General features: G+C 47.8%; 1 protein-coding gene across 1 annotated transcript; it reads right to left on the bottom strand.

The window, feature by feature from the left end:
* Positions 1-5,018: 5,018 nt before the first annotated feature.
* Positions 5,019-86,813, bottom strand: LOC142563898 (aldehyde dehydrogenase family 16 member A1-like). The gene is made up of 13 exons (XM_075674598.1): positions 86,688-86,813; positions 80,637-80,872; positions 76,151-76,326; positions 63,821-63,980; positions 59,076-59,337; positions 52,621-52,821; positions 36,243-36,338; positions 31,339-31,569; positions 17,544-17,671; positions 14,562-14,732; positions 13,273-13,477; positions 9,563-9,751; positions 5,019-7,640 (listed from the first exon to the last, which is right to left on the bottom strand). Exons 1-13 carry the CDS (start codon positions 86,805-86,807, stop codon positions 7,338-7,340), a joined length of 2,478 nt encoding a protein of 825 aa, XP_075530713.1. The 5' UTR covers positions 86,808-86,813; the 3' UTR covers positions 5,019-7,337.
* Positions 86,814-125,528: the final 38,715 nt, after the last annotated feature.

A 125,528-nucleotide genomic window follows, 5' to 3' on the forward strand; every position in this document is an offset into this window, starting at 1 on the left:
AACCCGAAGAGACAGCACATCACCTTGATAATGGTACGGAAGGAGCACCAACAGCAGGTTTCGCAGCTTTGCAGCTGTTCCTTCCTCTCTACGTCACACTTATCCGTCTCTCAACGCCGACTGATCACACTGATAACAAAAGCCTCTTGTCCCATGCGTGGTCGGAGTGGCCAAAGTGCCGCTCCGTCCAAGCACGATATGCGAGAAGCAATGTATTAGGCATAGCATGTTTCAAAATCACGGCTTTGCTCACACCAAATCGACAGAGTGCATGCGCAGCTATACTTCATCCCAGAAACTTGCTTTGTACTAAAGCCAAATTAAAGTCACGGTTTTAGTTTTCGTGATAGTGTATACACGCTGCAAAAACAGGTTCAAGGCATGAAATAAAAGCGAAATAAACAGAGTGGGAAGCGACCCATGTGTTGATTAAAGGCAAAACCAATGCATTCAAGAAAGTAAATAACCACTTCTAAATGAGCCAAATTTGCAATCGGGATGCCTGCACAAAAAGAAAAAAAGAAACCATCAGATTTCACTGTGCCCTTATTTGTAAGCGGTGTTGAACACTGGCTGCTGCTATTGAAGATGTGTTTGAATAGGTCTCCTTCTGTAGCTACGCAGTACTGAGTCTGCTTTATCACATCTTCAGGGGCTTTCTTGATGACTGACACTTGAATTCTACAGCAGGCATCCCTTATTCTTGTCTTGAGCTAATCTGACATCCGTCTCGAACATGTATGCACGATGCTTCACATAACCTCAAAGAAAGAAATCAAACAGAGAGGCCAGGTGACCTAGCTGGCCAATTTACAGGCCAATTCCTTCCAATCTATTGTGCATGAACAGTCGCATCCCGCCAGTTTCGTGCTCAGCTGCTGTTGTGTGCTGTCGCCCCATCTTGCTGACACCACAGAAGTGGAAGACGTGACAGCGGGACTTCGCTGAGAAACTCATCCACCACTCCTTGAAGTATTTTGTCCACGTAACGCTGTCCAGTCAGTGTGCGATCGAAAAGGATGGGACTGATTATAGCACCAGCGTAAATTCTGCACCCCACATTGAAAGACCACTGGTAAAAGTGCTGATTGCGCTTTACCAGTGCAGATTAGGGTCTCTCCAATAGTGTGCATTATGCAAAGTTACCTGGGCATTTCTGTGAAAATTGGCTTCATCTGTGAACGTGGTGGTGTTCAAAAAGTGCGGTGACTCATCAGCTTTTGGGAGAACCCAATTCGAGAAATCTAGATGATTTTACAGGTCCCTATCTTCCGATCATTGGTGCTGGTTAAGGTGGTACGGGTGGAGGCCATCGTTCAGAATCCTACAAACTGATGACTTGGAAATTGGTACCTTGGTGGCCATGTCCCTCAGGCTAGCATGAGGGTTTGAGGCCATAAATGCCAGAACAACTGTGCATAGGCTAGGATTAAAAAATGGAGTCCTATGCCACTGTTTCTTGAAGCTGCAAGTTTGTCCCTGGTTTTCATTATTACAGATGATAGTCGACACGTTTGGTCTACCGCCACACTTCCATGACAGATATATATTTGCAGCCTTCCTCTTGTTGTCCTTTGCAGCTCATAAGGCAAGCGTCATTTTTACCTTCTGCTCATTAGAAAAAAACATGGCGACTGGGACGAAACAAAACGCACCTTTAAACATTTGCCCTGACATTGCCAATTCACATTTGTGGTGATAATTTTGGTGGCAAAAAAAAAGGAACCATCCGTGCACTTTATCTACGCTTAGACAACAGCTATCACAGCTTGCTTCCAACTAACACCAAACGCAATGCATTACTTCGGTCGAGGTACAGCAGATAAGGCACTAGCTCAACCTCGATGTTTTACAGCGAAGCTAGCCGATTCGTCCGTCCGTCCGTCGCCCGTACGCCGAAAACTCGGACAACCCCATGCAAATTCACGTAAAATAAAAAGCGAGAGAGAGGTGCGCGATGGGGCTGTGCCAGTAGTGACATTGTTGCTCTCTATCGCAGCCAAGCGGGCATGCAGGAGTTTCTCTCTGGCTCCGAAATGGATAGGCCATGCGTCACATGTACTCCCGAGGAGCAGGCAGCTTTTGATCAGCAACCCCGCAAGCAGAGCCAGGAATGAGCTCGTCTACACCGTCCCGATGCTGCAGTCCATGCACAAGAAGCTCATACAGCCGAGTGCAAGCCGCTACTGCATACTGAGGATCCGGCAGCCTACCAAGCAGTTATTTAATTAACCATTGGGATTAACGCAGTGATAAACACCAGGGCCGCACGTTTCAGCTTCGCTGGTTAACCATCTGTACAACTCGGAAGGAGCCTGTTTGAAGGCGCTGCTTTATGATGCGGGTGGGAGCGCAGTCACAAGGTATTCACCATATTTCGCAGGGTTCATTTATCAGTTGGAAAAAACTTAGTACGCGCAATTAGTAAGTCACTGAAAACATCCCAGTTGGATGTCCCTTGTTTGTGCCTGCAAATGCATCCTTGACAATTTGATAATTATGATAGTCTTTCCCGAGTTAGATAATTACAATTACCTTATTAAATCTCATTAACTAAAAGATTACTGGCAGGTACTCCACTGTACTGGAAACAAAATGTACTGGGTTTTCTTCGAGTAATCCATTGCCTTTATTGTATTTTGAAGCATGATAGTTAATTGGGATTTATGACCTCTGCATGCAAGTGACAATGTTTCCATCCCTAATAAATGATGTAAATTATTAGAAGTGCTTTTTTTAATGAGCCGTTAGCTTTGCTTACTGGAAAGAGAAGCGATACTGAGACATATCATTCACTTGCATTTCACATGCCATTGATGAAAGACTCTGCCGAAGAGGTCACTAAAGTCCACAGGTTTTTTTCAGGGTCAAAAAAGCACGCAAAACATTTTGAAGCGAGGTGAACATACAGCAACATATTCATTCTCAAGGCATAAGCTATTCATGCCTTTAGTAATAATTGTTAATTGGTTACCTCCACTTTAAGAATATAATAAACTTTGATCTGTGTATATATTTAAATATATTGTGTATGTGCATGGTGTTTACAGTGGAAATTTAAAACAATGTTGAAGTGAGAAAATACAGACAAAGCAGCCGCCGCTGGTACTTCAAATGCGCTTGTTCTTCTATTGTCAGGATTTGCAGAAATAAAGCCAAGTATGAATTAAAATCTGCGCACGTCCGCGCCAACAATGATGCAATAAGCTATTAACCACAATAAACTTTCTTAAGTCAACTGTCGACACAAGTCAAAAGAAACCTCAAATGATGCGGGTGACAAGACTCTGGCAATGACACGTCAGGTGAGGGGGGGGGAGGGGGGTAGGCTTTGGCATCGCCAGGGGGGAAGGTCATTCCCCTCCCCCCAGAAACTCTGGAGGGGGCTCGGAGGGATCCCATAGTTGGTGCCTATGCCAGCGAGGTAGGCAGCAATGCTGGTTTAAGTAGAGTCTGTTCATTGCACTTGTAATTCCGAGTGCTCTAGTTGAACTCAGCATCACAAGATGGCACTACCAACACTACTGCTCATATTTGCATTTCTTGGGTAGCATTAGTAGGGCTCATGGGTCGAAAAATCTGATGTCCGGCGTTATAGCACTGGAATTCATGGTACCAGTATTCACAGGGAGTCGAACCCTCGACCTTTGGTGGGAGTCGAACCTATGACCTGTGGTGTTAAGTTATGGAGTTTTACGTGCCAAAACCACTTTATGATTATGAGGCATGCCGTAGTGGAGGACTCCGGAGATTTCGACCACCTGGGGTTCTTTAACGTGCACCTAAATCTAAGTACATGGGTGTTTTCACATTTCGACCTGTGGTGTTAAGGTGAAGTTATTTAAGACCCACGACCTTTGGTGTTAATTAGGGTGAAGTTAATTAAGGGGCAGTTAATTGAGGTAGAGTTTATTAAGCCGCTCGAACCCACGACCTTTGGTGGAAGAAAACAATAGGAAGTAACAACGCACTCAAATGAAAATATCAAGTAATCTAATGAAAGTCTTGTAAGCATGCAGGCTGTCGCCTCAATCCGCTTTAACATATGCTAAAGCGACAACTTTTCTGCATATGGTAATACACTATCTCGGTAATACACTGTATGTGATGAAAAAAATTTAGAAACTTGCTGCTGATTCTACTGCATATATTCCTTATATTGCATTCATATACAGTGAGAAGAAAGGGGGTTAACTGGGAGGCCTGATCTTTATATATTTATATTTTCATATACAGCGTATCACATATGCTGAGTTGACGTGTACCGTGTTGAAACGATCTTGTGGAACATACAAAGGCCCACAGACATGCAAAAATCTGAATGTTAGCGGCTATCCACTGTCGAAGTCCGACGACACCTTCTTTTCACTGTCTACTAACCACAGAAAGTAATCTTCAGTTCCACATAATGCATGAGGAGTTCCTTTGTCTCCACCAGTTACGGACACAAGTCTTGGAAATCTGTAACCTCCGCGACCCTGCCCAGTTACCCTGTTCTTCTGCCAGAAAGACCACTGTATGCTTGAAGGATGCGTCCTAATGAAAAAGTCTTTTTTCCATCCCAACACTGCACTACCTCCACGAAAGGTGGTTGAGCTACTATGAAAGGCATACAGCGAACTGCAAAATGGCGATCGCAAGCCAAGGAGTAAAACAGCGTCCGTTCGATGGCATTGTGGCTAGCTACCTTGGAATCAGCTTTTCTTTAGTAAGCATCCGCTCTGTTTTTGATTTTCAGTAGAAATAGTTACAACTGTAACACGCATGCAAATTTTAGTGCACTTTTTATTTTAAAAAAGTGCGTATTAGAATCGTGTAAATACAGTACATGCATACTGACAGACAAACTGTCTATTTAGTGGATACGGTATTACTGGCTGCCATAAACATCACTCCTAGACGCTCACACACACAGCACGTAGCAAAAGGAACAATCATGTGGACAATGCACATGAAATCACAGTTGCCCATACGACATGCAACGATGATGCATGCAAACAAATGAAGATTTGCAGGTGTTAGGCTTGTTAAACGTTTATTACAACACACAAACAATGCCCAACCAACACAATTTGCCTGAGCGCAAAATATTTCCCAATGCTGTCAAACAACACATGAAGACCATGGGTCACCTCATGATCCACGCTTCAAAACGGTTTCTTAAAAATAGAAATGTTCCTTATCCAACATATGTGTAGTCAGGTCCCATGAAAACAGATAATACTGTCTCATCAAAGAGTTCAAGAAGTGAGCATACATCTGGAGGTGTAAGCAATGCATACGCAACAAGAGACAACTCAGTTCTCTGTTGTCCCAAGCACAATGGTAATTGTGCCCATTAACTGCTAACAAACACACATGAAAGGTACAGACGAAGTCCTTAGCATGCTTCTCTGGCTAGCTAAGATTCATGCCACATATGCTACAAAACACAAAAGCGAAACGAAAGGGTGTTAAAGATGTTCCTCTAACATGAAAGAGATTAATGAAAGAAGTCAATAAAAAATAGCACCATGTACAGATACCATGGCTGCATAATACCAAAAATCTTACTGAAACACTAGCATGAAGTTAAAAGCCAGCAAAGAGCAATACAATACTTCCACAGGGATGAAGACATGAAAAACAGGGATCCCTAAAACAGCTCTGTTTGCAAAAATGAAGATTGTTCGCCTACGTCTTGGCTGACTGGGCATAAGATTTGTGGTACAACTGAATATGAACACCACTGCTCGCACCTCAACCAGTACATGTGTACAATGACGCAATAAATTCCATGATATCCAAGCTTGAACTAATGCAGACATTACATGGGAAACAAGCTTGCACACAAATCCAGAATCACGTTCACATCTCATTTCACTCTGTGCTCTTTTAGCACTGCAAACACACTCACTGTAGATTCCACAATGGAATGATATAAGTGGCCTGCACCGAAGCTGTACGGACGTTGATAAACAGCTGTGCTCTGTTCTGACCACAATCTCAAGCTGCCTCTAAGTATGTTGGGAAGGAAAACCTTGAGGAACAGTTCCAGCCTGTTACCCTCAACTTCTTCAATCCCTTGTTCCTTTAGCTTGGTGCGAGGAAGCTGACAGTTCTTCAAAAGACTGCAGTACCCATTTTGAATTTGGTAAGTAAACTTGCAAAGAGTTAAGTCATGCGGCCTCATAAACTGCTCAGCCAAATATATCTCTGTACTGACAGGAAAGAGACCACCACTTTGTTGCTGTGAAATCTCAGTCACCTCGCACACGAACAAGGCATAACGGCCAGAAAGGCACAATGAGTCACTACGGGTGCCTGCAACTGTACACAAGAGGTTCAAACTTCAATTAGCATCAATGCTAATAATGGGTTCTTCGACTGTCTGCAAGGGTCGTACAAAGCAAGCAAGGCTGACGGACATGCAGTTCTCTTGCGCAAGCCAGTGGGAAGTACGTGGCGAGATTGTTGTGGGGATCTCGTCCCAGCGTTTCTTCTGGATTTCTCAAGCCGACATGCTGCTGCCGCGGCAGCCTTCCTGCATTTTTTAAAAGGCACCTTATGGGGCCACCAAAGCGATGCCTCGGCGGAGCTCGTACGTCACTAGCTACCCGTGACCACTGTGTGCAGTTGTTATAGCAGTGCCATTCTTGAATGCCGACAGCAGTGGCTTGTTAACAACACGCAATTGGAGTGCACAGGAAGCAGCGATGAACTGTTAAACAAGTCAACACAATCAGAAGCCAGATGGAGGAAGGTGGTAGAAGAACAAGCCTCCCCACCATTATAGTAATTTTCAAAACAGCTACACCATCTCCTATTTTGATTTTTTACATGCAACCCAGTTATAACAATTATAACAATGAAATTTCCATGGAACTTGAATATTGTTATAAGTGTATGACTGTATATGAATCAATAATACAGCAAGGAAGGCTTAAGGGCTAAGCACGAGCGATGATCTCTCCTGAATTGAAAAAAGAAAAAAAAGAAAAAGGAGAACAAGAACTAGACTCGCGCATCAATGACAGCATACAGGAGACTGGATAGTAGCTACGGTTACATGGAAATAAAGTCGGGTCAAGTCAGCTTGTTGGGCTGAAATCCGCTCATCAAGTCTCTTATAAACACTAGAGGGTCAGACAGAGGGTGTCGGGGAGAGCGGGGTCAGATTTGCCGGAAGGGTTTGGTTGAATTACTTGACTACAGGGCAAAACACCCGATAACAAGGTCGGACAAGTCTGGATGAGACCGCCTTTTGACTGGACACGCCGACGTCAAGTTTGAGTGAACGAAGCTACCCTGGTCTCCGATAGCAGTGCAGGCAACCGTGTTCCCGACTGACCTCGCCGTCAGTTGGCGAACGTATCGCCAGACGGCAGCCAGATGCTCTTGGGCACCGTGGTGTGCTGGGTGACCTGCCAGCCCATCCAGTGGCGGTCCTGGTCGCTGTAGTCTTGCACGGGGAACACCCAGCTGCGCTTGTCATTGTGCGCACCCGCATATTCAAGAAATGCCGCCGAGTCACTCTCCAGGCCGAAGTACCAGACGGCGCCGACGTCGTGGTGCTCTGCGAGGGCACGCAGCAGCACGGGCCGCTCCTTGCCAGACAGGACGTTGACCACACCCGGCGGTACGTCCGACGTCTGTAGGATCTGCGAGTACATGACGCATGTGGCACGTCATCGTGGGCAGTCCGTGGCAAGGTCGCTTGTGCTTCAGCCATCCCCTACATGGTGTGCCTCTTTCAGAGAAGTGACATAGTAATTATTACGGTGCGATCGGACCCAACGCAAATAGAAGTAAGACCAATATAGGAAACGGTGTCACTCCCAACTGAATTTATTCACAGCAACAGGTTCTCTTTTATTGGGAAAGTGCCAGCATGCATAAATACATTTGCGCATGGCATTCAGAGCACGGAGATGAAATTACGAAAACACACGCCTATCCTAACATGCAATCAAACAATTGATATTCAGTACTGCACGGTGCCACCAACGTATCACTGATATAAATATTGTGCTTCTTCTTTAACCTAATAAGCCTCTGTTAACTCTAGAGCCAAGGCATCTATGCTTTTACAGAGTATGTGGAAGTTAGAAAGACTTGGCTCACACACGCAGGAGCCTCAGTGCATAGGCCAATGTGCAGCAAGTTTATTCTTCACAGAAAGCTTGTGCTTGCTTGGCCCGTCATTACTGCAGCGGCCTGCTTGGCCAACAAATACCCTACTACAAAAAAATTAAGCAGGACTCATCTCACGATGGCTCTTGATGGTAATGCGTTTAGCATTGACTCAATTAGTAAAGGAAAAACGAGACATCCACCCAAAAGTAGCTAAGTGCTACAAAGGAAACCCATACGGGTTCCTCGAAAGAAAAGCTTCGCAGTTGAGGAAAAATTCATCCTGGTCCGGGACTCGAACCCGGGACCACCGCCTTTCCAGGGCAGCCACTCTACCGTCTGAGCTAACCAGGCAGCTAGCAGATGGCAGGCGAGGTCGAATTTCTCAGATGATAGAGCGGCTGACCCGGAAAGGCGGTAGTCCCGGACTCGAGTCCCGAACCAGGACGAATTTTTCCTCAATTGCGAAGCTTTCCTTTCGAGAAACCCGTATGGGTTTCCTTTGTAGCACTTAGCTACTTTTGGGTGGATGTCTCATTTTCCCTTTACTAATTACTCCTCTCCACCTTGCGGGTTTCCGCAGAACTATTGCGTCAAGCATTGACTCAATATGGCGACACAATGTATTGCCACCATCGAAACAAGTTATGCAGTGGGGCTCCTCTTCCGCACTTTCCCAAGAGCGCCCGGCTTCATCTAGCGTTGTTGCCGCGTCACCTCTGCATGACCCCCGAAACGCATGGCACGCTGGTGCATGCAAACGTCGCGTGGCGACTGGGCTTTTCTCTTGAGTTTCTCTAATGGCACTGCCGAGAAATCTACACATGGATTCAGAGAGGAGAAGCATGGCGTGCCGGTGGCTTCGAATGCCAAGAATAGTTCCCTCGCTTTCCGTACACCCAGTGGCACATAATCAGCAACCCAAGTTGGTGAGAGGTTCACCGAAGAGTGGGACGTTACCAGTGCATTTTTGGCACAGCCTGCTAATGCATCGGGTTGCTCTCCTTAAAGGCATTCTTGTGACATTGGTTTGATTCCACTCAGCATCCGAGAAATTTAAGGAATCTTTTTTTTTCATAATCGTAAAGCAGTGCATTCCCAGTGACGCATACATAGTTACTCAAGTTCGCGTCAAAGACGTTCGCTGAAGAGCGGCACACAGCTACTGGCACAGACCCGGTGAATTAAGTCGGTGTCAAAGAGGTTCATGACCAGCATAAAACCGGGTGCACACACCCGGGGTTGCAAGTCAACGTAAAAGATTTTCTTCGCACGGCAGTACCTACCCAGTACCGCATCTACCGTGACCCATGACGGAGTGAGAGAGCTTCATCAAGAGCACCAGAATACCCCTCCCCCACTCTCCTCCACATCCGTTAATTCACCCACCGAAAAGAACCCTTTCAGAACAAGCAAAAAATTAAAAAGGAAGTAATGAACTTCAGCTTGCCTGACAGAAGCGCAGTGCCGGCTGCGGCCATTCCGTGCTGGCGAGCACGACAACCGAGTTGCCGGCTGCCAGGGCTGCTGCCATGGCAGACACGAAGCTGCTCAGCACGAAGGCCTCCTCTGCGCAGGCAATGCCAATCACGCCCACGGGCTCGTTCACGCGCACCACTGTGCCCTTGATGGTCGTGCTCTGGTTGAGGTGAAAGGGACAAGAACACCGTAGTCATGCTGTCCATCTTTCAATTGCACAGCCTCACCAGTCATGGACCTGATGAACCTCATGCCTGTCTGCACGTAGGAAAACTGATGACACGAATAATTTTTGGCCACATTCTACGCCATTATGACTGTAAATTAACAAGTCTGAAGAACCACATGTTGCTTACAAAAGAATGAGGTTTTGGCAGTTAATGAGAAAAAAAAGCTAATTCACTGCCAAAAAATTCCAGCAGAAACCATGCAGGTATTACGGTCAATGTTCGTGCAACTAGCACTGAAGCATTGTGCAATGTATGAAGTCCGCGCGTAGCATATGTGTAAATATATAATCAGTCAAGCTTGTCTGAATATATGTATATACAGGGTGTCCCATGTAATTTCAGCCAAACATTAAAAATATGCACATGCCACATAGCTGGACGGAACCAAGGTAATGTTTGCCATCGCTTGGAGATAGTACTCCGATAATTTTTTTCGTTCCACCTGATTACATAATTAGTCTTAATTAATCAGCTTCTCAAATATTATAATTAGATTAAAAGTGTCAATGAGAAAATTATAGAGCGACATGAAAAACTCCCCGATACAGCTTTCTGTTCCTCAATACGTGAAAGAAGCCCTGCAAACACACGCAAAGTGCCTTGAGTGGCCAGTCGTGTGGCAATTTTTCGTGTATTCGTAGGCTTCTTTCCCACTCCGAAAAACACTTATGTAGTGCATATTGAGGAACAGAAAGCTGTATCGGGAGCTTTTCATGTTGCTCTGCAATTTTCTCATTGACACTTTTCATCTATCAATAATATTTGAGATGATTAATTAAGTAAGACTAATTATCAATCAGGGGAAATGAAAAAATATCTGAGTACTACCACCAAGCAACGGCAAACAACATTACCTTGGTTCTGTCCAGCTACGTGGCATCTGCATATTTTTAATGTTTGGCTCAGGTTATGTGGGACACCCTGTACATCATGCAGCTTCAATTCCACATAGCAGCGACGAAATTTTGAAGGATTTTCTTTGTCACTGAATAAGATTGACACAAACCCAGTGGAACAAACACACCCAGTGACTCAAGTTGGGGCAAGGGTTGCTTTCGAACCCAGTTCCATCGGGACAGCAGCCCGATTCTCTGCTCATTAGACCAATGACCCCGTGACCAAGACTCAATGACCCAATTGCCGTGAAAGAGGTTAGACACTGGCCCAGACATGGATAGTAGAAAGTGTGTGAAGTATCCAAAGAATGCTACTCGCACCTAAAGCTAACTTCACCCAGTTTCCAAATATGTCTGTCTCTACCTAAGCTCTTTCAGTCCAACTTGGGTCACTAGGCATTCCATGGTCTAATTGCTGTGCCGAGGGAACCAAGTTTGAGCGAACCATTGAACCAACTTGGGTCACTGAGTAAGTGACACTGGGTATGTGGCCCTCTTGAATGAGAAAAAAATCTGGGAGATCACGATGAATGGCGACGTTATTGCGATTAGCATTTATGCAACATAGCAACATGCCATGTTGCCATCGTCGAAACACATTCTGCATGAGGTGTGCTTGTAACGACGTTCATTACTCGCGCTTCCCACTGAACACGCTGCATCATCTAGCGGCACCGTGGAATTTGCGCCTGGTGCCTGTATGAATTCAGACGCAATTGCCTTCGTGTATATGATGCGGGTTGGATCCAACCCAGCACCAGGGGAATTTCAAGGATTTGGATTTCATTTTTTTGTTTTGGCATAGCACTCAGTAAGCAGATTTAATTGTTACAGTCGCCTCCAAATTACACTCGGATCTAACAATGAGCCGCTGTTGCACAGTAAACTTGTGTGTGTGTTCTGTGGTAAAATAAAGCCTTACTACAATCTTCCCATGCAACATTATTGTTAAAACCAGGAATGCTACAAGTAGGTTCGATTGTACTTCATTTTGTTTAATGAAAATGTTGGAATGTTTGTCCTCTTTGCTTTTTTCCGTGCAACCCAGTTATAACAATGGCCTTTCCTTGGCGCTAGAACACGGTCAACAACCAATTTTTCGGAGGCCTAATTTTTTGGACATGCCCAATAACTTGGACGCCTTTGCAACACCGCCACGCACCCCACAGAACTGATATATAAGGGCGACTGAAATTTTGGACGCTGGAACTCTTTGCTGTCAAATTTTCAGAATTATTCACCGTGACTGCAGATCCAAAATGCCATTAATAGAAGCCACCACCGATGCCACTTTGATTATCTCGCAGAGTCAAACCACTGCTACCACACGCTGATCCGGTGGTAGCCACGGCCACCACAGCGACGCTAGGCCTGGGTGGTTCAATGCTCCCTACCAAGCTTCCTCAGTGTCGTGTTTTGCATTGAAAGAATTCACCCCTGTCAGCAATGGCGCCGACTCTGCCTTTGTCAACCTTGCCAATGGCTTTGAGGCACAGAAAGTACGGCAAGGTGACGACGATGCACAATGCCAGTTCCCTAAAGTCAGCTTCGCCGCAGTACAGCCGTGTTGCGCTGGCAAGCATATGCGGTGTACTGCGGTGAAGCATAGCAAGAATAGAAAGGGGCCACTGTAACGGGATACAGTATTAATTATTTAATTAAACATGCGTACACCCACCATCTGTCACAGTACAAGCACTGATATGCCTAATAAAATAAGTGTACTGGCAGACCTTCAGAGCCATTTCGGACAGCCTGTGGCGATTTGAGCCTTCATCATCATCATCAACCTGGTTACATCCACTGCAGGGCAAAGGCCTCTCCCATACTTCTCCAACTACCCCGGTCATGTACTAATTGTGGCCATGTTGTCCCTGCAAACGTCTTAATGTCATCCGCCCACCTAACTTTCTGCCGCCCCCTGCTACGCTTCCTTTCCCTTGGAATCCAGTCCGTAACCCTTAATGACTATCGGTTATCTTCCCTCCTCACTCCATGTCCGTCCCATACCCATTTCTTTTTCTTGATTTCAACCAAGATGTCATTAGTTGAAATCAAGAAAAAGAAATGGGCATGGGCCGGACATATAATGAGGAGGGAAGATAACCGATGGTCATTAAGGGTTACGGACTGGATTTGAGCCTTTGGGGGCACTAAAAGACACGCACTCATTTTTTTCGGACTGCTGGATCGATCAGACATTTTCATGGCACCTAGGCAAACCGAAAAATTTGGACATTGACTGCATGTTTTTATAAGTAGATTCCACTGTATAACAGTTATATTATAAAAAATTGGATTTTTGGGCACTAAGGAATTGTTATAAGCGGGTTCAACTGTACCTCTTCCAGTGCCTGTTCATTGCATAAGCCAGCACAGAGGATGTGAGTTGCTCCAATGAGGTGTTGCGCTGGATGTTATGCCACACAAGCGTGAAAGTATTCCCCAAAAGTGACGGACTGCGAATGTGGTCTGCCAGTTATGTCTCTCACATTCTTGGAACGTTTGGAGCAGAATGTAGACACGATGACACGGTACATCCCTCACACACTCACCCGGACAGAGCCAGCATCCTTGTCGCATGCGGCGGCCCAGTAAAACAGTCGGCGAACGCAGGCATCGACTTCGGCCTTGCACGCTGCCTCGGGTCGGCTGATCATGTTGCGTATGACGCTGGCCATTTCGGCCGCCCGCATCTGCAGGTTCTCAGCCAGGTAGAACAGCACCTGGGCTCGACTGTGTGCCGACCGGGATGACCACCTGGGTGCCGGAACCACATACACTCCATTGAACAACAAAGGGCTAGGGGCTGTGCATTCTTGATTGGTTGCTTCTAGGTATAAAATCAGAGAGCACCAGACTGTCCATAAATGTTGTCACACCTCAATAAATCGACTCAGGTATTGAATTATCAGATATATAGCAAAGTAAATCTAAAATGCTTCTCACAAATATCAGCATGTAGTTTTGTATGCTTATAACAAATATATGAGATAACAATGGTGCTTTCATGTTGGATGTGACTTCATTGAAACAAGCTTAGATTGTAGTCTAAAAAAGTACAAAGCTGTTACTGCTAGAGATCTAAGTGAAACATAACTGAAAGAACAATTGACATGGTTAGGAGCAAATAAACGGACATCATGTGCCAGTACTCTTCTGGTGATTTACAAAAGGAATTCTTGCATATTTAGGCTACAAGTTCTGGAACAGGGTACACCAAACCATTTTGGCGCGCTTTTTTCATCCTTTCTCGTGCTTTCACAAGGTACCTTCGATACGCCTACACCACTGTGAAGGTGGTTCATGAGAAGTTCAGAAATTTCCAAGGTGCAGGCCCAGCACGACACTCAAAATGAATGAAAAGGTGCAGATGCGGTGCAGGCGTTATGTCTGACTAAAGTGCACGGAGTGCGCAAGATTGAGAGGTCCTGAACTGCAGGTATGATCGGCTTCTGGGACGTAAATGCATACCACGCTTGCTTAGACACACCAGCTGAGCATAGGCAAGGTTCTATTGGCGCTCGCACCCGTGTGCTACGTCATCTGGTGCACCGCTGCTTCACACCTGTGCGCCTGCACCAAGTCGGCACCAACAGCGGAGTGGGTGCAGCAAAGTCATGAACCAGCCCTGCACCTTTCGAAACAAACGTCATGGTTCACCGGGTGCCACTGCTGCTTCGTGCAGGTGGTGCAGGCGAATCGAACGTACCTATAATCTCTTCCTGCTGTCATTTATTGCAGAACTGTGATAAGGACAACCAGTTGTGAGCACTCGTCTTGTTCTATTTTCACCTTGCAGGTTGAAAATCGCGGCAGGATTTGGAATAATGACAAAGCTCACGTCTTGAAGCCCACGAGTGCTGCTTCCACGGCATTTCTGACATCCTTGCGCCCCGCCTCAGGAAAGTAGCCAACTGTCCTGTTGTCGTTGCTGCTGGCAAAGTAGGAGGCGTTGGACACTGGTCGTGTCTGCTGACCAGCGATAAACATTTTGTACGTTGTAAGCTCACCCCTGAAAAATGGGAGAGGTTTTTCTAGTTTTACTACAGCAGTCCTTTGTTTACAAGGGCATGTTCCTTAGGCATTCTGGGAAAGTGTTACCAATAAACAATACATTCACTGCACACAAATGAAGGGGAGACACGAAACAAAAGAACTATGTGCTGACTATCATCTTGATTATCAATTAACAGTCAGCACATGGTCCTATCTTTTTGTGTCTCCGCTTCATCTTAGTCTTTCGAGCTGTAGCAATCACTACCCAAAATCAAATTTGAACTGTGCACCACAGCGACGCTCAGAAAGCGGAGCGCTGTGGGCGCCCCTCGCTCTGCCGTAGCCTCCTCAGTGCAAGGCATTGAAGAAGCAGAAGCCCGACGAAGGGGATCAAAGGGCAATTTTTGATTGCCAATAACTCCACTTCCGCTGAATGCACTGAAGCACTTTTTGCTGAACACTATTTCTGAAATAGCCTATTTTAACTTCAAATGCATTTCTCAACTTCGATAAGACATGCTTCGGGGCCTTTCTAACACACAAAAGCATGGCCTCCAAGATTGGCTACTGTTGTCTGGGCTGCCACCGAGAGCTTCTTTCTCATATTTTGCCTAAGCCTTTGCACATGCACCAGTTCCAAGAGAGAAATCTGGAGAGTTTTGCTTCCCAACATCTAGATGCCTTTGCATAGGCGGTATGGAGGACAATACACTTTGCTCCGTTCAACCAACACTTAGACTTCCGCCCAAACGGGACCACAGTGGCCAATACAAAATCTATAATGGCAAAGCAGCAGTTTCTGCTGCTTTGCCATTATGCTGCTAAAGTTGTGAGATTATTATTATATTATACTAAAGTTGTGAGAGCGCCTGCGGCACTCTCACAACTTTAGCAGCGTCACTATGGCTGCGTAAGGGTTGACAACGGTGGTCATGTTCATCACCGAAATTTATGCATTTATGAATTAAATTATGCTGCTTGGTCTAAAAGGTGCAAACAGAGTTGAAATTTTAATAATCCTGCAAAGGGGTAAAAAAAGAAAAGAAGTATCAAACATGCGAGCCAAAGCGAGGACCTCACAGTTGCGAGTGTAGCACTTTGTGCAGTGTCACGAAACATGAACAGTTAATGCGTCTGTTTCACTAGTATTTATCCGCCGTCGCACAGTGCACATAACAGTTCGGCTAGGGAGAAACGAAGTGTAGCATGCTCCCTTCCTTAGTACCTAGGAAAGGCACGTTTCGAGAAGCAAAAGTCACCAGATTTCTCTGTTGCAACTTGCACATGCATGCAAGGGTCCGGCGAGCGAGGGAAAGAAGCATCCCTGGGCTGCTGCAAGGCCAGCAGCACCCGCAAGTTCTTAAACAAGACAGATGGCCGCAGCGGTTTCCTGCATACCGTATTCCCGCACACGCACTTCAAGGAATGGGATTACTTTGTTCGCACGACGGCATTCTTGCTGCTTCCAACTTTTACTGCAGAAGGGCGTGCACAAATAATTACTTCTCCCTTGGCTGATATTTTTAGTTTTTGCTGGATTTACTAGCAACAGAAGGCTCCGTGTACATGCTAGAAATGGCCAAAAATTTCTTTAAATTGAAATTGTGTCACGAAATTAGTTAAATTAAGAAAGAAATATATAGTTTTCAATGAAACTAAGATTGAGAAATGAAAATAGTTTGCTACATCACTGATTTCATTAACTCAAAATTCGTTACATTGGAGTTTCACTGTATCTTATACTGTATCTCAGATAAATCTACTCATAGAGTAGGCTCTTTTGCATAGCATTTAATGTAGTTACAAAGTGTTCGCACACTTCTTCCTTGAAAAATTTCTACGAAGCTTGGGGGTTGCTTGCGTTCATTATATTGGGTAATATTTTGAGCGATTTTCTTTTTTGCATGGTCAGCCTGTAAATTGTAGGAGATACAGGATACTATTCGAAGTCTGACGCCCTGAAACGGCAGCCGGCTCTGAAGCATTTTGCCATGCTGTAGTGGCAGATCACACGTGTGGCATGCAACAAAAGTAGGAGACACACGGTACGGTAAGGCATATGATCCGGCACAATGGCATGGCAAAACGCACCTGATCCGACTGCTGTTTCAGCGCGTTGGATGCCGAATTGTTCCGCATGTCACCTACCTTAGCAAGCATGAAGCGTTCTATATCCGGCACTACAGCGCGACAAAATGCCTCGGACTTGGCTGCCATTTTGGCATGCCAGACATCGTATTAGACACCAAGATCGTACTGTGTATCACGTTTCACAGCAGCAAGTTCTGGGTGCGATCATTATGCGAGGAAAAAACACTGATTGGAAAAGTGGGAGGTGCATTCATTACACGAGTGTGTTTATTATGCAAGTAAATATGGTAGTATAATATTTTGAATACGATGAAGTGCGAAAGATGGGACAAAGTGAGGCGGACAGACAGGACTGTGTCTCCCCTTTGTCCCATATTTCGCGCTTCACCGTACTCAAGTATGCATCGTCAACTGGCCCTAAACTCCACTAATCTTATCGTAAATACTTTATCTGAGTTCCTTATACATGTCTGCTCCCATGTGACAGCTGTACTGTCAAGTCTTCATGAATTTGTTCACCTTGATCGGCATCTGCTCTGTCTCGGTTAGACAAGGTTTCAGCAGACTTTTGATTTGACCCGAAGTTTTACAGCCCGTACATTTTTTTCTTCCTATAGGAAGTAAACCATGAGGTCGCAGAGATTTTGGGACAATGCAACTGCTACCGAGAATGCTCTTGAAAACTGGGCACAAAGGCTGTTACTGCAAAAGGGCCATTTTCTTTAACTGGACGTACCCTTCGTCGACGTTGCCAAATGGACCTGGGGGCACATCCTGCACCTTGTCTCCAAATTCTTTTAGGTTCATCTTGCAGCGAGGCAGCTGAGCCGGGCTCTCGGCTGGCTTGATGAACGTAAGAATGCCCTATGAGTTCGCAAGAGTAGAAAGAAATTGATTATAACAGAGAATGGCATTTCTACAAAATGACAGGCATTAATTTTTATAAATGAAACCATTCCATTGCCTATCCCTACCAATACTGAGCCTGGCTCGGACTCTGGCCTCCACACATCTCCGTTCGGGTCCCATGGATTGTGCAGCAATGTGTGGGGACGCTCAACCCTCACGCGTCCCCTGATGACGTTTTCCCCACATGGTTCTTGCATCTCCTGTAATCTGGCTTCTTTGCATAGCTGAGCGCCACCGGCAGTCGGTGTAGAATAGTGCTAGAAACGGTGGAACTGTTACGCCGTTAACGCCAACTGATGACGGGGTTACTCAGGCGCAAAAGAGAGTAGCCTCTTCCTTTTAGGCTCAGGGTTGGTGGTGTACGCGGACCTCAGTGGCTGCCTGTGTCTGGCTTGCAGCCTTCAGCAGCTGGGACAAGAGCTGGCTGTCACCAACGGCTACTGCAGCTCATGCCAGCAGTGTGTAGGCGCAAGCTGCACTTGCTTGAGCTGACTACAACATTTCGGGAATCCTGGCCCGAGTCTTGCCGGTTATGTTCAAGAGTGCATAGACATTTTCTTAGTGCAGCCACTGCTGCATGTACCCCTCGTTCCCGAAGCACATGGTTTGACTGTGTTTTGCCAGAGTATGTAGCGATTTAAGGTTGAGGGGATGTGGGGACACTACTCTCACACATCCCCTGATGTTATCCCCACATGGCTTTAGCGTCTCTTGTAATGCAGCTTCCCCTGCGTAGCTAAGCCTGCCAGCAGGCAGTGTAGTGGCAGAATAGTACAAGTGATGGCGCAAGCGTTTAGCTGCTAACATTGCCCAACAGTGGGGTTACTCAGGTGCCAGAGGGAGTAGCCTCTTCCTTTTTGGCTTGGGGTTGGGGGCATGTGCAGTCATGTCGCACGCTGACCAGCACGCTTTGCGGGATTGTCCAGAGAAAGGCTTTGGAGCAGGACGCCAGGATGGACGAACAAGATCATCTGAACACGCCGCCGTTTGCGTGACTGTACACGCAAACGATATGCCACCGAGGTGGCCTCGGTGGCATTGCCACGATGCGGTCCACTAACCCGCTGCTGTTCTTCATGCAGGTTTTGACGTCATTTATCATGCAAATGCTGCTGCCTCTTCCTGCAAAATCAACGAGCGTCAGTTTGGGATGATCGCACCCGTGCTTCGATGACGTAATAACACGGGATATCAGAACCAGCAGGGATTCAACCCGACTGGCGACGCTGCCAGGGAAAGAATGTATCCTCGACGAAAAGCCACTGGCCCTACTGCCATCGTCAACAACCATCCAGCTGCCTATAAAAGAGGAGCGACTACCCCTGCCGTACCGTGGGCTCGGTGGCATTACCACGATGCGATCCACTAACCCGCTGCTGTTCTTCATGCAGGTCTGTGAACCAAGCTCTCTTTACGCTAAAAAAAACCAATAATTATTCTCTTGTGCAGCTACCAAGCCCGCAGTGCTGTTTGTGTGTTGTCTCTGAGTGCTTTTGTGTTATCAGATACTTTTTGTTACTCTCTGGGGATATTGAAAGTAATCCCGGTCCAGATTACGCCGCATTACTTGCCGAAATGAAGAAGGTATCCGCTGGCCAAGATACGATTATCGCTGAGATGCAAGATCTCAAAAACAAATACATGGCTACGACTGCATCTCTAGAGGCTCTAAGAGAGGCTGACGCACCTGGAGGGCAATTAGCAAAGTGTTTTATCCATGCAAGCCGATAATGCAATCCATATGGGCAGACAGTGAACGAATGACGCAGCTGGTTCATAAACTAGATGCCCGTGTAGATGACGCTGAGAACTGGTCAAGGCGAAATAATTTGATTTTTTATGGCCTCCCCGATCCATCAGCATCAAGAGCCATCAAACGAATCGGAAAGAATTATCTTACGCCTCTGCTCAGATCATCTGAAAGTACCACTTGAGCCTAAGAAAATAGAGCGAGCGCATCGAATTGGTCGGTATTCTCCTAATCGCAAGTGCCCAATTATAGTTAAATTTGTATTGGCAATGCAGTGCGCACGTTCGCTGCGCACTGCATTGCCAAGCTCGCACTGTACAGACCGTCGCGCCCTGAAAATATTCTAATCGGCGCAGTTCAAAATAGAGTAAACTAGCGAGACGATATATATATATATATATATATATATATATATATATATATATATATATATACACACACAAATACATGGCTACGACTGCATCTCTAGAGGCGGAATCTTGGAAGAATGCTAACATAATCCTAATCCATAAGAAAGGGGACGCCAAAGACTTGAAAAATTATAGACCGATCAGCTTACTGTCTGTTGCCTACAAAGTATTTACTAAGGTAATTGCAAATAGAATCAGGAACACCTTAGACTTCTGTCAACCAAAGGACCAGGCAGGCTACTCAACAATAGACCATATTCACACTATCAATCAAGTGATAGAGAAATGTGCAGAATATAAGCAACCGTTATATATAGCTTTCATTGATTACGAGAAAGCGTTTGATTCAGTCGAAACTTCAGCAGTCATGGAGGCATTACGGAATCAGGGTGTAGATGAGCCATATGTAAAAATACTGGAAGATATCTATAGCGGCTCCACAGCCACCGTAGTCCTCCATAAAGCAAGCAACAAAATCCCAATAAAGAAAGGCGTCAGGCAGGGAGATACGATATCTCCAATGCTATTCACAGCGTGTTTACAGGAGGTATTCAGAGACCTGGATTGGGAAGAATTGGGGATAAAAGTTAATGGAGAATACCTCAGTAACTTGCGATTCGCTGATGATATTGCCTGGCTTAGTAACTCAGGGGACCAATTGCAATGCATGCTCACTGACCTGGAGAGGCAAAGCAGAAGAGTGGGTCTCAAAATTAATATGCAGAAAACTGAAGTAATGCTTAACAGTCTCGGGAGAGAACAGCAATTTACAATAGGCAGCGAGGCACTGGAAGTTGTAAGGGAATACATCTACTTAGGGCAGGTAGTGACGGCGGATCCGGATCATGAGACGGAAATAATCAGAAGAATAAGAATGGGCTGGAGTGCGTTTGGCAGGCATTCCCAAATCATGAACAGCAGGTTGCCGTTATCCCTCAAGAGAAAAGTATATAATAGCTGTGTCTTACCAGTACTCACCTACGGGGCAGAAACCTGGAGGCTTACCAAAAAGGTTCTACTCAAATTGAGGACGACACAACGAGCTATGGAAAGAAGAATGATAGGTGTAACGTTAAGGGATAAGAAAAGAGCAGATTGGGTGAGGGAACAAACGCGAGTTAATGACATCTTAGTTGAAATCAAGAAAAAGAAATGGGCATGGGCAGGACATGTAATGAGGAGGGAAGATAACCGATGGTCATTAAGGGTTACGGACTGGATCCCAAGGGAAGGGAAGCGTAGCAGGGGGCGGCAGAAAGTTAGGTGGGCGGATGAGATTAAGAAGTTTGCAGGGACGGCATGGCCACAATTAGTACATGACCGGGGTTGTTGGAGAAGTATGGGAGAGGCCTTTGCCCTGCAGTGGGCGTAACCAGGCTGATGATGATGATGATGATGATGATGATGTATTCTTTAAAACACAGGAAGCTGTCCTTTCTAATGGCCGTAATCTTAAAGGCACTGACTTCAGCGTTACCGAAGATTTTTCACTGGCTGTTAGGAATGCTTGTAAACATCTTGTCACCTTCGCAAAACCTAAGTCTGTGCCGTTTTCCCTACGTTTTAAAACACTATTCATAGGTTCCAAGTTCTACGTATACAATGAAGCTTCGCAGACGATTAAAGAAGTATAGCAACCACTTCATAATCAAAAAATAAATTGACGCCCCTGAATAGCAGTTGTATTACGCACTTCTATCTCAGTAATCTTTACTAACATACGAAGCTTCATTGCAAAATGCGAACATGTGTCTAACCTTATACTAACGTCTAAAATCAACATGCTGGTACTCACGAAAACCTGGCTTAGTGACCTTATTCCAGACTCTGAAGTACTGGCTGATTTACCGAATTTTAACATGTTTCGATAAGATTGCATGACAATACGAGGAGGAGGCTTCCTTATAGCTGTCAGTCAAAAATTACCGTGTTCTGTTGTTAGCATCACATCCGACTTGGAAATCCTTTTCATTCACGGTCACGTCGCTCCACAATCAGTTCTTTTGGGCGTTTGCTATAGACTCCCTCGCAGTAGCCCAGATTTTGCCTGTCAACTTAGCAATGTACTCTGCAAACTAACTTTTCAGTACCCCAAAGCTGACCTCCTCCTCTTCGGAGACTAACTTTCCAGACATCGATTGGCACAATATAGTTCCGTCTTTCGTAAATCAGACAGAAGCAAGAAATTTCCTTGATGTTTGTTTAAATTTTAACCTTGCTCAACTTGTATCTGAACCAACGCGCGTCACACCAGACACAGCTAACGTATTAGACCTATTACTAACAAGTCGACCAAACAGTTTATCGTCAATTACCTATCTGATGGAAATTAGCCACCATAATGTTATTCATGCTTCCTTTCACTTTGCGCCAATTCCACGCCAGAAACTTCAAAAGAAAATACATCTTTTTAACAAAGGCAACTATGAGGCTATACGCGATAATCTGTACGACTTCTTTATTTCATTCGAGGCATCCTTTAACCCTTTCGCTGTCCCGGACGTACCGGTACGTCATCGCACTTCCCCCCCACAGTGTCACTGACGTACCGGTATGTTCTCTATCGTGCGTTCAAAATTTCGCTCCTGAGCGCAAAGCTAGCGCTCCTGGACTGGCCACACCATCTGTTGACTCTTTCTACAGGTTCGTATTTTCACCCCGACCTGTGTTAGTCCATGTATTGAAGAGCACGGTGCGACTGCCACTCCCCACTTTCTCTTTGCTGAGTGGCGCAGTGGCTCCGCGTTCGCTGGATCATGCGTTGCGCGCGTGTGGTTATGGGTTCAAGGGTTGTTCTGCCATCTCCGCTGGTTTGAAGGTTTTCATTTTTCTTCTGTTGGTGTGTCTGCTATGGCGCGTCAAGTTCAGGCGCACATGCCATTGCCTCTCCGAAAAGAGTGACTCGACTGCTGCTTTCGCTCTCTCGCCGCACCCTCGCTTTCGACTTGCAGCAGTAAACGTAAAGCCCTTCGAGCTTTGTTTTAGCCTTTTTTCATCTCCCTCTGTCTTCTTGATCACACAACCTCCCATTTCTCTCCGTTGTGCAGGCGACTGAAAGCGCATCCTCCCTGCGCGCGATTACTTTCGGATGGCTGAGCGCGCGGCACCTTCATCTGCTCATTGGAGCGGTGGCTCTTCCAGTTCAGAATACGAGCCGAGCTCGGATTTGGACTTGGACAACGTCTCATGCGAGGAAGAGATGGGTTCCGCATCGTCAGATTCGGATGTTGAACGGATGTTAGTCAGGCTGATGATGATGTTTACTAACAACAGCTGCAGAACACTGAAATGTGCATAGTGCATTGAGTATGTTATTTGTATACCAATCATAATCAAAAATAAATTGCTATGTTCATTCCCTGTAATGCTTGTTCCCTGAAACCAAGCGACACTGGGGGTGCGTCACGGCCAGAAAAGTCCGACAGCGGAAGGGTTAACAAACACGATATCCATACCAACTAGCAAAGGTTCAAAGAAAAAATAAATGATCTAGCTGACAGGTTCATTCCAACGATAACGTTTCGAACACAACTTCAGAAGCCATGGTTCACCAATTCTTTGAAGAGACTTGATAATAAAAAACGTTTGTACCGTGCAGCAAATGGCAGGACAAACACATGCACCTGGGATAAATACTACGCAGCAGAACGCACATACTCATCAGCTATTCTGGAGGCAAAGCAGTCTTTCTTTCACGAAGATCTACCAAAAATGCTGGTCACTAATCCAAGAAAGTTCTGGAAGGTTATCAATCCTTGGGAAATAAGCAGTATTGCGTTAGTCAACGAGAACGGTGAAACGGTTGATGTTGAATGTGCTAATCTTTTTATTACAGTTTTTGTGTCAGTCTTCTATGAACCTAGCTTGTCATTTCCCTCTACAGTTAATAACTCAACTAGTGTCATGCCATCAGTAACCTTCTTTGCCGATGGTATTTTGTCTCTAATTGACAATCTTAAACTAACATCCTCAGCCGGAGTATATAGCATAAACTCAAAAGTGTTGAAATATACTAAGGACATCAGTGCTGCTTATTTGTGCTTGCTGTTCTCGCAGTCACTCTCAACTGGCATCATACCACATGACTGGAAGGTGGGGAGGGTTGTTCCCATCTACAAATCAGGTGACAAGAACTCTCCACTTAACTATCGCCCCATCTCACTAACAAGCATACCTTGCAAAATCATGGAACATGTCATTTATACAGAAGTTATGAAATTTTTAGATGCAGGAAACTTTTCTTTTTTCACAGCATGGATTTCGTAAGGGATTTTCCTGCGAGACTCAATTGGCACTTTTCCTTCATGATCTTCACACTAATCTAGGTACTAACCAGCAGACAGATGCAGTATTCCTAGACTTCGCGAAAGCATTCGATAAGGTACCACATCAACGACTATTACTAAAACTATCTCTAGCGAACGTGCACCCCAATATATTGCGATGGATTGAAGCTTTCCTTAGTAACCGCTCACAGTTTGTCTTCATTAACAACAGCCCATCTGTTTCCCTACCGGTAACTTAAGGGATTCCATAAGGATCTGTCCTCGGGCCTCTCCTCTTTTTAATATATATTAACGACTTACCTCTGCATGTATCCTGCAATATTCGCATGTTTGCAGATGACTGCGTCGTTTACCAAACAATTACTAATATGTCTGACCAAATCTCCCTTCAGGAGGATATTAACCGCTTGCAACAATAGTGCGATTGCTGGTTAATGACACTTAACCCAAATAAATGTAACATAGTGGTATTCTCCCGCCGACGTAACCCACTAGCTTACCCATACACAACAAATAACGTAGATGTAGAAACTGCGCAGTCTTACAAATACCTTGGTGTTACCCTTACGAATGACTTGACTTGGAGCACACATATTACTCACGTCATCTCATCTTCTAATCTCTTGGTTTCTTAAAACAAAACTTAAAGCAAGCACCCAAGCATGTGAAATTACTAGCCTACCAAAGCATAATCAAAGCTAAACTCGAATATGCGTGTGCCGTATGGAGCCCTCATCAAGAATATCTAATCAATGCACTTCAATCTGTGCAAAACCGTGCCATAAGGTTCATCCATTTAACATATTCATATGGTGTCAGCGTGTCATCATTCAAAAAAGAATCCGCATTGGTTACACTCACTGATCGCCGTTGCATCTCAACTCTCTCTTTTTCATAAGTTTTATCACCACTTCACTTAACCACCATACATTATTCCTGCTACCCGTATATCACATCGCACTTGGCACGTGTACCAAGTTGGCCGCCCTTGCACTCATACTACCACTTTTTCAGGCTCATTCTTCTTTCGCGCAGCAACAGATTGGAACAACCTGCCCCACCAAATTGCCACCATAACCTGTGCACCTACATTCATGCAAAAACTAACAGACCATTTTTCACAATAAAAAAAAATGTACGGGATATGTTATCTATGTGTGTACTACATGGAATTATGTACCTAATTTTCCTGTGTGTTTTAACTTATGCTCTGTTATTCTAACTTATGCTCTGTTATTCTTAAACTGACGTATAATAAATATGTGTATGCCCACCCCTTATTTAATGCCCCTATGGGGCTTTTAAGGTAATAAAATGAAATGAAATAAAGTGTTGGTGCCCAGCATGGGGGCAAACATCTTCACTCGATATCTTGTCCCGGTGAGTCCGACTTCCTCGATTCATCTGTAGCCATCGGCATGATCTCTTGGCAGTAATTCGGCTAGCTGACACTGGTGTATGAAAGGTGCAAAAAGTGCCCGTATGTTTGTCTTCACTACTCGACTATCGTTCCTTCATGCATGACCCCAATGCTAAAGACTTACTCTAAGGGGGTGACATTTTTATTTACAGTCAACTTCTGCTAATTCAACCCTGACCACACTGACGAATTATCCGGCGGGTTGAATTAAACAAGATGCATCAAAAAATGCCAGAATACACTGATGATTCATTTGGAACTATTTTCCAGTTTCTAACATGTCCCGTAATCAAATTCCCACCCGCTATGTGTCCAAAGTAGAGAACTAACATAGAAATGGCATTAAAGCTCCTAAACAAAGTAGAAATGCAACATGCACCCGATTCGTTAACAAGAAAAATGGGCACGGGTCTAATATGTGCTGCACTGTGACTGCTGGTTTCCTAAAGTTAGCTTCACCGCAATATATACGCGTTATGTGGTAAAGCATACAAAAGCCGCGAAAGTGGTTTTGGTATTGCGTCTGGTTGCATCAGGCAGGCAACCTTCAGCCCAGTTTTCTCGAGAAAAAGAACAGGTCTGTGTTAGAATCATGTAAATACCGTAATAACATACCTTGAGCTACAGTTATTGCTTAAAAATCATCCTAAGGCAGGCCAAGAATAGGCGTTTTCAATGCTCTGCCGAGACGGACGCTGCCATGAAAGGGGTCGCTATTGGGGTCAACATAGGTGTCAGGCCCATGCTTACTGACTGGTCAAGTTCGAACTATAAGCAGATGCTAATTTTAGGATTGAAATAACGAAAACATTGGCTCGTAGAAATGCATGGGCACTGGCCTGGACCTTCGGTCGTAATCGATTCACCTGAAATACACAATTAATTGGAACTGAATTAACTGAAGTCCACTGTGCTTGAAGGTAAGAAACAGACTAACATTTTGCTGTTGATATATTTTTTTTTATTTTCTCACATCACTTTTTTTACGATTTTTTTATTGTATTTTCTTCTCGAAGAGTGCGAACCTATCTGCATTTTCGTTTTTTTATTATTCCTTATTGGTGCCAATTTCACTATGTATTTACACTCAAACCTCGATGTATCAAACACAGATATATCGAATTATTGTGTATATCGAACATTTTTCATATCACCTGGAAAATCGCATGCATTCTTTTATTTTTTATTTCGAACAGGGTCAGACGTAAAATGGATATATCGAACACCGCCACCCCAGACCATGTGCACTGACAAAAAAATTTGAAGTCGAGATAACTTGTGAGATCGATTTAGTTGGTCACACACACATCGTTTATAAGATATCAGCGGCAAATATCGCTTAGAACATATTTAAAATAAATTTTAAAGTACATGCGTGCAGCCAACCGCAAAACAGAGCACCTCGCGACATTGACATCAACCGGGATTGTAAATAGCCAAGAAAACGCTACGTCATGTGGCTACGTCACGATTTTTCGTTGGCTGCCATGCGGCTTACAAGTGCTCTCCTCCTCTGTTGTTGCTTGTTCTAGCTGCTGTACTTGTAGTGGGACGCTCTCCGTGTCGCTGAAACTGCAGTTTTTGTCGTGTCCATCGGAATATTTCCCGCACTATCAGCTTGATTGCGCTGCCACAACGTTCAACGCCGATTTGTTGTGTCTTACCATTGATTGTGGCCGATGCGAGGGTTCTGTTGAGGTTCGTCCTCGCCATCGCCGGCCGCAATATCTGAGTCGGTAAGTGATTGGCCCCGTCTAAAGCGCGAGACACGTGGCGAGATTTTCCGTGCGGTCTGTAGTACGGCGCGTCGTGTGAGACTTGCCGCATGCGGCCATTCGGGACACATGGTGCAATGGAGCAAGCGGCGGCCCAGAAACGGCGCCCCTGCGTGGAAGTTCGGAATCCTACGTAACTTCGAACAGAAAGTGAAAGCAACCGTATTTGCACAGCTATCTTGTTTGAAACAAACGATGACAATATAAACACGTCTATGCGAGCACTGTAGGCGTGTTTCCGCAAGGCCGCGTTAGCAGTATCGGATCCGTTGACAGCCGCCGATGGGTAAGAGCCGGCAGGCATAGCTCGCTGGGCCATCGAATCCAACACTGGTTGCGCTTGTGACACGATCGCTTGCAGCTCGTATAACGAAGCGCCTATGTTAGTCGGCACAACGTGTACACAGTTATGTCACGCTTAAATTGCAGCACATTTGATTTCTTTGGCGCCAACAGAAGCGAACGAGCATGCCAAGCGAGCTTGCGATCGCAGGGAGACGATGTAGGCCTAGCTCGCCGGCCGTCTATCCGGGGCCGAAGGTTCTTGCGATGCGTCCGCAGCTTGTATTAAAGCGCCTAAATTCGTCAGCACAATCAATGCCTGAACATTTATGTTTCTCTTAAGTGAAAATACGGTTAGTTTTCCCGGGGCCGTTAGTAGCGATGAGTAAACACGCCAGTCAGGCGAGCCACTTCGTATACAGACGATTGCTGGCGCGTCTGCGCTTACTGCGTCCGAGTAGAAATCACGCCAACGATTTACTATTTCGCACAACGTTTTATAACTCGCACGCTTTTGAGGTCACTTTATTCTAGGAGTTATTTCGTGTCAGAAACAAATTGTAGCCCATTTATGCGCCGTCGTAAGCGGCGAAAGAGGCCAGCGTTCGGACCAGAAAAAAAAAAAAAAACATGATCGGAGCAGCGAGGCGCCCGCTCGCCGGCCCCACCCCGCCGGGTCTACCACGTGGCCATGACGTCCACGCTACCGGTGCTGTCATTGGCTGCGGTCGTCCGACCGATGCGGCAGTCGCACGACAATATTCAGCAAGTTGGTCGCGCAAGCTGGTTGCGCGTCAGAGCATACGTCATGGCTTTTTGCGAACACGTGACCCCTTTGTTTACACTCCCGTTTGTCCTGTCTCGTTGCTCTTTGAATCGAAACTTCGACTGGTCGCTACAAAAAAGACTGCAAATAATTACCTGTCGCGCTCTGAAGTAAATGAGGTTTCGTGCCGCAATTACTGGGTCATTAACTACTTATTAAAGCAGAAATAACCACGTGGATTTTTTTTGTGTCAGTACTCCTTTAAAGGCAGTGAACTTTCCCGCATCACTCCCACAGATGGCAGTGGCGCGATGGGCGTTCCCAACTGCTGCGCAGTATAGCTGCACACATCGATCACGTCGAGGGCGCTATTTGGACGCAGCGTTGTCTGCACACGGCAGCTTGGATAGTTCGACAACGTCAATGACGCATTGCATTTGCTTCACTGACTCCTCGGTGCCGCACTCTGCGCCTTCCGCACCTCACGAGAACTGGCGCTTTGCATCCGCAAAAGCACATGACAGCGGGTGCTCACTGGGCTCACAGATAGAAACCTTGGCAGGCGCCAGTTAATACTCTGTTAGTGACAGTGTTTCAAAAAAGCTTTGATTGATGGACGCAGAGATCGCAGCAGAAGTAGCGGCCAAACGAAGACGCTGCCGAGGTTGATACCGTGAGTGGTGATGTTGCGTTGCTCGCAAATTTAACTGAGGCTGCAGCTGCTTTGGCCCTTCTTTCTACGCCACTGCTGTGGTGTAATAGAGGGCATCAGCCTATTGCTTGTGGATCGTTTAGAGTATGTTGAGGACTCCGTGTTTAAGCACATGGCTTCCTATAAGAAACAGGCTATGCTGCTGCAGTACTTTTAACTAAATAAATAAATACTTTGTCTGAAGCTTCTAATGAGTATTTACTATGCCACAATTGGGGCACGATTGGGGATCGTTGTTGGTAGTGCGCATTCGAATTCCGCCGCGCGCGATTGGCCAAGATCGCGCCGATTTCGTGCGGCTTACGAAGCCTGCACGGCCTACGCTAAGTGCGTGCTGTACAATCGACCGCAAACTCCCGGCGACGCCTAAGCCAGCTGCACGCGGCACAACCTAACACGCACCTTTGGTTAATTGATTGATTTGCAGAAGTTTTTGACGTGTTTCTTGATTTTATGTATCGAATTATGGCTACATCAAACTATTTCGCTATCACTGCAGTGTTCGATATACCGAGGTTCGACTGTATGTGCCTATTTACTTGTTTTCATGACTACGAATGCTGTCACGTTTCCTGCCTTGTATTGCTGGGATGTGGGGCCAGTCAAGCTGCGTTTATATCGCAGCTTTTTTCTCGCATTCCGCACCACACATGGTACCTTTGCTTCATGTGTGAATATGTAAACATTGAAGCCCTGTGGTGAAATAAACTCCAAGCTCCAAGCTATTTCTGCTTGTAATTCGTGAAATAATGCTAGAGTAATAGAAATAGCATCATCCCCTAGATCATTACAATAACAATACAATGATACGACATTTGTCACTGTCACTCAACAACATGAAAAAAGCCCCGTAAGGCTGACTGCAGTGTGTAAAAGCATCAAACTTAGTAAAATACACTGGAAGTTTTAGACAACTTATTTCTGCTAGAATGCAGCTATGGAAATGCTGATGACATTTCTTTGCAGCTTTAGTGTTTGTGAGAATGACCATACTACATATGCAACCGTACATTCCCGATACCATGGCAAAAGCTTCTTATAAAGCTATATACTGGCCCTAATAGCAACATGAGAAACTACATTTACCACTTATGTCCCCGTACTAGCATCCTGCAATGTAAAAAGATAAATATTTTCATAAAGGCACCTCTACTTTTTGTTTTATAAAAATGGCCATATCCCCTGCTTCTATATAACTGCCGCGGTAATTCTCGGTATATGATGTGCATGCACAAAGGCAATAACATGTCACGTATCACTGCGCTGTATCATGTAGCGAGCCAAAATAAAGCTACCTAGTATAGCCAATAATCAGCCAGTTACGACCGTAACTATATACCGCTGCGCAAGGATATTGCCTGGGTACGCCTCGTACCTCCGGCAGTGCTGCAAGGTACTTGTGAGACAGAGTATATACAGTAGATCCTCGTTGATACATTTCCATTGCGCATGTTTTCCCGGTGCCAACGTTCGCAATCGAGAACACAAAAAAATGACCCAACAGTGTAAGTCATTTTTTACAGTTTCATATGCTCCTAGGAAAGAATCTTTCAGCCCCGACATTGAATATGTCACAAACTGCGATCGTGTGATACGTTTTTCGGCTGCTAGATCCCATGTAAAAAAGAAAATACACAAGGCATGCACTAATGAGAACGCCATGCTTTGATGCGTACAATCTGTCCAGTACCATGTGCGCATGCGTGAGGCACGTGGGCGCAAGCTTTAGTACACCGGCAACCATATGGGTATTCCGGGCATAATGAAGCACCGTAGTGTGTGAAATTTTGGTTGCCGTTCTATATTAGTTCTATGAAGCTGGTAGCAGTGCCACAGGCGATCCTGAATAATCGAGCAGGTCTAAAAACTCACTTGGCGACTTACTTTCCTTCACATAATCTTTTGTCACTTTGTGTGCTTGATGTGAAGACCGCAGGTCCTTTGGCGTCAGCCTTTCAGCATTTGTATAAACAGGTCCAAACATGCTGGCCACATGCTTCGTTTCTCGAATATGAGTGGCTGCTTGGCCTACACGTTTGGCACATGTGCAAGCTTTCAAAAATATTTTTATTATAGCTTGCTATTGCTTATAGTACGGATATTCGAGAACTGGGCGACTTGCGTTATAAGTGGTCTATGCTGTATTTATCTTTGATGCCTGTCTATATTTTGGTGCTAGGTGTACTCAAGCATCACCAAACTACTGCTGTAGGCAACTCACCCGCTCACCGCAGACGACCCCGTTGCGCGATCCAAACTCAACGGAAGCGTCACGGAGTCCCTGTCCATTGACGAAGACTGATGTCGCTTTGTAGGCAGCTGCAAGCTCCAGGGCAACAGGCAGCTTTTCAGTCCACAAGCTCACTTCCGAATGATGCACTGCACTGTTCACTAGTGTCACCGACTCCTTGGCTGTACGGAACTGAGTCACCAACACCAGTGGCCAACCCACCTGTAAACAAACAAGCAAAAGTTTTTAAATGCATAGAAATCGCCGACAATGATTGCCCACGTAAGCGAATACCCAAACGCTTCATCAAATGCATGAAGCGGCAGCGCAGAGTGGGCACTTGAGCTGGCAGTGTCGGGCAGCCACAAGCAGCAGCAGGGGCCCCATGACAGTAACCCTGCTCACTTTTGATATGCTTCACTGCACAAGTATGCTTCACCGCATAACATGGTTGTAATGCGGCGAATCCAACTTAAAGAACCGACAACAGCAATTTTTGGGGGGTTCGAATACAGTCGAACCCGACTATACTGAATCCGTTTATTTCAAATTATTCTGTATATCAAACAATTTATGAACATGGTATTGTTACAAGAGTATATATAGCAAAAATTATGCTTGCATCGAACAAAGATAGCTGGGACTGTCGGTAGATCGAACGTCAAGTGGTGCAAAAGTGCTCCTAGAAGTTGGCTTTGCCTCGCGACGGCGAAAAAATCCGGCGGCGCGGCGCGGCTCCATCTCCATCCAACCGCCGCTCCCCTACCGTAACCGCATCGCATAGGGCGAGCCGTCGACCCCCGCCCCCCCCCCCCTGCAAAATATGATCCTGGCCCACCTACAGCGCTTGCTCAGACAGCCAATCAGAGGCTCCTGTGCCCTCGTCGTACAAGCTGGCGGAAGTGCGAGTTATCTTGCTGCTTTTGTGGTTCATTGTGTTTGCGCCTTGTTAGAATGTACTCTAGCCTTGTGGGCCTTCTCCGGCAGTGTTTCCATGTTGAAGCAGCAGAATCTGCCTTTCGCCGTGGAGCTCGAAACCATAAATCGAGTCGAACACGGTGAGAAGCAGGATGACGCCGCAGTGTGCAAGATTCCAAAGAGCACTCAGCGCAACCTTTCAGAATATGTATGGGGGAGATTAAAGGGACACTAAAGGTTACCAGAAAGTCAAGTTAAAGTGGTAGAGCAATGTTCTAGAACGTCTAAGGCGTCAATATAATCGCGAACAGAGCTTTAGTAACAGAGAAATTGAGGTAAATGCACGACACTATTTGAGACCCCCCAGCGACATTCCGGTACTAGTCCGATGACGAAAGCACTCCTCATAATTTGTGTTACTAATACTCAACTACTAGTATCAAAAATATCATTTCATTCGATTATAAGATGGAAGAAAATGCTACTTGACTATGTCTATTCGATTCTAAGAAAAAATAACATTTTCACGTTACCCTTCAGTAGTATGGGTGGTCGAAAGGTTTCGTTTTCGCTCGACTCTGCGCCGCGCACGCTTTGGAGTTTCAGTAGTTTCGTTATCGCATCGTGCTGTGCGGCTTCTGCTGGCTCGTGAAACTTTCATTTGGAACAAGCAGCGAGAATGCCACGTCCTTGTGATGTCGTGGGAAGCCCTCGTTGCTTTCCCGCTCCGGAGAGCCGGTGTCGAGGCCGCCGTCGTAGTACGCAACGACGCCGGCAGCGCGAGCCCTCAGCAGCAGGTCGCGCTCGTCAGTGCTCAAATCGCTGAAGTTGAGCGCAGCATCGCGAGCCAATCTGTCGTTGTCAGGGTCCATTGCGAATAGCGTCAAAGTTTGCGTCATAGAATGAAGTACCAGCTTATGGTCGCGCGTTTCTCCTTCCGCTAGCCACCATACTCCCGCTTTCGCTCTGCTGTCGGCTCTGTCTTGGCTCTGTTTCTGGCCGCTCGTTTGCGTTTTGCGCAGAAAAGCCGTAGCGCCGTCTGCGGACGCCGTTTTACTCACCGACGGCGCAACGTCACTATGAGACCATGATGTTAGTACTCCTCGATCAGAGGGCGGGCGATTTGAACTGCGCTAAAGGTACGCGGACGCTTCAGAACGCATTTTCTCTTAAAATAAGTCTCTCCTTGGCACAAAACTAGCGTTTCGAGGTTTCTGGAATGGTATTTCAACAGTCCACGTTGACTTAATAGTAACCTTTAGTGTCCCTTTAAGGCTAAAGCGGACGAACTCCTGACCTGGTGGCCGTGATGCCAGATGCGTACGCGCGACCGTGTACAAATGGTTCATCTGAAATTGCTTCAGACATGCCGGCTTCCGTGTTCACGGTGATGACTGAAAACTCTGATGAGTCCGGTGAAGCCATTGCCGGTGTTGCCGAGGTTCGGAGCGAGCTGTCAGAATTTCCGGAAGCCGTTGACGAATCAACGGCCAACAAGTTTGTGAATGCAGATGACGGTGTCGCGACCACGGGAGAACCTGAAAATGAAGACTACATTGCCGACATCGTACCAAGCACAAGTGAAAGAGGGCACAATGAGAAAAGCAATGACGATTCTTTGCCCACATCCTCCAGGGTGATTGGTGCACTTGCACTAGACCAGCGATTCTGCGCGAATGTGGAAGGCTGCAGCTTCAGCTGCTCCGACTCTTCAGACAATGTGGAGAAGTGCATGCCTCGTAGGCTGCGAAATTGCTAAAGCAGAAGAAAACACAGGACTACTTCCTGCGAAGCTAAGCTAGTTTCATCACTAAAGTGATTTTATAAATGGTATGTGCTTTTGCGACGTCGAATTCTCTAGCAGGGTTATATCGAATTATGCCCTATATCAAACTGATCGGCTCTCTATCTGATACTGATAGAATCGAACATTCGAAGTTTAGAATATTCGCACACCAGTAGTTTTAACCAGTGCAGACCTTTTGAACACTTCGCCAACAGCTAGGTGCATGTCTTCTCCAGATATGCTTCTGCAAGTTCAGTTATTTACTGCCAACTTTTGTAGCTTGTTGCAATATATCAGTCGCTTCCTGCAATGTATTGTTTGTCTGTTGCAAAGTACTAACCGTTGTAACATACATTTATAGCCTTTGTAGCAATGTGCGAAAGGAAATATCCCTCAGCATCTCTAAATTTAAATGACTGCTGCATTCAAACAAGATGTGGGAACATTACAAAATGACGGCAGATCAAAAGGGAACACAATAAATGGAAGTCAATGGGATTTAGGTTGCGACTGCTGAAACGCAATGTAGCAGCCAGAAAACAACAGCGAGGAACGTACCAACGAGGTTCCACTGTGTGCATTTTTTGTTCTTTTTAAGGGAGATCAAAAGTTCCCCTTCGTGTTATACTTGTGGTCGCATTATGTTGGAAATGGGGTATGTCACATACTGGGAATACATGAAAGTGCACAAACGTGTCATTCTGGCATAACATTAGGTCCCAGACATTGGGGTCATATTATACGAAGCACTTATTCCGTAGCAAGCTCTGCATGTCGAAAATAGCTGCACTTTGACACGTTGGGAAGTGAGAATTCTATGATCGTACTACTTGCACAGGTTCTGAATGCCTGCTAAGCATGAAACAGAATAACAGCTATCATAGCGTGAGGTGTGAAGTGCGCGAGGGCCATGATAGGAGTGTGGTCAGCCATGCGAAGGCGACAACGAGACACTGCAGCGGTGGCAAGAGCGCACCCAAGAAATATTTCCAACAGCAACAACAACAAGCGAGGGAAAATAGGAGGAAGAAGAAGTTGGGGAGACGTGGAGCAATAAACCTGCGCGGAGGAAGGAGTTTGCCAGCGCTCTAGGTGTAGGAATGAAGTCGCCGGGCCTCAGGCCCATGCTTCGTTCCTTCCACTGGACCTGGGCGACCTTCCAGGGGCGTGTCACCATATTCTCACAAATCGCGCTCTCATGATCGCACACAGGAAGATGCCGAGCGACGTCGGGAAAATGAAGTCCATGCACCGGGAGCAGAGGTGAAGCCAGTGGTGTCCCCAGCCGGGACATCTACCGTGCCAAGGCCACCTGCCCCTTCTTCTCAACGTCGCATCCGGACTTATGCTGCATCACTGGATCCCGGGTGTTCGCCTGAGGGTTCTATGCTCTACGCTTCTATGCTCTGAGGGCTACCTCCGTCGCAACCTCGAGTTAATCTCGCAACTCCACTGTAGACCATGAAACTGTCGGCCCTTTTTGACTGACACTTTCTTTGGAGGCTTAATTCTTTATTTATGTGGGTGTTTGATTAGTTCGTAGAGTTTCTGTTCCTCCTTGTGCTGGATGTCCTTTAATTGCTTGCTTGCAGTGTGATAATGAACAACTTCGTCACTTCATGGCTGAGGCAGTGCCTCAGCAAGGATTAATTAATTGAAAGAACCTCATAACACACAGCGAGATGTTCCAATACTCGCTATAGAGAGCAAAGTAGATGGCTAAGTGGACAGTGGCCATCTTAAACCTTGCTTCAATTTTGACAAAGCCATCATCAAAAAAAAAAGCTGCTAAACAGCATCGAAATAAAAAATGATGCAGTCTACTTTGCTGTCCGAACATGACAGCTGAGCAGAAGGCTTGAAAACTTGTTGGGAAGGTTGTCTGCTCAGAGGAAAATGTCATGTTTTGTTATGCGCTTAATGTAAGTTGCACTACGCTTTTACATACAGCTATGATATGCACTTCCCTTATGTTTTTCTTGTTGATGCAAGATGAGGTTACATCACAGAAACATCATCCAGACTCCTTCCATTAATAGGGCACAAAGCTGTTCTGTTAACTGTTCACATATACTGCCTCTGATGCTGGCCAGAATTGCAACACTCCCAAGGCCAATTATAAACTCACAGGTGCACACTTATAACTGGTGCGCGAGATAGTCTTGAGCGGAGTGAAAAAATAGCAACATACCGAGTCAAGCACGACTGGCGAAGATGGTGCAACGTCCGCAAACAGTGCCGGCCTCGGTGGGTAGGGGTGCTTGTCTGCATGAGCTGTCGAAAGAAGCTGAAAGCATAACTCTTAATGAGATCATGTTAAGGCTATGCCTTATTAGCAAAATAACTTTAAATTAAGATTGCATAGCCCACTGTGTGCAATGAAGCCACAAAGCGGGTGTCATGTCTGGCATCCAAGAACTGGGCGGCGTAGACGTAGCGTCGAAAGAACGTTTATTCCTGTTACTTGGCAGGCAGCCAACAGGTTACATACTGCGCGCGGTGGGCCCGTGCGAGCGGTCTTTTAAAACCAGCACGGGCTACCCGATAAGAGATAGCCGGGCAGAGAGCATGCGCAGACAGCACGCGATAACACGCGTGCTTGGTTTCGCGCGCACACAACATCTCCTTCCTCCTAATGAGCACAAAGTCCTTTTGCCACATTATACAATGCAACTAATGCTATGGCTGATATCTGTCAGGAGGTCGCCGGTCCCTCTGTGGATAGCGTCGCTCCCCTGGAGGGTCGGTCGTTGCCGCAGGGGCCGCAGCTGGAAATGGCTCGTTGGCGCTCTCAGGATCCCTGAAATCTGGAATAAAATCTTCCGTGATGCTCTGCTTTGAGCTGTCGATGCTGAGCAGTAGCTGGTCTTGATGACGACGCCAAATGAGCACCCCATGATTCGTTCTAACGCGAACCTTGTATGAAACGGGGCCAGACTGCTGAATGATAGTGCCAGGGACCCATTTCTCAGGACCTCTGTAATTCCTCACGAGGACCTCATCATTGATGTTGAAAAGTCGCTCACGTGCCTTGCGTCGCACCATATCGGAGAGCTGTTGCTGAGCCACTCTTCCCCCGACAGAAGGCTTGACTGCGTCGAGTCTCGTGCGCAGTCGTCCACCTATGAAAAGGTTTGCTGGAGTTTCTCTTGTAGTCGCATGCGGCGTGTTGCGGTACGTCACCAGGAACGTCTGTAAGGTTGCCTGCAAGGAGTCTTGGGGTCGTCCTTTCCGCAACGCAGATTTCATTGTCTGTACAAATCTCTCCGCAAGGCCATTCGTGCTTGGATGGTACGCTGCACTCACGATATGACGACCACCGAAGCCTTTGACGAAGCTCTTGAATTCTTCGGAAACGAACTGTGGTCCGTTGTCGGTCACGATGGTCTCGGGTACGCCAAAACGCGAGAACAGGTCTTGGAGACACTGAATTGTGTGGTACGCCGTAGTCCTCTGCATGACATAAACTTCCGGCCATTTTGAGTGTGCGTCCACAGCAACAAGGAACATTTTGTCTTTCATGGGTCCAGCAAAATCCAAGTGAACTCTTTGCCACGGCGAAGTCGGCCATGACCATGGATGAAGCGGAGCCGGTGCTGGTTCGTTCCGTTGCTGTTGACACTCTTCACATTTCTTCACGTGTTGCTCTAGGTCCGCGTCGATACCAGGCCACCAGACGTAGCTCCTCGCGAGTTCTTTGCATCTTACGATACCGGGATGACCCTGATGAAGTTCCTCAAGCAAGAAGGCTCGGTGTTTTGAAGGCACAACTACTCTCATGCCGTACATTAAACACCCTTGATGAACTGTGAGCTCCAAACGCTTGTCGAAGAAATGTTTCAACTCCTTCTCAGCGACATGCGACGGCCAGCCAGCACTTGTGAAGTTCAGTACCTTGCTTAGTAATGGATCACGCCTCGTTTCACGAGCGATGTCTTGGCCTGTGACAGGCAGCGTTTCCAAACGAAGCGAATAAAAAATTTCGCTTTCTTCTTCTGATTGCTTTTCGCTGCTGTCGAGCGGCAAGCGCGATAAACAGTCTGCTTCCGCATTATCGGAAGATTTCTTGAATTCAAGAGCATAGTTGTAGGCTGACAGCGTCAGCGCCCAACGCTGCATGCGGGCAGCTGCCATCGCGGGAATGCCTGTTTTCGGGCCGAGAATTGTTTGCAGTGGTTTATGGTCAGTCACAAGCGTGAAGAACCTACCGTAGACGTAGAAGTGAAACTTCTTTACGCCGAATACGAGGGCAAGGGCTTCTTTCTCGATCTGACTGTAGTTCTTTTCGGCACTTGACAAGGTGCGGGATGCGTAGGCAACCGGTCGAACTGATCCATTTATCATTTTCTGCGAAAGAACTGCGCCTATACCGTACTGAGATGCGTCGCAGGCAAGTTGAAGCGGTCGCTTCGGATCATAATGGGCAAGAACTGGAGGGGAAGCCATAGCTGCTTTTATCTCCGTGAAAGCAAGCTGGCATGACGCATCCCACGTCCACTCCGTTGTTTGCTTTAGCAGCCTGTACAACGGCTGTGCCAAAGTCGAGAGACGCTGAACAAACTTGCCGTAATAATTGACCATCCCAAGGAATGACTGCAGTTGCTGCTTGTCTTTTGGAGCAGGCGCATTTAGTAGTGCCAGTACCTTTTCAGGCGATGCGCAAACACCCTCGGCGTTGATGACGTGGCCCAGATAACGGAGCTCTCGTTGAAAGAACGAGCACTTATCGCGCCGGATGCGCACACCGCGTTCCTGCAATCTTGACAAGACGGCTTCCAAGTTACGGAAGTGCTCTCGCTTGGTCTTGCCTGTGACCAGGATGTCGTCAAGGTAGCAACTGACTCCTTCCAACCCTTTCAGCATGTTGTCCATAATTCTTTGAAATATGCTTGGGGCGGACGAAATGCCGAAAGCCAGACGGTTCATAGTATACAAGCCCTTATGCGTGTTTATCGTCAGTAGTTTCCGGGAGCCTTCCGCCATAACTACCTGCTGGTAGGCCCTACTCAGGTCAATCTTCGAAAATTCCTCCCCTCCTGCAAGCGCTGCGAGAAGGTCATCTATCCGAGGTAGCGGGTAGCGGTCTACTTCTAGACAGGGATTGACGGTGGTTTTATAATCGCCACACAGTCGGAGGCTTCCATCCCTCTTCACTACCGGTACCAAGGGCGTTGCGTATTCGCTTGTAGCAACAGGCGTTATGATGCCAAGCTTCTCCATTTTCACAAGTTCCGCTTCTACTGCACGTTGCAGAGCAAAGGGAACGTTTCTTGCCTTTACAAACTTCGGCTGTGACCCTTCGCGAAGGACAAGCTCGGCCTGCTCTTCCGTGATGGTACCTAGCTCATCCTTGAAAAGTTCGGAATGGCTTTCTAGCATGGCTTCCAGCTTTTCTTGCCAGTGCTTTGATATTTCTCGAGAGAGACCAAGGTGATTAAAAAAAACTAGGTTCTTCCAATCCAAACGAATATCTTGCAACCATTCTCTGCCGAGGAGTGCCGGTCCTGTAGAGTCCACGACGTACAGGGGAAGCTCCACGCACTGGTCGTTGTGGCGCACGACGACTTTCGCCAGACCCTTCGGTTTTACTATGGCCCCAGTATACGTGCGCAGCTTTAACGATGCTGGCTGAAGTCGCTTACGTGGAAACAACCTCTGGAATTCGCGCCATGATATGACGGATACGGCTGCGCCGGTGTCAAGCTCCATCGTCAGTAGGACACCGTCAACGTTCACGGGTACAGTAAATGGGTCTGCGTTGAATGATTTAAGTGAGACAGACGACTCGTTTCGGACGGACGTGAGCATCTTCACACGTTTCCGGAGCTTTGCCTCCCTAGCTTTCTTTCCTTTCCTGCAGGCGCGTTGAATATGCCCTTTTCGGTTACAATTGTAACATGTATCGCCGATATGAGGGCATGCTTCGCTAGAGTGATTGGGTGACCCGCAACGGAAGCAGCTTGCCGACATCACAGACTGCTTTTCGCCTCGAACCTTATTCACTTCGTACGCCGGGGATGCGCTGTTATGCGTGAACGCCGCGCTAATCGTTGCAGTTTCCATGGCAAGAGCTCTATCTACGGCCTTTTGGAAGGTTAGCTTTTTGTCTTCCGTGAACAACACACGCTGAATGTCCTCGCGGAGCAGGCCGCAAACGAAACAGTCCCGGAGCGCTTCATCCAAGAAACTTCCAAATTCGCAACTCTGCACCAGCCTTCGAAGTTCCGCGACAAATTCGGTAATGGACTCACCGCTTCGCTGTGACCGCTTGTAAAATTTAGCACGCTCTGCGATGACAGACGACTGCGGTGCCAGGTGATCGCTCAGGAGTTTCAGGAGACTGTCAAACTCTCGTGACGACGGTGCGTCCGGTGCCGTCAGCGACTTGAGCAGCGCGTAGGTCTTCGCGCCGATGAGACTCAGGAACGCAGGAACCTTCTTTGCTACTGGAACATCGTTGACCAAAAGATAGGCTTTCAACCTTTCCTCGTACGAGCGCCAGTCACTCGTGGTCTCGTCGAAAGGTTCAATGTGGCCGATGTGACTCATGACTCACTTGGAAGTTTCGGCTGCCGTGATGCCAGTTTCAGGAATTTCACCGCAGGGAAATCTTCGTGGCGGGAAGCTTTTACACAGAGGCCAGGTTCTTCACACTGCGAATTCCGTACGGCGGTCATCCCATCTTCGTCGCCAATATGTCATGTCTGGCATCCAAGAACTGGGCGGCGTAGACGTAGCGTCGAAAGAACGTTTATTCCTGTTACTTGGCAGGCAGCCAACAGGTTACATACTGCGCGCGGTGGGCCCGTGCGAGCGGTCTTTTAAAACCAGCACGGGCTACCCGATAAGAGATAGCCGGGCAGAGAGCATGCGCAGACAGCACGCGATAACACGCGTGCTTGGTTTCGCGCGCACACAACAGCGGGCTTGCAATATTAATCTGGTTTTGTTGGACTCCAACCAACAAACTGTTTTCACTGGCATTCATTACGAGGATACCTGCCACAGTCATACCTCAATGTTACAAACACATATATAACATAATAATGGATGTAACAAAGTAAAGCTAAGATGCTAGCCTTTTTACTTCACATTCCATCTATTCATCCTAAAGGATCTTTCCGGGTTACTGCAGCAAAGGTTGAATACAAAATCCTTATTACTAGACTAATTATAATTACAATATAAAAGCCCACAACACAAATGGTAAAATCCTCAATTAGCATCAACCAGGTAATGATAGGGGTATGCACACACAACCATTATATAACGCACATACATGAAAGTCCTGCAAAATACTTGGGCATCGGAAATACAGTCAACGTCTGAAAAAACGAATGCATGTCTTTTACTGCCCTTAACCACTCAAATTGCCACAGGCACATCCAAAGTAGCTCTGAAGGCCTGCCAGTATACCTATTAGGTGTATCAGTGCTCGCCCTGAGGCAGAATATGGCAAGTGCATGCGTGTATAATTAAGCACTACATACTCTGTCCCATGACAATTACCTCTTCCACTCTTGACACGCTTCACCCCAATGCTTTGCATATGCTTCACTGCCACTGCTGCATTGAGGCGAAGCTGAATTTCGGAAACCGGCATTATACAATGCATCAATGCTTTCCAAGCTTCGAAGCCACTGGCCAAGATTAGAAAGACAGAGTCGGCACCACTGCAAACAGTGGCAAATGGTTCTAATGAAAAACACGGCACCGAACAGCAAGAAGCTTGGTAGCGAACGTCGAAGTAGCTAGGCCCGGAGTGTTGCGGTGGTGGCTAGGGCTGCCAGCGGATCTGCATGCGAGAGCGCCTGTTCAAGGCGGCAAGATCATCAAAATGGCAGCAATGGTGGCTTCGATCAATGCCGCTTCGGTCCTGCGGTCATGGCAAGAAGTCCAGAAAATTGGACAGCGAAGGGCTTTTGCATCCGAAATTTTAGCCGTTCTAATACACCGATTCTACAGGGCACCGTGGCAGTGCCGCAAAGGCGCCCGAATTATTGGGCGTCCGGAAGATCCGTCACTGACTGTAGTTGAAACATGCTAGCTCAATTGTGCAGCTTTAGGCACCATAACTCTACTCCGATTATGGGGCACTTCACAGCACTCCGTTATTAGTTTTGACTAACTGGAGTTCCATACCGTGTGCACCCAACGCACAAATCGGTTTGCACTCCACAACCATTGGAAACAGCCGTCAAACTGCAGCCACCACCGCCTGTACTATGCAACGTGCAAGCCTTGGGCTGAGCAGTACCAACGCCATAGCCACGAAGCTACCCCAGTGGGTGTAGTTGATACAGGATGTAAGAAATGTGTCCTCAAGCAATCCTTTCTGGCAGTCCACGCCAAGTTTGAATAATCCGTAAGTTACTCTATATCACTGTAGATCAGTTTGCATAGTTGAGCCTTTCTTGGATCCCCCAAGTGCACCCTCGTCTTATAACTGACTGCGCTACAATCAAATATATACATTATTTTCATGTAGGATGTAACTTGGTTAAAATGTGGTTCAACAGCTGTGTCACTGTTTAAGGTTTTGTCATGTTTTGCCTCCCTCTTGATACACCTGAAATGCTTTAATCTGTTCTTGTGTTATTTTTATTTTTACTTAGTTTTTGTTTTGGCGCATCACCCGCTGTGGTGGTGTAATGGCGATGGCATTGCACTGCTTAGCTCGAAGATGTGGGATCAAATCCCGGCCATGTTGATCGCATTTCTATGGGGGCGAAATGCAAGAACACCAGTGTACCGTGCATTGGGTGCACATTAAGGGGAGACCTGGGTCTTGAAACGGCAAAAAATCACAAAAAAGTCCATTTTCGAAAAAGTGCATTTTCGCTATGCTTATACCTTATACATGATCGGCCATGACATTGAAATTGCTGATACAACGGAAAGCATTGCACCGGATGCACGTATATAGAACTGTGTATGTTGAGTGAGATAAGAGCTGCACTATAGGCATCGCAGGCAGTTTTAATTGGAGGCAAACTTGGCAAGTGCGCCTCGAATGATAAATTGTTTTGTCTAAACCGAAACAGCGCGAATTGGTAGGCTGCATGAAAGAGAGACATTCTTATTGAATGACAGGAAGTTATTCGGCATATATCTGGCGATCACTCAGGAAATGGTTGTTGTGGAACGACGAGTCGGTTCTGATGTACTTCGCTATAAAAACGCGCGAGATAGTGTCGAGCAGCCTATATTGGCTTTTGTGTGTGTATATATATATATCAATTCTAAATATTGTAAGGCAGTTTGTCGTGTGCGTATCATGGACACGCATGCTTATATCGCCTTCCGTTTCCCTACCACGGTTGCGCTTTAAAACCAACAGCGCGCGCATGCGATCCCATAGATGAGATGAATACATATATATAGAAAAGTATCAGTCATAGCTCTCGTAGTATAGCCTTCTGAGCCGTTTCCCTTTTCTTTTTCTTCTCTTTTTCTTCTTTGAAAGAAGTCCTATTAGGGTTATTATAATTACACGAAGGTATTTCGCCCTCGCCAGCAGCAGTACTTGAGATAGCTATTCCGGCGGCTAGCTTCCCACGCTATGCGTGCCGCCCCCGCACCTGTTTAAGCTTTTTCCTAGACGTTAGAGCTACACAATATCCGCGCAACCTTGAGCGATCGGAAAGCACGTTTTCCACCCTGGGCCGGCGGAGAGGGGAGATTTCGTTCCGGCCGCGAAGCTCTCTACATCTCAGTAAGGTGCCTCGCGGTGGTCTCGTGCTGAAGATGCCCTCTCGGTGAGCGCATATTTCCCCCCTCATCTTTTAAGAGATTCAATACATACAAGCATTTGTCTCGCAAACCAGATTTATTTCAAGGGAATTTCCCACGTCTCAATAATTTCTCTAGTCGTATACGAGTGCTGATTGCCGTGTTATAGTTTGTTAACGAAGCTTCCCCTCAAGTCTAAATATTTTAAGGCAGTTTTCCTAGTCTATAAAGCCGCTCGAGTTCACGCTGCTCCTCTGGCGGCCATTTTTCAAAGAAATTATGCCTTCCAACCACTCAGAATCAGCAAAAATCGACTGCCGCGGACAACATCAGTCCCTTTCCACATAAGTATGAAGCTCGGAGCAGGAGCTTTGGCGCTTGAAAGTAACCGTTGGCTTGACGAACCAACCGACTGAGCTAACTTTCCGGGCAACATTGAAGGATCACGAGTTCAAATCACATGTTATGTTCCTTTTTTTTTCCTTTTTTTTTTCTTTTAATGTATTTTCCTTCCTTTTATCACTGTACGGAAACCCTCCTAAAAAAAAAATTATATATCCTCAATTATGTGTGGCCACACATGTGCAGGTCATAAATACCAGGTTCTCTAGCAGAGTGCCATCCATGCGGTATAACCGAGCTCAGATTGGTCCACCTTGACTGATCAAATAGGGCACCACTGTAGGTTAAATGAGGCGTACAACTCCTGCGGGACCCGCCGTGGTTGCTCAGTGGTCATGGTGTTAGACTGCTGAGCACGAGGTCGCGGGATCGGACCCCGGCCACGGCGGCCGCATTTCGATGGGGGCGAAATGCGAAAACACCCGTGTACTTAGAATTAGGTGCACGTTAAAGAACCCCAGGTGGTCGAAATTTTCGGAGTCCTCCACTACGGCGTGCATAATCAGAAAGTGGTTTTGTCACGCAAAACACCATAATTCAATTTTTAATTTAACTCCTGCGGGGACGGTAGAGTATCCGTCTCCAGTGCAAGAGGACCGTGATTCAAATCCCGGTGCCGCGCAATTCTCCACCGGGAAATACAAAAAAAAAAAAACCGTGTGTTGAGAAAATTGCACAAACAGGCCTGGAGTGCGGCCTGATCCCGGTGACCAGAACCGGTAACGCACTCTCTCACCAGAGCAGGATTGGCCACCCTGGTGCAGTACTTGGCCACAACCTCCTATATGAATACAACAATCAAACCCCGGCCCTCAGTCCCCAGCAGCCGCGAAGCAACTGACCACGGCGGCGGTCAGATCTGTAACGCTGCAGAGGGTGCTAAGAATACCTGGCTCCGGACAGGCCGCCATTGGAATCTGAACCTGGCAACGTTTAACGTTAGAACGCTATCTAGTGAGGCGAGTCTAGCAGTGTTATTGGAGGAATTAGAGGGTAGTAAATGGGATATAATAGGGCTCAGTGAGGTTAGGAGGACAAAAGAAGCATATACAGTGCTAAAAAGCGGGCATGTACTGTGTTACCGGGGCTTAGCGGAGAGACGAGAACTAGGAGTCGGATTCCTGATTAATAAGGAAATAGCTGGTAACATACAGGAATTCTATAGCATTAACGAGAGGGTGGCAGGTCTTGTTGTGAAACTTAATAAGAGGTACAAATTGAAGGTGGTACAAGTCTATGCCCCTACATGCAGTCATGATGACCAGGAAGTCGAAAGCTTTTATGAAGACGTGGAATCGGCGATGGGTAAAGTCAAAACAAAATACACTATACTGATGGGCGACTTCAATGCCAGGGTAGGCAAGAAGCAGGCTGGAGACAAGTCAGTGGGGGAATATGGCATAGGCTCTAGGAATAGCAGAGGAGAATTATTAGTAGAGTTTGCAGAACAGAATAATATGCGGATAATGAACACCTTTTTCCGCAAGCGGGTTAGTCGAAAGTGGACGTGGAGGAGCCCGAATGGTGAGACTAGAAATGAAATCGACTTCATACTCTGCGCGAACCCTGGCATCATACAATATGTAGACGTACTCGGCAAGGTACGCTGCAGTGACCATAGGATGGTAAGAACTCGAATTAGCCTACACTTGAGGAGGGAACGGAAGAAACTGGTACACAAGAAGCCAATCAATGAGTTAGCGGTAAGAGGAAAACTAGAGGAATTCCGGATCAAGCTACAGAACAGGTATTCGGCTTTAACTCAGGAAGAGGACCTTAGTGTTGAAGCAATGAACGACTATCTCATGGGAACCATTAAGGAGTGCGCAATAGAAGTCGGTGGTAACTCCGTTAGACAGGAAACCAGTAAGCTATCGCAGGAGACGAAAGATCTGATCAAGAAACGCCAATGTATGAAAGCCTCTAACCCTACAGCTAGAATACAACTGGCAGAACTTTCTAAGTTAATCAACAAGCGTAAGACAGCGGACATCAGGAACTATAATATGGATAGAATTGAACAGGCTCTCAGGAACGGAGGAAGCCTAAAAACAGTGAAGAAGAAACTAGGAATAGGCAAGAATCAGATGTGTGCGTTAAGAGACAAAGCCGGCAATATCGTTACTAATATGGATGAGATAGTTCAAGTGGCTGAGGAGTTCTATAGAGATTTATACAGTACCAGTGGCACCCACGACGATAGCGGAAGAGAGAATAGCCTAGAGGAATTCGAAATCCCACAGGTAACGCCAGAAGAAGTAAAGAAAGCCTTAGGAGCTATGCAAAGGGGGAAGGCAGCTGGGGAGGATCAGGTAACAGCAGATTTGTTGAAGGATGGTGGTCAGATTGTTCTAGAGAAACTGGCCACCCTGTATACGCAATGCCTCATAACCTCGAGCGTACCGGAATCTTGGAAGAACGCTAACATAATCCTAATCCATAAGAAAGGGGACGCCAAAGATTTGAAAAATTATAGACCGAACAGCTTACTGTCCGTTGCCTACAAAGTATTTACTAAGGTAATCGCAAATAGAATCAGGAACACCTTAGACTTCTGTCAACCAAAGGACCAGGCAGGATTCCGTAAAGGCTACTCAACAATAGACCATATTCACACTATCAATCAAGTGATAGAGAAATGTGCAGAATATAACCAACCCTTATATATAGCTTTCATTGATTACGAGAAAGCGTTTGATTCAGTCGAAACCTCAGCAGTCATGGAGGCATTACGGAATCAGGGTGTAGATGAGCCATATGTAAAGATACTGGAAGATATCTATAGCGGCTCCACAGCCACCGTAGTCCTCCACAAAGAAAGCAACAAAATCCCTATAAAGAAAGGCGTCAGACAGGGAGATACGATATCTCCAATGCTATTCACAGCATGTTTACAGGAGGTATTCAGAGGCCTGGAGTGGGAAGAATTGGGGATAAAAGTTGATGGAGAATACCTTAGCAACTTGCGATTCGCTGATGATATTGCCTTGCTTAGTAACTCAGGAGACCAATTGCAATGCATGCTCACTGACCTGGAGAGGCAAAGCAGAAGGGTGGGTCTGAAAATTAATCTGCAGAAAACTAAAGTAATGTTTAACAGGCTCGGAAGAGAACAGCAGTTTACGATAGGTAGCGAAGCACTGGAAGGTGCAAGGGAATACATCTACTTAGGGCAGGTAGTGACCACGGATCCGGATCATGAGACTGAAATAACCAGAAGAATAAGAATGGGCTGGGGTGCGTTTGGCAGGCATTCTCAAATCATGAACAGCAGGATGCCACTATCCCTCAAAAGGAAAGTGTATAACAGCTGTGTGTTACCAGTACTCACATATGGGGCAGAAACCTGGAGACTTACGAAAAGGGTTCTGCTGAAATTGAGGACGACGCAACGAGCTATGGAAAGAAGAATGATGGGTGTGACATTAAGGGATAAGAAAAGAGCAGATTGGGTGAGGCAACAAACGCGGGTAAACGACATCTTAGTTGAAATCAAGAAAAAGAAATGGGCATGGGCCGGACATGTAATGAGGAGGGAAGATAACCGATGGTCACTAAGGGTTACGGACTGGATTCCAAGGGAAGGGATGCGTAGCAGGGGGCGGCAGAAAGTTAGGTGGGCGGATGACATTAAGACGTTTGCAGGGACAACATGGCCACAATTAGTACATGACCGGGGTAGTTGGAGAAGTATGGGAGAGGCCTTTGCCCTGCAGTGGGCGTAACTAGGCTGATGATGATGATGATGATACCTTCAAGAATGCCTCTGCGAAATCTAGAAGCTAAATTTAATCGGAAAATAATAAAAAATAGCGCTTAAACGGGCCAGGGTGAACGCGAAATCAGCAAAAGTTCGTCAAAAATGTTCGAACTTCGCACCGCTGCCATTTGCGAACGCCGAGGCCTGTGGCCACCATTTTGCACTTGTTTTGAAGCTGTTTTTTTTTTTACGCATTTTGCGCCAGCTCTAAATGGGGTCGATGAAACGAAACCGACACTATTGCTAGAGTGTACTAAACTGGGAGAGTGGGTCCCACGAGGGCTCCGCGCTGAAGCATTTTTTATTGAAAATCCAGATGGCGCCACCGTCGCCTTCTGGACGCCACACCCCCCACGCGCGCGACGGAGGCCGCAGAGGTACCAGTCGGCAGCATCAGAGCGTGCAGAAGAGAAGCATGGCCGTGGTTGATCGCAGCGTTGCAGTTGCATTCGAGGATGACTGTGCCTGGTTTACCCAGAGTCACGCAGTCAGATTGATCGCGTTTGCAGTTTGCTTTCTTTTTTAAACCTTATGTGCGTGTTTCACTGTGTCAAGAGTTAACGAAATGCAGAGCTCATATTCCAAAGAAATGGGGATCATGTGCAGTAAAGCGATGAGGTACAGGAATAAATGAACTGTGTGGCATAATTAGCGGTCAAATAAAAATGGGTAAACCCTTCTTTTCTTCCTTATATTGAATGCTAAGAAAATTTCCCCGATGCCCTAATAACGGCAGCAATATGACATTTAGGGAGCGCGTGGGTCACATTCGTTACGTGCAGCACATTTTCTTTTGTAGGTTAATTGTGTGTTTTGAAAAGATTTATGGCATAGCCATTTTCTTCCCTATTTTTATGTGTCATATGCCTGAGATGTAGTTGGTTTTCCAGATCCCCTGGGTGAATAAAGCAAAACATATTGTTTATATTTGCTTGGATTAGGAAGCATGTTATCGGTTGTCTATGTCTTCGAGCTCGCGCAGGTTTCCATTGACACATGCCTCCAATCTGAATGACAGTTCAAGTGAGAGCGGGGGTGTTCTCTATCATGACTGGCCTTCATCTGTTGCAGATGAGGCCGCTCTCTTTCGTGTGGGCTGCTCAGGTGTAGGCTGCTCGTAGAGATACTCCAAAAAATACGGCAAAAGATTGTGGGTACCACATCAGACCAAAGCGCAGGCTTTCCATGCTGTGTAGCTACTTCCAGGCCTTTGATGATATGCACCTAATGCCTCAGTACGTACTTTGCATTAAAGCGCAGCTCACAAATGGAGTTGGTGACTTCCAAATGGCCGATCGGTGCGGTGAAGATTGAGCTCCCGCACGCGTCGCCTTTCTTCATCTTTAGGGACTCCAAAGAGCAAGAGCTTGGCTCGACCTTTCAATCTACTGTATACAGCTTTGCAACCCACTATACAACAGTAGTTCTTTCGCCAAGGTGTGCTCATCCTCTCATTCTTCGAACACTCTGACAAGTCACCGAGTTACGAGACAAACCATAGACATATGCGAGTGCAATCTGCACACATAAACGTAGCGCAGGCGGCATCGTTTGACGGAAGTGAAGAACTCAATTCATGGCAAAGCAGTAATTTTATTGTATTTTTTTTCGCACATACTAGGAACAAAAATTGACGAAACGAACACAAGCATGACGGTGTGTTCAGTAGACGGCAGCACGTCGAGCAGACGACAGCTCGGCGCCGCCATAACCACTGTCGGTAGGCATGGTTCCGCTGGGCCACCGAGGCACCGGATTGGCCGGAACGTCAGAAGAAGGAGGAGCTTTAAAAAGGTGACTGCAGCGCCACCGCAAATTTTAACGTTTTTTGCTTCACTCTCACCGCTTGTCGTGGCCTCTGTTGGACCCACTCCCCCATTCTAGTACACTCTACTATCGCGTCATTTCTGAAGGATGCGTCCGTGCCACCAATTGGCCAAAGCGTGCACACCCCCGTGCACCTCGCTCCTATTGGTCTGGCGCTGTGTGGCGCACGCTCGACCGCTCTCGCATTTCGCTACGTTTGTTTATCTCTGGTTTCATCGCGCCGCTGTCTATGTTGTCTACGTTTGTTCAGCCGCTTGCTTTGCGACAACGTTTGATAAGGTGTTCATTTCGCTGCCCGCACGGCTGGAGAAGATCGTCGTCTCACAAGGCTACTACGCGTCATGCGGCCGTGGAATGCGTGACGGAAGGCGGCTAGGCCTGTCATACTCCCGGAGTTCCCGGTTGCTGGTTTGCCTGGACATTCTACCGGATCGAGTTCCGAGCTGCAAACTGGCACGTCTAGCGTCAACACTTCATCCACCCACCCCATGCATGTTGGCACAGATCCGTTTGCACCGTTTCCTTCACGACTGAAGAAAGTAGCGAGTGCTTGCCGGAAAACGAGCCTAGCGTCGTAGTCTGCAACGGAACAAAAGTTCAAGCTGCTGGGTGCCAACACGAGAGAGGACGTCAACGACAGCGGAACTGAATTTGCAATCGTGGATTTATCCATCATACAAGAGTTCCTTGGGCTCGTGCTCTGTCCCGGGTGTGGCTAGAAAGCCGTGATGCTTTCAAGGACCCCGCCAAGGAGTACGGGCTCTCAGCAATGTTCTGACAACATTCTGTCGTCACAATGCTGCGAGAACAAAGGGAGAGCCTGAACCCAGGCACCACTACAACTTGCCAGAAGATGTGGCAGAAGCAATGCTGCCTGTATATACGTGGCTATCTGAAAAAACCCTACTCTAGAGATGCCAGCGAGGCAAGACATTCGAATGAGAGCCTTCACTCAGTGATTTGGAGTGTCTCAAAGGAACAGCATGCATCTCTCTTTGCCGTGCAAGCTGCTGTTGCGGAAGCTGTCCTACGCTTCAACACTGGGAACCTGCTTGCGTCCACTGCAATTCTACAGCAGCTAGACATGAATATTCCTGGCACTCCATGTCAGTGAGCAAAGGAGAAAGACAGCCATCGAAGTGCTAACTCCAGCAAGAAGTGAGAAGCCTCTTTGAGCGCAAGGAAGCTGGCCAAAAAGCGGCATAAAGATGGGATGCATCCAGATTATGCGCCTGGTGCATTTCCTTAACATTTTATTGGTATGCTCCCAATAAAGATGTTGCAGAATGTTTTTCCTTGATTTCTCGAAACAATTCTGACACACTTCCAATTTTGAAGGTAAAATAGCTTCTGTCCTATTTCAGATATCAGCATAAATTTTTTTTTGCCAGAAAGAGAATAGTATGCAGTAAGCAATACGCACCTTTTCAAAGCAGTACTCTTTTTAAAAAGTTTTTGAAATGGGTCACATGTTTGACATGTCAAGATGGCATTCTGTTTTCACAACTTTGATGAGCTCTAACCCTTGCTCGGATTAGCCTAGAACATTGATTAATGCCTTATGACACTCCCTGAACATTCTAGATAGTATTTAAACTCAAACTACTGTGTTAGGGTTTTCTGTTTAGATGCTAATTTTCCTCCAAACAAAAGACCCAGCTTATACAATGCTTTCAGAGTATATCGGAAACTACTTATTCTATGGAAAAATTCATTATATTTGAGAATCTGTCCACAAATAAAAAAGTCTTTCAAGTGTAGCCTCCCCCGTTAAAAAACCCCAGTTGGTCAAACCTAATCTGGAGTCCCCCCCCACCACAGCGTGCCTCACAATCACATTGCATGCAGAAAGCCAGATTTCTTTTTTTTTTCTCTCTTGTTTTGTGCTATGCCTTTTAGAGTTCATCACGATTGCCCAGAATGCTGTCAGGCAGTCTCATTCACCATTATATTAGAGTGCAGTCGCCCGTTCCTGCAGCGAGTGTCAGCGAAACCGAGCGAACGAGCAAAGGATGGGAGCGCAGCAGGGGATGAAAGACGCAAGGAAGAAAGCAGAGGAAGGCGGAGCGGAACTATGAGGCACAAAGCAGAGGAGGAGGGCATGGCAAAAGCGTGAGAAGTGTAGTGCGGCGCCAATGGCTGTGAGATGGTGCCAGAGTAGCATGCGCCGTCCGGGAGGTCCGTCTGCGGCAGCTGCTCTGAACTGCGCTCACGCGTTACCCATGTGCTGCCTCTCGCGATCTCCAGATTAGTGAGGCAGTCGCCCTACGCTTTGCTCAGTTTGCAATATGGCGCACGAGACAGATTGTCTGCGCCAGCCAATATATTGCGAAATGAAAACACGTACAGAGCTGCGCCCAAATTTTGCATTAGGGAGTATCGTAATCGTCGGTGAATTTTTTTAGCCTTGGAGGTCGTGAACATTTTTGCATTTAAATAAAACCTCAAGTGAAGCCAATGTATTGATTCTGTGAGATCACAAAGACCAAGTTTGCATACAAGCACCGGTGCAGAGTCCAGGTAGCCTATTGTTCCCACGCCACATATCGGCACAGCAAGCCGATGACGGGCCGTCAAGCCTTTGTTTTCGTTTGCATTGACCTAACTGTAAATTTTGTTTTTTGTTTTTTTGTTAATATCAGCGTGTCTCCTTATACTAAATATCAGATATAGTGAAGGTATTTTCGGGTTGAATGCAATTTTGCTACTACTAAGTTCGGTCGTACTACTCACCTTCACCCATCACCTTCACACAGTGCTCCGAAACTCGGGAACCCATGACAACCACGAGTAAATTAAGTAAATGTTGACAAAACGAATTCCGTGGGCGAAATGCTTCTAGACTAACCTCAGCGTCAGACAGCTCTGTGTAGGCGATCTTCGGCGGTGACGGAGGCGTCGACATGTCCTGTGGGAAGACAACACTCATGTCGCTGGTTCGGTCGTTGGCTGCACCAATACGCAGGCGACGCAGCTCCTTCCTCAGCAGCTCTATGAACTTGGCATACACACACTCCTGGATGAACACTTGCACACCGCAGGCCTCACCCTGCACAGGGGAAACAATTGCACCAAATGGTTGTGCAAGCCAGAAGAACACCAGTTAGGGTTGCCATCCCTGCCAAGAAAATGGAAACCTGAAAAGGGACGAGGGTTGTACTTTGTACAACGCACCGTATGGAAAAAGCAAACAAAACTATCAAAAAATTAAGTGGCAATATGCCGAAAACAGTAGACTTCCGTTATTGTGACTCGCTACCAATACAATTTATGACCGGTGCAGTGTTGAACAGACCTCTTGGTGCAGGTCTTGATGCAGGCAAAAAATGCGCAGCAACAAGTACTTTTGGCACAGTGTCCAACTTACATCTATACATCAGATACGGTCTCAAATTTAAATAACAGTCAATAAATATAACAGAGCCAATGTTATGGCTTACAATGAGGAATCTTGGCTAACAATTACCAAACTAGAATAATTTACTGCCAAAAGATTGGCACCGTTTATGGCGCTTGAGATTGCGGTCACACCGTGTGCTGCCAAACATTGGGCTGAGAATAAGCGATTGTTCGGAAATAGCGTCTGCCCATTTCAAAATGCTAGCTTTGGTATCACCCTACAGACATTACATGCAAATTAAGCATCACTGGAATTAGGTTTGTACGAAGGGGCCATATTCTCAGTTGATTGCTTTTGGGGATACAAGATACGATCGCTTTCCCACCCATCACCAGATGCGTCAGTGTTTCTCGTTTCTCCAGTGTGTGCTGGAGAAGTGTTGTTGCTCAGTGCCCTGTGCCGAGCCACACAAAATCTCGCAAAAGTGATAATCTCTTTGACATAACAGTTCTGCAGAAGCCCGCAAGTAGGAGAGAAGTGAATAATCGAGGGAAAATGAGACGTCCACCAAAATGTAGCAAACTGCTACAAAGGGTTTCCTTTGTAGCAATTTGCTACATTTGGGAGGATGTCTCCGTTTTCCCTCTATTAATGATCGTCTCTCTGAAGGCAACTGACTGAAAATACAGCAGAACCTCGTCAATACGTTCCCGTTACGTGCGTTTTTCCGGCGCCAACGTTCGCAATCGAGAACACAAAAATGACCGAATAGAGTTATGCTCATATTTGACTGGTTCACATGTTCCCGGAAAACATGATTTTTCGGCACCAACATTCAGTACATCACCAAACTACAATCGTATGATACATCTCCCAGCTACTAGATCTCATGTAAACAAGAAAATGCACGAGGCGTGTGGGCTCGAGAAAAGTATATACTAGCTGCCTGCCGCAGCAGCTTTACTGTAACACTCATCAGCCCGCCTTCGCAAATCTTCTCCGGGGTCCTCGCATGCCACATTAACAGCTATCGCCGCCAAACTTATTGCGATAAGCATCTTCACCTATCTGTTTTACAGCGCATAGTGCGTAGTGGCATTGGTAGCTCACTGCATGCTTTTAGTGGGTGATAATCCAAACGTGCCACCATTCTCTGCTGCAGGCGGCACTATGTGGGCACCACGTTTCGCTTCGGCGGCATCCGGCACCGCCCACCAGCTCAATTTCTTTTTGGTTCCAATACACAGCGCAATAGGAAAACAACAAAATGCATCTCAGGCCGTTGGAGCCCCACCGGCTCAACATGAGTCGGCGTCTCGTGCCGCAACAATTCGCGCGGCGCTTCGCATTATGCTGAGCCAACAACAGTCGAGTGTGAATATTTTTTACTTCCTTCGGATTGCACGTTTTCGTGGTTAGTACATTCTTTCTCTGGGTTTTTTCCAAAACGTATGAACGATGTGGACATAAAAACAGGCTGATCGGTCCACAAGTTATAGTTCTAATATATGAAGTACAGTAAACAATCCTTATAATGAAGTGAACAGGACGGGGAAAGAAAATTTGATATACGTGGTAATTCGGCAAAAGCAACTACTCCATAAAAGCTAAAGAAAGTAAAGCTGAAGTAGTACAACTTCATGGGAGTCTATACGGGTGTCAAGCGCTGCATTTTCAATAACGATCGAGCCAGATCAGGATCAAATTTCAGAGTCACAATTGGCTCCTTTGCATAAGCGAAGGAGCCAACAGTGTCTTCGTTCAAGCGACTTGGGGTGTGATAATACACGGGTGCAGCATCGAGGAAAAGGATGTGGAGACGAATAGGGTAGCTTGCTTGCTCAGTGCAAATAAGCCCTATCAATAAAACTAAAGGTGGCGACATTCTTCTATCTTTCCGCACGAGCCAGAGAGAGAGGGCAGGTGAGGAGGCCTGGGGCTTATCCGCATGGTTGTGCTCGCGTCGTTTCTGCAGTAACAGGCGCACAGAATCCACGCGCTGCCTGCTGCACTTTTTGTTTACTTCATTTTTTTTATTATTATTGACTAGTGCTGGCACCATGACAGCTATTCTCTTGATCACGGTGCACGATAGCGGTGATCGCAGATCCAGCAATCACAACAGTTCCAGCAATCACAACAGGGCAGTTGTGATCGCAGATCCACAACTGCCCAATGACACTTAATTTTAAGCTGAGCAGCGTATCGGTGTGCTTCGAGTAGTGCAGTTTAAAATGCATTTTTACGTTCGACCTGCGAGGGCTGGTGATCTTCGGGGAAGCGACCGTCGAAACCTATTCGGCCCGCTGCGGCAACTCGCTTTGTAAGGACAACAATGCGCCTAGTCAACAACCCGTTGGCGCCGGCATGTTTGCAGCTGCGACTCGCTTTGCAAGGATGACAATGCGCCGCGTCCTCAACGAAGGTTGAACGGCTGTTTTCCCTCACCTAGGGATCTAGGGAGGACAGAGTGTTTATAAACAGCCGTTGTCGGCTCTTCAGTGTGATTTCCCTTTCAGTCATGCTAGACTGATGAACTGTAACGTTCTCATGTAGATACTGTAAATAAATCCCATATTCCTCATTCTCAATGAGAACAAGTCGTTCCCTTCAACAATGTCCTCAGCGTGGATGAGTTGGACGACGGCATGGGCCAGCTACCATCTCTTTCATACCCAACCCCAAACGTCACAGCATGCATTTCGGTTGGGACTGGGAGAAATTTCGAATAAAGCAAGGATTCTGAGTAAAGCAGCTTAGTTATGACGAGAGTTTACAGGGGTTATCTCCTAAAGCGCCACAGATCAAAAGCAACCACATTGTGAAATGCACGGTGTGAGACCTGTACGGCTGCACTACTCGCATAAGCTTCCTCAGCATTGACTGCCAACTATGCAACAGAGTATTGACACGTGTACTTGTCTTCATCGGGCAACTCGTCTCACCGCCTAACAAATGTTATCGCACAGAGCAGGACGCGCTTGCATGTGTCGGAAGTTTCTGGAATGTTATCGACGGTTCCATCCGCTGTCTGTGACCGAACCTAGTGTAATCTGATTGCATGTGTGCGCGACGCGAATAATGTAGAACTTAGTGGAAGGCGCGCGGGTCCCAACGATTAGTCTGGAACATTCGACGATTGATGTATAAAAGCCGATGCGCTTGACGCGTTGATCAGATTTCGACGACCACCGATCGTGTTCGCCGCTACTGTTCTTTGAGTGTAGCCTGTTTTTGAGGGCACAAGTTCGTCCAATAAAATGCTCATATCGTTAATCAAAGTTTTGCTGCCTTCTTAACCGTCACTACCATGTGACAGTATATTACAGTTAATCCTCATTAACTCAAACTCTGATATAACTAAATATTGATGAAGTTTACATTTTTGATGTAATTTTTGATGTAATTTTTGAAGTTTACATTGATGAAGTTTGCATATTGATGAAGTTTACACTGGCAACCTGTACCTTTAAGTCTCGATGCAATCCACAGACAAGTCAGCCGAAGCCAGAACTTGTTTTTAGTTTGAAACGATGCTGTTCTTGCTCTGCATGTGCCTGGTGACTGTGCTGCACTACCTTGCAGCCTTTTGCACTTCGACTCTGTTCATTTAAGACATTATGGTGGCGAAGAGTATTCGGTATGACATTTTTTATGGCTTACGAACTACGAAACTTTGCCGCAACTCGCCATCTCGATGTCAACAAGTCGGCAATTTGCGGATGGCGAGACCAGCGAGAGACCCTCTTTAAATGTCCTGGTTATGTCCGCAAACAAAATGATTGTTCGCCTTTTAACAAGTAATTAATCTCAAACGAGCAAGACGGCACGGAAGGTGAGTTGTTTCTCCGGCGATCACTTACGGAGATAGTTTGGCCTTCACGGGACACTGCTCATCCGGGCACTGAACCACTCAAAGTGTGTGGCCAACCGCTCTCTTGGCACTGATAGTGAGCTTGGGAGAACACCAGAAACACGTGTAGAGGACACTTTCGTTGCTGAGTCACGCAAAACAAAGTTTCGCGAGCGACACTGAAGCTGTTACTGAAAGTGATCACCCGAGAATGCCGCTGAAGGAAAGCTCTGCCTGCTCCTCAGACAATGTTGGCGAGTGAAGTGAACTCGTTTCCGAATTTCGATTCCTCGAATAAAGGCACCATTTCTTTTTTCGTTTGTCTTGCGTTATACTCGTGGCTTCATTCTGTTTTTTTTTTTTTTGAGTGACTGGAAAGCCGACCCTCACATTACAATCATGGGCGTGTTACATTCGAGTAAATACGGTAGCTTTCCTTTCACGAGCATTCCTGTGGCTCGGCGCTGGATGCGTTTGTGCGTATGTCCAACTGCATTTTTGGCCGCTGTGCCAAGTTCACTCTCTCTGCACAATGGTAAGAGTGCTGTCGGCAGGCAGGTCACAGTAGAGCCTCACGCTACGATCCCGTTTCGTATGATTTCCCAGCCCCAACGTTCGCGATCGAGGGCAAAAAAAAAAGTGACCCAATACAGTTACGCTTCTTTTTTACCGGTAGATACGTTCACGGAAACACAATCTTTCAAGACCTGCATTCAGTACGTCACCAAACTGCAATTGTATATGTTTTCCGGCCACTAGATCCCATGTAAACAAGTAAAGGTGCGAGCCACCTGCCACAGCAACTTCACTGTACTACTCGCTCACCTATGTCACGTGGAAACGCCAGCACATCTCCAGCATATCTCCTCACGGGTCGTTGCACGCCGCATTCATAGTTATCGCTGCCAACCCTACTGCGATAAGCATCTTCACCTAACTGGGCCGCAACGCGTGGCGTAGTGCCAATGGAAGCATATTGCCCCCCACAACAAGCGATTCTACTGTCCGTCAGCACATCCAGCACCAAGTCTCGTGAAAGTGACTGCCCGAGAATACCACCCCAGCATGTGTAACTCGCAGCATTTAAGTAAGATTGCAGCTTGACGAGCATGTTCGCTTCATGCTCGTGCAACAGTGAGGCGCAAGTGTTTCTTGGGTGTCTGCTAAAGGCGTGACAATTGCACTCTTCTGCAGTTTTGTTTCAGTTTTCAGAGTGAAACTGACTGGAATTCATAACGATGCATAAAGTACCAGCGTTGGCTGTTTGGATGCATGGAACTGGTTACTCGGATGACTAAATATCACATCAGGATAAATAATCTTGTGTGCCAAGTGAATTGTCTTGGCATGGTACTAGTAACACCATTGTCCATAGATACCAACATGTGCTGTTACCAATGCACGCTGAAATGACCGAGAATATTACTGGCAATATTTTGTAAACGTTACATGTGGTGTATACGTGGCTACTACTTTCATGATTTTACTTATCTTGAAACACTTACCTCGAAATTTTTCCCAGTGTTTAGAGCTTAGAGTTGATGGGGCTTCACTGTGTTCTTAGCCCTTTCAGTCACGGATTACGATGCACTAGGGTTAGATGTATCACTCGCATAATATTATTGCAAGGTGTTGCAGACTCTCCTGAACGAAAGCAAGGATGGTAGGGAGATCATTAATACTTCTTAGTGAGCTTTCACAATTACAGAGTGCTTAAATTTTTACTCAGTATTTAATCTTTAAAGAAGAAGATTGGAGCCAACAGTTCAGACCCCTTGCACGAATCAATTATTGGCTGGAGGCATAATGAGGAAGGAGAAATTACCAAGTACTTAACCGTTGCTGATGGAACTTGGCACGTCAAACATCCAGTCAGACATGGTAGTAGCTTTAGTAAACTGGTCATACGTAGCACTACTGAAATGGAGCAACGTTGGGTAAGCGGAGGGACGAACTGACCCGTAGCTCAATTTCTGTGGTTGGTTCCTTGCCACTATTGGACCAGAATAGGCAAAAAAAGTATTCGCGTTCACAAGTGTAAGACACCGTTGCCAAAAGGGCTTAGTACGACGCCGCACAGTTCCTCATCTCGGCTCTCTCCCTCGCTCACCTTCCCACTGCTGTTGGCGAAGGACTGGCCAATGCCGGCAGCAGCTCCGTGCAGGTCGGCACCCTCGAGCACCACCGCCACGGCCCGGCCGCAGCCCCAGTAGCTGGAGAAGGGCACCAGGGGCTCGGCCATGAGGCGGCGAAGCTCCCGGCAGCGGCTCTGCGACGCCACCACGTGCACGTGCCCGATGCCATCCGTCTTAAGCAACTCCTCGATGCCCGCCGACGGCGTCACCAGCACGTTGAGCAGTCCACTAGGCAGCCTGCCAGGTTGACAGAGACGGGGAGGGAATGGGTGATTCATTAATGCAGTTCAAGGTCTCAAGGCTTTCTCTCAGGCTACACGAGAAACGACATAGTGGAATCTATTAGGTGAGCAAGTGGGTACACGTTGTCGAAGCAAATAGCGCAAAAAAAAAAAAACGGGACAAAAAACATGAAACACTGTGCTGACTACCGACTACTAGGCTTTCTACATGAGAGATGGCTGCTTATAATCCTTAGAAAGAAAAAAGAAAGAAGAAACAATTGGGGCAGAACCCACCTTACGATTAATGCCAATGATAACGCAATTACCACTCAAGCGATGTAGCGGGATCGTGCCACCGCTGTAACGCAAATGTACGACGCGTGTATGCCACCAAATTTCTCTCGCACATACTTCTACACACACTGCACCATCTAGCGGCACTGGATCACACGGTCTTCTGGCAGTCTGAACATATACCCAAATAAGATTGTATGGACATACATATTGTCATGTGGTAGTGACGGTTGAGGACAACAAAACTGTGAATGGTGAAACTAACTTTATTGGGTGAACCTGCGCCCAGAAAAACCAGGCTACACTCAATGCTCAACGAAAGCGACGAACACAGTCGGCGATCGGCAAAAATCTGATCAGCAGGTCAAGCATGTCGGCATTTATACACCAGTCATCGAATTTTCCAGAGTAATCCCTGGGACCCGCGTGTCTTCCACAAAGTTCTACACTATTCGCGTCACATACATACAATCAGATTACATAAGGTTCGGTGACAGACACCGTATGGAACCATCGATAACATTCCAGAAACTTCTGATACATGCAGGCGCGTCCTGCGCTGTGCAATAACATTTGTTAGGCGGTGAAATGTGGTCGCCTGATAAAAATAGGCAAGTACACGTGTCAATACCCCCCTCTTAAAAAGCATCGACTCGAAGCTGCAAACAAACGAAAGTAATAGAGAAAAACACCCGTACCAAAGAAACAACAAAACAAGAAAGTTAGTCAGCGTGTGTGAAAGGGTTTAAGATGCACCACGTGGACCACTTCAGATTGTGCGCGGCACCGCTGTGAATGCGAAATGCCGTCTGGCACGACCTCATAGTCCAGTGCGCCAATACGTTGGATGACCTTGTAGAGTCCGAAATAGCGTCGCAATAGTTTCTCACTGAGTCCTCATCGGCGTATCAGGGTCCAAACCCAAAGACTGCCATGGGGCTGGTACTCGACGAAGCGTCGTCGGAGGCTGTCGGTATGCTGCTGGTTCTTGATCCGCAGGCGGGAGAGCTGTCGGGCTTCTTCGGCGTGCTGGAGATAGGTAGCGACGTCAAGATTCTCTTCACCAGTGACGTGCGGCAGCAAGGCGTCTAGCGTCGTCGTCGGGTTCCTGCCTTAAAAACCAGCTTAAACGGCATGACCTGTGTTGTTTCTTGCACCGCCGTGTTGTAAGCGGTTCGATTTCACGAGCACAGGAGAAATTTAAGTGACTATTTTTTTGTCACTGAAGATCAGAACACACCCAGTGGCATATACCCAGTGATCCAAGTTGGTTGCACGGTTGGTTTTGAACCAGATTTCATCGGCACTGCAGCCGAATGCTCTACTCACTTGACCATGGACTACCAAGGGACCCATCATGGCGGGAGAGAGGTTAAGTGCGGACGTGCACATATAGACACAGAGACATACCACAAACTGGGTGAAGCTCCCAAAGAATGCCAACTGTGTTGATAAAAAGTCATTGGTTAGGCTGTATCACGGACGTATCCACAGTGGGGCACGTGAAACGTCTTGTGCATGCTGATGAGGGTGTATGGGCACTAGGGTAAAGAAATGATACATACAAATACAAAGGTGACATTTATTCCCGGATTACAAAGCTTACTTGAAATTACAATGCGAAATTACAGCTGCCTGTCCTGTCTTTCTTTTTGCATTGAGTAATTTGGCAGTGTACTTTCGAGTATGGATTAACAACATGCCCAGCATAACATTCTTGTGAAGCTTACATGCTAAACTTGTGGTACAGCTAGTGGGGGTCCAGCAGTGTAATCTTGCAATTGTGCTTGCTCCTTATTTGTAGAGGGCCCCCCTGTGGTCAAAGGCAAGACGAATTGGTGGAGCCTCTCCATGCCATTAATGCACCCTCAGTGTCGAACGTACCGTAGCTGAGAAACTATTGAATGTCTGCAACAAATTGCACACTTGTAAGCCTTATAACTCTTGATGAGCGCAGGTTTGAGTTTACAGATTATACCATGGCTGAGTGAGCTCTCAAGTGCAACCACTCCTGCTCAGATCGGTAAATGTACTGCCAAGCTGTGCCTCTGAACGCTGAGCGAGAGGCTAAATTGAGCTCTGACTGTGTCATGCATGACGCGAGAACCATGCCATCTATGCACATGACACAAGCGTAACTGAGTAATGACTTCTTTCCTCTACACGATACCAGAGTAAGGCTTGAGGGCAGTAAGGTTGCAAAGATAAGTGACAGTAGCGGTACACTTCTTAATTTAGCAAGCAGCACTTGATAATGACCAACAATGTTTTATGTCAAGAAACGCATTGGCTTTTCTACGATTCATTGAAAGTTCCAGTGTAATCACTGGTGCCACGCGGCTTCCAGGAAGTACTACACAATTTGTGTCGCACATATAATCAGATTACAAAAGAACCGCAAACCATGACAATTGAAACAAACACAAACGAGACCAAACCAAGCAAACCAAACAAGCGTGAGAAAGAGCTGACGCAAGCAGACAATAGTGCGAAATGAGCGGTCCAGCTGAGGTCAGTTACGAGTACGCATTGAGCGGTTGGGTGGGTCTGCATGACACCAGTTTCCCATGCACATGTCACGGAAGGGGCCACACTCATTGGTCTCCGCCATTCACAGCTCGCGTATCATCTGCCACGTCGCGTTCACTCTTTCATGTTTCACTGTTGTGCTCATTCACTCAGTCATGTTGCCGTCGTCGCCACAGGAACGAGCGCCTTAAAGCTGCGCTCTAAAGAAAAAAGAGCTCCCGTGTAACTGAGACAAATAGGGGTGGGCAAATATCCTAAACTTTCAAATAACGAATCATGTCCTATGTCACTATTCATAAATAGGAATATTTCTTGAATTGTTTCTGAATGCTTCAGTACTTCAACTCTGCGCAATCAAGCATAAAAATGGTGCACAAGTACGATAAGTATTATTGCCGTGGCCAGGTATATGGGCATAAAACGTGAAATCTTGCACTGTGGCACAAGCTACGTCACTCACGGAGCCAGACATTACAAGCCATACGGTGATCCTTTGCTCTTTTCTCTGAAGAGTTCTGCGCATGCGAACAAACTGCTTGCGTGTTCCTATTGCCCCATTTATGCTACATAACGTGATAGCTCTGAACGATGTGTAATGTCATGTCAGGAACTTGCTAGTGTTATAAATACCGTATAGACTCGAGTAACGGCAGCACCACTCCCCAACACCCTTCCCCCTAACTTGGCAGCCCAAAATTTGGGGGGAAAAATTTTCCAATGGACAAGCACTCGTGTTTGGTGCCCCAATGCCCACGATGCGTACTGCCGCATGCCACTACTAGATGGGGAGAGCTGCTTGTTGACCTCTGATGTAACGGTACACCCGTGGATCCAGAATGTGCACAAGTCGACAGCTGCGCCGGCACCATTTTAACCAATTGGTTCGGTCCCCGCGAAGGGCCACACCTCGTCAAAAGTGCAAAACAGAAAAAGTGAAAATTACACGAGTTTATATGGTAGTACTAGGACGTGAACGTTGTTTTATACTAACTGTGGTAACTGCTTTTCATTATTATACGAAGCATATTAACGTAGGTTTAGGGCCTTCGCGCGACGCCCGGCGGTGGCCATCATTGACCCTGAAGTGGGGTCACGTGACATGACGTCACGTGATGACGTCACACTGGCTGCAGATGGGGCCTCATATCGCGCCGTCGGTCGCCTCCCGGCGGTGGCCACCACTGACCCTGAAGTGAGATCACATGATGTGACGTCACGTGATGACGTCACACCGGCTGCAGATGGGGCCTCATATCGCGCCGTCGGACGTCGCGCGGGGGAGGCCTCCACGCTTCGGTTCGCGCCGTCGTCGCGGTGGCGGCGCCACCATCGCTGCATCACGTGATATGTGACGTCACGCCAGGGATGAAGCGGCGCGCGCCCGCCGTCGCGTCAGTCTCTGTGCCCGCAACCGCGCCAGCGTCTTTGCGCCGGGCGTGTATGCGGTCAAGATGCCTCCAAACGCTAAGGATACGCTAAAGTTAAGCCCAGTGGATGCGAAGCATCCACTGGGCTTAACCTTGATAAGCCTCCAATTTTTTTAACAATGCTCAAAAAAAAAAAACTCAATATTCGATTCGTTTCTGGCACTATTCGACTCCCATTCAATTCGGTTTCAGAACTTGCTATTCACACGCCCCTAGAGGCAAACGAAAAGAGGGTACACAGCTCACCCCCCAGCGACGGCGATTTCAGCAAAGTGCATGGGCGCCAGGCAGAAGTCGGACTTGACGACGATGAGCAGTGAATTGCCGGCAGCCAAGACCTCGCCAACCCGCCATGCAGACACGGGGCAGGTTGCCTTGGCATCCTCCACCAATACCAGCACGACACCTGGGGCACAACCACCAGCCAGCAAAGACTCGGGAAGCTGACCAAACAGACTTTGAAGCAAAGACAATGCCGACGAACGTGTCGTCGCATGTCTGAAATCAGACAGACAGTAAGAATGCGAACAGCGAAGGAATGAGACAAAGTAGGTGAATTAACAATAGCCTACTTTGTTTTGTGCCTGCGCCGTTACTCGCGCTTCAGTACGTACCAACCAGTCCAAAGAGGCACTTTTGAAAAGGTTGCAGTCTTTTACAAAGAAAAAGGATAGGCAGAGGAGTTTCAGAGTGATAAGGAACAAATGTTCTAAACACTTTTTTTTTTTGCCAGAGCGATGTGTGAAGTTGGCAGAAGTAGAGCTGAAACCCTCTTTCTTTAAAAAGATTTATCTGTGGAGTGCCACACCCCGAAACATTATGGCGGGTTATGAGGGTTACCATAGTGAAAGCTCTGGAATAACTTTGACCATCTGAGGTTCTTCATTGTGAACCTAAATCTGAAGAACAGGAGCATTCTCGCATTTCACCCACATCAAAATGCAGCTTCCATGGCCGGGAGACAAACCCACAACCTTGCACTCGGCAGCATGGTGTCAAGCCATTGGCCCATCCTGTCTGGTGCACAATATATTAAATTAATGAAATTCTCAAGTTTGGCATGCCTAAACTACGATCCGATTATGAGGCACACTGTAGAGGTGGACTTCGGATTAATTTAGACTACCTGGGGTTCTTTAAGGGGGGACACGGGTCTTGGAGATAAAAAAAAATTGCCAAAAAATGGGTTTCTTGAAAGTGGTCTTTTCATAATATACAAATACTGCCACATGTTCTGACCAAGTTTCCCGCGTCATGGATCCATATTTCAGCTGCAATATCAATTTACGTAACCACCGTGAGCTATATATTGACAGAAGAAAGCAGAAAAAGCGTCATGTCATGCCGCTGCTGAACGACATATGCTGTCGCGGCCATCTTGGTCGCATTGGAAAGAACTTCAATTTCCTACCAATTTTCGTTTGTCCCCCTATTCGCTATGTAGAAATACCGTACCGAAAAAGAAGTCCCAGCGTGCGACCCCATTGGCCCATTTAGTGCACAGGACCAAATAAAGTCCTGCGATTGGCTTAGGCGGCTGGTGTCGTCTGCTGCGGTGCGCGGACACGCTTGATAAGCGAACCACGATGCCATTTTGAAAGTCACTGGCGTAGTGTGTAGCGATGTCGGAATTTTGCCACTCGAAACAAGTTTGGCAAGCAAAAAAAGCAAGCGCGCTACAACTTCAAAAAGTGCTCTCACCCTGCCGAAAAACACAGCGACAACCACCCGCCGGTGGTTTCAAGTGATGGCTGCGACGCGGAATGCAACGGACCTGGCAAGAGCGAGCTAGGCCTAATGACGTCGCAGGGGCAAGCATCCAGCTGTCTACCTTCCAACTCAATTTATTATAACACTTTGTTTACTCAAAAGTGCACCACAAGTACAATCAAAGTGCTTCATGATGCTGGCCACATATTTTAAATACAGCATACATCTGTTAATTCAAATCCAGATAATTCTATCTTGACCGAAGGTCCTGGCCAGCACCCAAACATGCCTATGGGACCAAACTTTTGTTATTTCGATCCTAAAATTAGTCTCCTCCAGATAATTCAAACTTGGCTGGTCCTTATGCGCACGCCCGACCCCAATGGCCACCACAGTGGCGAGTTGAATAGCGGAAGCGTCGGTCTCGGCAGCACTTAAGGTTCAGAGAACGTGCCGAACCCATGTCATTTCTTGTTGAAAATGCATTTTCAGCCTGCCCCAGGAATTTTTTCTAAAGCAATAACAGTAGCTCACAATGAATTAGTACAGAATTCATCCGATTTTAATGTGCACTTCTTTTCCCCAAGAAAATTCAGCCAGAAAATTGCTTAGGGCAGTGCAATCTGATGCCCCATCTTCATTCGCTGCGTTCGCAACAGCCTACCGTGTGAGCTTAGCCAGCGTCATCACCACATTCTAAGATGAGGACCATGGATGACAGCATCAGGGACAGGGTAGCTAGAAAGGGAAGTGTAGCCAGGAACATGCAGTGAATATAGCAGATAATATAAGAGCACTAAGCTCGGATACCACATTGTAGAACTTGAAAAGACCCAGGTGTAGCAGATTAGGGAACAAACTAGCGAAGCATTTGCAAAGGCTGAAGTAGATTTTGGGCAGTGCCAAAACAGACCCATAGGACTTCCACAGAATGTGGAAACTCACTAATACAGCTCTGCTGTACAAGTTTGGATTGGCATACATCCACAAAGCTTTCTTTAACACTGCTACCTTGTTCCCAAAAGGCGAATATCCCTGGTAGACGCTGATCTGGAGTACCTATGTTCTTTTGCTCCACAGCAATAAATTAGTTTCTAGCTGGTCAATTCCAGAGTGGTTAGTGGCTTCCTGTTGGCATTGCAGAAATGCGTTTATTGCATCATTTGTCCCTATATGTACCATATTTACTCACGTAATGCATCCGCTTCTTTCCACAAAAGTTGACGTCAATTTGGGGGAGGGTTGATTACATGGGGGAAAAATTTCGTAAGAACTGGAACTTCTTATCACTATTTAGATAACAAAAACATGTGCTCACAACCTTACCTTTGTAGGTAAAACACATGCACAATGTGAATCAAAATTTCATTTCTATTCACAAAATGCTGATGGCCACTTGTTGGTCTCAGCAGTGTGGGTCGTTGTTGGGCCATAGCACATTGTCTGTGGTGCTGTTCCGGCAGTTTAAGATGCTCGGTTTCTAAAAACTCAATTTTCTAAAGCTTGCCTTGCTTTGGTATTTTGATATGTGTGACGATTCTTATTTGTAGCTTTTAGCTCGTCCTCTTGCTTGCTCCATCATCGCACAGGCACTGGCTCGATGCTGAAATGCAGTCCAGTAGCATGGTTGCCACGGTTTAAGGGTAAGGCATGCTCTACAACCTTCAGTTTGAAACAGCCCGTGTTTAACTGGCCTAATGGCCCATTGCATGATGCACAACAGATGTGCAGCACTCCAGGAATACAGACCAAGCCACAACGCAGCACCTGATCAACAACTAAAAAATTCACCTACAATTACGATACTCCTTAAAGAGCCCTTCACCAGGTCTGGCCATTTTGAGCTGACAAGCGCAGTGCATACAATGCGCACTAATGATCATTTTTGCAAAAAATTACATCACTATGTGCAGCAGAAAGGTCTGAAATGTCAATCCGAACGCTGCTTTCCCTTTCCCTCATGGCGACATGCTCGTGTCCCTGAGCCTACGTACTCGTGTCCGCAGTGCGATGTCGCTCGTGGTGACACCTGACTTCGCGAATTATTCAAGGCAACATCTGTTATTTGTGCGATCTCTTGCTTGAATTGATTAATCGAAGTTTAGAGAAATCATAAAACACAAACAGAACGTCTAGGTGTTTTTGTTTTACTTCGCACCGAAGCAAGAGAGACGTACTTCAACTTTGTCTGCTTGTTCCCATGGTCTTGCAGTCACGTGCATAGGTACCAAAACTAGGCCAATTTCTACCGTGTTCCAGCACGTGATCGTGTTCCGCGATCCACTTATTTTGCCTCAGTATTCGTCTAGCACTGAATTACAGTGGAACCCCGTTCATACGTTTTTCACCGGACCGGGGGAAAAAAACGTAACAGCCGAGAAAACGCAACAGTGAGGAAAGCTCCGAAAATGAATGAAAAAAAGGGCAGCTTCAACTATAGACAATTTATTTCCACAGAGTGCGCTTAGGACTTAAAAAAGCCTATAATGATGGCTTGCCGTTTCTTTCGCTCGGTAGAAATCGCCACACGTTTCTCAATAGCCTGGAAGGCCGCATTGCTGTCAGCGTCGCTGTGAGGTGCGACGTACCTGCAGAGGTCTAGAGCCGCGACGGCTTCTCCAAAGCTAGGATTTGGCCACTGCCCGGCATCATGCGGCTCGTGCTCCTCGTCGTCACCGCGCCACGGCAATGGCAACGGGCGAAGGAATATCCGCGGGAAATTTTGCCCTCTTTGGCGTAATCATGCTAACCTGCTAACGACTGTTTAGTATTGCTGCGGAGCGCGCGCGTCCGAGCAGCCCGGTTGCGCGCGGCGCGGCGTGGGAGAAATGTAAACAAGAGAGGAGAGCTGTCCCGGTAGGCGGAGCAACGCCACTAGCAACGCCAACTTCCGGTTTCACTTTTGCTTCACAAAGAGTGACGTGAGGGCCTCTCCCGAGTTTCCTTCCTCCGTGAGTCGACCCGTCCAACAACCATGCGGTGACCCTAATCACAGTGATGATAGTGAGAGCATTTTTCACGAATGGCCACTTAGTGCGGCCTCTCGAACTGGCGTGCGGCTTTTTGCAGCCAGTTCCATAGCCAAGCCCGGCCAAGCCCAGCCAAAACTCGTCAAAAGCCAAAATGGCGGTTGGAGCGCGTTGTCTACTTCAGCACAGGCGGGTTCGGGGTGCCAAGTTGCGACGTATCATGCGGGAACGTTTTCACAGCTACGACGTAACAGCGGGGTTCCTTATACATTGAATCCTATGGAAGCTATGCCGGGACCGGATGAAAACGACGTAGCAGCCGGGAAAACGCAGCAGTGAGGAACGTAACAGCGGGGTTCTACTGTCCACCACTGGTCACGTATCCTTGTGCATAGCACGCAATATAGTGCGCTGCGTGAAACAAGACAATCACAACACCTCGCGTGCAACGCCATCAGTGGAAGTGCGCAGCGCTGCAGAAAAAAAAAAACCACAAAGCGAGGAGAAAAAATGAAGGCGGGGCCCGTGATGTATGCGTCACGCAATCCTCGAGGTCAGGTATGGGAGAGCGCAGAGAAGGAATTTTGCTTGCGGAGGCTAGACGGTGAGTCGAGAGAGTCTCGCTAGGCAGTGGAGCTCACCTGCTCAAATCATGGGTTCGCGGAACTGAAATATCTCGGCTATGAACCCTTTCGTTGTCGGACCTTTCTGGCCGTGACGCACCCACAGTGTTGGCTTGGTTTCAGGGAACGAGCGTAACAGGGAATGAACATAGCAATTTATTTTTGATTATGATTGGTATTCAAATAACATAATCAATGAAATATGCACATTTCAGTGTTCTGCAGCTGTTAGTAAACATCATCATCATCATCCTGACTATAGATGAGATAAATGAAGGTAACATGAAAAAAAAAAGCACTGCTCAGTACTTCTTGAGAGTGTGGTAGATCTTGAAGGATGGGTCCAGGCACAAGCCTTTGTCACACTCGGCGTACATCACACGGGTGTCTTTCCTCTTCTTTTGCCCTCGAACAGTGTTCGCACACATGTGACACCTCCGTTGGATGCGGCGCCCTTTGGCTTCACTCGGAGGAACCATCTTGGGAAAGTGTCGCGCCGCAAGCCTCGTCGGATCATCACCGCTCAGTTTTCCCCCTCTCCTCCTAGCAGTGTGGAACTCTCGTATCAGTTGGTACATGACATTCAAGTGAAATTCGCCCAATGTTTTGCGTCCACCATTTTCATGACACAAGATGAAGGCATTTAGAAGGCACATGTCCATGATATGAAAGAAAAAAACTTTTTGCACCACTTGAGGCTCTTCCTAATGCTTTCAGCGAAACTCATCATCATGTCCATCTTGTCCACTAATCCCATCTTCATATCGTATTCGAGAACACATGCGGGCTTTCACTTGTTCTCGCCTGTTGCCCTATCCACCTTCCCTGTGTCTTCTGGACGTGGATCATGCATCGACGTTAGGACATGTGCATCTCTCTTATCATGCCATTTGAGCGCAAGAAGCATCTTGGTATGATATGACTCCACTTCCCCTTTTTTCATCTTTTTTTGAGAAATTTGGAAGCCCCTTCCTGTTGGTCCAAACAGTTCCACATGAGTTGGTTTTTTTTATCTTGAAGGCAGTTGAACAGTGCTGGACTACTGTACCAATTATCTACAAATAGAGAATGTCCTCTTCCGAGGTAGTCTTCAAGTAGCTCTAGAACGATGGGGCCAGAAAATCCCCAATCCTTGACCATGGTCATGTTTGTCGTCGCTCCAGTGTACACAACAAATTTCAGAATGTCGCCGGTTTCGACATCGCAAAGAACAAATAACTTGATGCCAAAGCGGTGCCTCTTCGAAGGACTGTATTGCCGAAATCACAGCCGCCCTTTCCATGCCATCATAGACTCGTCTATGCACAGGTCTTGGTGCGGAATTAGTAGGCTACTCAGCTTGCTCTGAATTGCTTCCATAAATGGCCGCACTGTTCCCAGCCGATCTGCGATATCTGTGGAGTCGCTCGGATGGAGAAGCCGCAGGAGAAGCAGGAAGTGGTTCAACAAAAAAAATGGTTGCAAAAAATGGTGTGTGCAACATAGGGTTCATGCTCCAGTAGTCTTGCAAGGCATTCTTTCTTATCAGGCCCGTCAGCAGAACGACCGCAAGGAAACAGTACTTTTCTGATACATCTGTCTCCACCCAAGCTCTCAGCCGCAACGTGCGCGCAACTCCTTGTGCGCTTGTCTTCCCTCACGCGAACCAATTCGTTTCACTCACAATGTATGAAACGATTGGCTCATCAGAGAACAGCTTGAAATAGTCACCTTCTTAAGCATCCGGTTGAAGAGTTGCGCTCACAGACAGTCCTGAACATGACGCGTCGAAAGGAAACAACGTCGGTGAGAAATTGCCTTTCTTCCACATAGTTTCCGTTTGCCGGGCACACTTCCGAGATGATGGTCCCGCCGTTTCAACATCCGAATCTGACGATGTGCAACTCACCTCTTCCTCGGATGAGATGCTGTCCGAGACCGAATCAGAGCTTGGCTCGTATTCTGAGAAATCGCCTTTCTTCCACATAGTTTCCGTTTGCCGGGCACGCTTCCGAGATGATGGTCCCGCCGTTTCAACATCCGAATCTGACAATGCGGAACACCTCTTCCTCGGATGAGACTCTGTCCAAGACCGAATCCGAGCTCGGCTCGTGTTCTGAATCAGAAGAGCCACCGCTCCAATGAGCAGACGAAGGTCCCGTGCGCTCAGCCATACGAAAGTAACCGCGCGCAGGGAGGATGCACTTTCAGTTGCCCGCACAACAGAGATAAATGGGACGTTGTGTGGTCAAGAAGACAGAGGGAGATAGAAAAAGGCTAAAAAAAAGTTTGAGGGGCTTCACGTTTACTACTGCAAGCCGGAAGCGAGGGTGCAGCGAGAGAGCGAAAGCAGCAATCGAGTCATGTGTCGGTCTCTTTTCGGAGAGCAACGGTGCGTGCCCCTGAACTTGATGCACCGTAGCAGACACACCAACAGAAGAAAAATAAAAACCTTCAAACCAGCGAAGATGGCAGAACAACCTTTGAACCCATAACCACACGCATGCGACGCGTGATCCAGTCAATGCGGAGCGACTGTGCCACTCAGCAAAGAGAGAGGGGGGAGCAGCAGTCACGCCGTACTCTTCAATACATGTACCAACACAGAGCGGGGCAAAAATACGAACTTATAGAAAGATTCAACAGATGGCGCGGCCAGTCCAGGAGCGCCAGCTTTGCGCTCAGGTGCGAAATTTTGAACGCACGATAGAGAACGTACCGGTACGCCCGTGACAGCAAAAGGGTTAACGAGCCGATCTGAAAATTTTTTGGGGGGGCACAACGCTTCCTAGAGAACACGTAACAACTTCGAGCATATAACCAAAATTTCTTATGGGGCCTGATGAGGGGCCCTTTAATGCAAAATTTGAGCGCAGCTGTTTAGGTGTTCTGAATTCACTATATATTGAGACAAAGAAATTGAATCTGAATGGCAGGGTTCTTTCGGTGGTGGCGCTGAGCCTTGTGGGAATCCTTGGGTCCCATGTTCGTCGCACGCATACCAAGCAGGTTCGGGAGACCTTCCTTCCGCGGGCTGCGCATGGGAATCGCAAGCGCTATCAGCGCCACCGGGTGTGTCACGCGAGATCCCTCTGACACTGCCCAAGTCTCTTTGGATGCCAGCAAGCGCCGAGTGTGAAAGTCTCCGCCACCGACCCCGTTTTCCCATACGTGATTAGCCAACTGTGTTACTGCCGTGGCAGTCGCCGCGGCTGCCCGCATCCCCACCTAGTAAGCCGGAAGCCCTTCTTTACCTAGCGTATTATTCTCCTCGAGAACCCTCACCGATGTCAACTATATAGCTAGCTGGCTTGCTCGAAGTGCCAGTTGTAATCGTAGTAAATGCTTTCCGAGTGTACACGTGGTTGTCTATTGTTTCCTCAAGCTTGTATCGGAGCGCGGTTGATGGGCAGGCGCGTGTCAACCGCGGGGCTTGGTGTGCCGATGCACAACTCAGTACACCATAACTTGGAACCCCCCCCCGCGCCTTATCCCGACAGCCTCTGCCCGAGCAGCTCGTTTAGCAGCACAAGCAGATGAAGCACTTCCACCGTCACTCATTGTTCAAAAAGGAAGTGAACACGGGAATGCGTAGCTCGCACAGTGCATATTTTCTAGCGGCAGCGATGGTGCAGGCAAAGCAGCGCATGCACAGTGGGTCTCAAGCCCACACCAACACTGTTTCCATGTATGGTATCTGTGGATGTGCTGGCCGCATGACTTAGTAATGACATCGGCGACCAGGTGACAGAGCACGCTACTTGCCATATTTCATCCTCCATTGTATTCCACACTTGCTCTCTTTTTCGTCCTTCGGTGGTGGAGCATGTTTCATGTGGCCCTCTGCTTCCCTCTTCCCCCTTTTGCCATACTCTCCTCCACTTTATACCTAATGCTTACTCTGTACCCTCTTCCGCTTTCTGCCTTGCGCTCTTTTCGCTATCGCCATCTTTCATCCTCCGCTGTGCTGCACATTCGCACCGTTTTTTTTTTTTCAACCTTCGGTGAGCTTGTTCATTCTGCCGGTTACGCTGATGCTGAACAGAGGAACGCGCACCTAAGGACTGTGCTCTAAAGGTCGTGCTGATGTGACAAACAGCTGGGCAAGTGCATTGTTTGTATTACTTTGTTATGCTGCCACTGTGCTTGCATCGTTTGCAATGATGAAGTAGCAGGCATCATCATCAATAAAAGTGCGCGGCTGAGAAGTTGCGTCCCTGCACACACCTCGCTGCCTTCGAGTCGTGAGTGTTTAGTGTCGGTCGCTTAAAAAAGTGTATGCTGTATCACAGCGCAATCCAACAATCTTGTGATTTGACAGGGCCGGCCAATCATGTCGAGTTAAAGCGAACATGCTGAATGCTGGTCCTGAAGGTTTGGCGTGCATCTTACGGAAAGTAAAAAAAAAAAAGTCAATCCTCAAGGACAAAAGTGGGGGGTGGGTTCATTTGAGAGTTAAAAAGCCAGCAGATTCCACGCCCTATAGGAATTCATGTTATGCAAAGCACTGTGCAAGGAGCCTACCAACTTAACAAAAGGACAGGGTGTCTACCAAGTTGACATTTCCAAATTCCCTGAGCTTCTCAAGTTTCCCCTGGGTGCCATTGCAAATTTCCCTGAGTGATGCAGAACTATGTTTTATGTCAAGACGGGCTGAAACCATATCGCCTGATGCTGTCACTCTCTAGCAAGCACATGAAAAAATAAAGAAGCGCCTTAATCCCCTTTGAATACTAAGTAGTAGTGTTTGTGTTATTCAAAAAGAGAATAGAAGGCAGGGGTTAGTAAAATGCACAGCAAATAAAGTGTCTTCAAAAAAAATTGCAAATGGAGTCGGACATTCTCAAATACGAATAAAAAGGAGATGGATATAGAAGCAAATATTTTCGAATATGGGCTATTTCTATCAACTGATAGCAAGCTCAGTGGTATGAGGCCCAAACACTGTCACAATTGAGATTCTCTCTAAACAGCTCGTAAGTCAACCTTAACTGTCCTGACATACTCTCAGCCCGCGCACGACTCCTGAGTGTTGTGTTTAACTGCTTTAAAGAGTTTATTTTGGTTGGGATGAGGGACACTTGCATCTCGGCATTAGCCAAAACTTTATTTTTTGAGCTCAAGCTCCTTCAACATGGCGACAGCAAGCTTCCTTTCACGTTTATTCCTCAATGCGTAGGTCATTTCTGTTCTTGTTTTCCTTCCGCCACTCGTTCGTCCCAAAGACCATTTGAAGCATCTTGGTCAGTTGCACAGTCTATGGCCGATTTTTCGAACTCCCTAGGGGCCGCGAAAACGTTCGAAAAATCGGCCAGTTGGAAAAAAATAAATGCGTGTCATTTAGTGCTTTTGGGGGCTCAAACCGCCACAGGCACGTTCGAAAACGCTCTGAAGGCCTGTCGGTACACATATTAAGAATATAGGTGCTCGTACTGTGACAGGAAATACCGGGTGCACGCGTGTATTAAGGAATGCATACTGTGTTCCGTGGCAATAGCCCCTTCCCACGCTTGTTATGCTTCACTGCAATACTTTTACGTATGCTTCACCTAGTAACATTTCTGTATGGAGGCGAAGCTGACTTTCAGGAACGGGCATTATGCAACGCACCGTGTTTTTCGAGTTTCTAAGCCAATCGCGAGGACCACAAAGGCGGAGTCCGTGCCATTGCCGACAGCAGCTAATTCTTTCAATAAAAAACTCGGCATCCAACGGCAAGAAGCTTCATAGCGAACGTCGAAGCAGCTAGGTCTAGCGTTGCCGCAGTGGGGGCAACAGCTGCCAGCGGATCTGCGTGCGAGAGTGCCGGTTCGAGGTGGCGAAGTAATCAAAATGGCAGCGGTGGTGCCTTTGATTATTGCCGTTTCGGACCTGCGGTCACGGCAAAACGTCCGGAAAAGTGGACGGCCAAGAGTTCTTGCGTCGGAAATGTCACGCGTTCTGATACGTTGACTCTATGGGATACGTGGCGGTGTCGCGAAGCCGTCCAAATTATCGGGAATCCGGAAAGTCGGTCGTTGACTGTACACTGGCAACTCCTCCAGCCGACGACAGGGCGTCAAAGACGATTCATTACGATTCCTGTCTGTTACTCGAGCCAGCATTACTGCGACTTTCGACCCTTTCAATAAAATTGCCGCTAATTTTCCCTGATAGAGGCCCAAATTCCCTGAGTATTCCCTGACTTTTTCCAGACTACTCAAAATCCCTGAGAATTCCCGGTTTTGCCGGTTGGTAGACACCCTGGTTTAGTCAACGTCCAATTTTTCGGACCCCCTAGGGGCCGCGAAAACTTCCGAAAGATCAGGCAGTCGGACAAAATAAATGCATGTCTTTTACTGCTCTTAAGGGCTCAAACCGACACAGGCACGTCTGGAAAAGCTCAATGCCTGTCAGTACACTTATTAGGCCTAGCGGTGCTCTTACTGTGACAGGAGAGGGCGGGTGCACGCGTGTAAAATTAAGGAATACATATTGCGTCCCATGACAATTGCCCCTTCCTGCGCTTGTTAAGCTTCACTGCAATACTTTTGCTAATGCTTCACCGCGTCACACGACTGTACTGAGGCGAAACTAACTTTCCGGAACCAGCATCATGGAACGCGCGGTGCTTTCCGAGCTTCGAAGCCAAAATTATTGCCGACAGCGGAGCAATGAAGAAACACGGCATCGAACGGCAAGAAGCTTAATAGCGAACTTCGAAGCAGCTAGGCGTAGCGTTGCCGCAGTGTTGGCTACGGCTGCCAGCGGATCTGCGTGCGATAGCGCCGGTTCGAGGCGGCGAGGTAATCAAAGTGGCAGCGGTGGTGGCTTTGATTAATGCAGTTTCGGACCTGCGGTCATGCAGAACGTCCGGAAAATCGGACGGCAAAGAGTTCTTGCGTCCGAAATTTCAGATGTTCTGATACATTGACTCTATGGGGGACGTGGTGGTGCCGCGAAGCCGTCCAAATTATCGGGAATCCGGAAAGTCGGCCGTTGACTACACTGGCAACTCCTCCTGCCGACAACAGGGCGTCAAAGACGATTCGTTACGATTCCTGTCTGTTACTCGAGCCAGCATTACGGCGACTTTCGACCCTTTCAATAAAATTACAGCTAATTTTCCCTGATAGAGGCACAAATTTCCTGAGTTTTCCCTGAGTTTTTCCAGACTGCTAAAAATCCCTGAGAATTCCCGGTTTTCCCGGTTGGTAGACACCCTGTCCACCAATTAACACAAATTTTCAGCCAACCTTTTTAATTTTGCCGCAGGAACACCTAAGAAGTGAAATGCCCCACAGCGGTTGTCTTACCCTTTGGCCGCGATGCCGGGAAGCGCTCGCTGAGAGTCATGGCAACACCGGCGCAGTGGTACAAGTACCGCACCATCTGTGTAGCCTCCTCCATGCTGAAGGGCAGGACCTTGCCCGACTGAAGGCTCTCCATCTCGCCAAAGCTCGTGAAGTGCTTCTGCACGCTGCGCGCCACGCTGCAAGCGCACAGAGACTGTCAGGAGAAGTCACATAAAGGGCAACTGCTATTTCAGTTTGGCCAAACTGGTTATAAAACAAGCACTGCATGCTAATTGAGGAAAACTCACCAAAGCTGTAGGGTTGGTTAATTAACCTCATTTACAGCCTTCAAACGGAACTTATACCTCCCACCGCTGTGGCGGGCAACATATCTACATGCAACCAGTGCATCTGCATTCTCTTCCAAATTTAACAAACCTCGTCAAACTCAGCATATCGCCCACTTCGATGCTGCAATTGTGTTGCTGAGCTGAGCAACACAATTTTTTCTGTTCTTATGTATATAGATGCATGGAAGATCGTAAAGTAGAGCCGCTTAAAAGGACACTAAAGAGAAAAATTATTTGAGCTGTGTTAGAAAGCTACCGTTCTGTGAGACCAAAATAAGCCCATTTTGCAGTGAGAACAAGATACAGGTGGCGATGCCGAGTGAAAATTCCCACAATGGCTTGCTATGACAATGAAATTTGACGTCGCCAACTCGGGCCTAGTTAAACATGTTTTCGTTAAGTATTGACTACACTGCATTCTAAAGGAGTCAAACACTAAACTTGAGAATTTCCGAGAGCTTTTACTGAAAAGCAATTCCATATAGGGATTTTCACGCCTCCCCTCGAGTCGGTCATATTTCATTGTCTTCCTGGTTTGGTTGCATCAGTTGAAAACTACCAAATTTTTGTCCAAAGCGTTTAGTTGTCAAGTGCCCAGCCACAGTGTAGAAAATTATATGTGTGGCTTCAAATTTCTCAAATGAACAAAAGAAGTGTTTTATTGTCTTTCATGGCCATTCTGTAGAGCTCTAACATGCACTTACAGTAGCGCCGTTTGTGCCCACGGTGAAACTGGAGAATGCCTATTCTATCATATCGAAGTGGACACCTGTACCGACTGAGCCAGTCTGCCATACTGTGGCTTAATTCATATCGCAAGTATCAACACACCTGTACCTGATGTACCACAAACCCTGCCCGTTCCCTACACCCGGGCCAACCTGGACGCCGACGCATATCAGCAGTGGGAATCAAACCCACCTACTTTCTCCATTGTAGACTAGAGCAGGACTCGTTCTGACACTCGTACTTTTTCACTCGTCTACACCAGAGGTAGTTAAGTTACACCATGGTTTTATCCATTCAGAATTACTGTGTGTACATCGTCCTGTTGTGGAATATGTTTTTAGCAGGCAACGCTGCAACAGTCATGTGGTCAAATAGTGCTATCATAGAAGTAATCTCACTGCATGTTTCGCAGGGCAATTATTTTTGAACTACAACGCTTTCTGCTGAATAACTATGCTGTATCAATATCAGCACTCTACAACTCGTGACGAGCCATTCTGTGCACTTAAGGAGCGTCTTCGATGGCACATGCTCAAGTGAACGTCATGAGCCCCGAAGTTCTTAAGAATGAATGCTTTTAATAAACGTTCAGTCCTTGTTAGTGTGTCAGTCTGTAACAGTGGTGACGAGGATATCAAACCAGCATTGGGGCAGCGTTGGGGTGCCCTGTGCATGGCTGCATAGGGTGGGCCACCGTCTTTGGATGAGGACGAAGACAAATGGGACACCTATCAGAAACGCCTGGAATCCTACTTTGAGGTTCACGGCATCGTCAACCGGAAGAAGCACAGGACGCTTCTAATTGTGGAGTAAAGCACCAAGGCTGTTGACCACCTTGCTGGCCACTGTGCACCATTCCGAGGTCCAGTTGCTTAACAATGCTGCCAAGCTGCTAGCGGAACACTTCGTTCCAAAAGGGAACGAAATCATGTAGTCACAAATTCTTCACAAAAAATCAGCTACCAAATGAGATGAGTGATTTCATTGTGAAAATTCAGATGATAGCAAGCAAATGCAATTTTGGAAACTCATTCCTGCGGACAAATTTAGGCTGCTCATGCTGCAGCAGTGGTATCCACACAAGACCAGTCAGTGTAAGTTCCATCAAGCGGAGTGCTTTAGGTGTCATCGGTGGGGCCATCTAGCACGCATGTGCCAGCATGTGCGTCCGCATGACAAGACGGTGGGGCTCTGCGCGGGAGCAAGTATCAGACGGCGACCACTACGAGGAGCATCTCTTGAGTCTTCACGCTCATTCAGTAAGCCTTGCCCAATCGGTCTGCTGCACCTTGCAGTAGAATGGCGTGCAGATAAAAATGCAACTGGACACAGGATCACCAGTGTTGACTATAGCTTGGGCAACATATTCAATGTACAAGCAATGATGGCCTGGGCTGAACACACCTTTACCGTCTAAGTGTTTTCTCGGCAAGCTTCCAATCGAGGGCCAGCAGAAAGTACTGGTTACCTACTCTGGAAAGACCCTGGAGGCTACTTTGAACAATCTTGGTTGCTGACCCAATTTGTGCTGCCGTGACATTCTCAAGGCTTTCGAACGTGAAGGCTCAACGTTGAATCAATGAACAGCAAGTAACATTGTGTTAACGCATTTGCTGCCGCGCGCGAGTGCATGCCATCCGTACCATGCATTTTTTAACTGAAAGCACATGCGCGTGGCACACGCTCACCTTTCTATGTGTCACAAGCGCCTAAGCAAACTATTTGCTGGACACGGATAAAGATACATTCATCAACATTTGAGAAATATTCACACTTTATTCTGTGAAGCTTTTTCAAGTCACAGGTGCTTCACCGTTTGAAAAATCTGGAAGCACTCAGGCATTTCTGAAGAACACGGCAATGGTGCTTACACAGCTGTATGAACTGCTGCATAAGAATTTGCCCTGGCCAAGGGGGACAGCACAAGATAAGGCATTCGAAGAAGTCAAGTCACTGATAAGCAAAGCTCAATTTTTTCGCCATTATGATCCAAAAGAACCACTCATTTTAGAAACCGACACACCTCCTTGTGGTCTTGGCATGGCATTTTACCCCCATACTTACAGAGACGATCGGCCGGTCGGATTCCGCTCGCACACACTTTCACTTGCCGAGCGTAATTCGCTCACAGACACTTTTGCTTGCAGAGCGTAATTACTCTAACATTGAACGGGAGGCGCTGGCCGTTGTGTTTGGGGCCACACAAGTACATCTTGGGTTATGATTTTACCATGATTACAGACCACAAGTTGCTGCTACATCTATATAGTACAGAGTAGCCGGCTCCAGCTCTAGCAGCGGCCTGCATTCAGCGGTCATCTCTGCTGTTGAACAGATAGTCTTATCGCATCGAATTCAAGCCAGGAAAGGCAGTGATTGTTGCTCATGCCCTGAGCCACCTTCCAGTACAACAATCACATGACATATCGGTGCAATTACAGCTAAGGACGAATGCAAGTATGTGTTGTTTACCAGGCATTTTGACAGTGGGCTAGTGATATCAAGAGGCTTAGCAAGAACGACGAAAGAAGCTGCATTAATGAAGGCTGAACAATACATTTGTGATGGCTTGGTGCATAAATTGCAGGCAAGAGACGAAGGCCTACGCCCATTTTTTCACAAGAAGAATGAACCAATTTGTAGCCACGGTGTCATCTACTGGGGTCATTGAGTCAAATCCTATGGTCCGAAAGTCGATGCTTCGTCTACTACATGACATATACCAGGGTATTACAGCAATAAAAAATCTGGCTCGCTCCCTTTTTGGTACCCGGCTCTCAATAAAGATATCGAAGACGTATTGCCAGAGCCTGCCCGACTTGCATAGAATGCTGCAGCATGCCACCAGCGAAAAAGCCTGTTCCGTGGCCGGGCACTAACAAAAGATGCTCGGGAGTGCACACTAATTATGTAGGCCCTATCGACGGACAAATGCTGCTAATGGCAGCAGACTCCCATACGAAATGGATCGAAGCAAGCCTATTAGTATTGAAAACAACCACCACAGCGAAGACAAGTAAAGCACTGTGAACAACGTTCGGCAGGTTTGGTCTGCCGCGAACGTTTGTCTCCAATAATGGGCCGCAGTTTACGAGTACGCAATTTCAGTCCTTCATAAAGCAGAATGGCATCAAACACTTGCGCACTGTGCCCTATCACCCGCAAGTGAATGGCTTGGAAGAGAGGGCTGTTGGAATGCTGAAGCACGGGCTCTGCAAGAACTTTTTGGGAAACTGATTTGAGCTTTCCCGACACTTTGCTGGGATGGGTGCATGACGAATGAACCCATGCCATTGTATATCGGTCAGACATTGGTCTCCAAGCGAATCAGTCCAGGTTTGGTGTCATACTTTATGCCTCACATCATTTTATCACTGATACCTGCCACGTAAACCACAGCCCTTTGAGGCAGGTCACACTGGACTCACTTGTATAGGTGCGTGCAACGTGCATGTGGGTCCAGCTCTGCCCAAGCCGCCTGCGCAGTCGCTGATGACTTGAGGGCCTGGTTGAAGAGCTCCACATCTGCAGGCAGTGCATGGGCCACCTTCTTGCTGGAAGAGGGGCTGTTGACGGGAACCAGCTCAGCATCACAGTCCTCTGACAATTCCAGGAAGCCGTCCACGAATCCACGCACCTGGTAGTTCTGTGCCTCCAGCCACTTCTGCAGGCAGGCAGACATTTCGCTATTGTCACCATCGAACTATTTCATGCCAACCGCAGGATGAAAGCATCATTCGGCAATATTGAATTACCCCTGTCCCAACGTAAACCGACAATCCCGAGCCTGCACGTTTAGCTATTTCCTCACACTACATGCCGTCAAGCCCACTTAATACAATCCCAGTTACCTCGTGTGGCTTATCTCGGAAAACTCGCATTGATTAAACAACTAACAATGCCAGTGGTATGTTAGGTCACCTACGCAGAAATTTCTCAGGCCCCTGTATCTTCAAAGTTGCAGCTTCATAAAAACATTGGTCCTAACTAGAATATGTAGCAGCTATATGGTATTCTGGTCTTGAAAGATTCGTAGCCGAGAAACCGTGCATTACATTTCATTATTTTTCATTGTCATTGCACCGCTAGTGTTGCAGCCACGAAGGACACACTTTCCTTAACCATCCTTTTTTATCATAGAAAAGTTTCTTGCCTTTGTTGCCTTTGTTATATTTATCATAACAATTCATTCCTTAAGGATAAGCCAACAAAATCATCCTACAGTGCCCAATACACTTGATCATTGTCAAAGTAGGCATTCTATTTTCAAGTATTAAATGTTATAAGTAATCCATGGCCATTACATGTTCACATTGCAATCGTCTTCCACACAATATTGTCGTCATTAGAGATATTGAAGGGACACTAAATAAGAAGAATGAATCAATTTAGACTAATAAAGGTTACTTTGAAAACTCTTATTAATTATAGAATAGGTCAATTATTAGAAGAAAAAGTGAAGTTCAAAGTTTCATTTCTTGAATTACGAGCCAGGACTATAATGCCAGTAAGCCAGTATGATGTCACGAATTTCAAAGTACCTTTATTTATTTGGGTCACGTTGGCTCTAAAAACCTTAAATTCAGGCTGCATGTCCAGGCCCAATAAATATTAAACTTTTTATCAGTTAAGTTGGCGAAACTTCCCATATACAGTCTTTGGCTCCCTTAGAATACAATGTAGCCTATCCTTACCACTAAATTAAGTGGATCCAAGCAGACGTGGTCAAAATCCATGTCACGATGAGTTGGTGCAACTTCAAGATGGCGGTGCCGCCCTTCTTATGTGCTTAATTTTTTTCTGGCCCACCAAGTGTCTGATCTTGGTAGGAGTAATATTTCTGATATTGCAGCAGGCTGATTTACTGATAGAAAAAACAATTTTTCTCTTTAGTGTCCCTTTAATGCTTCTAGAAGTCCTGCTATGAACCTGCTTTGTCAATAACTACCTATCATTCCTGTCATGGTTGTTGATTGTATTGCTTCTATTGTAGCAGTTGTTGCATTGTATTTATTAACATTGTACCAACTCCCCTCTCAGATCCCCTAGGGCCTTAAGGGAAAGTGAATGAACAAATAATGAATAAATGCTCCATTATTATCAATGCTGATAAAGTGACAGTATTGTGGCTTTATGGCAGCATGTCTCAGATCGGATGAACATGTCATGGCTCCAAACTTTTCTAATGCCAACATGAAAGTACAATAATGAAAATGATAAGAGAAAGCTTCAATGGAAGTTGCCGTACATTACACTAAAAACTGTGTTCACAAGGATGAATTTGTGTGTGATGCAGGCCAGCCTGGAACTGCGGACTTCAAAAGCAACAGCAACTAGCCCATGGATTTATGATGGTGCATAGTTGAAGCACAGATGAGTGCTGCTGACATTGGTTAGGATGACTTCTAAGGTGTGGACGACAAAACTGACTTTGCGGATTCATGCAGGGATGAGGGCGCTGACCATGATATACAGAGATTTGTCAGCAATAACTCGAATGAAGAAAGCGAGGAGATGGCGGAACAAATACCACCATCTGCAAACGTGTCAACCACGGTCGAGTTTGTTGCATTGCTGAAACAGCTCGTCTGCAACAAAGCTCTCGGTGATGAGCGCTTGTCTGCTTTGTAATAATATAGAAACCATGATTATTAGGTCTGCAATGGAGATGCAAAGTACCAAATACTTTTGAAAACAATAATATTTTAGTCATTGTGTCGGCTTATTCTTGCATGTTTACTTATCACAACTGCTCAGCTATAACAAATGCATCCGGCATTACTGTGATTTTTGCTTTTAACAGTTCAACATGACGATGCTGTTTATTAAATGTGGGCTCACCTGTACAATCTCTTTCCCCTAGCCCTCCTGCCACTCTTTCCCGCCTGATGCGAGAGAGGGGAGGGAGCTTTGTGGGTAACATTTCCTGAACTAGACAAAAGTCAATGAGAAATGAAAATTTTCAATGTGTTCTGCAGCAGTCAGCTTTTCCTCATCCTGAAGATGCAAGAAATGTGGTTAAACCTTAAATCCAGAGAACAGAATTACTTCATGCCTGAAAGGGTTAAGGTGCCAGCAGGGCGTCAGGGAGCGATGAAGCGTGAGAGTATGAACAGGAGTTCATGTAGGTTAATACGAGTAAAAACGGAAGTCAGCGAGAGTGATTTTAAGTCAAAGTGAGTGACTGCAGGAATGTGAGTGGACGTATGCACATCAGTGAGCACTGGGTGAGCAGGAGCGGATGAGAAAGTCAGAGTGAATGGCTGCCATTAAGCGTGAAAGAGGTGACTGCTAGTGAGTGTCAATGCTAGTGAGTGTCAATGAGTGAATTCACACGAGTGTGAGTGGGTGCATAGCCTGCAAAAATATTCGGCAAGAGAGCAACAAGTGGGTATCAGCTTATTTTGCCGATGTACGATAATGGCCGACAAAACAATGCAACACTTTTACAGTCTCCTTAGACTGGTGATAACCACGAGCTCATTCACTGCCGTGCTTTGCTGTTCACAGAAGAGACTACTTTTGCAGCCTTGCACTAGCAGCATTAAAGTGCTCCCACAAGGAAGAAGAGAAAAAATATGACACGTTTGAAAGAATGTGAGCTTGAAGCTCACTTCTGAGACTCCAATTTATGAAGAGAAATTTGAGCAAGTTGATCAACACTTGTGGTAGGGAAAGGGGTAGAAAAAAATGACTAACCCTTCCCCTACTGGAAAATGGGGTAAGCGAAGCTTGTCCAGCATGCACTTTACCTTCTTCACGGTTAAGTAACGCACAGGTGGTGCTGGAACCGCATGGCGCGATTTACGTGCGGCATGGGGGCCCGGGCGTCGTTTCGACGAACGGCCCCGCAAAAATCTCGCACCCACGTGATGCTGTTGGAAGTTGAACGCGTGGCGTCGCGTTGCAGCGGCCGCGTCCACCAATGACAGTGCAGCGCGAGTCCACGTCACGCTATACGTCACGCATTAGTTCCCTTAACGCCCCCAGATGGTGTTGCCCTCCGCTCATCTTGGCGCAGCAGCTCAGCGGAACAACCGGCAAACGCGGCGCGGCCGGCGCGCGTCCGGCGTGCTCATACAGGTGCCAACGCGTCAGCAGTGGCGGGGGCGTTCGCCAAGCGAAAAGCGCACCATGTGGCTCCACCTTAACGGTGCTGGATTGCTTCGGCCTTCCACTCCCTCAGCTCAGGATCACTTTCTCATTGCTGTCCGATTACCCGAGCTCGGGCGGCTTTAACGGCTGGATCGGCGAGCCCTTTCACGGGCGAGTTCTCACCGCCCCTCATCGAAGGCTGCCCACTCCTCGGGGGAGCGCACAACGCGTGGACGTCCCATCCGTTTTCCCAGAGGGAACTGGACGAAAACGAAGCTGGCGCAGCGCGCGCGATAGTTTCCTGCTTTTTTCCTCCCCGGCGGAAGGGAAACGGCTCTGCTTGATTGCGCGCGTGGCGTGAGTGCGTAACGAATCAAACCGCCCTATTGTGTGCGCTTTTGCACAGCTGGTCTTCTCTGGGAGCAATTGGGTTTCTTTGCATGACATGGCCACCGAAACTTGTGAGCCAATACAAGCTTCGCTTGAAAATGGGGGGCCAGGAGTGATGCAGAAGTGAGACTACCGATGTGCCACTGAGCTGGCACCTGAAAGTTCTCAGCTCAGTGACATGTGTAGTCTCATACACACACATACATACATCGCATGGCATCCCTTTCAAGTGCACTGAGAAAACGAGCAAAGAGTCGGGCCGTATTCAGCTTGTGAATGCAAAATTGTGGCTCGTACGCAGACTGCAAAAACAACCCAAATCGTACAACTTTAATAATAGGAAACGTCCGTTAACGCTTCAAACTTTTGAAGGCCCTTTAACCACAACTTCGCTGCTTAACAAAGCTAACGCTGCCCACGGCATAATTCAAAGCGGCGTGCCGATCCGTCTTTTGTTCTTGCACTTTTCCGGCTTATGAAGCCTCCTCTCATAATAAGAGCGGCTTTCTCGGCATTGTAGAAGCACAAATTGCTGATACGGCTAGGCTGATTTTTCTCTTCAGTCCTTTTAAAGAAATTATAACCAAACCATATCATCACACAGTATCCTTCGATGCCATACTTTTATTGACTCGAAGGGAAAAGGTTCATTATCAGAGAAGACAACGAATGTCAAGCCTTCCATTAATTTTGCACCCAAATCTCGGCACCGTTGTGTCAGTCATACGCTGCGGATATCGAAGTATTTTAGCACAGATAAATTCCAGAAACTTGGTAGTTTGAATGCCCAATTCTTTTACAACGCAATGCAATTCTCCTTTACCGGTAAGTTATTACCCATACCGGAGCAGGCTCTCAAAATCCGTGCTCATGGCAAGCAGGTGTGGAAACTTTGGGGGGGGGCGTGAACACCTGCTTTGCGTTTGCCTCTATTTTAGCTAACCAGGACTTTTCCCATGGTAAGAGTGGTTGCGTCATTTAACACAGCTTACGTTAATATTACTCCTTCGTGCCCCTTTAACGTGAAGCTAATTATAATTATGAGGATAGTGTTTCACCGGTTGAAAGGTGGAGATAATTGCAGGTGTGTGAGACCGCAATTCTGCGATATATACTGAAAGGGGCACTAGACAAACAATGTCCCTTACAATTCTGCAGCTGGTAGCCCGTTGAAATACAAGAGTGCTCGATGGTCCCAAAGTATCGCAGGAGTAACGATGCATTTGCCACCGAGTTCCCTCGCAATGGCGCGAAACTAGTTACGAACTTGATAATCGCGTCATTTTGACATTGCGACTTTGACGAGTTATATTAGTATCGTTACTGCTTTCGATGCACCCTACACAGCTACCCCGTTTACGAATGCGTCTGCAATAACGAGTTTCCAGCGCGACTCTGCCTCGCCTGTAGACTTTTGGCGCTAGCAATTAATACAAATGCAGCGAGCAGTTCGCTAGAGACAATGCGCTGTAACCAATAACAACCAAGAACTCACCCAGCAGAAACGGTTTGTATCGCCGGCGACTACAGAAAGCTAAGCTGACCGAGTGTCCGGGCTGCAACACGCTGAATTCAATTTGCACTTGCTGAATTCCCCTTAACTACGACTGAGCTTAGCTGTCGTTCGGATCAGCAGCAGTTGAAATGTGACGACGCGGTAATTAGCTCTCCGCCTAAGCACTCCAGCAATCAGTCAACAGCTATTGAACTCATGTTTTTACAGAAGCGGTTCACAGTGACCTGTTGTCGACGCAGGTTTGCAAAACGAAATTGAATTGCCATGTGTTTTGCATGAGCTAAGAGAAGAAGTGAGCTTAAAAAACTGAAGAAGGTTCATTGCAGTCACGGTCGGGTCATCAAGAACTCGATATCGCAGAGCGGCTGAACCACGGCTGATAAGAGCGGGCGCCGTCGGCTCGGCGTGCGGTCGTTTTATGTTCGTGTCACGCGTAGACCTCGCGCTATAAGGAAACAGAAACACCACATTTTCTTACCTTGCTGTAATCATACGAGTCCATCACTGGGCCGTAACATGGACGCTCGAAAACGCTTCTAACGGTGACACTTGGCTGAGAGCGAATAGCACGAAATTGACTAGCAAAGTCGGCGGCCATTTTCAAAATTGCTTTCTGCGGGCTTGAGGTTGGCCAAGGCCTACTACGACTCATAATTGGTTAATTATTCGAATAGCAACTGATATATAAAATAATCAAATATTTGTTGTTATTTAAAAAAACTACAATTGACACGAAATAATTCACCTACAAATTTGATAGTTGTATACGTTTAGGACCGCACTTAACTTTAATGGCAGCCTCCACGACTGATTTCTAGAATCTACAGTAAGCTGTATTGGCTGTATCTCTGTGAATCAGCGTCACAAATAGCGTCAAGTTGTCAAGTGACCAAAGCGACAAAGCAGGGTGATAAATGTTGCGATGGACATCAGCGTTCGCAGCGCCACATGAGTGGATTGGTGTTTGGAGAGGATGCATGGCGGCGTGCATTGGCAATACACCTATAAAGAGCCATTTTGTTCGAGACTAAAGGAGGCGCTAAATTCAAATCGTTTGTGATCGCCAGTCAGTACAAATGTTTGTTTCACCTTTCAAATAGCGCTCTGTAACGGCACGCAGGTACAGAAACGAGTAAGTAAAACGGCGAAGGATTTCCTGGTTTTGTTAAATGTGACAGGAAACATTTGCAGAACAACCTGCCGGTCCTTTGCAAGCATTTCAAATGATGTTTGTAATTATTTAACGACATACATTTTGACAACATTGCGTACTACAGTGTCAAAACTCGGTTGACGCAAGAACGTGCAGATTCTCGCTTGTCTATTTTTTTTCTTTATGTTTGAAATTCAAAGAAGTCTTCAGCGCACTACAGAAACGTAACTGGTGTCCTCCTTGTGCACAGCCGGGATCCATTGTGTTGGCTTCTCAGTCTGTTCGCCGCGTAGGTTTCCTAACGCTGCACGGGGGTGGTGTAACGTAGTATATGTGCTTAGACGACTTCTAGGCATATAATTAAAGGTCGCCGCCACATAAAAGGCGTAAAACTTACGTAACGAGATTTGCTTACGTTTCAACTCCGACTACAACTCAAGGTCACTTTGCGCATTCTGTAGTTGCAACGACACGGCACCCTAACAATCGCACTCTCCGCTATTCTCGCTACCGCTGCCCTCTAGCGTAATTATTGCAAATTCAGGTGCACAACGCCGCTTGTTTCAACCACTCCTGCACGAAGTGAACCTGCACACGAAGCAAGTTGTCCTGAGCAGTCGCGTAGTCAAGATTCTTTTGGGAGGCGCGGGAGGGAGATCGGCTGCTGGAGGGGGGGGGGGATTGCACACACAGGCTTCGGGCCGGCAGCGCTAGATGGCGCCAGGTATTCTTAGGGAAGCGCGAAAGAGAACTGCCGCTGCAGTACACGCACTGTGCGGTGCTCAGCAACTGAAACTGAGCGCGCGAAGGGTGCGTCCGGCCGACGGTCTGTGTTTCGCGGTGACGCGTTCTTTATTCTATGGCGATGCCGCCGGAGTAGGGTCGGTAATAGTGACGAACGATTAATCGATTAAAATTATCCCGCGGAACGATTAGCCTTCGTCTTTGTGCACCTTTCATTTAATGGAGTTGATCGATTAGACAAGTGCGATTAATCGTTTTCGAGAGTTTTACAGGAGCGGCGCGGCAATTTTGAAATCGTACTAGAACGGCGGTTTAGTAAAGCAACGAACGGGGCTAGTTGGTGGACGTTCGTGATTGTATTGCGCATAGTGCAACACTAAGCGCAATACAACCATAGAATGGCGCTGCTCGAGCACCGACTGTACGGCTGTGGTAGAGCGGCTGTCGAAAGTGGTAGAGGTCACCACAGTTTAGCCCGTGCGTTAGGCTGCAACCGACCCGCCGTGGTTGCTCAGTGGCTATGGTGTTAGGCTGCTGAGCACGAGGTCGCGGGATCGAATCCCGGCTACGGCGGCCACATATCGATGGGGGCGAAAGCACCCGTGTACATAGGTTTAAGTGCACGTTAAAGAACCCCAGGTGGTCGAAATTTTCGGAGTCCTCCATTGCGGCGTGCCTCAAAATCACAAAGTGGTTTTGGCACGTAAAACGCCATAATTTAATTTTTTAGGCTGCAACCAGTACGTGGCGCCACCGGCGACTTCGTGCATCTTTATGCATTCGTGCCTAATAATGGGGGCGTGTTCTTGTTCGTTGGGCTGAGAAGCGCCTCTGTGTCACTCGCTCCCTGCGTGCCCGTACACCCGCGGCACAAACCACGCGACAGACTGTTTCTTTTCTTTTTTTCAGAATCCAGAGTGATGCCATGTCGGGCGCTTTCCTTCTCTTCCCCTCCCCCCTGCCCCCCCCCCCCCACCGCGCACACGCTACCACGCCGCCCGCGAAGCCGGAGACGTGAAATGCCCTCGCAATTCAAGGCATATACTATATAAACCTGCAGTCGTTGATCGTAGTGTCACTCCCAGTCCACTAAAGACGTGGCACAGCATTTGCGCCGGTTTGCAGCACGTTCTCGAGCCTCTGTGCTGGCATGCTGGTTGAGTGCTCATTCAAGAAGCCCGTTAAAGAACCCTAGGTGGTCCAAATCTCCGGAGTCCCCCACTACGGCGTCACTCATAATGAGATCGTGGTTTTGGCACGTAAAACCCCATAATTTTTTTTGCCCATTCAAAGAAGGTGTCGGTTTCACCAAAATATCCCGGCCAATTTTTGCTCTATAGGAAAGAGCGCGTGGATTAAAATCCTAAACCAGTAATTTTCTTTTCGCCTGTGCACATTGCAAGTTCTTGCATATTCTATTTGGGCTTCACCTTTCACTTTTGCCATTTTACATATTTCTTGTTTAACTGTATAGGGACTAACTAGTGCCATGTGTCTTGTTTAAAGGGTGCTCTAAGTACCATTTTATAACATACATTGTTTATCTTTTCAAAGGCCACTAGTGTCAACTCTATTTAGTGTTTAACAAATTAAAGAGTATTCTTTATCAAACTTTATACACTTGCATTTCTAACTTCGTTCCAGTTCTCAAAGTTTAATATAGAACCCTGCAAAACTAGATAACATTGTTTCAACCTTTTTAACGTGCCCAGCCAAAATTTCGATTAATCATATAATAGACGAAAAACCCTGCGTCGAGAGCGATTAATCGATTACAAGCGCCCCTCACCAGGTCTGGCCACTTTGAGCTGACAAGCGCAGAGAATTGCCCCATAACGATCGTGTCTGCATAGTATTACATCGCTACGCGCCGCGAAAGGATCTGAAATTTCAAACCGAAAGCCGTTTTTTTTTTCTCTTCGCGGCCGCCGCGCTACAAGCAGGAGTGGCCGGAGGATGACATACTCGTGCGCCTGCGCCCACGTAGTCGGGTCCGCAGTGTGACGTCACTCGTGGTGACACGTGACTTCGAGGATTATTCAAGGCACCATCTGTTATTTGTCTGATCTGTTGCTTGAATCGACGAATTGAAGTTTAGAGAAATAATAAAACACACAAACGGAATGTCTGCGTGTTTTTTTACTTCGCACCAAAGCAAGAGATGTACTTCCGCTTTGTCTGCTTGTTTCCACGCTTGTGTGGTCATATGCGCAGGTACCGAAACTATGTCATCTTCAACCGCGTTTCAGTGCCCCGTGATCATGGTCTGCGATCCGGATGTTCTGCCTCAGTATTCGTGTAGCGCTGAATTACACCGCTAGTCATGTGTCCTTGCGCACAGCACGCAAAATCGTGCGCTGGGCGAAAGGATTACAGCTCGCGCGCAACGCCGCCAGCGGAAGTGCGCATCGCCGAAAAAAAAGAAGCGAGGAGAAAAAAAGTGAAGGCGGAGCCCGTGACGTATGCGTTACGCGAATCTCGAGGTCCAGCATGGGAGAACGCAGGGAAGGAATCTCGCTTGCGGAGGCTAGGCAGGGCGAGCGGAGAGAGAGTCTCGCTATGCAGTGGAGCCCGCCTGCTGAAACCATGGGTTCGCGGCGCTGAAATATTAACGCGATAGCGTTAAGGAGCTCGTGTCGCAGAAAAGCCGGTGTCGTCGGTGTCGGCGTCAGCGGCGTTGGCCGTGAGCGATAAATCACGGCAGGCACTTCATAAATAAAAAGCAACTTCCAAGATGGGCTGGGTGGGAATCGAACCAGGGTCTCCGGAGTGTGAGACGGAGACGTTATACCACTGAGCCACGAGTTCGATGCTTCAAAGCGGTTCAAAAGCGCCTCTAGTGAACGCGGTGTTGCCTTAGAAACGAGCTGTTTGTAAGGCTCAGGCGTGCGTCGCTTGCTCAGGCGCACATTTCGTTGTCGCGCCGAACGCTGCGTTGCTCGACGCTCACCGCGTCCGATGCGGGGCGCGTAGTCGCTGCGCCGTAGCCCATTGTCTTACACGCCTTGGTAGTCGACGGGTCCGGCGCAGAACAGGGCGCGATATATACGAGCGGAGTAGACGCCACGGCAGCGGAGGAAGCAGCCATCGCCCTAGCGTGCGTTAGTACGGACGCGAGGGTGATCGTTAGCGACAGCAAATCGGCAGTAAGGAATTTCTGCAAAGGCAAAATATCAGACTACGCGTACAGCATAATATCGAAAGGTAACATAGACAGAGGGATCACCATAACCTGGGCCCCCGCTCACTCCAACATACCAGGAAACGAAGCCGCCAACGCCCTCGCCCGAGCGCTCATTATCCGGGGGGGACGGCAGCCTCAACCTAACTTTAAGGTCGAGACGCTCGCGACCTACCACGAGGTCACAGAGCACTACAGATTAGGACGTCGGAAATATCCACTCCCGGATAGGTCCCTCACGTCCGCAGAGGCAGTCACCTGGCGCCGCCTGCAAGCCAAAAACCACATGTCTCCCAGATGGAGATATCTCACGCAAACGGGAAACCCGGAGGACCAATTCTGCAGATTCTGCGATAAAATAGGAACCCTAAGACATATCCTATGGGAGTGCAGCTACTCCCCAGGATATAATTTATTCAAGGACGAAGAAGCATGGGAGACCGCGCTTCATAGCGAAGACCCGGCGGTACAGGCCAACATTGTCCGTCTGGCAGCCGAAGCGGCAAACCGCTTCGTCTACTAACACCTGCCCCTTAGGGTGACATCGGGCTCCCTGGACGCCTACGAGCGGTACCGGAGCTCCGGTGTCACCCATTACAGACAATAAAAGTTTTCTCACCTCACCTCACACGCCTTGGCGGGTCGACGGGAACGCTGTCGCGTTCCACTCTTGAAGGCGAAGCTTAAGCGTCCTCCAGTTTTTTCTATCTCGGCTATTAATGAGCCGATTTGAAAAAAAAAAATTGTGGCAGAACGCTTCCTAGAGGACACGTAACCACTTACAGCGTATAACCAAAATTTGCTATGGGGCCTCGTGAGGGGCCCTTTAAAGGCTAAAATAATGAATGATTAACCGAACAAAAAAATAATCGGCTGTGCCTACGCTGGAGTGCTGGAAGACGTGGTTTCTGCACCACGGTCGCGTGGTGGTACGAACTGACACCGCGCGCGTTTCGCAGCGCTTGAATGAACATTCTTTCGCGATGTGTTAGCACGACTCGCATAGTTTCGGAGTAGGGCTTGCGGCATGCTGCGCGCTCGCTAAAACAGAGATATGAATGAGAGAAGTAGGAATAATTACGAACTTTTATTCTTTAAAGAAAGTAGCCCAAAATAACGTCTTCCCTAGCTCAAAGCTTTATGCACGCTAGATCTGCCCACTTGGCTTTGGTCTCCTGTTATACTAGTACTTCGTCATGTCGCCTCGAGCAGCCACGACGGCTGCCATTCGGCGGGGCAGGCTGTTGAACAGACGAACGACGGCGAGGTCGGTATGCGCCAGACGATTTCACTGGGCCTCGACGGCCGCCCACGGTTCATCGACCGAGGCTCTGTGAAGCGGTCGATGAGACGCGTACCGCTTTATGGCACCCCGGACATCTTCCGCTATATTCGAGTAGGGCCCTTGCGGTTGCCACTATCTAGCACCGTAATGCCTCTTTGCTCCCAAAACCGAGTCACCGATACTGCCATATGGACAGGGCTCATGTGTTGCTGGTAGTAAAAGAAGACGTCCTGAAAGGACCCGTCAAGGACGGGGGGGAACAGGGTGCCGTCTAGGAGATCCCTGTATGAGGCAGCATCGAAGCGGCCTTCGAGACACACTAAGCGCCCGAATGCGTCCTTTAATACGACTCCTTAGAAGTTGACGGAGCAGCGTCCGGTGCTGGCCACTCGCTGAAGATTTCCTCCTTCAAATCTGTGAAAATTAAAGAATGTTTGTCAGTGATGCGTCCTTATTTGGGCGTGATATGCAAACACGGATTCCGAATACAGTAGTGCACAACGAAGGCGTTGGTTGCGTCTGATAGAGCATGACGGAGAATTGGGCGTCAGCGTGTTTCGGCGGTCGATAGCGCAGCACCGATAAGGTGCTCGAGCAGCGGCTCAGTGAAGCCCTGCCGAAACGTGCGTTTTACGAGGGAGAACCAGGAAATGTTAACCGACAAGCAGTTTACTGCGTCTGCTCAAATCTCTCCCTCTGCACAGGTGGCAAGGTAAGTTCTCCAAGGAAAGCAAAGCATGCGTAGAGTGACTATACGCAGCAACATAGTGACTATATCGTAGCTAACGGATTACTGACTACTTCGATGTCTCATTCTCGAGTTTAGGTGTTGTACAAATGTGAGGCCAACGATCATACCTTGTGTTACTAGTCCTACAGACACGTTGGTACTGGTCGCATCGGGTCGGGGATGTATAGACTCGTCCGAGAACACGACACTCTACTCCAGTCCTGTGCAGTCCATGTCTGGTGCTCCTGGGCGAATACCAGCCATTTGGCTTTGTTCATGCCAGACAGCAGTGGCTTCCTAGGCGGCACGAGGCTGCGGAGGCAACCTTCATGAAGACGCCGCATCACCTATAGCTTGGGCTAGCGCTAAGGCCGAGGTCGTTTCTGATCTCCTTCGCGGTCAAAACCGGGTCTTACTTTGCAGCATTCAGGATACGCTAGTCTTCGTCGGATATCGTTGCCCTCGGTCGGCGTCCCCGGGGCAGGTTTCCTAGGCGGGCTTCATGGCGGTACGCTTAACAATCCTGGCAATAGATAGTTTGGACCGACGTCATCCCGACCGCAATCTTTAGGTACTGGCACGTCCAGAAGGAGTGTAATCAAGAAACGTGACAACATGACAGCGCGATGGGCCCATCTTATGTCGAACGACAAAGCGATAACAGCGACAAACCGGTGAAAAACAGTCACCGTCAATAAGCGAAACAATGCGCGCGTGATAATGCAATGCATTGACGCCATCGTAGCCGCTATGTTTGGGTACTGGCGCAGTGAGAGCTGCGTCCGTGGCGTCACATGAAAACTGTCTGTTGAAGTATATGCGTGCTCCGTAACTGTCGCAATTTGCGACTGGGACATGCCTCTGTCATACATGGCAACTATTTGAATATATATACGCTCTGCCATAGGTATACCTGGTATGGCTAATCCAGTATGAAATTCTGCGTGACTAGTTGTGTCCTTTTGTAAGAATCAACACAGTCAAGCGATTGAAAAGGGTGAGCGTCTTTCGTGTCCAAACTATTAGATAAGATGGGTGACCGTCGGTCGTTGTGAGAACTTTTTCGCCGCAGAGGCTTGAAGCATAACGTTATCTATTAGCAGCAGCAACGCATCATACGCCATGAGCACACGGGAAGGAGTGTAATCCCTACGCGCCTGCGAGTGATTGTCTACGCTCCTGCGCGGATGAAGTTAAGAAATATGTCTACGCGCCTGCGCTAATTTCCGATATTATTTCTCTGGTAGCCTCCTCTCTTGGACCCCGTCAGAGGATTAGCTTACCCAGCCGTGGAGAAATTTCTACTTGCTTTAAGGCGATTTTCTCGAAACATTCTTAGCATATCTAATTATTTCCCTTCTTTTGATTCTGCCCTGAAAATTTATGTTGTTTTTTTTGTAATAAATCAACGTTTTCCCAATGCGATGCGACCCTTGACCTATCTCCGACAGTGGATGCAGGTGACATTAGTAACGGAAAATTAAGCCAAACACCAATGTATCATCGATAAAAAAGGGTATCCTTGCTCAATTTCCTACACTGACTATTTCTTCTATATCCTCCGACTTATTATTTTCTCATATTGGAAGGTTTTACTTGTGGGTGCTTTCTATTTAATTTTTTTTCTCTCGTCTAGACGCGTTTCTGAACTTTCTATCGGTCCTGCATGTATATTATGCGCACGATCCAGCCCTTTCTCTTGAGTGTGCGTGGATTGATTTAATGTCACAGCAGCAGGCGGTAGAAGAAAAAGAAAGCGACGTGCTCGAACGCCATCAGCAATGGACGCACCAAGCACAACCCTGTGTAAGAGCGACAGCTACGATGACACGGCAGGAGTGCAAGTTCCTCAGAAGGCACCGCGAGTCCCACTGCCCACGACAGCGCCAGAAGTCACGTCCCGAGGCAAGTCTCTGCTTAACAAGCCGACCTCCGTCAAGTTACTCAGACTGGCGGTATGCCTGGTCGTGGTTGTGGGGCCCTTCCTCTTCGTCATACTCCTCTCCCAAGTGCTGGGAGGCGCCAGTAGGGCCCACCTGACAGACCACGCGACAGAACAGTTCTGCTGCCCCAACGAGCTTCAGACGGTGCTCCGTGGCATTAATTCTAGCGTCGATCCTTGCGAAGATTTCTACGGGCACGTGTGTTCCAGGATAGACGCCGGTGAGGTTGAACACCTGTCTCCGCTTTTCCGGGTCATCCAGCAGCTGAACCTCGTGGAAGTGGCTGGTCCTGCGGAGACCACCAGCGCTGCGAGCGAGATGCTCGCAGCTCTTAGGCGAGGGCTGTGGGACGAAGAGCGCAGTCCCGAAGACATCGCCGACTACGTGACGGCAATCGTGAAGGCCGGGACTCCGGCGCCGCGAATGGACTTCCTTCGCATGGCTCGCCTCTTGGCGCAGCTGTCCCTCAGGTATGGCTTGCCCTCCGTGGTTTCGTTCGAGATGTCCGAGGCAGGTACAGTTTTGATCGTTCGGAGAAACGGCGGCTGCATCTCGCAGAAGGCGTACGAAGACATGCTGCGGTTCGCCTTGGAATCTTTTAACAACGCACTCAACACGACCGTTACCATCGATGAGCTGCACCAGATCGAAGAGAACGTGGCCGCACTCCGTGAAAATAATAGCTCGAAAATCCTGTCTCGGAACATAAATAACTCCCCATTTTTCGGCTTGCCAGAAGGTGACTGGACAGCGATATTAAACGATCTGCTGCTTCCGTTGCATCCAAACGCGACCACGTTTGAGACTCAAGAAGGCGACAGCCTAAATGGCCTCATGAACATCCTTGCTAACGCTTCTCTTCAGCCAGCCACGGTTGCCTACGCAGTTGTATGCTCAGCCCTGAAGACGCATGACGTGGTTGAAGCAGCCGCGCTTAGGCCTGACGCACAGTCGCTAAGCATTTCTTGTCAGGCGCTGGACTTTTGTGAAATCGAGCAGGCGTACTTGGCCGACGTAGTAAGCACTCACCGCAAGAACGAATATGTCACAGCCCTCTTCGCTAAAATACGAGATAATGTGATCCGGCAGGCTCATGCCTCGTTTGGCGGACTGCCAGAAGAAGAGATCTCCTTGAAGCTGCGAAGACTCAGACTGGTGCTTCCGGAGCAAATCGTCGTCTCCGATATACCCATTCCGACCGTGTCTGAGAGCTTTGCAGCCAACTTGATCGCTGCGCGTTCATATGTATTCGAAGCTAGGAGGGCAAAAATAGCACGCAATATACCCAGCATCGACAGCCTTTCCTTTCCCGCCATGGCAAGAAGGGACGATGCCGCCTACGTCCCCATAAACCTATATGCCCTCCTACAGAAACATGTCAAGCGAGTCGCCGCGCTAGACTTTCCTCTCCTGGGTGTGGATATGGCATCTCACCTATGGTCTTACTTGCTTGAACAGTCGTGGCCTGCAGAGACGAGCCGCAGCATAGAGGCTTACAAAAGATGCTTCAATGGTACAGACAGTGGGGACTACCCGGAAACAGCGATTACCGCATTAGGTGTCGTGTCAGCTATCGACGACATGATGGCGATTGACTGGAACGTCGTGAGCAGCGTCAACGAGGTGGAAGTCTCGGTGGGACGCTTGGTTTACCTCATGTGGGCGTACGACAAATGCGCCCCGCTTCCGATAATGCGGGCGTCCGTGGATGTGAACGTGGTCCTCAGAAACTCGCCGGCATTTCGCCCTGTTTTTGGATGTCCGCACAGTGCGGCATTGGCTCAGCGCACCTGCTGCTTGGGGACATGTTAGCCGATCGCCCTGGCTCAGAGAAACAGTCAAATAGAATAAGAGACCTCGGCGTAAACCAACCGAGACCGCAGCTTGTCGTCTTGTATATCAGCGAGTTGGGAATAACTTTGATACTTTGTGAACGCAAAGATCATAGACCCAAAGATCATACTCGCGCTTTAGACCCGTTACGTACGATGCATGCCATTCTAGAATAAGTTAACTCGGTTCAATGTGATGACTCTATCACTGGACGTCGGCGCTCCCTCTTCCGCTGGTAAACTGGCCGTCGGCGCTGTGTCTACTCCACGCGCCTGCAGTGAAAATTTCATCGTGATTCGAGTTCTGTAGACTTGCGAATGCGCATGCTTCAATTTAGAATGAACAGACGGATTGTAACATATGCGGTTCTTACCAGCACTGGGGATTTCTACCACAAGTAGCTCATGAGTAATGTCTCGTATTCCTCCCCCCTCCCCCCCTTCCCTGATAATTTCGTCACTGCGTAACTTAGTACCGTGGCTTAGGAGCTCTGTTTTGCTTTTGGGAAGACTGAAAATACATCCGCCATTGTCTAATACAAGCATGTCAACACCGCCATTGTTACTGTGGATATCAACGTGTGCAACGATGTTCACTGCCACTTCCGCAATTTATTCAAAAACACGACCTAATGACCGTAACAGTGCCCAGTGAGGTTTTCTAAATGTACGCTCACAGACGAAGGAATCAAGTGAATGAGTATTACTGTATTATATGCGCATTTCAGCTGCACTGGCAGTGTCACCGTAGATAATGATAATCGTCTCATCTCTAGCAGTAATCATCATGCAAACCTGCCAACGACAATAAGTACTTTGCAGGTAGCTAGCTAGGATGTTGACCGGTTCTTTGACTATATCGATGAGTTCGAACAGGTGCTCATTGTGGAGCTAGGAAACGCTGAGGGTCAGAAAGAGCGTTGGCTTGCCTACCTACTAGGTCATTACAACACATTTCATCTGTGTCCAGTAGTATACCCCTGTCGTACGCGATCCTAGAGCTGCTCAAGTAAACCTGTGAGGAACGCAATGTCCGAGTTGACGGACTTCTTGGCGAAGATGCGGTCTTCCAAGGGATTTATGTTGCGTCGTTGAGAGGAATAAGGGCGGAGAGAAACGATGTGGACAGGAGAGACGCTCAGACAGGTACTGAACATCTGTCCTGCCCACAGTCTGTCTGTCTAGCCACGTGGCGTAGTAGACACTAGACAGACGGACAGACTCAAGATGCCTGAAGTTGGCGAAAAACGCGCGGCATTTTTATGTTGTAGTCACACACTTTAGCGCCACACATAGAATTCACATTTAGACAAAAACATTTGAAAAAGTTCTTGAGTTGGACGTTTTGAATGCGTTTAGCAAAATGGACTCTGGTGACACCAGTAGTGGGTTGTTCCGCAAATATAATATGTACAAGTCTATTTCAGGCGCTTATGCTATGTTTAGAAGAAATTCTATGTTAATCTTATCGTAGACCAAGATTTATATAGCCGTTTGTAGCCATTTCGAGATATCTTTAAGAGGTTCTGCGTTTCGTGGGTTGGGAACTACAGGATCCATTACTTGTGTCGGCAACACTGTACAAATAAGCAAAAATGGCTACGACATCCACGTTCACGGCAGCTCTTTCGCTCGGTGCTGCGCTCACGTGTTTCTCGTTCGTGGCGTCGAATCGAGGTGTTTCGTCGAAAGTGAAGGGGTCCTTGGTGCCGATTACCTTATTTGGATCGACCTCAAGGATGGCAGGGACGAAACCGCGGATATCGTTGCGCCGTGCGTGCCAACGTCCGGCCTTCTCAGCAAGCCGCATCAGATTTTTTTAAAAGACAGGCTTTCAAGCGAGCCGGAGGTTTAAAAAAGGGAGGTGTTCGTGCGTAGCGGGCCTCCGAAAGGTGCAAGCACTTGTTTGCGGCGTTGCTTCACTGGTACAAAATTAAATTATGGGGTTTTACGTGCCAAAACCACCTTCTGATTATGAGGCACGCCGTAGTGGAGGACTCCGGAAATTTCGACCACCTGGGGTTCTTTAACGTGCACCTAAATCTAAGTACACGGGTGTTTTCGCATTTCGCCCCCATCGAAATACGGCCGCCGTGGCCGGGATTCGATCCCGCGACCTCGTGCTCAGCAGCCTAACACCATAGCCACTGAGCAACCACGGCGGGTCTTCACTGGTACAGGTATGATACTCAACTGTTTTCTAGTTTCATAGGCAACTCCACCCCGCGACTCGTGTTGTTGTACACCAAACATCGTATCTCACGTCTGTCTTGGTTCCAGAAGCTAAATATGGATATTCTGCACTGATGTTAAGAACCAACGTTACATGGTCAGTGTCTCTTCGGATAAAAAATACTCACCGACCATTACGACACCTTCTAATGCAAAATTTGAGCGCAGCTCTATATGTGTTTTCATTTTGCGATATAATAGCTGGCGTGAACGATCTGTCTCGTGCGGCACGTTGCAAACGGAGCCAAATGTAGGGCGATTGCATCGGTAATCTGGAGATCGCGAGGGTAGCGCGTGGGTGACGCGTGGGCGCGAATCGCAGCACACGCCGCCGACGGACCACCCAGACGACGCGCGCTAATCTGGCGCCATCTCGTAGCCATCGTCGCCCCGCCCTACTCTTTTATTCTCACGCTTTCGTCATGCTCTCCTGCTCCGCTTTCCTCCTTGCGTCTTTCATCCCCCGCTGCGCTCCCCGTTCACTTTTTCATCCTTTGCCCGTTCGCTCGGTTACGCCGACGCTCGCCGCAGGAACGGTAGCCTGAGAGCTGCACTCTAAAGACAAATGAGAGTCCCGTTTGTGAGTCGGGGCCGCACCTTTCTATTTATAGTTAGCTGATACGTGTGGTAACGTCGTCTGCATTCGATGACTGGCGGTTGTTCATGCTTGCAGTACGCAGTGTTCCGGGTGGGGCTCGGGCTTGTGAACACAGCAGGCACCTGCCGTCCGTAGAAATTCTCAAACACTAGAAAACCTGAGAAGGGAATAACAACCAATCGGACTAAGCTGAGTTTTTTTCCAACAGGTTTCAAAAATTCAGCGAACGTTCTCTTTTGGGGAAAGTCACTTGCATTACTGTAAAGGCATGACTTGTAAGCGAACTGAACAAGTTGTAATGGAACTTAGGTGTGTGCATAGTGTCGGAAAGCAAACTAGCAGCGCTGTGCGCAGGTCGAACGCTCAAAAGCAGGAGTGAGTGCCGTTTGCTGTTGCTTCTAAACTTCTTGCGAGCAAATAAACTGACCATTCAACGTGTTAAATGAGAAAACAGCCTCTTCGGCTTACACCGCTAAACTAAAGCATGATATGAAAACGATATGTCGCCTCGCGGCACAACATGCGTCACAAGCAACTTCATACCTTCCGAGGCAGTTATCATTCCTGCTACCATGCCTGCAGACAAAAGTAGATTAACGAGAAATTTCCTGCTGCTTAAAGCATTAGAAACAATAATGCTGGGTCTGAAAGCTATAAATGAACAAAACCAAATGAAGCATAAACGTACATATCACTCTAATTTATTTAAACGCCTGCCTAAACAATGCACACTCCGCGATCTTAAACGCCAGCAAGATATTGAAATGCCGCGATAGGAGGCCCTCTTTCGCTTCAAGCTTTAAACCTGGATGGGCTGTTTCACGGGGCGGCCACTAGGGGGCGAGCAGAGCAGAGTTAGAGTCGTCAATAGACCGCTTTATCGACAAGAAGGAAAGTAGCCACGAACCACCACGCCACGCCGCTCTCCTCCTCGCATTGGTATGTGTGTGCGGATCGGCGTTTCTACCATCGGCAGCTTGGAACGGTAGCGGTGTCACTGCGAGTTAGTGCCATTCTAAGGCGTTCTGTCGTGATTGCTGGGATGTCAGATGACTCAAGGTCAATGGGCTACCACTGTGCTGTATTCGCCTGCAAAATTAACTTTGGCAAGCGAACGAGAAATGCATTTTAGCCGCGACGACTCCGCTGCTGCGGTTGCAGACAAGCGTCGCCTTGCATGGGCGGCACAAACAGAGAGCACTTGACGCCATCAGGTTCGTCATGTGTACGTTTAAAACATTGTTTCCAGTGATCGAGCGCACGGCGATGAACTCAGCACCCATGTTAGAAATTGGATATTTGAGTCGGTGAACTAGTTCCAATGGCCGAACTCAACTATTCCTTGGTGCACGCTGTCAGGATTGGGGGCTCAATCCCATCGCTCGTGATCCGTTGTCAAGATTTGAGTCCGGGATGAATTCGAAGGTAGCTGGCCCATGACGTCGTCCAACTTATCCACGCTGAGGACGTTGATGAAGGGAAGGACTGTTTCTTATCGAGAACGAGGAATATGGGTTTATTTACGGTATTTACATGCAGTTCATCAGTCTAGCATGACTGCGAGAGAAAGTACGTCAGTCTAACACAACTGCTTGAGAGAGTGTCTGAGTCCAACATGACTGCTTAAGAAAGTGTCTTGAGCATCCGCACAACAGCAGTTTTTAAACACTCGGTCCTCCCGCAATACAAGGTGACGCGAACGTTCGTTTAGTCCCCGTAAACTAGCCGCCTCTCCACGGGACGGTTTACACACACACATGCACACACACACGTGTTGACGGTCCGAAACCGACATCACACGAATTTCGTAGAACTCGGAGCCCCCCGGGTAGCGCGCCCGGGTATAAGAGATCAGGTCCGTGTTGTCGTGTTGCGCACAAAGTCTGCTTCGTCGAACTCCTTCAGGCACAACGGCGACGAGGTTAGTGCGTAACGGTGGCGGTTTCAGCACAAAGCCTGCTTCGTCAAACGCATCCTAGCTGAAGCGACGGAGAGTGGAGGACGTGCGTATTGTTCCTGACACAAAGTCGACTTAGTCACGCCGTGGCAAATCCAAGATGAGGTTGCCACCGCTGGCGTAAATGGCTGGCAAACTTGCACTGCAGCTGGCCGTTCTTAACAACGCACATTAAACTTATTTTGTACAAATAAGTTCAGACTATTGTGCTCAGCAACCGACGTACTGGTGGAAGTTGACCGGGGACGTTAAATGTAAAAAATACATGCTGACGAAGAAAATGATAGCGTGTTTTTTTTTCTTTAGTTCTGTAACAAAATCTACGCTTACCGTGTGCCGGCCACTTCTTGTTCACATGAGCTCTCTCTTGCTTCCGAAAATCACGGCAAAGCTGTCTGGCCGACGCTGCACAATGCACGCCGTATTAGTTTGGAAACTAAAGTTCACTTCGCTTTTCAACTCTCTCTAGTCCGCGAGGTGCGCTTTCAAAGGCAACACTCGAGGCCTAAGAGTGCGCATATTCCTTCAACGTGTCGCGTGCGTCTGGTTGATGGGTGGCATACTCGCGGCCACTGTCACGTGGTCGTTTTATCGAGTACTCTATGTTAACGGCCCTTCCGGTGCAGTTATGTTACAGCTCCTTATTTCGTAAAGCTTGATGCCCGGGTGTCAGGCAAACAACGCTGAGAAAATCGCACCACGAAAAATTTTAGGAGCACGAAAGCTAGCAAAACGTGTTTTCTCGGAGCTTCGCTAATTACCTTGATTGGGATGGACGCTGGTGCGGCACATATGACACACGTAGACACCTCTGATTGTTGTTGCCTTAGTTGTACCTTAATAGAGTTCAGGGCTACACATACTACAAGAATACGTTGCGCGTGTGTTACGTATCGACAAAGTTCAGACTTGACTAGCGCGCTATTTCGATCGTGGCTAGAGCTGTCGCACTGCTTCTAGGCACGTCGCCGTTCAATTTTGCGGCTATATCAAAGCCCGAACCTTAGTAAAGACACACTAGGAAGTTTCCCAATCACTCAAACCTGTTGACACCTCTCAGGAAAGCTCAAAAACTTAAGCCACTCGTCGTCAACAGCACGTTCGCTGTGCACCCTCCAGCGCACTTCCACGTACTAGCATGGCGCCGGACGGTAGACAGCACTGTGTTCGCAAAATGGCGGCGCCCTCGATAAAACGGGCTGTACTTTCACGCGCATGCAACCGGCCCCGCTGCAGATGTCACCATCGCCGTACTCGCCTCGGTTCGTCCGCATGTTCTTCCGGTCATCCAGTTTTGTCGGCGATGCTTGCTCGCCATCATATAGCATGGACCATCAAATCTGGCACCGGAAACGGATACCCGCAAGAAACACTGACAAGGACGCTTATCAGGTTATGGGAAGGTGTTAAGGAGGACTGTTAGTCACGCTGATAATAGCGAATATGGAAATGGTAATGCTTCTTCAGCTCCTTCCCGCTTTGGGCTCTATCTTTTTCATGCTTTCTTCTTTTTTTTTTGCATTTACAGGATTCAAAATTATAGCCGTTCTGGCAGTTTTAGTTTAACCAAACAGCGCCTTCTGTTTCGCTGCCGTGTTTACTGAAAACTCGCAAAGGAGGCTACGCCGTAGCGTGTGTCACCGGCGACACTCCTATTCGTAAGGGGTCCTTCTGCGCAAAGTAAAAGGGTTTACTTTAAATGACCTTAGCTCGCCCTTGTGCCAGAAGTATTAATTGTAGGAGTGGAGGTAATAAAACGGTTGAGCTTGCTGGTCTGACTGAATCTGTCAAGGCAGATTTGGTAACTGGAACAAAATCAAGGCTTCACCCGTCGTTCGCTGATGGTGGAGTGTTCCCAAGAGATTTTCTCACTTATCGGGCAGATCGACCTCACCTCGTCAGACGCGTGTCCTTTTAAACCACCTTGGTTCTTATTGATTCAGTCTTCTTGCGTTCCGGCGCATTAGATATAAATGGCATTGAAGATGTTAATGGCATTAAGCTGTGTGGATGAAAGCCAGTTTGTCTGCTTGCTTTTCGTTTGTGGTTGGAGCAGTTTGTCGATCACCGAACTCAGACACGGGCATGCTGAGAACTCTGCAAGAAGTTGCTGCAGAACTTTCTAGTGAAGTGATGGTGTTAGGTGGCGACTTCAACCTGCTTGATTAATGCTGGTACGAAGAAGATTGTTCGAGCATTTCTAACGCATCAGTAAACATTATAATGAAAGCTATTGTAGATACGTTCGGCTTACTTCAGCAATTTAATGAGCCAAGCCGCGGAAAGAACATGTCAGACTTATTTTATAACGCGCAAAACCTTTTCAATTATACAATGGCTAGCATCGACAGACTGGCCGACCGACCCAGGTGAAATCATGAAACGATAAGCAAAGAAATGTTCGCATTAAAATAATGGTGCACATCCCAGTAACTGTGAGAATCGATGCTGTGCAAAGAATTTTGCAGGTAGTTGGCTATCTAGCATTTTTTAGGATTCTACACAGTGTTGCTAGATGGACGGACATGTGTGTGTAAGGTGAACAATTGTATGTGTGACGACTAAGGACGTTTCATTAAATAAAATGGGCAGTTTCGCCCAAAGGGCGAAGCGTTGAAGTAGACAGCAAAGTCTAACCCCCGTATTTAGAAATACAACTTAAGTCGAAGCCCATGCTTGACTTGATTTAGATGACGCCTGCCGTTAACGTGCCCAAAGACGCTCACTGCGTTTCCTTCGGCGCGTTCACGATTGGCGTCACTTAGATCAAGTCAAGCATGGGCTTCAACTGAAGTTGCATTTCTGAATACGGGGGTTAGAGTTGCAATGGAGCTCCCCAAACTGTGTTACAAGAATACGCGGGGGACGACGTGTTGGTGCGACATAACACGCGTGGAAACATCGGCTGCGCTACAGAAACACCTTCCTAGCAGCTACCAGGCGCCTCACAACGCCGGTCTGATGGGGAACACCGCCACTGGTATTGCAGCCGTCACATCTCAGGGGTGTGCGAGATGAGGCAGAAGGCAAAACCGTCAGCATTCGCAGCTTCTCTGGGGAGGTTATACGTCTCCACGCTCGAGCCCAGCTTCCACCGTCGACATCGGGACAGAACGGCGACCGCACCGTCATCGATCGTGGAGGCGACGAGGGATCGAGGCGATACCATCGAGGCACCACACGCGTAGGGTGCCTTGATAGTACCGTTTCCCTCTGATTAGAGTAGAGACACGGCACCATTGTGGTAAGCATGCAGTATAGCCGCACCGTTGCGTGTGATCGGAAAAGGTTGCAATTCTCATTAATCGGCCGCTCGATTTTTCGTCCAGTGCCCGTAAAGGTGGAATCCTGCCGTTGCTCGGCTGCCAGTTCGATTGAGAGGAGCGGGATGGTGCGTGGACTTGCCGACTTGTCGTTTTGCAGCAAAGCTGACTGCCGCCTCGCTCGCAACATGACGCACTTCTCTGTGTTACCTGAGTGCGTGAAAAGTATCCGAAGCTAACTGTAAGCGATGCTCACTTGAACTGTAATAAAAATGCTCATTATAGGTGACATGAGCTGGCAATAAAAAAAAAGCTAGGGAAGAATTTAGCACCGCTTAGTCACTAGGTAAGTGGGAGCATACCTAGAGCGACGCTTTCGGAGCTGCGCGCATGTGCGTGACAGGCGACCTCACACACTCTGATTGATAAAACTGAAGTTGCTAAATCTCTTACCTCTTCAAACTTGCCATTTTGCGCACACTGCGAAGCGCTCGCTTAACGCACCTTGAGTGCTCTGATACCTCCAAAATGGGTGAAGCCGGCCCGTAACGCTTTGAAGAAATGCGCGTCCGCTGGCGGGATCAAAGCACCGCCTTCGAGCGCAGCACCCCAACTATTAGGCCTCACGATCGTACTCGTGCACCTATCCTCGATCGTAAAGCCGATCTTTGAAACGTTTGTCACCGGCGTCATGTTCCGGTTCCTCGCGTTCTTATCTCCTGAGAACTAGCACTTTGAGACGCTGTGTTAGACTACAATGCCTTCGGGATCGGCCCACATGCTAATGCCCATGGCATTATATGCGGATTTCGCCCACTTTGTAGGCATCCGTCATGCAGAAAACGAGGATCGATTCTGGAGATAGCGCAATAACAAACTGGGCCACGATCATGCTATGTGGATGAAGTAATCACTGTGCTGCAAAGTGTGGTGCAGAAGACGAAAAAATAAAAAAAAATTGTATCGTTTTACGCGCGAAAAGCAAGCAAAGGATGAACAGGTTTATAGAATTGACGGCATCTCGAAAGCTTCGGTTCACATAGATTCCAACATGTGCATTTGACCTTACGTCGTCGTTCCTGCAATGAAAATATGTACCTCTCAAACATATAAAATGTTCTCGCTTACTTTGACAATTAGCGGTAGCCAAATTATCCTAGAATTTTTGTCAGACCGCAGAATATTTGGGATATACATAGAACGTGTCTGCAGCCCGCCCATAAGTCTATCACATTAAAACCTGGCTTCTCTTTCCTCTTCGCAAATGTTAATGTCTGTCACTGTCCAGCGGTCTCGCCTTACCTGGGCTTCCTACCTCTTCCTCTTCTCCTGGTCTGGCAGAAAGAGTTCCACTTTGAATCCTTTTCGCGTCGGTCCACCGCACAAGATCACCCAGCAGCCCGTCGTTTTCTTGGGCCTAAACTAGCACGCACAACCAAATCCCTCGTCAAAGTATTGACGCAAGTTTGACCAATTAATCCTTTCATTGCACACATTAATCATTTCATCGCACACATCGCTAAGATAGGGCTATCTAGTGAGGTTGTTTTACCTCCTTGGCCTTACGCCAACAGCGCAACCGTGGCTACAAGGGAGAGGGGGCAATATAGCGTTTCTACTAGCCACTGGGATAGACTCACGGCTTTACAGTTGCCACAATGTGATGCACTTGTGTATACGCATCCCCTTTTCTTGTGATCATCCTCTTTCCTTTTCCTCCCTACCTCTTTTCCCCAGCACAGAATAGCCGACCAGAGCCGCGACCTCAGGTTGACCTTTCTGCTGTTCTGTAAATAAATTTCCCTTGACCAGCTAATCAGCATTCCACTTAAGCTGCGAAGAAACAACCGTGACCATCAGTTGTCAAGGCAGTGTACCATAATGGCGACCGGGTGGCAGGGACTGCCTCAAGGCTGTTACCACCCTAGCGTTCTGAGATGCCTAACAGCTGCCCGGATGCTGTCTCTACTGCACAACACATGCTGTCACACGTGTTGCCTCGCGCCAACTTGTCGCTCCCACGTGTTCTTAGACGACCAAACCCACCGCGAGAGCGTGGTTGCACAAGCGCCACGCGACAGACCAGTTTTTTCATTAAAACTTCTTTCTGGGCGAGTTGGTGCATGCTGCCATTTTTTTTTTCTAGTTTTCTTGTTTTTCTGTTTCTGTTGACTGCCGGCACGTTCATTCATCGGTGCGCAATGTCATTTTTTCCCCGACTGTATCCCTCCGTTCCCCCTTCACTTCTGCCTTTCCCCTCATATAAGGTATCCGTCTTCCGTCAATAAAATTTAGTTGACAGTCAGCGCTTGTGTCTCGTCCTTGTTACTTTGTGGATACATGTGTTTGCGCTGGTACAATTTTTAAGTCAAGACCAGTTCTGTACTGCCAGACTAGAACAAAAAACCAAGAAAGGACTGCAAGGACCTATAGTAACCCGTAAGGGTGGCCGTACAAACGTGCCGCACTCGGCCGCATAATAAAGACTGTGCTAAGTACCTTCTTTCTAATAGGGGTAAAACATACCCTTGAACATCTGGAATATTTCGCCTTACGTATTCAAGAATTCAGAGCCACGCAGAGTCTGATATGCCATTATAAGTGTAATCAAGGCCTAAAATACGAATAGTATCGCTCTTTTGAAGACGGAAAACGGGACTTGGGCGTGTCTGTGAGGAACCAATGAACAAATAACGACATTTTGAAAAATTTAGCGCAGCACCTGAAATATTTCCGTTCGAAGTGAAAATTCGAAGGCTACGGGATAAGCGGTCTTCATCCTAGGGATACAATGTGAGGTCAACGGCGAAGGCTATCACCTTCCCAACACCGATGCCAGCAAGTGGGAAACGGCGCACGTAAGGGTCTCAGTACCGAGCGCTGAAATGGCTACAGGCTGAGCACATAGAGTACTGGGGACAGAGGGCACCCTTGATGAACAAACACCTCGAGTGACGGCAAATGGTGCACTTTCACGACAACCAAGAAACAATGTACTTCGGATATTTGAATAGGCACTCCTAATAAGTTTTAAAAAAATTGACGAAAAGCCAAATGAGGTCAGTACATTAAATATGTAGCTATGTTCAAGGCCGTTGAATGCCTTTGCTTTATCTAGCGAAACCAAGAGACCTCGTGCTGACCTGCACAGCGTGTACGTCATTATGTCGCGCGTGACGAAGGAGAGACTCTCTTTATGCCAGGGACCGAGCATGCCTGATGGTGTCCTATTAATGAAGGCATCAGGCTTTTCAAGCGTCGAGTGACAACTGTGAAGATTTTGTAGTCAACAGTGAGAAGCGTGATTGGCCCCCATTCCGCCGGACGAACTGCTGATGGATCGTGCTTAGCTGTCAGCACAATACGGCCGTAACGAAAACTAGCTCGGAATTCAAAGTTTTCAAAGGAGCGGCTGATAAGAGGTACAAAAGCGGCACCAATATCTTCCCTAAAATTCAGACAAAACTCAACGGGTAACCTGTCCTGCACTGTGGCCGAGTCACGCTTCATGAAAGATAATGCTGCCTTCACCTTATCAGCGGACGGTCGTGCACGAAGACTGTCAGCTGCCTCAGGTTGAACCTGAGGCACCCCCTAAACATTGTGCGAGAGCCTCGAGAACCAGGATCTATTTGCACAGTCGTACGCGCCATGTTTTCGAAATGCGTTACAAAGAGCCAAAATCACGCGTGGGAGGCAACGTAACAAGAAGTATTCTTGGGGCTGCACAACCTAATGTACTCGGCTGTCTTAAAAGCGAGTTACTCGCAGAGCTCAGAACCTCAGGATGTGCACGCGAATTGCGTGTGCATCGCCAAGCAGCAGCTGATAAAGACGACTCTGCGATAAGGCGTTGGAAACGCCTCCGTTGCTCACGCTGCCATGAACACATCAACGCAGTCAGTTGACTGGCCCGAAGGGCGATAGGAAGCGTATGGCAGTATCTGCCAGTTCTTCTGACATACGTCATCTGAGTGCACGTCTTCCCACTGAACAATGCAGATGCCACTGCACCTTGAGCGCGTCCCATGACTCTGGGTCAGATGTAGAAAGAGAGGTGCGCAAGACTTTAGGCAAACAAGAGTTCGAGCGCGTGTCACGTAGAACGCGAACGTCGAGGCGCCAAGCTTTTACTGATGAGGAAGAAGTGAAGGAAACTTCAAGTATAACTGGTCTGTGATGGGAACTATAATTAGTAGGTGAAGGTAAAGTTATCACACCATATTGTGGGACATAGTGAACTAAATTGATTGGCACATAGGGACGACCTAACCTGCTTGATGACGCGTCGCGTCGCCACGTCCAGACACATGAAGTAACCATGACAAGTCGATATGTATCCAGCAACGAAATGTATTGGACGAGACGACGCAACTCCCGCGCGTTACAAGCAGGTCGACCCCAGTCCGGGCCTTGCACATCTGCTCGCATGTCTAAAACAATTAAAATTCCCAACAAGCACCACGCGACGACCGTCCAGGAAATACACGTCCAGGTCACGAAAAAAATAATTGGACTTAGTGGCTTGCGCGGGTCCATAGATGCACAACATACGGAACCTAAATAAAGATAGTACACAATCAAATGCCAATATGCGCCCTGTATCATCATAAAAAAAAAGATGATCTCGCAAGAGAGCTCTGTTGAAAATAATAATACCGGCTCCTTAGAGCGTGATATAGCGAAAGAGAAGAAAAGAGTCCAGATTGAAAGTGCATTTGAAAGAAAGAACATGTCCAGAGGTGAAAAAATTCGTTTCTTGCAAACGCAGAATGTCGCAATCTTTAGCGCAGGCCACACTGATCACTTTGGTTTGTTTTCTAGGACTTCTGAACCCCTGTGCGTGCAATGAAATAATATTCAGGCTGTCAGCCATATTTAGATATAAAAGTGCCCTTAAACTGACCTGGTCGTGTCGTTCAAGTCGGCGCCCCGGGAGCAAGTCCACGAGACATGCACCACACACGCCACAGAGCACACTTCGACCCTCCCGAAGAAGGGGAAGGTTTCTTTGGTAGCTGTAACTCGGCGCGGCGATCCGGGTCACTGTCCTAGACAGAAGCTGACGCGTGAGCACGCTTTACGTCTCGCGGCACCACCATCTATACGTCGAGTCCATCCAGGCTTGGCGACAGTCCAACGCTACCGCCCACTCCGAGGCTGAAGCTGTTTTTTGATGATGATGTCGGTAGCGGTTGTGCTGCGGGATCGATGCTATTGCCGCCGCCGACTTCAGTAGCCGGGGGCTCATTCGGATGCAACGGCGCCGTGGCTTTTGCAGAAGAGCCACAAATCTGATGTAGCTTGGTAAGCGACTTAATTAAGGCGCGTGAAGCCACATCAGATTTCGCGGGTGCATCAAGCGCAGAAATCGCAGGGTCAGGTGTTTTATCCATGTTTAAAACCTCGATGCGATCAAGCGGACTGATAGTGGCAGCCGAAGTGGAGACGCTACAGCATGACTGTCCTTCACTGCTTGGGAGGCCAGCGAACATGGCGTGTTGCTATCGGCCAAGTCATCAATTGTACGGTCTCCTTCGGTCGAGGAGGTTGGCGAACATGACGTGCTACGATTGCCCGAGCTGCACGTTTCTTTTTCATTTTCCGACGCTGGTTGATGCGGTATCAAGGCAATTTCTTTCGTTACGGCATCATGCGCAGTCGCGGCGGCAGCTGACGCCGGCGGTAAGAGCGCCGGCGTCAGCTGTTGAGATGCTGCGGCTCCAGCAGCAGCGTCTGAGCATATGGTCTGAGTATGAACGCCGCACAGGGTACACGATCGTAGGGGCACACGATCCACGCAACGCCGACAAGATGGTCACATCCGTCGCTTTCGTGGCCATGGATACCACAACGGCCACAGAACGCTGCGGTGCACTGTGCACGGTAGTGGTCGCTGGAGCCACATCGACGACACACGCGTTGCAAGCCGTGGTAGTCAAACGTCGCACGGTGACCAGAGACTCTCTGGTAATTGGGGACATGGGTTGTGGTGCTCATTTCCATCCAAACGAAGCGGGTGCCACGTCGTCTGCTCATAAGACCAGCGTTGACAGAGAGAACCTTGCCGTATGCTGACAGTGCCTGGACAAGGACTTCGGAACGAAGGACGGCAAGAAGAGGCGGGTCAGTTTGGTGACCTGCGGGCAGACGGGAACAGTATGACAACGCTCGCCACCTATGACAAGGCAGCCAGCATCGACGATTATAGAGTCATGGAAGCCATGCTCTTGACAGTGACTTGGAAGTTGAGGTCTCCCATGTGCTGAACGCAGTAGACCTCATTGACGCCAACTATTGAGGCCGTCAAGTTGGCAACGGTCTCGGGACCATTTCCCGGGGGGACAGCAGCGTTGAAGACTTGGGCCTTCGTGGTAGTCTGCGACACTGTAGGTGCCATGGCGTGAGCGGTGGACGTCCCTGACGTGAAACACGCAGGGACGTCAGCAGAAACCGCCATGTTTAGCAAAAGGTTAATTTCAAGAAGAGACTAAAGTCACAATCACGTCACAATTCCACCAGGACGATAACACATACAAAGTACGAAGCATTGTATAGACGGCACGTTTTCAAAGTAATGTCCGAGTCCTCACTCGCGAACACATAACCGCGTAGACCCGCGGAAGCGCACAGTTACACATAAATTAATTGTCACATATATAAGATGATGTTAAATTTTTTTAGAAAAAGTTTATTTTAAGAAAAGACGGTACGAACACTGAGTCACAATGACAGCGAAATTCCACCAGAACGATAACATATACAAAGTACGAAGTATTGTATACATGGCACGTTTTGAAAGAAGTGTTCGACTCCACATTCACTAACGTATAACCACATAGACCCAGGGAAACACACAGTTGCACATAAACTAGTTGCCACACTACACAAAATGATGTTCAATATATGGTGTACACATTGGTAATGTGCAATGATGATATGACTTTACATAGCTTTGTAGCGACGCTACGAGATGTGTATATGTACAAAGATGATCATGCATGCCAAAGCACACAGGAATCACGGCCAGCTACATACATGTATATTTAATAACTGCTTTTGATGGCCTGGCTACAAGAACCAGGCTGGTCGTAAATTAGGCCATACGCGTCCATCAGCCACTGACAGGAAACGGCATGACCATAGTCGAAGGAACTTCTCCAAGGGCAGGTAGAGCCTCCCCAGAAGTGGAAACAGATCGCGGCGAGGATGTCCCCCGGCAACTGCCTTGCACCGAGTACGCCACAGACAAAAGGCCCCAGCAGCAATTAAAAGTGCCGTGAAGCGGCCAAGCGGTTAACTCCAAGGCCGCGGAAAAATACCCTAGGAACGATGCATTGCAGCAGCACATGCTTGTATTCTTGAAGGAGACGACAAGGTTCAGATTCCTTAGCGCTTCCCATAGGGTCGAAGTTAACCACCTATCATGCTGTGCACTCCCCCTTAACGAACCCTCAGTATCAACCTGACCAATCTTGTGCGTTTGTATTACGCATTTCATGTACCATACCATGTACACAAAAGAGAAGTAAAACGTATTACACATTTTGGTGCAGGCGCTTACCTTTTAATCTGTTGTTTTTGATAGCAGGATGCTTTTGATACCAGGACTAGGCAGCTACGCCGCCGAGTTCGAACAGCGGAGCGTCGAGGCGCGCCCGCTTGGCTTTGTCGTCTTTGCAACCGAACGCACTGCGTGTCGCCCGCGTCTCTGTGCAGCGCCTCCTCTATTTTGCGTTTCGCTGGAGAACTCGTGACCCTCCGGGCTAGGGCTGCGTCGCCGATACTGTGACACTACGCGATGCTGCAATGGCGTGAACGAGCGCCTTAGCGTCCACATAACTGCTGTGCATGAAGATCGGCGCACGAATGTCAAAGTGGGCTCCACCGCTTGTCTTCACTGTAATAGTGCGGAAGAATTACATGCTCCATTGAGCGAACATCCGTCAGCGTAAGTCGGCGCGACCGAAACATGGCACCAAAAATGGCTGACGGCGATAAGAGTAAAAACGCGTAATAAATGCTCGGATTGACGTCAAATTTCTCAGGGAGGTTCTTGTAAACGAAGTAAATGCCTTTCAGATGGAAATATGGTTAACTTCGGTGAGAGTGGGAATCGAACCCGGACCTTCGGAGAGTGAGACGAGCACGCTTTCCCGACGCTACGGCGGCTCTACGGTCCTGGCTGTTATTACGGTTGGCGTGTAGCACCCCGTGCAAGAAGGATGCTCGACCACCATGCCTCATCGAAACGAAGTGTGAATTCCTAATTCGCCATGGTTGTCTCGAGTGGATGACCGGTCTGGCAGGGCCCCGCAGTGTTCACAGGCCTCTTTGTGTGCACCTTTTCCGCGAACTAGACAGGGCCCCCGGGCTGCCGCCAGTGGAGGCACGCTCGTGAAGACGTCAACTGGCACAGTGGATCAGCCGCCTATCCACCAGCAGACGCCCTTTCCACGAACTGTCAAGCTCTACAGGAGAACTTCCGCGAACCAACGTCGCCTAGAATAAAGGCTCAAGCCGCCCCTCCCGGACCTACAGGCTCACTGAAAGTTGCAGCAGCTGAAAAGCCTCGACGAGGGCTTACCGCGTCAACTGGGAGAATGGACCAGGCGCCCTTTCCGCGAACCAACGTCGCCTAGAAGAAAGGATAAGCGCCTCCGATCCCGGACCTGGGGGCTTGGTACCTGCGGAGGCGGGCCCGTACCGGCTCACTGAAAGTGGGAAACGCCCATCCACAAACCAGACTCAGTGCCTGTCACGTGACGTTGACGTGAGCAAGATCCCGCCCATAATTTTAGAAAGCCTATTTAAAGGGGCTCCGCAATGACCCACTTCATTCTCTTCTTCTCATCTTTCCCTATCCATTGAATAAACCGTGCAAGTTTCGCACTAGAAGTCGACTCGTCCTTGCCTGGTTGCCATGGTCTACCGGATGCCTGCAGCCCGCCGACAACGCTGCGCTACTGGATAGTAACGTCGGTCGAGCTTCGATAAACAGGCGCCGCAAGAACTCGGCAGAGGTGGAGTACGCTACCCTGGACAACGCAATATGGTCTGGGTGTGCCCATGTCAGTACTATGTACGTGATTGTTTAAGTAGCCTAGCACCTAGTGTGTACAGCATTAAACCTAAACACGGTATGAAAAAAGTTTACGATCCATCTCTACGTCGCTTCCTCCCTCATAACTAGCTGTTTTCATGTGCTGTTATTGACTTAATTCCAAAATGCAGTCATTCCTTTTGATTGCATAGCTGTTTAGTCTACATATTTCTTTAGTTTCCTTTCTCTGCAATTTTTTTCCCTGCGTCATTTTGACAGGTTCTCTACAACGCCTTCATTTTCTTTTTTATACATATTTCTGTAGTTTTCAGCTGTCTGCCAGGTGCTGGGCTCAAGCTCTTTGAGGCTTTGATAGGATTGATTATTATTGTATTAAAACTGACAAGAATAAACATGCTAATAATCTATCTATCTATCTATCTATCTGTCTGTCTGTCTGTCTGTCTGTCTGTCTGTCTGTCTGTCTGTCTGTCTGTCTGTCTGTCTGTCTGTCTGTCTGTCTGTCTGTCTGTCTGTCCGTCCGTCCGTCCGTCCGTCCGTCCGTCCGTCCGTCCGTCCGTCCGTCCGTCCGTCCGTCCGTCCGTCCGTCCGTCTGTCTGTCTGTCTGTCTGTCTGTCTGTCTGTCTGTCTGTCTGTCTGTCTGTCTGTCTGTCTGTCTGTCTGTCTGTCTGTCTGTCTGTCTGTCTGTCTGTCTGTCTGTCTGTCTGTCTGTCTGTCTGTCTGTCTGTCTGTCTGTCTGTCTGTCTGTCTGTCTGTCTGTCTGTCTGTCTGTCTGTCTGTCTGTCTGTCTGTCTGTCTGTCTGTCTGTCTGTCTGTCTGTCTGTCTGTCTGTCTGTCTGTCTGTCTGTCTGTCTGTCTGTCTGTCTGTCTGTCTGTCTGTCTGTCTGTCTGTCTGTCTGTCTGTCTGTCTGTCTGTCTGTCTGTCTGTCTGTCTGTCTGTCTGTCTGTCTGTCTGTCTGTCTGTCTGTCTGTCTGTCTGTCTGTCTGTCTGTCTGTCTGTCTGTCTGTCTGTCTGTCTGTCTGTCTGTCTGTCTGTCTGTCTGTCTGTCTGTCTGTCTGTCTGTCTGTCTGTCTGTCTGTCTGTCTGTCTGTCTGTCTGTCTGTCTGTCTGTCTGTCTGTCTGTCTGTCTGTCTGTCTGTCTGTCTGTCTGTCTGTCTGTCTGTCTGTCTGTCTGTCTGTCTGTCTGTCTAAGACGTGCATAATTCCACACGTCGCAGCCACTGACTAAAGGAGTGGCCTAGTGCGAGCGTCATTGGGCACGTGATGGTGCAGCCACTGGGAAGGAGATGGCGCCACGTCATGAGTGCATAAAGTGAAGGTATAAAATAATAAATTCGACGGTGATTACAATATTCCTCAATGCGAAATTTGAGCGCAGCCCTACACGTATTTTTATTTCGTGTCTCAATATTTTCCACTATCATTATATAGGTATGTATTTCGTATTTTTTATTTCATAATTCATCATTAGCACAGGAGGGGGTTCCTGAGTTTAAAGAGTGTCAGGAGGACCTCCTATTAGTAATATAGTAATTAATACATTATGGGAACATAGCAGTGGCAGACATCAGATCACACTAAGTTAATGAAGCACATAATCAAATACAAGAAAGATGCTTACAATAATTGGAGTTCCAGTCAAACACAAGCAAATGAAATAGATATTGCGTATCAGTAAATAAATATAGCGGGATTTCTTCGTTACCACGGTTACTGCTGCCAAGTGAAGCGCGGCAGCGCGGGCTGGGCGGATCCTTTTCTTTTTTTTTTGTAGTGCTCGTAGCGCCACGGAGCGACCCATTTCAGTGGTAGCGCTGTGAGGCGTCACCAGGTGTCCCCGGTGATGCTGACTGGCGATGCCGGTGGGCGTGAAGTCAACGTGCCAGGACATCTGAATGCCTGTCACCACAGCGGTAGTAGGGATCAGCGCCTGCCGATCACCGTACTCCGATCTGCGGAACCAAAATGTTTGGCTTAGCGGCGTTTCCTTGTTACCACGGCTGCTGTTGACCGTTTAGATTAGGAAGAGAGCGATGTGAGCAGCATAGCTGGGGCGGACAATATCTGACGCGGCACATTGCAAACGGAGCGAAGTGTGGCGCGACTGCCTCGCTAATCGGGAGATCACGAGATGCAGCGCGTGAGTGACGCGTGGGCACGATTCACAGCAGCAGCCGCAGACAGACCTCCGCTCATGCAGCGCTGTTTCCATATATCGGCAACGATGGTCATATCGTAGCCATCGTTGCCGCACAGCCTGTCCCGCGCGGTACTTCTTTTCTCACGTGTTCGTTCAACCGAGGACGTCGCCGTCGCCGTGAGGTTCCGTATGAGTGAAAGCGTGTGAGGGTGAGCCAGCGAACCTGGTTCAATCTCACGTGCACGAGCCAGGATCGCTGCCCAGATGCGTGTCCTCTCTTGTCGCGCGCGAGGCAGGGGGGCTAGCCGAGAGAAGAGGGGCGTTCTTCTCCGGCGGCTGCTAGGGTGCTTCGATGTCCCCTCACCCGCTACTCCGTACAGAGGGGAGACAACCGCGGCGTTTACTACGGCGTTGGCCACGCGAATCGCGGACGCCGTAGCAGACACCTCTGGCGGACGCCGTATACGGACGCGTTGCCGGCTCTCTTGTGTCTTGAAACCGATCTGCGACGTGACCAAAGTGCGCACCCTCGCGGGCCTCATCTTCAGAGCGATCTGCGATGTTTGGAGTGCGCGTAGTGCCAGTAGCTTCGTATGTGCTGCGCTTTCGACGTTTCGTTCGCCTTGAAGCGAGAGATGCATGAAGGGCAATTCGCAAGCTGCTGCCGCGATTCCTCACTCCAGAATTTTGATAGCGACTTTCCGCGCTCATCGAGCGAGACCGGTTCATGTATACCTGTGCGCGCTTGACACCGTGCTGGTCAATTTAGATAAAACGCGTTGGCGGGCCAGTTTGTTTGAATCCATGATGAAATGTGTAAATGCGACTGAACAAAGACGTAGAAAGAAGCAGATACACAAAGACAGCGCTGTCTCTGTGTATCTGTTTCTTTCTACGTCCTCGCCGAGTCGCGCCTACACTTTCTATCATTGTTAATTTAGTTAATAAGCGAATATTCACAAGTTTATACAGCCGATAAAACTACTATCCTTACTTCGCACAGCTATCTACTAATTTGCTATCGCAATCGATGCGTCACCTTTTTGAGTGGGACTGCGAATTATTTTTATTGTGACGTATCCTGCTCTGTATTGCATGCGTGATTTTAGTGAATGTATGCCCTGTTTGCTTCACTTTGCTGAGCGCTTTCCTTCTATCCACTACCCCAGCATAGAATAGCTGGCTAGAGCAATGTACCTCAGGCCGACCTCTCTGAATTTCACATTATTCAAATTTTCTCCCTCAGGGGCATCTGCCTTAAGGGGGCATGAGCCATTGCATTTTATATGCGAAGCCTTTCTTGGCGAACATTTGCCACTTTGACAGTATCTATCTATGTCTGTCTGTCTGTCTCTCTGTCTGTCTCTCTGTCTGTCAATATAGCCGCCTACGCCTTGGTGATCTCATAATTGTTTCGTTAACTTGGCATGCGCCAAAATTGGCATAGTATGACAAGAGTGTGTGACGAATATAAATGATCGGTCATGACATCAATATCAGGACATGTGTCTCATGTAGGTCATGAAACAGCCGCCTATACGTCTTAATGCTCTCATGGTCGTTTTGTTAACTTCATCATCATCATCAGCCTGGTTACGCCCACTGCAGGGCAAAGGCCTCTCCCATACTTCTCCAACTACCCCGGTCATGTACTAATTGTGGCCATGTCGTCCCTGCAAACTTCTTAATCTCATCCGCCCACCTAACCTTCTGCCGCCCCCTGCTGCGCTTCCCGTCCTTTGGAATCCAGTCCTTCCCTCCTCATTACATGTCCTGCCCATGCTGCCCATTTCTTTTTCTTGATTTCAACTAAGATGTCATTAACTCGAGTTTGTTCCCTCACCCAATCTGCTCTTTTCTTATCCCTTAACGTTACACCCTTCATTCTTCTTTCCACAGCTCGTTGCGTCGTCCTCAACTTAAGTAGAACCCTTTTCGTAAGCCTCCAGGTTTCTGAGCCGTACGTGAGTACTGGTAAGACACAGCTGTTAAACACTTTTCTCTTGAGGGATAATGACAAACTGCTTTTCATGATCTGAGAATGCCTGCCAAACGCACCCCAGCCCATGCATTCTTATTCGGACTGTTTCTGTAGCACGGCTGAATCTGCAGTCGTCACGGCGCACCAGTAATCCTGTGATCTGTTACGTCACGTTGGCTTCACTATGTATGTAACTTGCGCAACCGCAACAAACTCTTTGTTCGCCCAACTGCTGGCCTGGCTACATGGTGGCAGTGGAACCCAACCGATATGTCCATGGCGTTCACGCTACTACCGCCCCGTAGCCTATGGATGCATCGCATGACCCTTGGATTGCCTGGAAAACTTGGAAAAGTGAGTTTCTGCTGTTTTCGACTGCTACGCAATTGAACAAGCAGCCAAAAGACGTTTAAAGAGCCACGTTGCTAGTTACCATAGGCGAAGAGGCTAGGAAGTCGCACAGTACCTTCAAGTTCGAGGAAGCGGAAGACAGGAATGACGTTGAAGTTCTGATTAAGAAATTTGAGGAGCATTACAAGCCTGCAACGAAATTAACATTCCAAGAATTTCGTTTTGGTTCAAGGAACCAAAAAGAAGGCGAGACGTTTAACGAGTGGCTAACAGAACTGCATGTGTTAGCGAAGAACTGTGAATTTGGGGACCTTGAAGACCGCATGTTGCGTAGCAGAATCATTTTGGGCACTCAGGATAAGAGCCTACAGCAAGGACTGATCGCGGGAAACCCGACGTACCAAAAGACAATCGACATTTGCCGCACACAAGAACAAGGCATAGAGCACTTTCGTGAGATAAGTGAAGCTACGGGCGCCAGCGAAGGCACCATAGTAAGCGCGGTAGCAACAAGAAAAAACCGTTTGCTACAAATGTGGGGGGTCAAATGCACCGCAGTGACACGTGCCCAGCAAAAGGAAAAAATATGCCGGAAGTGCGAAAGGCTGAACAATTTCGCTCGAGCATGCAAGTCGTCCGACTTTCCGCGCAGTGCCAACCAACAAATGCGAGGGTTACGAACCGAAGACGCCGAATTTTTTTTTTTTTTTTGCAAACGTTGACTATCAATGCCATAACCACCGTTCGCTGGAGCGCAACGGTCTACATTGAGGGTCATCCCATCACGTGCAAGCTCGACACAGGCGCAAATTGTTGTCATTTCAAGAAGCGATGTTGAAAGCTGCCAAAAAAGCCTCAACAAGCCTGCAATGTCAAGCTCGCAGCATTTTTTGGCCACACAACAGCCGCGCATGCGGAAGTCCAATTGATACTTTCAGCAAATGACAGAACCAAGGAATAAACGTTCTTTTTATTGTCGAACAAGATGTCCCTGCCACTTTCAGTGGTGCAGCAGCTGAAAGTCTCCGCTTCATATATCGTATGCAAAACATGCAGCATGAACTATACCCGCCAGCGCAGCCTTTTGCAGACGTCTTCGAGGGACTCGGGCAGCTAAGATTTCGAATACGACATGAAGCTCAGGCCAGACTCTGTGGGCGTCGTCGTTCCAGCAAGAAGAGTTCCTTTTGCTCTTCAGGACAAAGTCACTACTGAGTTACAGCGTATGGAAGCACAAGGCGTCATAACAAAGGTAACCGAGCCTACGGAGTGGTCTAGCCATATGGTTACAGTTGTTAAGAAGGACGAGGTTAGAATTTGCCTGGACCCTACAGCGCTTAATAAAGTGCTGCTGCGCGAACATTACCCAATGCCAACCACAGAACACGCGAGCCAAATGGGAGTTGGTGCAGTGCTTATTCAAGACGGCCGCCCCGTCGCTTTCGCGTCACGTTCACTAACAGAGGCACAGCAACACTACGCCCAAATTGAGAAAGAAACATTGGCAATTGTGCATGGCTGCATCAAGTTTCATGATTACCTCTTCGGTCAGGAAAGCGTAACTGTCGAAACTGATCACCGTCCCTTGGTGCCGATATTGGCGGCGAGGAGTTACGGAGTCGCCATCTATCGGAAGCGCCTCGCTGGCGTAGTATGAGGGATCACGTGGCGCGCTCCTCATAGGTTTTGCTGTCAGCGCTCACTGAAAACACCACGCGCGAGCTCTCCCGGACATTTCTGTAAGTACTTTCGAAACGAGAGATGTTTTTTACTGTCTAAATAATAATCTTGGGCAAACTGAAAGCACACAATCGTTTACAGACTCTATCTCTTTACCGAATACGTACAGTGAACGCCACTGCGCGCGGTCGCTGTGATGAAGTCTCCCGAACCAGCTTCTTGCGTGAAAGGCAGGTAAACGCTGAGAGCAAACTATGTGAAATGTGTACTTATAGTGTTTGTATAACTAAATGGAGCGTAATAGAACGAAGCCTCAATGCAGCGATCGCGCAGATTCGCAGCGACCGAATGCGCGTCTGCATGCTTGTCCGCGCACTCGCTTTCTCCGCGCGCGCGTTTTCGCACCGTGCCATGAGCTTTAGGCCGCAGAATATGAGCATTTTACAGTATACAAGCAACCATTGTTGCGTGGGCGCTATCAGAGCGTTTCAAAAGTAATTTCATTGTAGAGACTTCGACGCCTAGGGACTGTGATGTGCCGTCGCGACGATTCAATATTTTTTCTTCTAAATTCTTTGAACTTTCAATATTATTTCTCGAGTTGCGTCGCACTGTATGTTTATCGGTGTTCTCAGCGTGCAATTTCCCGCTGCTCCTTTTTTTGTAATCCAGTGCATTAATTCATAACATAAACATGACCATATGCCATGCTTTTTTTAAATGTGCTTCTTACCGCTGCCTTTCCACTCCACTGAACTTGCCAGTATCTATAGCATCGACATGTTCATAGACCAAACCATCATGACATTAGTCGGGCAGCGGACTGGATCGAGCGTCTCAGTGCGCGTCTTCAGAACATCGCAGACCGGGCGCCGTAGCAGAAATCTTCCTCGCGTCTGTGCTTGCTGCATACCAGAGTTGTAGCCGATGACTGTTTGTCGGTTTTATGTTTCACGAGCCAAGCTTCACGCAGCTTCTTGTCCCGCGGCTACGTGTGAATGAGTCTGACACCGGCCTCCGTTACGTGCGTCCGGCCCTGCGGCACCGAGCAGTAGCCTACCATGTTGCGCGCCCTCAAAGGCAGCCACTACCTATTGTAGTGCTTTCAAGCGTTGTAAAGGAGACACTCGAAGGGGGAAAATTTTGCCACTAAATGAGGACCGCAGCGTACGAAAGCTCGTTTTCAGCTCGCTTCGGCGCTCCCAAAGCACCCGACGCGGCCGCTATGTCCACGTGATCCCTCCTAGCACGTCACGCCGACGGTGGCGCCAGCCTTTCCAGTGGTGGAGCTCGAGGCCAATTCAGCAAACCACTATATCGGTGTCCACTTCGCCTACAGCGCATGCGTTTGACTTTGCAGCGATATCCTATTAAGCTGACCTACAAGCCAGGGAAAGAGCTGTTTTAGAGCGCAGCTCTTTGGCGTCCGTTCCTGGGTTTCGCGTCGTCGTCGGCGTTGTCGTCGGCCTCGTAACCAGCTCCGCCCCCCTTTCATCCCCCCAGCGCTAGCAGCGACCGACTGATACCGCTGGATGCCGCTGACGCCGCTAGAGAGTCAAGATAACGTGACTGCATAGAACACCGTCGCCGCCATGCAGAAAGAGGAGGAAAGGGTCCCCCCCCCCTGTTCTTGTGTGGCGGATAGGGTGCTCTTCAGTTGCCGACGCGCCGGTTATTTCACGTAGGCCCCGGCACGTCGACGAATACGTGACCACCTTCCCACGGCTAGACCTGGTTCTTAGCGCTGCGGAAGCGAGGGTATCATATTGTTTGTGTCGGCATCGGCGGCGTTGTCCCTGAAACCAACTCCGCAGCTGGGGTTGACTCACTATCGGCGTCAGCGGCATCAGTCAGTCGCTGCTATCTCTTCCCTCCTCCCTTTATCGTGTTGTCCGCTTGCTGCGCGCGCTTCTGCCCCCATCGTTTGCCGCTGGGTGTACACGCCGCCCCCCTCCCCCCTCTTCCTGCGAGTCTCCGGTTGTCAAAGCGCCGGCTCGAACTTAATTCCTTTCTTCGCTCCTCCTCCACTGCAACCCCTGTGCGGTGGCAATCAGAGAGCCAGATCGGTGGCGGCGGATCTGTATATGTGCACCGCCCGAGCCGAAATTGCCGCTGCCGTTCGCCCTGTGCGGTGGCAATCAGAGAGCCAGATCGGTGGCGGCGGATCTGTATATGTGCACCGCCCGAGCCGAAATTGCCGCTGCCGTTCGCCACTGCGAAATTATCTGCCAGTTCTTTCTGAGCCATGAGCGAGACGACCGATGGAAGTCCTCCGTCTGCTGCTGCTGCTGCTGCTGCTAAACGAGCTGCCAGTGCAGAGGCCCAGCGCCGTCGCCGTCAGAATCCAGAGGTGCGTGCCGCCGAAGCAGAAGCTTACCTAGTGGAGTCTTTGTTAAAGGAATACGTGTGAAAAATAAAAAAAAATTCTGTGATAGCGCATACATGTGTTGCTCGATTTCTTTGCCTCAATCTATCGAAAAGGTGAAACAGCTTATTTGCTGCGCTCAAATTTCGCATTAGGAAGTAACGTAATCGTCGGTAATTTTTTTGGCTGACGCCTTATCTAGATTCCCTAGCAAGCAACTCTTGCAAGAAGAAACTGAGCAATTTCAGGTAAATGTGCTTGATTACATTTCAGCTTCGCAACAGCGCCTGAGGGAGCTTCTTGCGGCCACCAATGAAGATCCTGCTCTCGTCAAGCTTCGAGGCTATGCCGAAACAAGGTGGCCAGAAAGAAGCGAGGTACCCGAAAATGTGCGTCCGTACTGGTCCTACAAAGAACAGCTGCACGCGCAAGGCGGCCTTGTTTTTCGCAGCAACAAGGTAGTCATTCCATCTTCAAGAAAGCGAGAAATTATGCTGCTGCTTCACGCTGTGCACCCGGGAGCGGAGAAGATGAAGACACGGGCAAGAGACGTCATGTACTGGCCAAATATGTCAAATGAGATAGAGCAATTTTGCAAAAATTGCGCTGTCTGCCAGAAATATTAGCCGCGAAACGCGAAAATGCCTCTTTACTGCCACGACATCCCAAAGCTGCCCTGGGAATTCGTTGGCATGGACCTGTTCTTCCCTGAAGGTCATGAATTTTCCGTAATTGTGGACTTTTATTCTTTCTTTTTTGAGATCCGCGAACTCCGTCAAAGCACTGCTGGCGCTCTGGCGTCATGGTGCGCACAGCTGTTCTCCACACATGGCTTACCGCTTAAGCTCTGCAGGGACAAGGGACCACCGTTCACCAGCCGGCTTTTCAAAGATTTCCTGCAGCAGCTAGGCGTTGCCCATGTTACGTCAAGTCCGTATCATCCCCGCTCTAATGGTATGGCGGAAAAAGCAGTACAAGAGGCGAAAAAGCTTCTAAAGAAATGTTAACATAACCGAATTGACTTTCATATGGCGTTGCTCGAATGGCGCAACACTCCCAGGGATGATATTCTAAAGTCACCTGTGCAGAGACTCATGGGACGGCAAACCAGGACCTTGCTGACTGTGCCCGCCAGCCACCTAGTACCAGAGGCAGTATCAAGCAAAGCCGTTCACAGCCGGCTCCAGGAGATCCGTCAACGCCAGAAGGTCTATTATAACCGCGGAACGAGGCACCTACCACCCCTCTCTCCAGGTCAGCCAGTCACTACATACGACACCCTCCAGCGGACCTGGTCGCCTGCTATTCTTTTGAGGCCAGCCAACACGCCCCGTTCATCAATCCTGAGAACGGAAGATGGTCGAGAAATCAGACGCACAAGAGAACACCTGCGGGACTTTCCCTTCCATCGCGAAGATAGTCGAGCAAAGGCTCCCGGAGAAGGTTCTAAAGAAGACCACTCGTCCCAAGAGCTACGCAGAAGCACGAGGACTCGCCACAAGCCCTGTCGATACCCGCAACCTGAAATGCATAATTAGTCTTCCAGTAAAGGGGAGATGTAGCACGGCTGAATCTGCAGTCGTCACGGCGCACCAGTAATCCCGTGATCTGTTACGTCACGTTGGCTTCACTATATATGTAACTTGCGCAACCGCAATAAACTCGTTGTTCGCCCAACTGCTGGCCTGGCTACAATGTCAGTCTCATGATCCGGATCCGCGGTCACTAACTTGGTATGCACCAAAACTTGCATAGTATGATAAAAGTGTATGACGAACATAAATGATAGGCCATGACCTAAATGTCATGACATGCATGTCATTTAGGTCTTGATACATCCGCCTACGTCTTGGTACTCTCATTGTCGTTTCGTTAGCTTGATAAGCTCCCGGCACACTCCTTCGAATAACATCGATTCCCGCAAGGCGTGGGATCTGCCGGCTTTTTGTTTGCTTACGGGTGGTATAAGCCATTGCTGCTGATGATATTTCGTACCACTTGATGTGAGTGAGTGAATAAACTCTTATTGGGTCCAGCAAAACGCGATAAACCGCGCACCCGGCCAATCCCACGACGTTTCGCATGCAGTTGCCGTTTCTTTAATCCGTTGCGCAACATCTGGTGTCGCACCACCCGCGCGCCTGATATAATAATGCCAGCAGTAGCTTGACGAGTTGCATGCAGCAACTGCCTCACACACTTCACGTTTGCAGCGGTATGTGACTCTGATGAGTGGTAGAATGTGGCACCGTCTTCTATCGAATTCCCGCCCCCCAGAGACCATTGGTGCCATTCAAAAAACATGGCCTCTAGATAATCTTTCGTCGTCATGTACTTGATGAGTCATGTTCTGTGTTTCACTGAAGGTTTTCCCTAGTCTAACGTAGAAGTTAAAGCTAACTCTATGCTCAAAGTTTGTGTACATTCCGCGACTAGTGCAACGTCCAACTGAACGACCAATATGACGAGCAGTTCTTTGCTATGCACAGCTCTGCCTCCAGGTGAGTGCGCATAGAAAACATTCTGAGGCGATGTCTATTCTTAGCAGATAGGAAGTGGCTCAATATAACGCCGTTCTCGCGTGTGAATATCAGAGAAAAAGAAATTAGTATCAGTGCTGATTTTTTTCTGACACAGAGATATTCGACATCTACGTATCACTTAGCTACCATCTGGCTTTACTTACCTATTCTCTTTGCGGTCTCTTTAAGGCTGTTCACCTGCACAAAACGGCGGCCGCATTTCGATGGGGGAGAAATGCGAAAACACCCGTGTACTTAGATTTACGTGCACGTTAAAGAACCCCAAGTGGTAGAAAT

The sequence above is a fragment of the Dermacentor variabilis genome, chromosome 11 (assembly GCF_050947875.1).
Source record: "Dermacentor variabilis isolate Ectoservices chromosome 11, ASM5094787v1, whole genome shotgun sequence".
Classification (NCBI taxonomy): domain Eukaryota; kingdom Metazoa; phylum Arthropoda; class Arachnida; order Ixodida; family Ixodidae; genus Dermacentor; species Dermacentor variabilis.

Coding starts and splice junctions, on each gene's coding strand:
- LOC142563898 (XM_075674598.1), bottom strand. CDS start 86,807: ATGGCCGCCGACTTTGCTAGTCAATTTCGTGCTATTCGCTCTCAGCCA. Junction 17,672..31,338: donor GGGTCGTCTGCGGTGAGCGG/GTGAGTTGCCTA, acceptor GCGAACTCATAG/GGCATTCTTACGTTCATCAA. Junction 14,733..17,543: donor TTTGGCAACGTCGACGAAGG/GTACGTCCAGTT, acceptor CCCATTTTTCAG/GGGTGAGCTTACAACGTACA.